Source organism: Panthera leo, chromosome A1 (genome assembly GCF_018350215.1).
Source record: "Panthera leo isolate Ple1 chromosome A1, P.leo_Ple1_pat1.1, whole genome shotgun sequence".
Lineage (NCBI taxonomy): Eukaryota > Metazoa > Chordata > Mammalia > Carnivora > Felidae > Panthera > Panthera leo.
The window spans coordinates 52,962,561-53,106,739 of NC_056679.1; the positions used below are offsets into that span (position 1 = coordinate 52,962,561).

The 144,179-nt window shown below is 35.7% G+C and overlaps 1 protein-coding gene across 16 annotated transcripts; it reads right to left on the minus strand.

Annotated features, from left to right (window-relative positions):
• Nucleotides 1–22,338: 22,338 nt before the first annotated feature.
• RBM26 (RNA binding motif protein 26) lies at nucleotides 22,339–105,460 on the minus strand. Of its 16 annotated transcripts, none has more exons than XM_042928660.1 (22): nucleotides 97,147–97,419; nucleotides 75,213–75,331; nucleotides 74,461–74,597; nucleotides 72,329–72,417; nucleotides 71,439–71,656; nucleotides 69,483–69,743; nucleotides 68,474–68,713; nucleotides 67,876–68,046; nucleotides 67,356–67,511; nucleotides 62,336–62,447; nucleotides 61,081–61,240; nucleotides 58,247–58,411; nucleotides 57,426–57,557; nucleotides 56,132–56,203; nucleotides 48,098–48,223; nucleotides 47,649–47,723; nucleotides 45,829–45,996; nucleotides 44,170–44,274; nucleotides 40,840–41,040; nucleotides 38,443–38,529; nucleotides 29,873–29,986; nucleotides 22,339–22,531 (listed from the first exon to the last, which is right to left on the minus strand). In XM_042928660.1, the coding sequence occupies exons 1-22, from the start codon at nucleotides 97,230–97,232 to the stop codon at nucleotides 22,511–22,513; spliced, it is 3,015 nt and encodes a 1,004-aa protein (XP_042784594.1). In that variant the 5' UTR covers nucleotides 97,233–97,419; the 3' UTR covers nucleotides 22,339–22,510. The 16 variants fall into 16 exon arrangements, with proteins under 16 accessions (XP_042784594.1, XP_042784583.1, XP_042784564.1 ...); XM_042928649.1 differs by having other exon boundaries at nucleotides 22,339–22,534; XM_042928630.1 differs by lacking the exons at nucleotides 22,339–22,531; nucleotides 97,147–97,419 and adding exons at nucleotides 27,486–28,143; nucleotides 104,962–105,460 and having other exon boundaries at nucleotides 57,426–57,548; nucleotides 67,876–68,016.
• Between the last annotated feature and the right edge of the window lie 38,719 nt (nucleotides 105,461–144,179).

Sequence of the window (144,179 nt, forward strand, 5' to 3'; positions counted from 1 at the left end):
CTTGATTAAAAATGTATACTGGCATGTCAGGTAAAGTATTAGGGAATAGAAATGTGCTTTTTAAGACCCATGATACAATTTTTTGCTATTGGAGGAACAGAAAGTAAGAAACAAAATACCAACGTAGGTTTCAAAATAGCAAAGCTTGCCACAGCACCCATCCTCAATTTTCTCCTACCAGAGGTTATATAAAGAAATAAAATTACCAAATGGAAGAGCATACCGAGGCATACAGCAGCATTGTAAAAATCAATTTAAGAAGTACAGCTGCAGTTGTCTTTCCTGGGTTTTTAATTATGTGTTTGTTTGCCATGGTGGCCTAATTTAGTCAAGAAGATGAGCCAACATTAAAAGCTGGTAGGAGAGGTAAGTAATCCCCAGGGTGGGCTGCTTGTGCTCAAGAGTTTAAAAGCTACATATACAGAGGCAGAAGCCAAGGCACATTTGAGAAGGGGGTCCACATGACAAACAGTGAAAGGCGAGCAAATCAAATTTTTCACAATTAGTTGAACAACAACTGTGACAGGTTTAGCGCTTAGCATTTTCATTTGTGTGCTCAAATTTGGTTATCTGTCCTCTTTTATGCAAATGCGATGTGACAGGAGAAGCTGGGAGCAGTGGAGCAGGCCAATCACTCACAACAGGGGCGAGGGGCTGCTCAGCTGAGAGGCCGGGATTAAATGGACTGAATGCTGATGGATAAATGACAGGAGCGGAGCTGAAAGCCTCATGAACTGATTTAAAACTTCTAAGGGAGGATGCCAAGAATATAATTATGCTTTATGCCCCAGCCTAAACTGTCAAAAATAAAAAGATAAAAGAAGAATATAAATTGTACCAAATGAATATTATCAGCATTCATAATTTAACTAAACCCAACATGTTTATCCTACCCTGGAAAATAGATAAGATTGGAAAGCTGTGCTTTTCTACCACAGGCCTTGGGACTGAGGCAAAGTTTAAAAATTTAAAAGCAGAGCATGGTGGAAGGAAATCCATGTCGCAGCCCTCTCCTTAAAGGGCTTCCATCTCCAGCAGCGCAGAGGCCCTCTCTGCAAAGGGGGTACAGTCAGTTCACCTTCCACTGTCTCTCTGCAAAGAGCTGGAGGTTCAGGCTGGCACCTCCTTCATGCCTGGAGCCTCAGAGCACAGTCACCAGCACCTAGGAGATCCTGAGTGACATTTCCATGAGGTTGTAGGCTGTCTGCATTCTGCCCAACCAGCACTAACAGTCCATGATTCTATCAAGCCAGAAGGGTTGGAAAACACTAGAGCTTATTGTCTCATTTGCTTCATGTAGGTCTTACAATGTTATTGTCTCTACAAGTTCCTAATAGAATGTTCTATAACACTAAATTTCTCAGAAGGTAGATTCTCCTATCTGAAAACAGGGGTATGAACTATCATCCTTGGTTTCTTTCAGCATCTGACTACAATTTCTCTATTATCACTTCACTGCACGCGCGCACACACACACACACACACACATATCCCTTTCTGGGAAGACATCAATGATGTAAGACAAAAAGACAGAAAAACCCATGGTTGTGTACTCTGTGGATAAATACATACATGAAGGGAAAATATAATCTTAAATTCTCTTCATCAAACAGAAGAATACCAAGCAATACGATACAACAGGAAGAGACACAGAAAGTAAAGATGGTAACAAAGGCAATCGTGTTTAAATGAGCTGCATAATACTCATACTGAAGAAAATAAATACATAAATTTAAAACATAATTTGTCCCAATCAATTGATGCTATTAGCTAATAGACATTATTTTTACTTTGTAAGAAACTTATTTCTTTATAAGAAACATATTTTGTTACCTTGGTCTACCTCTTAAAGTTCATCATGGTTTACCACAAAATTAACTACTGTAGAGAATGTCACAAAATTCAGAAAATATTAATTGCTATACATAACGTATTTAACAAAAACAACAGAATAAAAATACCAATTCTTGTGCAAAAGACTTGACCTTAATATGCTCCTAAGAAATAATTAAGCCTATCTTTGCAAGACTAGAATAATATAAATAAAACATTTATTACTAAACTAACCTCTTAATATTTTTTATGAATGTAAAAATATGTATGCAGAAAAGCATTCAAATCATATATATCGATGACATTTTACAGAGTAAATACACCTGTAGCCACCATCAAGATCAAGAAATAGAGCATTACCAGCACTGCAGAAACCCTTGATATGCTCCTTCTCAGCCACTAACCCTTCAAATGTAACCACTCTTTTGAATTCCATCAGCACAAATCTCTTTTTCTGTTTTTGAAATTCATACAGATCAAACCACACAAAATCTACTCTTCTGGTCTGACCTCATTTTTAGGAAGGTGGGAATGTCTGACTTCTTTACGCAGTATTATATCTGGGACATTTATCCATGTTGTTGTGGAAGGGCAGTTTATACTTTTTCATTGCATAATATTCCATTGGATGTACAGAATATTCTACTCTGACAAACACTTGGTTTGTTGCTGAACATTCCTGTACATTCACTTTGGGACATATGTATTTTCATTTCCATGGAGTACATATTTAGGACTGAGATTGCTGGGTCATTGCCTCTGCATGTATATTTTAATATGAATACACGGCTTTAGTAGATCTGGCCTAATAACTTTCTAAAGGAGAACAAACACTTTTTATATAGTAGGAAAATCTCACCATGCCCTGTGAAATTTTCTTTTAGGTTACAAAAAAATTAGCAAGAAAAAAATTAACCAAAATTAAATACACATGCCACAGACACAATTCTCAGCCGGAAAATAATGCACCTAAATTGAAACCTGGATTGATTTCTCTTAGCTCTGCTGATAGTATTTATGCCTCACCAGGAGAAGAAAGGAGTGGTAGTCATGGCTGGCAACTTGGACGCAGGCTGCTTAGAGCTCATTGAATGAACTAGAAAATGATCAGTTCATTGAGTGGTTTCCCCAAAAGTGTGCCGTGTGACTAAACCTAGGTATATTCCCACAAGTCCCAACTGTATGTGGCAGATACAGGACCCACACTATGTTATTCAGAACATGAGTCACACTTTTATTCATCTAATAGATCTGGGTTTATCCTTTTAGAACAACAAAAGGCCTGTTGTTTGATTTATAAATGTGTTTTTTCAGTGGGTAAACGGACAGAGCCCCCGCTGTTCAGTCTCATGGCCAGTTTCATACAGGTGAGGGCTTGGACGACACTGTAAGTCAATCACGTTACTAATGAGGTTCCTCTACTGCTGAAATGGGGCCACACAGCTTAAGAAGGAAATCCAACTCCTAACGCTATCTACCAGGCATGCCAAGACATGGTCACAACTGAAAACATCAGCAATCTCCAAACAACATTCAAGTTTATATCAGCAAATTTACAGTCTGTGTCACACTCACTTCTTCCCAAGCTTTCCATAGCTCACAAGGAGGAGGAGCTGCGATCTGGATCTGTTCCCTCCAAGAAGGCCCTTCATCTGAGACTTTGCCCCACTTTCTCCCCAGAAGCAGTCGTGGTCTGTGGTGTTTTCTTCTATTGGAGTGGAGGGTAGTTCGCACACATTGGAAATGAAATCTTCACCCACTGTACGCAATCAGCTTATCTTCCCCTGGGTTCCACATCACCTTTCTTCTGGCAGCTGACTCCTCTTGTTCACCTGACCAGGTGATCTTGATTGTCATTCTCATAACTTCATATTTAACCTCACTGCCATTCCCCAGCACAAGATACTATTTATGTCTCTATTTTCCTAGAGAAGCTAGGTCCTTTCCTGGGATGTCCTTGATTTCAGGCCACCCCTTTCGAAATCCACACACAAATTCCTTCATGAACCCCTCCAATCCCCAACCCCCTTCCCAGTCAGTGTGCCCTCTTCCATTCTCTCTGAATGTCCAGTCTTGATTAGCATGGTTATGTCATCTCTGCCACCAGGTTGTTTCCTAGTGTTATCATCAAGAGATATTTAAACTTCCATCTGAAATGCCTCATCCTTCCTCTCCCAGGCAGTTCAAATTGTGTTTCCACCATTTGACTCAAGTTTCTTAAACAAACATCAGAATTCTCATTAACTATTATATTTCATTTTTTTACACTCTACCTCAACCAAAACAATATGAAAAATATAAATAATTTGTGGGGAGAAATTATTTTTCAAAAGTGCCAGCATACCTAAACTATCCTTCTCCACCAGACACATTTTTATTCATCCGTTAACACTCAGCTCAGATGTCATCTCTGTAGAACCTGCAGCAACTCCTTGAGACAAAGTTAGTCATTTCATTTTTTGAGATTCATAAGACCATTGCAGCATTTAGCATGTTGTATTGGAATTATACCTGCTAGGATATATGCCATCTCCACTGGGCCATGAACTCCACAAGAGCAAGGGCTGTGTCTGTTCATCTTTCTATCCTCCATTTCAGTTCAATTCAGCAAATATTCAGCACGCAGCACTGTGTCAATTTCAAAGTTGGTACTTAATAAATATTTCATGAGAGAATGGAAGAGTGAAGGGAGATAAATTTACATTCTTTTAAAACTCTTTCAAAAAAGTTCTGTCAGAACCTTCCTTTTTCATTCTCACATCCAAAAGGAAAAAGTGTGTTCTTACAAAATCCATATTTAGATCAGGGAAACTTGAGGTTTGTTTTTCCAAGTTTATTTTATGTTTATAAACGTAAGTTTACGTGATGAATAACTTGAATTATATGGCATTGCACAAGTGGCCTTGGAGGTAAGCTAGTCTAGGGAGACAGCTAATATATGACACTCTCAGTGCTGCTCTCCACATCCTGCACCCATAGCAGACAGCACTAATCGATCATGGCACTCCTTCTCATTAAGCCCAGACTCAGCCTTAGAATTTCTCCACTCAGCACTTAACAAACAGGCTGCTCTCTAGAGTTAGTGGTCACGATGAATCCTGCTTGTCACTCTTGGTCTATTCTCTCTTATTACAGATAAGCAAAGAGAGTCCCAGAGAGGTTAAATGGCTTTGCCCAGGTCATAGAGCTAATTAGTAGTAGAGGCTGAACCAAACCCTTATCACCTAAGACCCTTTCCACGAGAACACACTTTTTATTTCTATACTTGATTAATAGGGATGAATACTTCATAGAAAATGTTAGTTTTGTTTATTTTATGTACATATGTGTTATATACTAGATTATATGTTATAGATAATGGTTTAGAGCCTTGGCTTGCTATCTCTCAACCAATTGTGTCAACGGACCAATGTATCATAAAGACCTCATTGGTATGTCATACCAATCCAATCTTCCCTTAAAGCCATGGAGGCATAGTTTTTAAAAAACTAACAATAGCTTAGTCCAGCTCTCTGGAACAAACACTAATTTTTTTTTTAATCAAAAGTGAAGTGCCTCTAAAGTTTGCCATAAAAAGTTGTAAAACAGGGAGTGTGGGTGATGGGTATTGAGGAGGGCACCTTTTGGGATGAGCACTGGGTGTTGTATGGAAACCAATTTGACAATAAATTTCATACATTGAAAAAAAAAGTTGTAAAACACAAAAGGATGCAATGAAAAAGAAGCACTGGTCAGTTTAACTGTTTGATATCTTTCTTAGAGCTTCTTTTCAAAAAACATTGATTGATTGATTGATTGATTGATTGACTGATTTATTTTGAGAGCGAGCAAGTGAGCGAGCAGGGGAGGTGCAGAGAGAGAAGGAGAGAGAGAATCCCAAGCAGGCTTCATACTGTCAGCACAGAGCCCAATGCGGGGCTCGAACCCACAAACCATGAGATCATTACCTGAGCTGAAACCAAGAATCAGTGCTTAACTGACTGAGCCACCCAGGCACCCCTCCTTTTTATAGCTTCTTATCATATCGAAGACGTATTTGAAATTAGAATATAAGCAAGAGTTGTCACCTATGTTAGTGTTTCAATTGGTTGTTCAATTAGTAACTTTAAACTTTCTCTTCACATTTTCCTCTTCCATTGCAGTGTCATTGCCACCAGTACAAGTGGGGTCAGGTAGGAGTTCAAAACTTCTTATTAGTATTTTTTTAAGCTGCTCAAATGCTGTAGTTATCTATCTTTATCATACATAAATGCTTATTATGTGTAAAAGAATGTATGTAAAAGAAAACCAAAAATATATTAAGAAGTAAGTGTAAGCCATTGTTTTCTTTTCCAGAGTATAAGCTTCAAATTCTCCAAAGGGGTAGACTTGTTTCTTCCCAGTGGGCCAGCAGGGGTATAGAAAGAAACCGAGAAAGTTAAAATAAATTAAAATCTCAGATTCCTTAGCCTCTTTTTCTTTGAGTAGCAAAGTGAAAAGTACTCTCAAAGAATCAACACCCAGGATACCTCATTACCAGAAGTAGAGAGGCAAATAAGAAAGAGAGTAAAGAAAAAGCAACCCCACAGCCCAAGAATAGATGAAAGAAGACAAGCTAAGTTCTTAGACATGGAATCACACAAAGGTTAGCCATTTGAGGAAAAATGAAATAAACCATTAGCAAATAACAATGATAGCTTTTTGTGGGGGGAAGTATCTGACTTTTATGGACAAAGAAAAAGTTCTTATAACTGACCCCTGATTGATATTTGGGCAACATTATTTCAATGCATGACTTACAGGTGTAGCAGACTTATGACAGTGGCCCTGTAGAAATGCCTCTTCAAAGATCTGAGGTAGCAAAGGAAAGCATCAACAATCCTATTTTTGCAACAATACCTAGGAGAAATTGTGATGGCAATTATTACAGTTATTTACCTACTGCTTCTCAGACCCAGTCCGACCCTTCTATATTTGGCTTTAACTGTGTGTCTCCAAACTACATTTGCCAGACTAACTGCCGATAGGAGGCACTGCTGGAAGACTTACAGGGAGAAGAAGGGGAGAAGAGACGCTCCCACTTCAGTCTTTTTTTTTTTTTTTAATGTTTATTTATTTTGAGGCGGGGGAGACACAGAATTTGATGCAGGGCTTGAACTCACAAACCACGAGATCATGACCTGAGCCGAAATCAGCCACTTAACCGGCTGAGCCACCCAGGCGCCCCCCCACCCCAACTTCAGTCTTATGTGCATCCTTCCAGCATCTTTTTCAGCTGCGTGTGATCCCCTTAGAAGTCCAAACACCAGCTGTGAGTCAGTTCTCTTCCATGACAGCTATCTGTTCCCTTCTATTCTTTGCTGTTGAAAGAACAATGACTGCCTCCATTACTTTTAAGCTGTTGTAACTAGCACTCCATTACCTATTTTTGTAAACTGTTACATGAAATTTATCACTGGGAGACAAGAAGGCAACATGCTATATATGCATGAACTGAATAAAAGATGCACAGTGACCAATCACAGACAGACTTAGAAAGAAGCAATGTGATTGTTTACTGATCATGATGCACATCTCTTATTTACGCAGTCATTTGTGGACTTAAGAGATAGTGATGAAGTTAGTACTTTAAACACTCACAGTTAATACACTATGGTAACTGATTGTGAATCGTAGTGTGTGGGACTGGTGTTATTAAAACTGTGGTAAGTAAAATTCATGTACATTGGGGTAGTCTAGAGCAAAGACTGCCTGTAGTTATTTGTATTAAGACTCAACTATTTGGGGGCTCCTGAATGGTTCAGTTGGTTAAGTGTCTGATGTCAGCTCACGTCGTGATCTCATTGTTCTTGAGTTCCAGCCCTGCATAGGGCTCTATGCTGACAGCTCAGAGCCTGGAGCCTGCTCCAGATTCTGTATTTCCCTCTCTCTCTGCCCCTCCCCTGTTCGCACTCTCTCTCTCAAAAATAAATAAACATTAAAACGTTTTTTTAAAAGACAAGTATTTGAGGGTTCATAACTTAATTTCTTTTGAATCATAATTTATCCATTTCAACAAATGTACCTCCAAACAGACCTGACTAACCTTTACTTTTGAAGCAAATTCATGGAAAATTTTCAAACGAGGGTTATCCATTTCCTTCTATTCTTTATTCCTTCATTCTATTGACACCTTTCCTAGAGTTCACACACTAGACATGAATCATGGTGGCTCATGCCCATTGGCCTATTTTCACTGTGGGATGCTCTATTCAGCAGACTTTTGTTAAGCACAGCCAACGATTACATGAGAGTGGGTACCTGATACAGACATAGATTATAGTTGTCTGGGACAAAGTTTGAGTCACTGTTTACAGTTCTCCATAATTTCCTGTTTTAGAATTTTACACCCATGCTCTTTCCCATGAGACATTGCTTTATTAGAGTAAGAAGAGTATATTTTTACCATATTGGTGGCTTTGGCTGTGCCTTGCTTGAGCTGATGCAATATGGGTAGATGTGACAATGTACCAGACTGATGTCTCAAGAAGCATGACTTATTCGATTATCTACCATGAGAAGAGAATGCCCCAGAATGAACATATATGAAACATAGCTGAAGCCAACCCGTAGACTCAAGCAAAGCTTCTCAGTTGACTCCAGTTCTAGATCAGCTGAATCACTGTCAACCTATAGACATGCAGAAGAATAAAGCCTTATTGTAAGCTACTGGGTTTTTTGGATGTTTTCCTACACATCTGTAGTTTTTTTGTTTGTTGTCATTGTTGCTGTTGTTTTTGCAATAGTTGATTGATGTAGGACAACAGAGTGCATTTAGCCAATTAGAAAATCCCTCCAAAAATGTATATTGGAAAATACAGAAAAGTGGAAGGATCAGAATGGAGTAGAGACACAGAAAAGGATGAGATATTATGGAAAAAGAGGCACAGAGTAATGTTACCAACCTTGACTAATTTTGGAATTCCAGGCCATATATACCTCTGAAGACAGTTTTCTCCAAGACATTGAGCCCACAAGGGGTACCTGAAGCAGCCTGAGTTCTTTGCAACACGAAGAGTTCAACTCTCACTATTCCACAGCTTCCATGCCTCCTAAGATCAGGGCTTCAGAGTATATTAGAAGCAGATGGAGGGGAGAAAGAGAAATGATGAGACTTTCCACAGCATTCTCTATATCTAAAGCAGACCAGGTCTGAGGGCAAATCCAATTCATCCTTCTGAATAAGGCACTGGGAGTAGATGGTAGAACTAGCCTGCATCCATTTTCCTTATAACTATGTGGGCCTTTCCTTTGCCCTAAGACATGGAGCCCATAGGAAGTATTCTATTCTCTGAGCCTTTCAGATAAGTAAAAATACATTAAGCCATTACCATATTCCAAGAAAATCCTTAATCCACATAATTTCGTCAGATTTTCTCAATAGTTCAGTGAGAAGGTGGTATTTTTTTTTACTTCCATTTTACATATGAGGAGACTGAGATGGACACTGTAAATTAGTTGCTTGAGGTCACATAGTGACTAAACCCCAGGTGTTCCACCTCCATTCTCCAGTCATCTTATACCGGTTGTTTTTAGGAAGTAGTGGCAGGAACCAAAGTACCAACTCTTGCCCTGGAAAGATTTTCATTACCCTAATCATCAAGATACAGTCCTTGAAAGAAGCAAACAGTTCAGGGGGGTGGGAGGGAATCTTTTTCTTTTACTCACAACAAGCATAGACAAACACATTTTTCCCTTACACTGGATGTTTTTATTCTGGCACTAGGCTTTGTTATTCTGTCTTCCTTCCCTGGGATTCCCCCGCTCCTCAATAGTCCTTCCTACACCTTTTTTATTTTATAATTTCCCTTCTTCTGAGTGGCCTGAATGGCTCAGTTGGTTGAGCACTGGACTCTTGATTTAGGCTGAGGTCATGATCCCAGCTTCATGGGATCGAGCCCCACTTCGGGTTCCATGCTGAGTGTGGAGCCTGCTCAAGATTTTCTTTTCCTCTGCCTTTGCCCCTCTCCCCTACTTGTGTTCTCTCTCTCTCTCTTTCTCTCTCTAAAAAAAATTAAATAAATAAAATATAATTTCCCTTCTCCCTTTCCCCAGAAAAATCCAGGGTAGCCTAATCCATTTATTTGACAAACATTTGGGTGCTTATTACTATCAGCAAGTTACTTACATTTTGTAATGGACAATTACAATATTCCAGCAATGTTAAGATTTCTAGGGATTGGGTGAAAACAGTAATCCACATATCCTAACACCTCACGCTGCCTCAGTTCTGAGCAAAAGAACTTTCTATCAAAACTGACTTGAAACACAGAATTCCATTAGTTCCATGCATTTCTTTCGGCCATATCACACTTGGGCAGTCCTCAAATGATGGGGCTGTGATGACTATGTTCTCATGTGCTCTGTCACTCTTCTCACAACTCATTCTGCCATCCTTTCCACCGTGCACCCTGAAATGTCTATCAGTTACAAATTCTCTTACGTTCTTCCCTCCTTCCCATTGACTCTCTTCCTTCAGTCTGTAAAATATGGACCTTTCCTTTGCTTTACCCAGCAAAGTCTTCAAACTACCATCCTAAATTTTGCCTCCCATTCTGAATTTCCTACATTCATTCTCTACCAAACATCAGTCTGACTTCTCCTTCCATGAAACTGCCCATAGCCTTTTGAATCGGCAAATCCACGGGTCCTCGCTGTTCTGATCTTACGTCTTATTTTATCAAGCCCCCATGTGTGATGTTCTCGTCCTCATTGGCTTTTGTGACATCCTTTCAATTAGGTCTTCTTTTTTTTCCTAGCAACTCATTTTCATCTACTCCTCTGGCCCTTGCACATGTTGGGGTTTACCATCCTTAGTTTTCCTGCTTTGCATGCTACCTGTCCTAACTGGGAAATCTCATTCATATAGTGCCTCTGGTTCTTAGGCTTGTATCTCCGTCCCAGACTTCTCTCCTATACTTTGGGTAGCAGACATCTGCCTACAGGATATTTCTGTTTTGATATCCCATGAGGCCCTGAAGCTCAATATGTCAGACATGAATTCAACTCCTTTTCTTGTTCTACAAACTTTCTCCCAATCCCACAGGCCCAACTCAGGGTATGACACAGCCAAACTTGGTTGCTCAGCCTAGAATCCAGGAGTCTCCCTGCCCCTACTATGCCCAGTGTCTCCCTTGCTTCCAGTACATCCTCCTCATCACTGTAAAAAATGAACTGCAAATATAATCACTTCACATTCCTCTGCCCTCATCTCTGTCTTCCACTCCATCCCCTTCTTTCTTCTAAACTTTCAAAACTTTCCATGCCTCCCCGACACCTTAGCATGATGAAATTCAATGTTCTTACCATGCTCTGAACCATGTTTCTTTCCAGACTCTTTGTATTCTAGCTTCCATTTCTTTTAAAACCCTTTACATTCCAATCGCTTCATGCTCCTGGCCACTTCTCTCAGTACTTTTCTTTTCTTTTCTTTTTTTAATTTTTAAATGTTTATTTTTGAGACGGAGAGAGACAGAGCACAAGCGGGGGAGGGGCAGAGAGAGAGGGAGACACAAAATCTGAAGCAGGCTCTAGGCTCCAAGTTGTCAGCACAATGTATGAGAGTTTATTTTCATAAATTGATATTTATGGGAATTTTTCCCCCTACATATCAGGAAAGAGAGTAGATAGAGCAGAAAAGGATTATAAAAGAGATGGCAAGATATTTGTTGACTCACTGGCTTGAGAGGTTTAGGGCAATAAGTAAAAGGAGCTGTGTTCGAGAAAGAACAGATGCTACGCATTGTGTCCCAGGAACAAAGACTGATGGAGCTGGAGAGGGGTCAGTGACTTCTTCAGACTGCAGTGCAGCACTGCCACCCTGAAGGTGTGGTGTGGGTAGGGGAGAGGCACTGTGAGGTCTGGGTGCACCCAGTAAAGCAGTGTTTTAACAGAGACCACTGTGATTGGCCATAGAGGCTGTGGTGAAGGGTCCAGTTGAATCTGGTGGGGAAGAATGTGAGGGGACTAGTTAAGGCAGATATTCAGGGAATGCTCAGGTGTAACTGGGAAAGAAGGTAAAGCAGAGGGAGTGCTATTCAGCAGTTGTACGGGGGGTGGGGAGACCATGCAGCAAATGATATTCCCACTAGCTGAAAAGAAAACTGAAGTCATCTAACGGAAACTCTGAGTTCTACTACCAAACTTTCCCAGAACACGAAATTTTCTTCCCCTCCTTGCTGCCAATTAAAATGGAGGACTTGTGTCTACTACTCTCTAAGGACACTCTTTCTAAATGTGCTTTGGATCTTTTCTTATCCTATGTTTTTAAACTACCATTATTGTTCATTCTATCTTATTAGAACTCCTTTCTGTAAAGATTTTAAAGTGTTTTTTGTCTTGTTTTTGTTTGTTTGTTTGTTTTTCGAGAGACAGAGAAAGCATGAGCAGGGGAGGGGCAGAGAGGAGGGAGAGAGAGAGAGAGAGAGAGAGAGAGAGAGAGAGAGAGAGAGAGAGAGAATCCCAAGCAGGCTCCACACTGGCTTGAACTCACGACTCATGAGATTATGACCTGAGCCAAAACCAAGAGTCGAATGCTTAACCTACTGAGTCACCCAGGGGCCCCTCTGTAAAGATTTGAACATGATTGTCTGGCCTTCTATTATCCTACCTGCCTTGCAAACTACTAATCTCTCTCTCTTCCACCTTTAAAACTCTTCTAAAAAAACCTACCTGTACTCTGTTTCTATATCCTTGTCTTCCTTTTACTCTTTAGCCTATTCATTTTGGCTCCCATATCCGTCATTAAAAAGCAAATAAGCAAGGGGCACCTGGGTGGCTCAGTCAGTTAAGTGTCTGACTTCGGCTCAGGTCATGATCTCCCAGCTCATGAATTCGAGCCCCATGTCGGGCTCTGTGCTGACAGCTCAGAGCCTGGAGCCTGCTTCGGATTCTGTGTCTCCCTCCCTCTCTCTGTCCCTCCCCCACTCACGCTCTCAAAAATAAACATTAAAAAAATAATCAAAACAAAACAGAAACATTCCAGAGTCATTAATGACTTCCTTATCCTAAAATCCAATGGACATTTTTCATATTTCATCTTACTTTGCCTTGTAACATTTGACACTTTTATCACTCCCTCCTCCCTAAAACAAATTTTTGTTGTTGTTTTGGCCCCTATTTGTAATTACCATCCTGGTTTTCTTCCCACCTCTTTGGCTGTCCTAATTCTTTGCAGAATCTGCCTATATCACAGAAGTTCTTCATTCTATATGTGATCTCTAGGAATCTCAATCTTATAGATTAAGGTTTCTATGCTAAATAATTCTCAAATTGTGTATCTCTGCATTGCAGTCACACTGGGCTTCTTTCCGTTCTTCAAATATACCATACTTGGTCCCTGTATAGTATTTTTGTACAAAATTGTTCATTCCTCAAGAATATGCTCCCCCTCTAATAAACTCCTACTCAGCTTTCAGATCTCAACTAAAAGATCACTTTTCGTGGGAAGACTTTCCTGACATCAAAGGTCAGGTTCATTCACTTTATACTCCATAAAACTCTGCTTCTTTCCTTCAGAGAATTTAATTTATAATTTTGCTTTTGTTCTATGTTTCTTTTCTCTTTTGAATGATTTCAACGTGCTCCCTGCCCCCCCCAACCCCTGAACTATGGTAAAGGGCAAGAAAAGCAAGGTAAGTATCAGTTGTTTTCATCTTCACCCACCTTTCCATAGGCGAGCTCTGCCCTTCCTCAGTATGAAGTCTCTTTTAGGCAGCAGTGCTGACTGGAAGAGTAAAAGGTCAACATGTATGTAGAACTACTTCATTTACTGGCACTGGTTGTAGTGTAACCAGTGGGAGAAGTAAATCTGCAGTACTTCCAGAAATTCTCAAGCATGCAAACTCAATTGACTCCTCTTACAAATATACCTCAAATACTTGCTCTCCGGACCTTATTCTTTATGAGGAACACACATCTTTCCGAGACATTTCCCCAGATAGTGCCCTAAAATGGAAGTAGATGTTACTCTGCCTTTATGTTTTTCTCAAATTAAGCTTTTTGAGATAATTTAAATCCACATGCAGTTGCAAGAAATAAAGGTCTCATGTATCCTTTACCAAATTTCCTCTCATGGTAATATCTTGCAAAACTATAGTATAAGATCACAACCAGCTTACTGACATTGGTAGTCAAGAGACAGAACATTTCCATTACCTTAAGGATCCCTCAGGTTGTCACACCCACCACCTCCATAATCCCCTGGCAACTACTATGTTCCCATCTTTATAATTATGTCATTTCAAGAATGTTATGTAAATGGAACCACACACTATGTAACCTTTGGGGATTGGCTTCTTTTCATTCAGCATAGTCTTTGGAAATTCATCCAGGTGTGGCATGTATTAATATTTCTTTTTTTGCTGAGTAGTACTTCATGGAATGAATGTATCAGATTAATCACTCACTCATTGGAAGTCATATGGGTTGTTTCCTGGTTTTTATTATGAACAGTTATGTACAGGTATTTGTGTGAAAAAAAAAAGTTAAATGCCCGGGTGTACAATTATTGTTGGATATGATAACTGCATGTTTAGCTATTTAAGAAAACACTTTTCCAGACTGGCTATACAATTTAACGTTCCCACAAGCAATCTACGAGTGATCCAGTTTCTCTGCATCCTTGCCAGCGTTTGGTTTTGTCACTATTTTTTCTTTGGCCATTCTGATAATATGTAAGGATATCTCATTGTGGTTTTAATTTCCACTTCCCTAATGGCAGATGTCGAATATCTTTTCATGTGCTTGTCACCTGAACATTACCTTCAGTAAAATGTTTGTCTTTTGCCCATGTTCTAGTTGGATTGTTTGCTTTTTATTGTTGAACTTTAAGAATTATATATTCTGGGGCACCTGTGTGGTACAGTCGGTTGAGCATCTGACTCTTGGTTTCAGCTCAGGCCATGATCGTGAGTTCGAGCCCTGCATCAGGCTATGTGCTGACAGTGTGGAGCATGCTTGGGATTCTCTCTCCCTCTCTTTGCTCCTCCCTTGCTTGCTCTCTCAAAGTAAACATGTATTAAAAAATAATTATATATTCTGTATCCAGTGCTGACACATACTAGATGTGGATTGTAAATAATTTCTCCCACTTTTGTAGCCTATGTTACTATCTATCCTCTTAACAGATTCTTTCACAGAGCAAGTTTTGATTAAGTCCAATTTATCATGCTGTTATGGATCATACTTTTGGCATCAAGTCTAAACTTTTGCCTAGTCCTAGATCCCAAAGAATTTCTCCTTTATCCTATTTCCTTCAAGTTCTGTAGTTTTACATTTAAGTCATTGATCCATTTAGAGTTAATTGTTGAATACATTGAATCTTAGGTCTGGGAACAGGGCATTTTGTTTTTCGCCAATGGTGATTGTTCCAGGATCACTTGAAAAGGTTTATTTTCTCCAATTGTTTTTACCTTGCCAAAAATCATTTGGGCATATTCACGTGCATCTTTATGAGATCTGTGTTCTGTCTCCTTGATCCATGTGTTTATCCTTCCCATCAAGATCCATCCATCATAAACAGTCTCAATTACTGTAGCTGTAAGTCTTGGAATTGGACTCCTTCCACATTGTCTTTTTCAAAATTATTGTATTCTAGTGCTTTTCCATATAAATTTTAGGAGAATCTTGTTATACACACACACACACACACACACACACACACACACACACACAACTTCTTGGGATTTTGATAAGCATTAAACCTGCATATGAATTTGGAGAATTGACACTTATTATGTTGGATTTTCCAATCCATGAAGCATCTCTCCGTTTACTGAGGCCTTCTTTATGGGCATTGTGTAGTTTTCAGCACACAAGCCCTGTCCACGGTTTGTTAGATTTACATTTAGGTAGATCTTTTTGTTTTTTCCAGGTATGGGTGTACCTACCATTGTGTATCTAATTTCACTCTCCCAAGTGCTCAATGTTAGTATATAAAAATACGATTTTTATGTTTATTTGTAGCAAGCCATAGCTAGAACTGCACATAGGAAGGCCTTAAGTGTTCGCATTTTGGAAAATTCCCAGGCAAGAGCGGTCACAGGTAGGGCACAGAATATAGCTGTGGAAATCTTAGGAAATTGAAGTTGGTTGGACATTATATCTGAATGGTTTGGCCTATGACTTCATGTGGGAATATAAATTGTGCTGAGGTGCTCTTGTGGCAGATTAAAAGGGTGTCTTTTTTGGTGGTGGTGGTGGTGGGATAACTTGGAACTCACTCAGGTTGCTATCATCACACCTATATTGAGTGCTTCCCATAAGGAACGGAAGAGGAACCCTGAATTAATGTACTCTCGGATGCGTGTTAACGTAATTTTTATACATTTGATGCTCAATAAAGTTTGTCAGTTGCGGGGGGGACAAAAACAAAAATGTATTACTTGCTTATAGGATGCTTTCCTTCCATTAGAACTTTAGCAAATTCAAGATTAAATCTGGTCTTCCCATCTTCAGCACCTTAGAAGGCTCTGTTCTTTTGTGAGTACCCCCAATTTGAGGAGTCTCTCCTATTTTTCAATGGAAATCTTGATCAAACAAAATTTAAAAACCCACTCTAGGTTAATCAAAGAACGGTTGGTTAGGATTCTATTTCATTTTTAATATATGTAGTTTTCATCCATTTAGTATTTACAAATATGACACATGTGAGGGCTGTCATGGCTAACAATCAGATCAGTACTCAAAGAATATTTTTGTTAAAAGTTACCTGTTTGGTGCTTAAATTCTTACCTCATTCAGACATGACAATTGTTAAGTGCCAGAGATCTTCTTTTCTATCATTTCTTTAATTTCTGTTAACTCTGAACATTAACTTGATTAAAAAAAAATATATGAAATTGACATACCACCTACTACACTTACAACACAAAAATACTACTACATTGAACTTAGTACCAATATGACTGCTGACCATTTCTACTCCAAAATCTCAGACCTCTACAATTTCTATTTCTTCCTAACACCAATTTCTAAAAAAAAAAGGGGGGGGGGGATGGTCATGTCCCTAAAATATTTTATTTAAATAAGACCTTTGGAATAAGTAACATTTCAACATTAAAAACGTTCCAAAATGTGGAAGACTTTCAAGGCTTACTTTGAAATTTGCACTCTATCCTCCTTGAAGTCAGAAGTCTTTTCATTAATTCCACATCCTAAATTCAAAATCCTCAAAATACATTGCATACTGTATTTTAAATAATCAGAATCATGATTCTCTTTAGCACTGAATACAAAGTGCATTCTTGTACACTTCATAACACATTTTAGGTTTAAAAAAAAAAGTGGATCAAATACTGGCAAGAGAAGTCTGCCACATTCCAAACCCTCAAATACTAGAATTTAATGACATATGATACAGCATATTAAATATTAGATAAAACATCATTACATAAATAGCTCAGGAAAATGTTCATGGTTTGCAAGGACTTTTATTTTTCTCAAGAATCTAGATTATCTTTTCAAAAACTTTTTTTTTTTTTTTTTGGCTTAGGACATAGAAATAAAATACATATGGAACCCATCCTCCCACTTCTTTATAATTTTCTTTCAGCCTATTTCATGCTTTGTTTCAGAAACAAATGTTCATGAATTTCATGGGGAAAATTGTTTTTTCTGGAGAAAAGGAATTTAGAGAGAGAAAAAATATGGGGAGTTTATTGTTGCTATAAATTACATGGTCTTTGTGTATCTAGTGGATGTGGTATTGAGAAATGGAAATTCCAGTCCTGATTCTGCCATTCTTAAAATCTTATTTAATAAATGTAAAGATTATCATTCTATCTTTCAAAAGACTAGTTACAAGACTGCAAAAGTTCTTAAAAATTTATAAAATGCCATAACAAAATTATAAAAATCTGTAGTTCCAAGGAAAAAAATTTGCTACGGTATACAAAATCTTGGCAATGACATATTGTAGAAAATACTAATAATCGTGTCAACTAATGCATCCAAGCTGAACTACTGTATCAGGCATAATTTGGCTCCTGCTAAAACATGAATATAAATTCAACAAATTTTAACACGTGCAAAAAACTGAATTTACAGAGTTCTCCAAAGCTAGAATACTAAAGTATCTAGGCGTTTACACATTATGTCCTTTGTAAAAGATCAACTGAGAAAGTCTCACGAGTTTTAAAAACAAGTATACTTTGGCCCAAAAGTTTTGAGAATTCATCTCGAAGGAATAACCAAAGATGCTCAAGGATACAGTATCATTTATATTAAAATAAAAAATAGAAAGAAAGGCCTTACATGCCTAAAATGAGGATTGACTCAATACATTAGGCTTTATCTACAAACTGGAAGGGCTTTAAAAATGGTATAAACCTAGTATCATAAGTGAAAAAAGACTACAAAACAGTATACATTATATAACCCCATTTTTAAATGCTCTGTGATCACTTATAACAGGCTTTCAATCATCCTTTTTAATTTCTAGCTTTTCTACATAACAGGTATGACATGTGATTTAAAAACAAAAAAATTTAAGACCAAATTCATATTTCATGCAGAAATATTGTTTCAGGTTAAGTGAAAGCTGACAACACACTCAATCTGCAAATATTCCACAGGGGCTGTATATGTAAAGTATATATTACATAAAGTATGTTTTAAGAACAATTTTACTAAGTACATCATTATTTATTAACCAAAGTCCTCTACTATTTCAAGCCAGAGTCCTCTACTATCGCATAACCAGATTTAACTAGATTTTTATCAAGACTTATGACTTTGAGATTGATAATGTATTTTCTTGTAGAAGCAGTGTCACAAGTGGTAGACAGATGATTACCAAGCTTATTTAACCCACGTTATAGGTGATAGAAGGTATATCTGCAATGAACACAAAAGAATATGGCAATATTTATCACTCAATGCAATTAAATATGAAATGAACATGCTGAATGCTGGAAAAGCAGGTCAAATCAGACCAGAAGAATAAATGTTGAGATGAAAACTGAACATTATGGAGGGACGTTCCAAAAAGTGTCAATGGCTTTAGAGGCTGACAGTATAAGCACTTTACATCTAGTTTCACTTCAGAATATATGGCAGTCTTTCTTTGACATCACAATAGTACTCTAGCGTTATTACTCATGATAATGATAAGGAGAAGCACTGTGGCCTTCAAACAGAATAGAGATCAATTCTAGCAGAAAAGAGGCAGGAATTGGAAGAAGGGTATGAAGGATTTGTAGGTGTGTGAGAAAAGGAGTCATCAGGCCAACAACACACAGGTACCAAAGGTGACTTAGAACAATTTAAAGTGGGAATGGAGGGTAGAGAGGGGAAGAGGCAACCTGGAGCCATTTGTATAGAAACATAAACATTTTCAGAATTCTCAATTGTACAATGCCTGAGGGCTGCAAATTTTTCTTTCTACTAGGTCATATAACTGATGCAAGATGCAGGACAATTTTAAAAAGTTAACAACTGTTTTTAGTAAGACTATTTTATTTAAAAATTTTCAAAATATAAAAATAATAAACATTATGGATATTTAACAAACAAAACAACATAATTCAACTATAAATAATAAAAATGTTGACAACCCCACATAAACATGTAACACTATAAACATTCTAAGCATACAAGAGTAGTTTTCTAGTTCAAGTTTTACCTTTTTCAGTTCAAGTTTTATTATCATTTTGAAAAATAAACAAAAAAAAGCTGCTACAGCTTAACCAATTACTTTCGCTCCACTCAAAGAGCAGGGAATTTTTTCCCCATGCCAACACACATTCGTGAAATGGGATACTTATGGGCACAGGTATTAAAAACTGGAACAACCCAGTCTCCAGACAAGAAAAGACTCCTTTGGTGTTTTTAGGTTCAACAATCCACAGAACTTGAGTACAACTAAACCACTTATTAAAGGAAATCTTGTGCCAGATAACATGTTCTGAAGTAATAACACACCCAAAACAGGTTCAGGATTCTGAGAATCAAAAGTAAGTATCTATGAATGCTTTGCTGATACTTAAAAATTGTATCTTTAGAACATTCACTAAGGTGCTGGAATGAGTCTTATAGATGTAGAGAACAATCTACACAACCAACGCAAAACTTGTACAATGTAAATAATACATCTCTTTTCAACTCATCAAATGTTCTATAAATATTTAAGAATTACCCTGCCTCCTGTTCAGCAAAGACAGATGGGAATTTGAAGCAGAGCAGGATTACACCATATTTAAGACTAGAAAAATTTTCCATGTGAAATATGGGAAAACTGAGCCATGCTGAATGTATTGTTGTTTTTATTCTAGCCAGATTAAATTCCTCTTATCAAAAGAGCTAATGACAAACTGAAGAGACTATTTTCTTTTTTGGAAGCTGGGCACAAATAAGCATACTGTCATTCTGTATCGTATCTTTAAATTATGGGGTGTTTCTAATGGACTGGGCTCTTTTCCTGACTCACCACAGACCACTTTTATAATTATGCTGCTAGATTAGAGTAAGTCACAAGTGATCATACATTAAAGCCTAGCAAAGTCTAGATAACAGGTTCAAAAATGATATTGAAAGGTTTTGTAGCACCAATAACTTTTTCCTAAGACACTTGAGGGGCTGCATCACTTTAAAGTATTATTTATCTTGTAAACAAGATCAAAAAATATTCAGTTGATCTGTATTTTGAGCATAAATATTTATAAACTCTATTTAAAAAAAACAAATATAGCATGACTAGAGCCGCTAATAGTGTAAAATCTAAGAATATTGAAAAATATAAAGATATATAAAAGGCTTCCATAATGCAATCATGCAGAGGTAAACTGCTTCAATCAATTACACAAAAGTGATTCTGTACAGTTATCTACACATAGCTCCATGAGAATCCTATTTAGGAAAATGAAATAATGAAAATCCTCATCTTTAATTAATCAACATATAAGGATTTAAATATGTAATGACCTATTGGCTCTCACAGAAATTTTCAAAAAGCACAATGATCTTAATGAGAATCAAATCATCTCGATTTCTGATTCCCAATGGCATATTCAATTTTGTTTTGCTTTATTTTGTTTTTAATTTAAAAGCAAGGGAAAGAAAAAAGAAAGATGACAAAGTAAAGTTGAGGGGGCTGGTATGTGGTCCACATCTAAGAACCAACTGAAACTGTTAACTAGTATGGTCTCTTCAGACTATGTTCTTTGGGCTTCTAACCTAGCAAGTAAATCACTATCACAGGGGAAGAGAATTTTCTTTCCTTAAAAAGAAAAAATACTGAACTAATCTGGGAAAATATCTCCAAACTCCTTGTGGCTATATGCTAGTTTGCAAATGTGAACTAAAACAAAAGTCTAATTTTAAAAATGCCCTGCAGGCTACCAAGTCATAATTATATTAGAAGACTTTCTGAAACATGTACTTTTCCCTTAAATCAAGCCTAATATTCAGGAAGCTGTTGTCAACTAATGTGGATCAAAATAGATAATTTACATTATGATTGATGTGTTCATTCTTTTTATTTTTCACGAAGACAAATGCATTGAATACTCAAAAAGAAGTGTTTGCAGAATAGTCAACTTGGCACAAAAACTATGAAAACATGAGCACGGCTGAATGAAACTAAAAAAAAACAAGGGCAAATAGAATCAAGTGTAATTTCCACTTTTCTAATAAAGAGCTGCTACTAAGAACAACTTCCAAACTTCTCAAATGCCTCATGAGAATCTATGAAGAAATACTCAGAAATTAATTTTCTGAAAACTTCTTTATATGGTGCCCATTACAAAAAATGGTATTTTGGGTGAATATTTAGGATAAGATTTAATCATACTCTTTATAAATAATTTTAAGCCACACTGCTTATAAATAAATATGGACATACACCTTTTAAGACAGTAAAACTATAATCTTTAACAATGTTACACACACAACACAATTTCCCCTTGCTTTTAAGATTGTCTTTGATGTCTTGATTGCAAGTGAGGAAAATATGGACAAACTGTGTAAACCAGACATTTAATAGAAATTTCTCAATATTTATAATCCACAGATCATCCTGTATTATTTGAAAAGAAAGAAAATTATTCTCCTTGTTGGTTTTGAAGAGCTAAGAAATTTTTTAAAAATATTATTTGGGTAAGTGGCCTTGGCAACAACCTCAGTAAGTGTATTTAGAAGAAATAGGCAAGTTATTATAGTGTATAAAAAAGTATTTTAGCATCTGTTCAAAATCATTTAAGTGACTACCTTAACCCCAGAAATGTATCCTAAAACCCAGAAAAATTAAAACCAAACCCATGCTTAACTTTTTAATCATTTTCTTCATTCTAAATTGTTCATGCTAATGAACACAATATCATGGCTTTATAGATTTCTTAGACACAATTTTCAACGTGGCTGAGACTGAACTTATCTCATATTAGGAAACCAAAAGGTCTTTTTCCTTAGTGTTTAAAAAATAAATGGATATAAAGTAAGGGGAGAAGACGTTTAAGAATAAGGTCAGACAAAGCACACACTCAGACATACTTCTGGACTCGGATGTACCAATTAGAGAACTGTGAAGAGACAAAATGCCAATTATAGTACATGTAAACATCTATTCAAATTGATAAAGAGCAAACATAAAATGATAGGATGATATTTTAACAGTCGTCTCCAGACAGGAACAGGTCTTGCTGTTGTAGTCACAAAGCTAAATTCAGGCAATGATGATCTCTCTCTGCTGGAAAAAGAGAAGACTATTAAAAACACTTTGAAAATAGTAAGTAAATCTAAAAACTGAATCACACCATAAATTGATCGCCAACTTTTCTAAACATTAAAAAAAAAAATCTATTTCAGAAAGGAATCAAAATCAAAGTTGAAACAAATTCCACAAAGAATCAGCTTTGGGTTAATGATATTAACAAAACCTCTCTGCATCATGCTTCCTTAAAACATTAAGCCACAAAGATCTCAGCACTACAGCATGGCTGTGGTCTACAATTTCTGCTTAGGAAATGCAGTAACTGACAAAAGAGTAAACTGTTATAGAAGTATGGGTAGGCAAAGTAGTTTTAAGAAATTATGAACAAATTCCAAGACACTGTATATAAAAATTAAAGCAAGAACAATCTTCTTAAATTTCCCAAAGATTTCAAAGTAATTGTGAGTTGGATCTACTTTCCTTAAGCTCCATATGATAATGACTTCATTCTTTAATTAATATAGGACATAAAATTCTATACTAAACACAATGATTAACAACCAAAAATAAAAAGAACACATCAGAATGAGACAGTGCTTGGTATACAAAAGAAGACTAACTTTGGATGATGGGAAGGTAAGTGGATGGATGAAATAAAGTTAATAGGGAGGAGTAATTAGAAAGAAACAAGTAATCTTAAATTGATACAAAAAAAACGCAAAAAAATGCTTTCAGTTACACTAAGTAATGAGTACATATTACTGATAAACTGCAAGAAAGTTATTTACCAAATTAAGAATTTTTCTACTAACAAAGTATGACGTTTTCAATTAGAAATTACTGAGAATGGCAGTCATTTCACCAAGATTTATTTCTTTCTTAGAACTTTTAGGTAGCTAATCTGGAAGATAATCTGTCATCTGATAGGTGTATAATGATCGGAGAGAGAAAAAAAAACTACTCTTCTCTAAAAGCCTGTATACATACCTTAGAATAACTAGCCAGTTCAGGAAGTTAACAAGAACAAGGTAGTTCCTGAGATCTGGGAAAAGGAAATTTTCCTCTCTGCCTTACACACATCATTCCCTGATGGTTTAATCCTAGATTGAATTTTCATTTTTATTTATAGGGCTTTAGAAGAGTAAGAGAAGCCCTGAGAGAAAAGACCAAAAAGTGAACTAATTTAATTAGCCAGAATTTCATGCAGAATTTCATGCAGCCTTTGTTTTAAAAGGCTAAAAGGGAAGGGAAGGGAAGGAAAAAAGCTTACAAATATTTATACAAATTCTAGAAGGACTAAAACTAATTTTCTACAACTGGTTCACATCATGTGTAAGGGGAAGGAAAAAAAAGAATATATAGATTGATAAAGTTTGTATAACACTCTAAAATAACCATTCATATTTCCACATATCAAACAAGCAACTGTTTTTGCTTTCTTAAGTAACCCTTAGAGTCAATGATTAGTGTTCCAAGTAAGATTGGAAATACAGTTCCCATAAACAGTTCTAGTCACAGGAAATTTCCTACATTTAAGCTCAGCCATACTTTCTACAGGTCATCAGCTAAAACACTAAAGTCTCATCTTTATAGTAAACTACTGGTTGATACACTTGATCATATTACAGTAAAACAAGAGCTATGGAATACTCTCCCATTCCTGCAACATGATTTCATTAAATGGTTGGGCATCAGTTAAATACTAAAATTAATTTTTTAAATCTTACAATTATCCAGTAACATTTAAACAACACTGCTTAAGTAGACATAAAATATTGAGTGAAATATGTAAAATGACAACTCAACCATCCCTTGAAGTAATCCTAATCAATCTTTTAACCAATAATATATAATTTCTCTCAATTTTTTCCTGTAAGCAGTGACTACTACATTGTTCTCAATCCTTTTTGACTTCAAATTCAGCTCAGATCTATACTAAAACAAAGAACTTGTTGGGAGAACTGTAGAATTTAAAATGTGTTTCAAGTTTTAGGTAGCATATTGTAATAGGAAAAGTGTTTTAGCCTTTGAGTTTAGAAGCAAAAGGAAAAGTTATAGGTAGGAAAAGTCTAGTGAATTTGGAAGTTTATCTATACTTTAAAGGTTAAATGAATTTTGCACCAGCCAACGGTGAGCATTTGGGAACACTTACATATAAAACTGTACCAAGACATGATATACAGATTATCATAATCAAATCTAAGTTGCTTCCATTGATGACAGAAATAATGGCAACAGATAGGGAGAACTGGTACAGATATATTAAATTGTTTTAGATCAAATACTAATATACCACCAAGGAAACTGTAGATGTGCAAGGGACCTTACAGATCATCTAGTCCAAGCCTTTTCATTTTACAGACAAGGAAACACTCCTGGTTGACACTTGCTTAAGGCCAGAGAGTTAGTTGCAGAGCTAGGACCATAAGCTAAATCTCTTATCTGGTATTCTATGCGAGGTCATCTTTGGATATAAAGAAAATTAGTGGGATGGACTAGATTGGTGGCTCTTGGTATTTCTATTCTTATACACTGACAGAAACCAAAAGCTGTTTTACTCCTGAAACTGACAACATTTAATACTCCAAATTATTAATGTCTCACTTAATTGCTGTGGAAATTCCACTAAGACTACATGTACATTCCTCCAACAGTATTTGTAACCCCACTGTTGCAATACTTAACTGTATCACTTGTTTAGCAAAATAGTCTCAATAACGGAGAAGACCTTCAGGAGAGACTTTTGAAAAATTGATAAGAATTAACAAGGGTGGTAATTGTCACTCCATTATTGGAGATTTAAATATGCATTCATTCGTTAATTCATCCAACAAACATCTGAGTGCCCACTATGAGCCAGGCTTTGTGATAATCACTAGAGATAAAAAGATGAATAAGACATGGTCCCCTTCCTAGAGGAGCTTGTAATTTAGTGGGGAAGACAGACATATAAACCAGATAAATTATATTACAACATAAGTACTGTAACAGAGATATGAACAAAGTGCTGTATTAGAAGGGAGTGTAAAGGTATGAACTAGCTAATGACCAGGAAGTCTACTAATTTTGTGCAAGAACTACCACATTTACTGCAAACACAATCTCATGCTCAATCAATAATTAGGAAGGAGTAACAATGTAGAAGTAAAAAAAATAAAAAAAAAAAATTGGCACTGAAATCAGAATGCCGGCATTTAAATCTAGTCCTTTCACTCACTAGCTGTGACTTTGGGCAAGTCACTCCAACTCTATTAGCCTAAGTTTCCTTATCTGTAAAATGGGAATCAGCAACTACTTCAAAGGGATATCTTAAGTTTTAAATCAGAAACATGATAGTACATACAGAGTACTAGTATTTATAAACATATTAATTTTAAAAATCCAATCATTAAATACTAAGTAATATTTATAGCTAAGATCTTATTAATGAGAATAATAATATAATTGTGACCCTAATGAATGTGTGTAATGTTTAATCCCCATACTTTGGGACCAAACTGAAACGCTTGTTTTCTGATTCATTCAAAGCAATATGGCTTAAGAAAACATTTTAATTTTGGGTTACTAGAGAATTTAAGACTAGGGAAACTGATAAGCTATTTATGGATTTAAATAAGTAGGAAGTAATTATTTTACAATAATTTTTAAAATATCAGGCTAAAATGTATTAATCAAATTATAAAGCCAAAAAATCAGCATGGAGATTTAACTGGCCTTTGAAAGATTTTCTTTCTTTATAATACCTGTTTGGTGTAAAGAGAAGAAACGTGAGCCTCTGCCAATTTGGCACCTTTCACGACTACTAAAAAGAAAAGAAAACAAACTTACCTAATGAATCAGAATAGCACATAGTCAACATACAAGAGACTACATAAAAATATATCACAGATCTAAGTAAAGAAGTTTTTGAGTAAAGTCACTATTTTGACAAAAGAAATTGATTTTGAAATTTTAAATATTAACACGTGTACCAACTGCAAGCCCAAACATTCCTATGAAATAGCGTTATCATCAGGAACATATATACAACTTTAACCCTAAATGTGGGAGGAAAAAAAAAAAAAGAGGAACAGCATCCATTATTTACCCCACTGACAGAAGATTATGGTGTTTGGAATTACAGTTGTGACTGTGAGGATCCCAGTATGGGAAGAAAGTGATTTTTTTTTTTTTTTAATGTGACATTTAATATAATCACTATAATCTCAGAAGGGGCAGGAACACTTGCAACTGAAATGATGAATTTTAAAAGATAAACAGGTAATCTCCCACCCCCTCAATCTACAAAGAATGCATTTATTTCCTGAAACTGCTGTTTTATCAACTTTCAATGATCACGTTCATTTGCCAGAGAAATCCACTTAAAAATCACAATATTGTGTCAAATGTCAAAGATTTTTATACAAAGTATAGGAAATGCACACTTAAAATATCAGACTGGAACACTTACCAAACAGTGTTTTCCTAAAGTAGTATCTATAGTACATTTCTTTATTCATACATCTTCAAATGGTCAAGTTTTCTTTCATACATCCAAAATGTAATGTGATGTTTTCTTATTCACCAAATGTTAGCTCTACTTGAAGTCTGGTTCCAAACTAATCAGCCTGCTTTTAAATTTTAAGACAGCTGTTGAAAATTTATAGGATCAAACCAAACTGAAGTGGTATAAATTTTTAACATTGGATTGTACATTATTTGTAAAGGTACCAGTAATCATTATTAATAAGTTAGTGATTATAGCTCCTTTTGTGATAATTGGGGGGAAGGGTAGATCACCATCTGGAATGGTCTATTTATTTTAATTTTTTTTCTTTTCTTTCTTTTTTTCTTTTTTTTTTTTTTTCTTTTTTAAAATCAAGGAACATTGTCTTGGTCTTTGTGGGCTTTTTTTTTTTTTTTTGTCATTTTCTTTTCTTCTCTTTTCTGTTCTTTTCAAGAGACCATTCCGCTTTATTTTTAACATCTGAATGTATAAGGACTCATATGCAAAGCAGTCATACACCGTTATCATTAAAACCCATATGGTAAAATACATACACAAGTCCAACAAAAGGCTAATACATAGTAAAGCCTAAGCATACTACTATGTAATATTATGAATACATAACTTGGAGACTTTAGTTAGAGTACTATGTTATCTATTCATTTTTGAAAACATTCATTAAGATTTTAAATGCAAATTCATTCCTTATTTGGAGTAAAACAAAATCCTCTAAGTTATAACAAGTATTGGTCATAAGTTTTTAGACCTATTCATTAAATTACAAAGAACCCAAAGAATTCTGTAATGTTCAGTAGAAGTATGTAATAAAAACATTGCATATCTTTCTAGTGTGATGTCTTTAGCAATTGTTTACTGAAATAAAATGCAAACATCAATCTTTCAAAATACAGGATCAGAAGGTAGTTTTCTTCTCTTTTGTCTATTTGTGAAATCCATCTTCATCACATTTTACCAAAAAATTGTTTTTACAAATATGTAAAAGTACATTAGATAATACTAATGAAACACAGGTAGAGTTCTAGCATATGCAGATCAATGATCAGTCAAATCATCTTCTCCAAGAACGAGATTCATTGTCCTCTTCTTCTTCATCATCATCTTGAAGTAATGAGTCATCCACCAAAGACTCTTCCTGAAACTTTAGGTTAAAATGCATTTAGGAATTTACCCAAAAAAAAAAAGAAAAGAAAAAAGGTGACACTTTTAAATACTGATTTCTCTCAACAGAGTCGAATACAAAAGGTATTTCTATAGCTACAATATTCAAGAAACAAAGAAAAGCAACCTTTATCCACTCAATGGTTTCTCTACAGTATCTATTCTATTGCTTCTAGCAAACAAGCACTAAAAAAATATCTAAGTAAGCTTTTTGTACATGCCATTTCTCCTGCCTCACTCAATCAAATTATGCCATCTTCTACACCTACAAAACATTGCTCAATACCTTTGGTTGGAAAAAAAAAAAAAAAAAGAAAAAAGAAATGAAAAAAAAGAAAGAAAGAAAACATCAATAAATCTTCTCTGACTTACCCTAACCCTGGACACTAAATCAACCAATTAACTTGTAGAAAAGTCTATCAAGATTTATATTTCTTTTCTGCTATATGTAACAAACATTTCTTTTATAGAATTCCTTGCTTTTCCCCATTCCCTTCATAAAAGCTTCTCAGACTGCTTTTCAAACTTTTCAAAATACCTAATACCAGGAGCTCTCCTGCTTTTCTCCCCATTCAATTCAAACTCATGGAAGGACAAAGGTATAATCTAAAATATAAAATGACAAATCATGTATATGAGTTTCAAAATACACATTTTATTCTTGCATTTGACTACGGATATGTATAACAGCCTTGAATGCTCTTCAAACAAAATGAAGTGCCATTACAAGAATCTAACAAAGGTAAAACATGGAATCAGTTCCCCACCTTACCTTTATTTATTAACTTCCTCAACTTTTTCCTACAGCTTATTTCATGATTAAAATAGAGTTGCTTATTTTTAAGTGTATGGTTTCAAAGTGCTCTCCCATTTCACTGTTCCTTATGCTTACACCTCTAAGCCACCATACTGATTGCTGTACCCAAGAAAAAGGGACCCTTCCATACCTATTCCTCTTCCACACCTAAAATGCCTCTCTCAACTATATTCCCAGTCCCAGCTCTTGGTTATGGAAAGCTTTCTTATCCTTCAGGGTTCAGCTCCACTGTCACCACCTTCTTCAAGATTCTTCTGGACAGAAATAATCACTCCTTCCCGTGGGTTCCCACAGCGTATTGTTCAAATCTTTATTGAGCATATCACTCTGCCTTTCATTATAATTAATTTTTTATGTGTCTGTCACCACCCCCCTTTCCAGATTGTAAGCTCCTTGAGGATAGGGACCGTGTCTTATTCATTTTTGTGCCTATCACAGTATCTACCATTTAGCAGGCATTCACTCTAATCAACTAAAACAATATGAATTAAAATAAAGGAAACCTGAAATGTTAATAAAGCAAATAAGTAGGATATATACTCTAAACTTAAAATATTACAAGATTTCCTGTGGATAAAAATCTAATGAATAATTATTGTTTTCTAAGAGTAAATGAAAACTGAGTATGTGTGTGTGTATATATATATGTATATATGTATATACACACACACATATATATATATGATTTTCTTTTTCTTTTCTTTTTTTGGATTAGCAATCCACAGTTCTCATTAATCCAGAAAATTTAAAGTTGTCTGCATTTATCTGATATCCCCTGCCTGGAATATGGCTCAGGAATAAAAGTTTTATGTTAAAATCACAGCCATAAAATCACATTTCATAAAAAATGTGAACATTTGAGGGCAAAGACAAATTAAAAAAAAAAACATACTTCCTCTTCATCAGGTTCAACTTCTTCTGTTTCAACAGCTGAAATATTAGTTATTGGTTTATTCCATGCCAGTTTTAGATCCTGCCCTTTGAAACGAGCTCCATGAACTGCAGCCTAAAACAATTAAGAACATTAGAATGTAGAACATTAATAATTTCTGAAGAAAACAATGAAATGTTACAGTACTTAATATTTAAATCAGTAAAACAAAAGTGAAGACAGCTATCCGTTTACTTTGTGGTTATTTCTCCATTTACTATTTATTATTATATTTATAATTTACTTTTTATGGTTATTTACTTCTAAAATCAGTCTTGTGATTGGAAATACCTTTAAACAGGAAACAAGAACACTTTCTCATACTTCAACGGAACTACTTTACTACTGGCCGGTATCTGACTAGAGAACTATGTCTACATGTTTATAATACAATGATAACTGCTATTCAAGCAACAATCTCAAACCATTTCAAGATCTTGGCTGTAGGTTCTGAACTGAAGTCTCAATGAGAATCAATAGGCTAAATGTATCTTAATGCATTTTAATTCTTGTTAATTTACGAATGACATATGTAGTAACTACAAACTGGAAACCTTTAACAAATATAATAATTTTGCATGCGTAAAGTATATTATTTTAAAATTACATCAGTAGTTTAAAGTATCACATTATTTTTAAATATACGATGTATGACATATCACTGTTACAAAACGTAAGTATCTCCATGAGAAAAGAAACCCTGAATGTTTCTATTGAAACTAAAGTACTTCCTACAAAGCTTTCAGAACTGCATATGATATAAGTTAAACTTAGTATTTGTTACATTAAGTGGCTGGTGAAGAAATCGTCCATTCAAATTAAAGTAACATGAACTAATAATATAAATCAATGTTAGCAACATACTGAAATAACTCATAGTCACAAAAGATTTATAGTACAACCTCAAAGTATAGCATAATGTGAAATCTAGAAACAATTACATGTTCAATGACAACTGATCATAAGTTGTATGACATTAAAGTCTCTAGGTATAAATTTTAAATCTGCACATAAAAATCCGTGATAAATTTAAAAGATTCCGCGCCTATTAAAATGCAGCTCGGGAGGAGTTTTTAGTCCATGGCTTCATCACAGTGTCACGTAACTGAAAGAATTTTTAAGTACTTATATATGATATTCCACTTAACAACTTGCAAGTTTTTAAACCTGTAACTATTACATAAAAATATACTACAGTAATATATGTACATATATATACATATATTACCGTAAGGAACTCGAATAGACTCATGCAAAATGTCTACTCAGAAAGTCCATCTTTTCATCTAGTTAAAAAAGGCCAAAAATTTCAGTGACATTTTCTATAGGTTCTTGACAAACATTTCTGATGACCTAGTATTATAAATCTCTATATTTAGCACACACATCTTCAAATTTATAAGGTGAGTCTACAACTCTCTAAAGTTTTAATTTTAACATTTTACAGGATGATTTTCAAAGTTAGATGTACTCAACATTTTATCAATGTTCTCCATTAGAAACTTTTGACTATTTGGCTGTATAAATTTTTGAGATAACGGAGTCCTTGCTTTGTGAAGAGGCAAATTTATTTTAGATAATCTGTGACATAAAATCTTTAAAGTTAAAAAAAAAAAGTTCTGCAATCCATCCATTTTATTATTTAAAAAATTCAAATATTTCAGGTCACATAATATAAAAAATTGTAATTCATGATTAATCTTCCCAAAGAGATAACCACCATTCCATGAAGAATTTGGGAAAAAGCTCTGCAATACACTAAAAAAAGTCCTGTACACATACTAAAAGGGTTTGTGTATATACATATGTATGATATGCACATGGGAACATACTTTACATCATACTTAAACTAATTTCTTGAATGGAATTTTGTCATATTTGGCAAAATACTCTTATCTCAAATGGATCTGGATTTTTGTTTATAATGCATGTTTTTACTGCTGTTGTATTTGTCATAAAGAAGCTTAAATTTTCATGTTCTGTAATTTATCTATCTTGTGCCAGTCCTTTAAAAAGCTTTTCCACACTAGGATTATTTTCAGAGATCCCCTAGCTTTTTACTAGTCATATGTATTAAAAAAAGAAAAAAAACTTTTATTCATCTTGATTTTGATACCAAAAATAAAGACATAATAATGTACTATTTTTTTCCTAACAGTCCATTGTCCTAACACTCTTCACAGATTATTCAGTAAATTTAAATTCCCTGACTTAAATAAAGCATTTCCTTGTAATCCTCTATAATTTTTATATATACTTATTATGTCTTTTCTAGACTCAATTTTGTCCTAGTCTCTATCCATACCATTACTATATTCTTTATTTCATAATGAATTTGGTATGCTTTTCAGAATATTTTTGGTTATTCTGACATTATTTTGTCCTATGACCTGTGGAATCTTTTGGCCAAGTCCAGTATCATACTGTGTTACTGATGCTTGATAATATAGTATCAGCTAGATCAGTGCTTTTCATTTCTGTGGCATTTGCTTCAAGAGTTCTGCCACCATTTTATTAAAATGTACATTAAAAAAAGAACTTCATAACTACTTATAAAATGTTAATAAAAAAAACATGTTTAAATATATTCCAGGGGATGCTTATCTGAGCAAGGTGGCAGTGGTCATAAAGGTGGAAGTGGGGCTTAACATAAAAATACACAAAATAAGAAAGGAAAGTGGGAGCAAGTAACTTCAGAGAAAGATATGAGGAAGATTCAGAGGAAGAAATTAAATTTGCTCATCTCAATGTAAACAGTTGATAATCCAAATGAAAAATTACCAAAGTACCAAAGTAAAGCCAGAAAAGGAAAATATATATATAAACAAATCTTTTCTAAAGAAAAAGGTTTTAAAACGATACATGGTCTAGGGGGCGCTGGGTGGCTCAGTCAGTTAAGCGTCCGACTTCAGCTCAGGTCGTGATCTCGCAGTCTGTGAGTTGGAGCCCTGTGCTAACAGCTCAGAGTTTGGAGCCTGTTTCAGATTCTGTGTCTCCCTCTCTCTGCCCCTCCCCCACTCACGCAGTCTTCCTCTGTCTCTTAAAAATGAATAAACGTTAAAAAAAAAAAAAAAAGATTACATGGTCTAAAATCAGTAAACCCTGATAATTTCACAGATAAATTCTATTAAACTTTTGAGAAAATATATCTCCAATGCTACTTAAAATTAACTCAAAGCAAAAAATGGAAACTTTTCAAGTAGTTTCTATGAAGTCAGGTAAAACGGATAACTGATAAAAAATAATATCCACTCCCCCAACCTACAAACCAATTTTACTTTTGAAAACTGAATTAAAAGTAAAAATAAATACAAGAATAAAACCTTGCCATTTGCAAAATCATGGATGAATCTGGAGACTATTATGCTAAGTCAAGTCAGAAAAAGACAAATGCCACATGACTTCACTTACATACAGAATCTAAAAAAACAAAAACAAACACTCTTAAATTCAGAGAACAAACTGGTGGTTGCCAGAGTCCGGGAAAAGGGTAGGGGAATGGCGAAATACACATAGGGGATTAAAAGGTAAACTTCTGGTTAAAAAATAAAAAGTCACAAAAATGAACAGTATAATACAGGAAATATTAAAACCGTAATAATGTACATGGTGACAGATGGTGACTACACTTGTGGTGAGTACTGAATAATGTAGAGAATTATCAAATCACTATGCTTGATTGGAACTAATTGGAACTAACTTGGAACTAAGAACTAACTAATTGGAACTAACTTAATTGGAACTAATATAACACTGTATGTCAAGTATATCTCAATAATTTTTTTTTTAAAGTGAAACAAAACCAAAAACAAAAACAAAAAACAAAAAACCAAAGAACAGACTTCAGATTTCAGGGATTTATCAAAGAAATACAATACTGTGGGAATTTATACCAGAAGCAAATAGTTCAATTTTAGGAAACAATATAAATAGATGAAAGAAAACAAAAACCCTCAAATTTCTAATACACAAAAGTTATGATATAAAATCTGTTTTTGATAAAAACCCAAAAATCTCTACAGCATTCAAAAATGGGAATCATTTGGGGCGCCTGGGTGGCTCAATCGTTTAAGCCTCCGACTTCAGCTCAGGTCACGATCTCACGGTCCGTGAGTTCGAGCCCCGCGTCGGGCTCTGGGCTGATGGCTCAGAGCCTGGAGCCTGCTTCTGATTCTGTGTCTCCCTCTCTCTCTGCCCCTCCCCCATTCATGCTCTGTCTCTCTCTGTCTCAAAAATGAATAAACGTTAAAAAAATTAAAAAAAAAAAAATGGGAATCATTTGCATGCTACCTTCACCTAAAAAGTCAGCATCATATATATTACTAAAAGTATTAAAAATGTTTTCATTCATTTACCATTTTCATTCATTTCATGAACAAGACAACGAATGACATTTCATGAGTGAGTAAATGAGTAAATACACAACTACTACTACTACTGTTATTTAACATTTTTCTTTTTTTATTTTTTTAAGGTGTTTTTTTTTTTAATGTTTATTTATTTTTGAGAGAGAGAGAGAGAGAGAGAGAGAGAGAGCAAGCGAGCAGGAGAGGGACAGAGAGAGAGACACAAAATCCGAAGCAGGCTCCAGGCTCTGAGCTGTCAGCACAGAGGCCAACGCAGGGCTCAAACTCACGAACTGTGAGATTATGACCTGAACTGAAGTCAGACACTTAACCAACTGAGCCATCCAGGTGGCCCTATTGAATAACATTTTTCTGAAGGTACTAACAATTAAACAACACAAAGTAAGAAGTTATAAACATGAAAGACGAAGGTAAAACTACCATTACTTAGTGTTATGATTGAATGAATACTTGACAAATCCAAAAGAACAAAATATAAAACTATCAAAAGATAATTTGGTAAAACAACAGTTACATATTTAATAAAAACAAATAGTTTTTCTACATACAAACAATCAAGAGAAAATACAATGGAAAAAATACCTCATTTAAAGTAACTTTAAGTTAAATGATTGGGGAGAACTACTAATATATTTACCTATACAAAGAAATTATACATATTGTTTATATATATTTTATATAATCTGCAACACATGTATATTACCTACATCTTATATATAAATAAAATACATACAAATATATATATATCTAATCTATATAAAGAAAATCTTTAAATGCTCTCAGAGGATAAAAAAAGGATTGAAATACAATGATATGCTAGAGGAGTATTTAGTATCATAAAGATGTTAATTCTACTATAAAGTATTCTTCTTTTTAGAACCAGGTAAGTAATTTCTAAAGTTTATATGAAAAATAAACACATAAACATCTACCACGAAGATTCTGAAAATGAATAATAATAGCTGGGCATAATAAGAGGGAATTCAAACAACAGCCTTGAAAAGCTATTAAAATATATTATAAAGTTTAGCTTAATTAAAGATGAGGAAGAAGCACATGGAAAGAAAACTGATCAATGGAAGAGAACAGTACTAAGTAAGAGTACCCTTACATCCTACAGGTGAAATTATGGGAAAACTAGCTTTACTCAATGAAATCAAGTAGACACCTAGTTTATTCCTTACATCAAATAAAATTCTTATGAATTTTCATAAAAATGTTTAGAACTAATGAGCTAATTTTCTAGTATATAAAGAATTCCCATAATTCATTCAGAAAAAAAAAATCAGTAGAATAGACAACTCAGCAAGATAATAGGCAAATGACACAAATAGTTGACAGAAACAGAAATAAAGAGTATTTAAACACGAAAATGTTCAACTTCAATCATAAAAGTGTATTAAAAATGAAATGAGTTGCTATTTTTACCAAAATAAAATTGCCTGATATCTCACGATGGCTTATGTACCCATGTATTTTACATAAGCAAACCACTATGCAGAGTACACACATATGGCAAGTGTATGGGGAAAAGGCACTCGCATACATCTTTGGTGGGCAAGCAAATGTGGTACAACCTATATGGGTGGTGGGTGGTGGGCAATTTCAGAACTTTTAAATGCATATATCCTTTCATCCAGTAATAACGTTATCAAGAATATATCTTATAGTCATATTCACATACATACATAGAGAAATATTCACCAAGAATATTCACCGCTACACTGTAAAAGAATAAAAACAACTTAAAGTCCATTAACACGGTTACGTCTGGTATATCCATTTGGGGACAATCTCTCACTTTTCAGTCATATTTGAATGTCTCGTGTACCTTATTTTGTACTTTCACTTTGAAATATCGTGCATCTACGGATTATAGAAAATACAGAGACATTCATTCACTCATCTAGGACAATGGTTCAGTAAGAACAATGATATATTTGGAAATAAACACTGAAAAAGGTTGACAATTTTTTTTTTCCCCTTGGGAAGACTTATCACTTACCTTGAGTTTACATCCTCTTATATTTTTGGTGTTAAAATTTTATTTATTCTATAAAATGATGATGATGGTGCATGAAATTTCGTTTGTACTTTTAACACATTTTCCTTGATAAAATTAAAAACTGATACCTCTATGTCAACACACTAATTTTTAAATTCCTAAACGTTAATGATCCCGGATATCCAGAAGTTTGAAAACCAATGCCTTAGCCTATATACCCTGCTTATAGAAGATCAGCTTCAACTTAATTTTCTATTCTCTTCTACAATAGGAAGGTTACAAAATTTTAAGAATTTTTTGGTTTAAGCAAATGATTATGATTTAACAACTTCCATAACTTAATTTCAAATGTGTATCATGGCAATGGTAGTTCTTCGTTTCAGCCTACTGAATAATTCCAACTAAAATGGTATTTACTCTGAAAAGGTAATTCTTTATTATATCTAACTTATTTTGTCACATATTCAAACTCCATATAATTCAGCGTTAAAGTCTTATTTATGCATTAATCCCTAGTCTTTTGAATTGATTGCTATTCATTTGGAAAACATGAATTGTATTACACACACACACACACACACACGTGAGGTGGAAAAAGCAACACCCAAGAAAGAAGGTATATGTCAATAAATCTTGTAAGAGCAAAACTTCCAATACTTATTTCAGGGATAAGAGGTTTTTATTCCTCAGTCACATAAGCAAGGAGAAGTTTTAACAATGACAGCTACCATTGTTTTATGACTACTGCCTAGAAAATAGAACATAAAGAGACATACTCAAGCTACCTAACATTACACTGAAAATTGTCACTAAAGCATCAATTAAAGGAAGCGTATTCTTAACTTATACTCAATAATACTTTTTGAAAAAACCTGATCAAAGATTTACTTTGGTTAAGTACCTGACTCCTTCCTCTCTCTCTCAAAAAAAAAAAAAAAAAAAATTTATAAAGTATTTTAAAAAGGGTTTAGTTTTTAATGTAACATATATACATACAAGTTTTAAGAAGTTTTAAACTCTCATCAATAATACTCTCACAAACGATCTTTAAGTGAAAAGATTACCCAAACGAGATTTAAAAAAACATACTCTAGGATCCATTCCTATTCTATAAAATGATCCACTTCCTACATCACTGATCTTAAAACTAGTTATTCCAGGGCCCCAGCTGAATGCTTAACTAAGATTTTTCAGACCCACACTCTTTTACTGGTTATAATGCCCCAAGAGCAACTCCCACCAGGTTAGGTCCCCAATAAGGTATCATTGTGTTGTCAAGGAGTATTCACTATAAAGAAGATAAATCAATTTAGAAAGTTTTTTTAAACTTTAACTTAGACCACAATCAAGTTAAAACTTCTGAAAGGCATACCACTCTTCCATTCACATTAGGTTAACTGTTTGGAACTCTTACAGCATTTTTCCAAGGACAAAATGGTACATGTATCTCTCTATAATCCTGAAGAAAGAACACACAAGGCTAAAAACATTTCCTATAAATCTCCCACACCTCATATCCATTTTCCTTTTTTTTAATCTTTTAAACCCAGATGAAAGACAAGGTTGCATATACTTGACCATTCTTTGTAAAGACAATTCAAGATACATAGCTTAAGATTACTATAAAGACCCTAAAAGCTACAGCTATATATCATACGTTGCAAAAAGTTGTAGAGACCTAGTTGGGGGTATGCTAAGCTAGGGACACTTCTTTAGAGTTCAGCTTACTGGGACTAGTAAGTGGCGGATGACAGATGGCTTAGAAGGACTGCCATCAGGATTATATCTTAGCTTCTACCTTATCTCTCATCACTCATTCTCCCAAAGCAGACTTTGTTCTGGGCCAGCTGAGAAAAAGTGTAATGGAAAGTGGGATGGCCCTATCCCAGGTGAAAGAGAAAGGAAGGAGAAATGCTGGTGTCTCAAGACAATACAACTTAACATTCAACTTGGTAACTATTCTATCATGTTATAAACAGAATTGCCTAACTGCTTTAGGACATTCTTTGTGGCCATGAATTCCAATTCATATGACCTATCTACTGTCAAAGTGCAGTTATCTAGTAAGTTAAAATGTTTTCCTTTATATAAAACTTAAAAGAAATATTTATAAAACATTTAAATCTGAATTTTCAATAAATTAGATTTCTAATACTTACTGCTTCAGCTTCTGCTCTTGTCTTGAATGTAATTACTGCATGAAGTGAAGAGTCATCAATCTGACAATCTTCAATTTCACCATATTGCTTTAAATTAAAAAGAAGTATTTTCTCCAAATAAATATTTTGAAACATCCAAAATCCTAATGGTTTTTAAAACACCAATAAATGTAAACCAGAATATATAACAATTCATGGTGATTAACAGAAAAAAAGATGAATAATTCATTTAGTACTTGATGTTACAAGATAAAGAGTAGTCCTGTTTACAATTCTACACTTTTTAGAATTAGGGAAACTTATACTTGATTGAACTGTGCTTTAAATCAACGAAAGAGCATCAAACACTGGGTTTCCTTATTGCCTTTCCTTGTACACTCATTATTCCAATCCCATAACGTGCCACCTTCTTTCTAAAACAGAATATTTAATCCTCAGAATTCATATTTTTGTGTGTGCCGTTCTCAATTTAAAGATGGTGCAAATAAAAAGAGTCAGAATTTAAATAATTTTCCCAAAGTAATTCAGTTAAATACCAGAAGAGTCCAGGTCTTTTAAGTTTAACATTCAAACTGACCCTGCTTTCACTCTTAACACATACTCCTCTACACCACACTCTTATAAAGAGTTAAACATGTTAAACAATGCTTGCTTCTGGTTTGCTGGATTTTATTTTTTCCATATGTAGAAAGATTTTTCTACAAACAACCTTTATCATATAAATTTCTAGTCCTTTATATATCATCACTAATACCTTTCTTCTTTTTTACCCCAAAATAAAATTATAATTATAATCTCATTAAATACACACGCACACACTCTATATCGAAAATTTCTATGAAGATAATGGACTCTAGAATCTGTTCTGTCAGGTACTAGCTTTGTGAACTTGAACAAGTTACGTAATCTCTTCATGCTTCATCTTCATCTCTAAAGTGGGCATAATAAAGGCACCTACCTCATAGAGTTGTTGAAATAATTCATAATATATTGAATTATATAAAGCACTCAGAATAATATCTGACACGAAATAAATGCTCTATGATTTTTATTACTACTACTACCACTACTACTGCCACCCCACCACCACCAGGCCCAGTGGGTAAATTAAAGAAAGCATTTCGTTAATCACAATTTGTAACAGTCAACAGTCCTATGAAAATGTAGGTTCTTTTCTGTTACTTGCCACAGGTTCAAATTCCAGGTTGAGACAGAGAACTACACTTTAAACCTGCATTCTTAAAGACTGATCATTTTTAAATGTGCATTACCACTACTAAATTTGGACTTTCCAGACTCCTCTTCCTTAAATATTAATTTTAGTAATTTCATAAACATATACCACTTTTTTCAGTAACCCTCTATGTCCCAACAAAGTATAGTTTCACCTTTGTAACTTCTGTTAACAGCTTAGAATGTGACTGTCAAACATATAAATCTGAATTTCCAAAAAGATTTAATCATTTCTGTAAGCTTATTGATCCTTCAAGATCTAAGTTCCAGTTTTACTGCCTTATGAAATTTTCTACTATCCTTTTCCGATCATATGCCTGTGTAAAAGATACTTCTCTAAGTTACTACTTACAGTTTTTAATAAATGTAACTTGATTATGCCACAAATTATGTTTATAATTTACTTTAACTTATCTGTGTTAAAATAATATATATAAAATCTTTGGAAGGTAAAGAACTGGTTATTTCCTACATATCTCCAGAGCAATTACTATAGGCCTGAGGGCATGACTGACGCTTAGTAACTAACCTTTGGGATACCACTAATCACAACGTTTAAGTTGAAACGGGCTTTAAACAAATATAATTTCCATTCTGCACATGAGCCAAATGGATCCCAGGAAGTCCAAGTTAAATAATGGCTTAGCCAGGACTAGAATCTCATTCTCCTTTCTCATAAGTCAGTCAGTCTGTATTAGACTGTATACCCTGGCACTGACTAAGGCAACTTTAAGATCATATATCAAAATTTCATCTTGCTTCATTTCTAAGGTCAGCTAGATCAAGAATACAGTATTAACAAATAAAATTCCATCGTAATTTAAAAAAATCTGGATGGCTTACATATGTTAAATTTTCCCTTAAAAGTATCAAATGACACTAAACTACTGAACTTTTCCCTCTGCGATAGCAAAGTTTAAATCATTCATTTCACAGTATCTGAAGGCCTACGAGGTGTTAAGAATGGTAATGTTTCTTCCAGATAATAAACAAACAAAAATATGTCTGCTTTTTAAATAATTAACAAAAGATAATTATAGATTAATCAAACCCTTTGGTCAGATTAATGGGATTAAATTACTCATCATTTTCATAATTTCTCCTTTAATCATTATCCCCAACAATGACTATCAGTACTTGTTTTGTTGGACAGTAAGAAAGTACCGCAAAATGAGGAAGAAGATCTTCTCTATCACTCTCTGTAAATGCAGAAATTTCCAATGCCCTGGGACGATGATCCACCACAGCATGACCAGGCACACCTCGACCTCGACCTCGACCCCTGCCTCGGCCGTGAGCTGCACCTCGACCTCTTGAGTGAATTCCTCTACCCCGACCAGATGAAAGAATCCCTCGTTTTGCAGCCTTGAAGAGATTATAGACACACAAGTTAAATGCCACAATTTCTAACACAAGCCACACGTTATACATACTCTATCAAACTTTTATACAATCTGATATCATATTCAAATACTGGCTTAGAAAAGGGTATCATAATTTAAGGCTTTAGTTTTTAAAGTGAGCGTAAACTTAGGTAGCTAATGCATTTAGAAAACAAACAAAGTAATATTTAAGTCATGTTTAAAATTGTTAAATGTGCCTTTTTCTAAGTTCGTTATTTTCCAAGATCTCAGATTGTATCATTAGATGACCAGCAATTCTTGATTTCCAAATAATACACGGTATGAAAATGTTACTTCACTAGCTTAATACATAGATACATAATTAATATACAATAAATTAATTTTTCCACTTAGGACCTTTGAATACAGTGTGTCTATTTATTTGCCTGGTGGCTTCAGTAGGTATAATTATCTCAAATTATCACTTTGGTCACTTACACTAACATCATCATACAACCAATGTAGCATGTTTAACTTCTATTCCACCACAGTGCTCCACATGAAAAGCACACCGTTCCTTCATTCCACAAATATTTAAAGAGCACTTCCTATGCTCAAGTCCTTACCTTCCTGAAACTCAAATCCTAGAGGGGTAAAGAGACATTTGGCAACCAAGTTATTTAATTATATTAATGAGAAGTAATTAAAAAAGTAAGGAAATGCTTTACTTAAAGACTTGAACAGAACATTCAAGATCTTCAATAAATATGCTAGAATATCCATGAGGATATTTTTTCCTTGTTTTATTCTCCACCTGATCCCTAGCACTTACAATGGCAGCTGGCAGACTGTAGATATTTAGTATGTGTTCAATGACTCAAAGAAGAAACAAAGAACAAGCAAGGTAAGGGTGAGGGGTAGGGGCTACAACATGAACAAAGGAATCAAGGCTAAAATAAACACCGTACTCAAAAATACAGGAAATCCAGTGTAACTGGACCACATGGGACGAAGAAATGAGGCCACAGAGATAAGCAGAACCAGATCATGAAAAATTTTAAGGATCACTAAATTAAAGATTTTTATTTTTGTCCTAAGAGCCATGAAAACCAGTGAAAACATTTTAAGTAGAGAAGTAGAGTGATACAATAAATCAGTATTTACAATGTTATTCTTGCTAGTTTTAAGAACATAGTAGAAGAAAGATGAGAATAAGCTGGGAAAGCAGTTGGTAGGCTACTAACGTAGCCCCAACAACTGAGGATGGAAGCTATGTCTACACTGGTGGCAATACAAGTAAGAGAGAAGAAAACATATTTATGACATACTTGGAAGTAACACGTATAACACTTGGTAACTACTTAGATATGGATAATAAAGGAAAGGGAGGAATCAATGAAGATTCCCAGATTTCTGGTTTGTGTAACTGTGTAGATGGAATTTAGGGGCAAGATAAGCTCAATTCTGAACAAGGGAGAGTCTGAGGATGTGAGATATCCAAGTGGAAATGTCAAGCAGGCACCAATGACAGATCTTTTCAAGTATTAATATTTGTTTCTTCATCTCAAGACAATTCATCTTAATTAACATTAGCTAAAGTAATAACCTAAAATCCAAATAATAAACTTCACAGGTCAAGGATTAATGTTCATAATGGGAGTAGCATATACAAAAGCATGCTCTGAGGAATACTCTCTCAAAATGTTGCCTGAAAAAGGGGGTCCATGGACAAATAAATTTGAGCAATATGGAATACTGATTATGTATATTTAAGGATTCACAAATTAAAAACCTCTAAGAAATCCTATGGCAAAAAGAATGTTTAACCTTTTCCAAATTTATTTGGCCTTAGAAGTTTTTGCACTAAGATCTGTTAACAAAGAATGGAACTGGCATGTTAAATGACACACTCCGGGACATACTGCATTATAATATCTGCATATGCTAATAGTAACTACAAACTATAAAGTTTAGCGATCATAAAAGAAAAGCAGAAAATGCCATTCAGTGTTTAGCTAGATCATGATAGAGAACCAAAGCATGGACTAATAAAGAATACTGGTAGAACTATTATTTACTAAAATTTTATGCGCCCAAACTTTTTATGTGGTAGCTTAAGTCCCATCAACACAAGCAAGTATCCTCCATAATAAAGAAAACACAATTTCTATATTAACATAAAAGAAATACATGTTTTTCAAAACCTGTTATCTTGTCTAAGACGTACAGGCAGCCCTACCAACTTTCCAGAGAACGTAAGATGTACACAGGGTTAGAGGCCATCCTATGATTTCCTATGACAAACAAGACAGAGCTTTAATACAAGCAAAGTGGCTGCTAAATGTGAAGTCTGTTAACGTTAATACCTGGACGCCAGTACTAAATTCAGATCTGTCCTAGGTCAGAAAAAAAAAATCACCAGGGTGCTAACAAATTTGGGAAAAAACCCCATAATTCTCAGATGAAGCAAAATAACCTGAACCATAAAAAAATGCTAACTGTGGCATCAAACGATGATAAATATAGGCAAGTACCAATTACATTGATGGCATTAATGTCTCTGTACTTCAAAATGTAAACATTTTTACATTTAATTTTAAACATCTTTTTGCTAAATGTTACAAAATGCTAATTTGTAATAATTTCATAATGTCACTAGATTTTTCTTACAAAAAATAATCATATAGCTAAACTAGAGAAGAAAGTAGTTTATTTTCCTTTATAAACATCCACAGCACCATCTATAGGCAAAACTTAAGTAAGCATGTTTTCAATACAGTTCTCCAGTAAAAGTCTGGGCCGTATAGCAATTTAATATAATATGCCTATATATGTACAGAAGATCTCTTGAAAGAATACCTGAAAAGGCTTTAATAGATTTTGGTCTCAGGGAGGAGAGCTAGAAAAGGAACCAAACTTACTAGAAGTAGAGGGACTTGGGTGTAGAGGTAGAACTGCTGCCACCCCTCATTAAATGAACGATTTTATCTACCAGGTCTGAAACATTTGCTAACTTCTTCTCTCTTTCCTGTATTTGTCAGAGACTACCAACAATTATTGATTAGGATGAGGGGATACATTTTCAAATTGACCACCATGCCTACTACATCTGCTCATCTTTAGCATACTGGGTAGTTGTGGTGAAACGTACTTCCAGCTGTAATTCCGTATACTTTCTCCTAAGTTCAGTGACTTCTTCTCCAGCTTGCATCTTCTTATATAAATCCAGTTCCGTATCAAGCAATTCTTTCTGCATCTAGAAAATGGTAATTAATAATTTAAATGACAATAATTCATATCCTACATTTATAAAATGTTTAATAAAAAATGTTTTTTAATATATATATTACTTATATATATATAATAGTTTCTCTATTTATATATATATATATATATATACACACACACACATATATATATAGAGAGAGATATATATATATATATTTTTTTTTTACAAAGAACTTTTATAAATTCCCATTTAATCCATACATTCCTTCTCTATCTCCATCCAGTCCTACAGCCCTAGTCCAAGCCATCAATCATGTCTGGTCTACACTCCTACAATAGCTGCCTAATTTGTTCCTACTTCTGCTGATTTCCCTATAATTCATTTTCCGTACAGAAGCCAAAGTGAGGTTTCTATGGACTCATATGAACTAATTTTCAGGAAATAACTGGGAAAAGAAAAACAAAAAAACCCAAAGTGTTAATGAGCGCTATACAGTATGCTTTTATGTAGGAAAGAATACATACACGCCAAGAGGGAGGGAAGAATGGGAACAGAGTGGCAGGAATCAAAGGGAAACGGTCTTCTATATATACCTTTTTATATAGTTTAACTTTTGAATCATGTTTATGTTTTATTTATTCAAAATAATGTTAAATCAGCAAGAATGAAGGGAAGGGGTTCAAAACAGACTATCAATAGAAATACACCTAACTTTACCAAATTGATAACATAACCGCAGAAAGAAAAAAAAAAAGTAATCCTAGGCCACAGTTCTGACTCTATATCCTTAGTCGAATATACAGTGAACTTTTAAAGAATACAAATAAATTTTCAATCTTTTACTTAGTCGTTGGAAGTGGACTTCTTGTAGCAATTCTGGAACTATTTGGAATGTATTAAATGACTGTGCAAATGAGTACCGTATTGGTGTTAGTGGGAAGCAAGTTGTCATTATGGGAACACAAAGGTAAAATATGGAATAAGAAGGAAAAGAACCCTGGGGTGTTGGATTAGAATCAGAAATATCAATATGAACTCATGATTCTACACATGTATGTACATACACACAACACCAAGTATAAATACTATATAACTCTGAAGTTTTAAAAAAATTGCTTATCAGGTAAAATTATCTTCCTTACTTATTTATATCTAATGGATTGATCTATCTAAATTTCCCTCCTTTTAATCAATTCTATATAATGCTGTCAAAATGTTACTTTTGTTTATTAACCTTTTAGACTATGAACTTACAAAGTTCAAACTCTTCAGTCAAGTATTCATCAAGCATTCAAGTACCTGTATCACTTTGTCCTCAAGATATCTTTTTAATTATTATTATTATTATCCATAAATATTCTAATTATGGACTTTCCAACTGAAATCTAAAAAGTTTAAAAGATGAATAGAGTTTTGTTTGTATATATTTACTATTAATTAATGAAGGAGGGGAAAATGTTAGCATGTAACAGTCAGATTTTAAGCAAAGGTTATTACCTAAAAGGAAAACAATGTTAAGCAATGCAGCACTGTAATGTTTTCAGTAAGTAGTAATATGAATAACAACATAAATTAAAATACCTGAGTCTTGGTTTTTATACTCTTTGGAAGACAACGTCCAGGAGAAGCAGCTTTGACCTCATCTTTCAACTTGGTAATATTTTTTGTCAAAACTTCTAAAGTTTTCATTATTTCTGCTTTATCTTCAGACTTCATTGCTTTGTTTTTCTCTAGTTTTGAAATTAACATCTGCCAAATTTTTAAAAAGAGAAAAACTAAGATACACAAAGTAAACATAGCAAAATAAATATAAAAATAAGTAACTACTAGTTTTAGTTTACATATTTATGGCAAGGCTTACAACCACTAAGACAGCAGAACAGATTTGGTGATGCTATCTGAACTCAAGCCTTAATCTTGGCACATTTTGTGAAGAATTACATTGCCACTGGTCTCTCAGAATGTAAGTTCAAAGAATACAACCTTAAGAAATTCAACTGAAAAGCTGTCAATTTGAAGCAATACTTCAGAAAGTAATACTTTTACTTTCTAATGTATTTGTGGGTATTATGGTCTCTAAGTATTCCCACTCCAAATGTAGTCTACAACCCAGAGAGACGCACAGAAGTTTTATGGTTCCCTTCACATAATGTGATCTTAAAACAATTAATTACTTTCTTTGTCACAGGGAATAGAAACTGGCTAACGTATGAATGGTATCGCCAACGTGGACAGGAAACAAAAGATAAACAAGGTGATATGGGGTGAAAGATAGCACATATTATAGGTTTTATGAGTCAAGGTAGCTTCAGGTTTTGGTGTCAAGTACTGTGATTTCTTTATCAAGTACTGTATATCCAAATTTAAATTAGAAAAGATACATTTTAAGCCAATATGTAAAAAGTTTCTGTGTTTTTAATATTTTGAGATGCCATAACCTTTATTACGAGACATAATCAGGAACTGGCACTAATTAAATGTCATAACCTAGAGCAACAATGTACAAAAGAAATACTGTAAGCCACATAAGTAATTTTACATTTTCTAGCAGCCACATTAAAAAGATAAAAAAACATAAAACAAAAAACACCCAACCAGTAAAGTTAATTAATACTGTATTAAACTCAGTATATCTAAAATGTTATAAGCTTCAACAAAAACTATTGAGACATTTTACTTTTCTTCTTCGTATTAGGTCTTTGAAATCTGGTATGTATTTTTTAAAAAAAATTTTTTTAATGTTTATTTATTTTTGAGACAGAGAGAGACAGAGCATGAACAGGGGAGGGGCAGAGACAGAGGGAGACACAGAATTTGAAACAGGCTCCAGGCTCTGAGCTGTCAGCACAGAGCCCAACGCGGGGCTCGAACCCACGAACCGTGAGATCATGACCTGAGCCAAAGTCAGACACTCAACCGACTGAGCCACCCAGGCGCCACTATATTTTATATACTTACAGCACATATCAATTTGAACTTGGAACATTTCAAGTTCTCAAAAGTTGGTTGTAGCTATTAGCTACCCCACTGGACAACACAAAAGTAGAGGATCCCAAGAAAATTAAAGAAAGGTACATATCTCAACACTGAGAAAAAGTTTCCAAATTCACTATCTGTTGACAAACTACTGTGTAGCAGCGTATCTGGATAAACATTCCTTATTTCTACTTCACCGGCCACCACAGTTCCTTTAAACCAGTATAATCCCCAGTTCACCATTTAATGTATGCTCTTCATCCCCAATACACATTAATCAACTGACATACACATTATCATTTATATACATTTCAGTGTTACCCTTATCAATTTAAAGTTTCTTAAAAGTAACTATATAGTGTGAGATTAAATTTACTCAAAATTATAACATCTACATTTTGCCAAATCTAGCTTAAATATTTTACCTTCTGTGTTTCAATGTGCTTTTCTAAAATTTCTTGTTTCCTTTTCCTTACATCCTGCTGAAGTTTCAGTGCCTCCTAGAGAAAGATATCAAAATATCACTAGTATACTTACTGTTTATTGTTCTGATAAACAGATATTCCAGAGGAGACAAATGGTTGTGGATGCAGAAGCTTGGCAATAACAATTAAATGCAAAGTTTTGGTATGCAAAAGTTAACTATGTATGTAAGTTTCTAAGACCAATCAAGAGAACCTTTTGTCCCCCTCCCCAAATTAATATTTACTGCTATACAATGAAAAATAAAAGTTCAGTGGCAGCCAACATACACTTTTCTTTTAGCTCTATTTTGTGATAAGCCTTAAAAAAAAAATATATATATATATATACACACACACACACAGAAAAGCTTTCCTACATGCAAATTTTGTACACTGCTAACTGTATTTACCTGTTTTTTTTTCTGTGCTTCATTATTATCAACTGCAGAGGTGGAAACAAGTAAGGTTTTCTGTGCAGCCTTCAAAGCAGCTGGATTATATACTGTTTTAGTTAGGCCAGTAGATGTAGACAACACCTACCAATACAAATTCAGTTTCTTAAAAAATGTACCAAGCATTCATGATTACCTATCTTGTTTTCTATAAAACTCAATTTTAAAACACTTTTGTCAAAATTCAGTACATTGAAATAAATGTATTATATACATATAATAACTAAAGCACATTTAGCGATTTGAAAGGAAGGGTATGAATGAGGCTTAAACTATAAAATAAAAAAATTAACAGAATATACCTATAGAAAAAAAAGAACATACAAAAACTTCAAATCAAGAAAAAAACACTGACGTGATATAGTCACAAAGCCCTAATCATTTATTTCTTCTACCCAGATCCTTCCATGAAATTTATTCCTACAGTTACTCAAATATTTAATAAAAATCATCTGATGATATATTAATTTATGTGTCTCTCTCCCTGTCTACAAAACCATGTTTTTCTCCTCTTTGTGCTTTTTCTAGTACCTAAACCTTATTACCAATAATTATGAGACCCTGGTTAACTTTAGGCACTTTTTTGGGGCCTCAGCTTGCTCATCTCTAAAATGAGAATGTTTAAGTTGATGGCATCTAACGTCCTTACAAATTCAAAAATTCATTCCATGAGGGTAGGGATGTTTGGCTTGGTTTATCACTCTATCTTCAGTGCCTAAAACAGTGCCAGGGCACGTAGTCAATACTCAATGAACACTTTTGCACCAAATTAAACTGAAATGATGATAGATCAGGATGGACAATCTTTTCCACACAAGGGTCAACTCAAGAAAATAAACTGTACAGGCTACCTTTTTTATCCTTCAAAAGCAAAAAGTTGTAGGTTCAATGGAGTGGTTAGTTACTGGTTCTTAGGAGTTTAGAGATCCCTTAAGGGAAATCCATGAATGTTATAAAAACTAAACATGGAACCATATGTGTGAACAGTGTAACTTTCCAGAGGAAAAAAAGTTTCCAAAGAGTTAAGGGAGTTCATGACCTAAAAGAGGTTAAAGGAACTACACAAACAAGATTATCAATGAGAAAAAGAGCCCACCATTTTAGCTAGTAAAATGTAAACATCCAGGTCTATTAGAGAAGTAACAAGCAGACACTATTTTCTAATCATCCATCATACAGTTAGATTAGGGAACATCACAAAGAATAGGCAATTCATCGCTGTTCTAAGTATTCAAGAATGTTTTAGCCTCCATGTGAAACAAATCTAGAATACTGTTGGGGTGCCTGGGTGGCTCAGTGACCAACTCCTGATTTTGGCTCAGGTCATGATCTCACAGTTATGAGTTTGAGCCCTGCATCGGACTCTGCAGGCAGTGTGGAGCCTGCTTGGGGTTCTCTCTCTCCCTCTTTCTCTCTCTGCCCCCATACCTTGTTCTCTCCCCACCCCCCTCAAAATAAATAAACTTAAAAAAAAAAAAAAAAAGCTTAGAATACTATTATACTGGTTGCATGCAATGCAGATGATGTTTAAAAATAAAAGTTCTTTATAATACTTGACATATATCAAATCTGGTAATTTTCTTATATAATGAAAAGTAATACCCTGACATCACTAACAAATAATGAAATTGTTGCATTCAGTAAAATATGGAGTAAATCTAGAGTTACTTTGCAGTCTCACTTCAGTCACTGTTCTCTGTAATACTAGAGGCAAATTTCTCCCATGCTACCTTACCATACTACACAATGTTAAACTGCAGGATTGTACAAGGATTAGACAGTAACTTCATAAAGAGAGAAACACAACATTATATGCTAAAGACAGAGTTTGAGTGTCTCCTAAACTTTTCTTCACAAGGGTTCCAAGACAAGTTGAAAAGTTGTGACCAAAAAGATTTCTATACTCAAATAAGTTGGAAGTAACGAATATCATAACCCTATCTTCTAGTTTCAAAATGTCTATTACCATAAAAGTTGTGAGAGAGCCTGAAGTAAAGAAACCCATGTAATGCAATCTGTTTAATTCAGCATTCCTTAATTTCAGTATACTCCTTTTTCAAAGTATACTTATTAACTAATATCAGGCTAAGTAAGAAGTGGTGATGCAAAGTAAATAAAAGTATATGACAAGATTCCTTTAAAAGTATCCCACTTCCTTGTTTTATCTAGAAACTCCTTCTGTACAAACAGAACATCAGCTAACATATTTCATTGAGCTCAAGACATCACTATGAAACACATTATGATAATAAACCACTATTAAAGACAAAAAGGGTGCCAATTATAACCATGAGCACCAATACCGTAAGATATTCTGGTGTTAAAAAGTGAAAGCAAAATGTCTTAGAAACAATGAACTATATGAATCCAAATACTGCTCAGTATTTGAATCTATTTGATTCCAGAGTTTAGAAAGTGAGAGTATGAATAGCAAGGGACATCTGTATTTTCAAAAGAACAGAGTTGTGATAAAAGAGAAGAAAATCTGTTAAAAATGAAACCAGTGGAATGAAGTAACAAATCCAACAGAAAAGAAGATGCTGCAATTCCGAAGAACAAAGTCAAAGCATAGGCTGTGGCCTTTCAAACAACCACACTGTCTCTATTTTCCAAATGAGTTTCTTCATGTGCTATATTTTTATATATTGACCTTACTGCATTCACCTGTGAATTCCAAAGACTTGTAAATTCTTTTGGATTTTTCACATATACTATCATGTCATCTGTGAGTAAATATAATTTTGTTTCTTCTTTTGCCACCTTTATACTGTTTATTTCATTTTCTTGCCTTACTGAACTGGTTAGGCCCCACCCTACTGAATAAAGTGGAGAATGGATATCCTTTCTCGTTCCTGATCTCAAGAGGAAAAGTATCCAATAATTCACCATTCAGTATGTTAGTAGATAAAATTAAGGAAGTTTCCTTCTATTCCTACTTTGCACATTGTTTATTATGACTAATAAATTTTATCATATGCTTTTTCTACTGAAATAGTCATAAGAGGTTCTTCCCACCCTTCTGCCCCTTAGGTGAATTAAACCAATTTTCAAACGTTAATTCAAACTTGCATTTCTGGAATAAATCCTACCTGGCCAGGATGTATTATCTTTTTTCATATCACTAAACATTTGGTAATATTTAGCTTAGGATTTTTATGTCTACATTCATGAGCTATTGGCTTGTAATTTTCCTTCCTTGTAATATACTTGTCAGGGTTGGTGTCAAAGGTCTGTTGAATTCAAAAGGTGAGCTGAAAAGTATATGCTTCGTTATTAAAATGTACATCACTCATACCTCTTACTTCAAGACAAAAAACAATTCCCTAATAAGAAAGAAGTTGAAATCCATTAATACCTCTTTATCTTATTTCCAATGTAAAATATTACCAGCCATAACTACCATTAGTACTTGTAAAGAAAGAGAAAAACAGATTTTTCTCATGGATAAGAGTGGAAAGGAAAAAAAAAGTGTTTTGTAAAAATTACTAAAAATAGAAGACTTATATATTAAGTCATCAGAGTGTTATTTTTTTAATAACTAATGTCCAAGTTGGAATCAAATATAAAAGGAACAGTTACTATGGTTCACTGTGACAATCAAACTAAGCTAGCTCTAACAGGTTTCTACAGCAGAAATGCCTTGTTTAAATGTAATAAAAAGAGAATATGTGAGGAGTTATGTGTATATAGCTTATTAATACAATTATTGTATGGTCAACTTTTATTATAAGTAAATTATTTTAACAAATCTAAACATTAATATATGATATTCTCATAAAGCAGCAAACTGATGTTTTTTTCTATAGCAAAAACCAACCTTAATTGGGAATTCTAACGAGAATAGCATTTTACTTTAAAGTTACATTTATAAGGGGCGCCTGGATGGCTCAGTTGGTTGAGCATCCAACTTTGGCTCAGGTCATGACCTCATGATTCGTGGGTTCAAGCCCCGGGTCAGGTCTGTACTGACAGCTCGGAGCCTGTGGCCTGCTTCAGATTCTGTGTCTCCCTCTCTCTTTGCCTCTCCCCTGAACACACTCTGTCTCCCTCTCTCAAAAATAAACATCAAAAAAATATTTAAAAAATAAAGTTACATTTATAAAATATTTTCAGGGATTAACAGGTTTTTTCCCCCAAGAATATAAGCAGCTTAAGAGACAAAGGGATTAAAGAGCTTACAAAAAAAAAATTTTAATGTCAAAGAAAAAAATGTGTAGTCAGTAATCAATTGCTGCTGCAACAGCTTGATTTCCAAAAAATCCAACATAGCAAATAATTTTATAGAAATCATTTTTCTCCATAATAAAAATAATCGTAATAATTCTAACTAAATAATCTAGGTAATAATCCTGAGAGAGGTTAATGCATTAAAAAAAAAAAAATCAGGGGCACCTGGGTGGCTCAATCGGTTAAGTGTCCGACTTCAGCTCAGGTCATGGTCCAACAGTTCATGGGTTCAAGCCCCTCGTTGGGCTCTGTGCTGACAGCTCAGAGCCTGGAGCCTACTTCTGATTCTGTGTCTCTCTCTGCCATTCCCCTGCTCACTCTCTGTCTCTTAAAGGTGAATAAATGTTAAAAATTAAAAAAAAAAAATCAAAAGTAGGAAATGATCATACATTCCCTTAACCTTTATATTTACAACAGCAAAATTACACAACAAATGCAAATTAAAAAAATCAAAGGGTCACTTAGATGACTGCATTTTATAGCTCATGAAACAGAGGGTAAGACTTGTGCAGGATCATACAGACTGTCAGCTGCTAACTAAACAGCTGAAGTCTCCAAAAGACATGCAATGTTCCTTCAGAATACCACACAATTTCCCTTTCAAAGGTTCCATAGTACATATGTTAACATGTCATAACACAGAGACCAAGATATATTTTCAGATTGCAACAACAACAAAAAAAAAGTACTGCTAAGGAACAACAACATCCTGTATCACAAAAGTCTGATACACCTAAAACTGGTCTGACATACAAACATTAAATATTCAAGTGATTAATCACTTGCTTCTTAGTCTTTAGAAGAGCTTTGGGAGATAATCTGGACAGTCTAAGAAGTCTTTTTTCTAGACTAACCACGATGGTATACACACAAGTGCCACCTTATTCTTGATAAATTGCTCTATCTCTTGACAGGTACTCAAACATCATTTCACTGATCACTCTTTCCAAATAATACCTATTTAACAGCTACTGCAATACCTTAAGATTTAACAGTTATCAATTAGGTTTTAAGTTTCCTCTCTCAACCCTCTCACAAAAATGGAATTTTAGAATAAAGAATCACTCAAGGGTTACTCAGTGTTGTTCATAGAAAGGGGAAAATCTGTGTATATGTGTACTTCTTTGGTTTAATAATGACAGAAATACTGTATAATTACTAGCTTTGAGTACTACCCAAAGCACTCTTCTTACTTCAATTAAGAAGAATAAAAAAAGAATTTAAACAATATTTGATGATGGGAAACATTCTTCTAACCTTCCTAAGACTTCTCTGAATTACTAACCTCTAAGGATTCTTCAGAGAAAACCCCTATAGACTTGGGGAACAGGAACAACCAAGAATAAGCAAAAACAAAACGCTATTCTATAAACAGGTTCCCTGAAGATGACTGCAAGTTACACATTTGTACATTATGGCTTTCCTCAAAAGAGTCTTTACAGTATTTCCTAAGTAATTCTTTTTCACAAACAGCCCACTACCATTAGTGATTTTTCACAAATTTAGTTTTTGGTATCTATATTAGTAAATGTATACTATTGATTCCAAGTTTATATCCCTTTTATCCTAAAGCTATCCAAAACACATTTAAAAAAACAAAAGCAGATGCAAACATACCAGAAAGATTCTGTAAAACCTATAATAAGTACACATCAACTTCAGAGTTGAAATCTTAACATAAACAGATGTTAAGCGTAAGGTTTTTAGGCCTCTCCAGAATTGCTCAGTACTACACAAAGTATAACTGACTTTATTTTCTTTATTCCTTAGTTACTTATTATCAAGGAAAATAAACCTAATCAAAGTAAGTATTTAGATACAGCTAAATTCAGTACAATAGATTAATACATGGACAAATTCACAGACATAAGGAGGCATGATATGGAAAAAAAATTGAAGATTTCATAGAATAAAGAGATTTTCAATCTTTAAAAGAATGATTTGAATCCACTTAAGAGGAAAATGCAATCCAGGAAAATCACCACCAAAAAAAGGAAAAAAAGGCAGGCAAGACTGAGAAACAATGAGCAGAAAAGGGAGCATTAAGGTAGAAAGGAAGGACTAGAGCAGAGGTAACTGCGCCAGAATAACTGAGGTCTGATGAACTATAAATCAAGCAGTTCTTTAGCCGGGGAAATGAAAGTTTCTGCAAGAGTTAACACTGAAGTGAGTCTCTGAGCAGGATGGTGGTAGTAGAAAGCACAGGAGGAACACGCAGCTAGGACACCACAGTTAAAGGCTGGAAACTGAGGGTGGCAGAAAAAGAGAAGTGGGTGACAAACACAAGTGAATGATTCTTGGGCTTTTGAGACAGTACAACTTAGAAAATGCTGATGTAACTTCCACAGGTTGGGGTACCAGAAATTCATTTATGTGGGAAATGGTCATTTCAGGCACATCATGCCTGAAGTATTGCTGAGGTGCCCAAGATGAAAATCAGATACACAGAATTAGATTCAGATTCAAATTTCTACAATTGCCTTAGTTTAACATGGTAAATAAGGAAAAGAATATACTGAAGAACCAGTGGAGAAAGAAAGTCAGCCATCTCATGGGATGCTGGTCTATGGACACATGAAGTCAACTTCCTACATAATCTTAATAATGGAAAGAGCCACGGATGTGAAATAGGAGACCCACATTCCAGTCCTGCCTCAAAATTCCTAATGTATCTATCTGAGCCTTACCTTCCTTTTAAGGTGACGACATAGAAATGAGAAAGACTACCTAATTCTATTCTATAATTCCACATACCTCAAATAAGACTAAAGAACAAAAGCATTCACTCATACCTAAATAGAAAAAAAAAAAAAGGGGCGCCTGGGTGGCGCAGTCGGTTAAGCGTCCGACTTCAGCCAGGTCACGATCTCACGGTCCGTGAGTTCGAGCCCTGCGTCAGGCTCTGGGCTGATGGCTCAGAGCCTGGAGCCTGTTTCCGATTCTGTGTCTCCCTCTCTCTCTGTCCCTCCCCCGTTCATGCTCTGTCTCTCTCTGTCCCAAAAATAAATAAACGTTGAAAAAAAAAAAAATTAAAAAAAAAAAAAAAAGAAATTGTTTAAAAAAAAAAAAAAAAAAACAAACAAAAAAAAAAACAGTAACAACACATCTACACCGAACTGTTAGACAGGTACTTAAATAGTCTTAATTTAATCAGTGTTTATATCCTCATTTAAAAAAAGAAATGACAAACTGTCAGGCTATGCACAATAGCTGTTAGTAATAAATAAAAAACTTGCATTTACATCATCCTGTCCAGTTAAATACTTTTAAATCAATCATTTTATTTAATCCTCACAAACCCCATGAGCAAGACAAATATTACAATCATCATTTTACCAATGAGGAAGAAGAATCAGAAAGGTTAGGAGCACTGCCCAATCTCATGCTGTTAGTATGTGAAGAGCCAGAAACTCAAACTCAGGTAAAATTCCTACTTTGTGGTCTTTTCTATTAGGCTGCCAGAGTTTTCAAATCAAAATGCACAATATCTCTAAAGAAAATATAGTAAATAAAAAGAAAAAACAAAAAGAAGGAAGCACATGGACACATACTGAAAGGCAGATATTAAAATGCTAATGCAAAAAGTAAACAAAGGCGGGCAAATAGTTTTCTTTTTCAGCAAATGAAAAGCAAAAGGGTAGGAGTAAGAGGTACAGATACTATTAAGAAGCAAGAGTTTGGAACTATGAAAAAAATTAAAAACTTAAGATGCCACCTGAAAACATTTATGAAGCCAAGACAAACACATCATGCTATTCTTCTTACCTTTTCAGTTGCTGAAACAGATGGCTTTGATACAAAACCCAACCTGTCCTTCACAGATAATTTAGTTACATTCTAAAAAAATTAAAATGGACATATTCAGTGTTTCCCCAAACATATAGGTCTGTTGGGATTTTGAACATTCTGATTCTACTAATTTATACTGACTCTTTTAAGTATTTTGATGTTAATGACAAAAACTTGGGCCATTTTCAAAGTGACAGAAAGAAAATGTGTATGGAAAAACAAACAGTATGCAGTATTACTCAATCATAAAAAATGATGCAGTAAGGTATTTACTAAAAGCCCCCTCCATCAATACAGAATCATAAATTCTTAGAATCCTATGTTGACAAGTAGGAAGTTTGAACATTGTAAATATTAGATGTGAGTATGAGTAATTAAAATATATGACGGCTTCTCGAGCTTAAAAGTAAATGCCATTCTTGCCTAAAGTATGTTTGGTTTGTAGCCAAATATACTGGATCTGGTGATGATTTGAGATCACAGGACTGGGCTTCTTTTTTTTTTTTTTTTTTTTTTTTTTTTTTAGTAACTAAGAATTTATCAATTTCCATTCGGCATGTTTTCATAGAATCTCAATACCTCATGCTTCAGGAATTATCTAGGAACACTATTTTAAGGAAGTGGCATCCTATCAACATCCTACCTCTAAACAGCAAATGCTTAAACATCTAGAGACAAAAGAAAGCTAAGTTTCAGAGGCTTAGGGTGTAGAAACAAGAAATTACCACTCAAGTGTGGAAGGGAGGGGAAGGGAATGACATGTGGAGAAGAAAATCTGAAAGTCAGGAATAAGTGATGCAAAGTTCGGAGACTGTTGCATATATAACTGGAAACAAGATAGTATCAAAGCGTGCTTAAACTTGATGGTTTATCCCTTCCCTTCCCAGAAGCTTTTGGTTCAGTTTGGTGTACAATTTTCTCTGGAATAAAATTCTAGTTAAGTAAAAGATGACAGGAAAAATAAGATTTAGTACACTGAACTTCATTTTTCAGGCAGTTTTGCTTGAAAAGTACCTCCTCCACAAAGTGAAAGAAAAATAAGTATTAATGAGAGAGAGGAATTTAAAATTCAAATACTATAGGAAAAAGTGGAATATGAAAATGTTATGGTAATGGTAAAAAGAAAATTTACAGGTGGAGTTCAAATATGTACAGACTATGATATTTCTGTATGAAATATATACAATTAACTATAATTCAAATCACAAGGGAAACTAATTTACTGAGAACCTGCTATGTGACAGACACAGTGTTAAGACTTTTCATTTACCTGAGGAAGGTCTGAACTGGCACTTTGGGCTTCTGCCGGTTCAACAGTACTTGAAGGTACTGGACCCAACCGCTCTTTGACTGACTGCTTCACAACAGGCAAAATGGGCTGCTGGACTAAGGGCTGCATTACCTCAGAACAAGAAAAAAACGTTAAACAAGAGGATTAGTTCATGAACTTGGAAAGTAACTTTTGCTAGTTTGTTATTAAATTGCCCACACAGATACAGTTTTAAAAGCACAGCTTACAATCAAAACCTGTCTTCCAAATTCTTCACACATACCCATAAACGCTTTTCTTTGCATAAATTATTTGTAAAGTAGGGGAAAAAAATTAAAAATCTACCCTTCACTGTATCTTTTGTATCTTTTAAATGAAAAGGAGAAAGTTAAATCGAGAAACAAATTGCTATAAAACTCTCCTACAAGCAATTGATCTAACTTTACAGACTGATTGGCTCAATGACTGAAAAACAGAAAGAGGGAAGGAAGGAGGGAGAGAGGCAGGGAAGGATTTCCAAGATGAACACACAGTCTGAGTTTCTGGAAAATGTATAGCTGCCATATACTGAGTGTCTACTACCTACCAGGGACCTTTCTCTAACTTAGCATCCTATAATTGTCTAAACTAGGAATTCACTTCATAATAAAATGAGAGAACAGGTTGGAGACATTAAGTAACTTCCTTTAGTCTCTACAGCCAGCAGTGGAAGAGCCAGAATCTGAACTCAAGTCTACCTGACTGCAGTAACTCTGTTCTTAAACACTATGCTAAGAGCTTTCTAAGGAAAGCACTGAATTTCACACAAATCTCTCTCCTACCTTTGGAGAAGCAGTTTGTAACTGCTGGGTACTTCCTTCTCTGTGCCAATAAACCTTAATAAAGCGATTGTTTAGTACTGCTTCTGTACTGGATATTGCTTTCTTTGCTTCTTCATATGTTGCAAATTGGATAAGGGCACCTTCAGGATCCCCATTATAAGCAACCTAAGATTTAAAATATGAAGAACACTGAATTACAAATGAATCCAGTGCTTCATCCAATAAAATTCCTCAAGAGATGAGGTTCTGGTCCTTCCCGGTACTATTCTTTGTTTACCCTTTCTTTAAAGCTAGATTATTTACCATGGTCTACTTTCACTCCAGAAGAAAGGTAAACTGAGTACTGTTCAGAACAGAACCAGAGCCTCCTCTATGTAATACTTTGTAAAGAACGCTCATTGCACAAATGTTATATACAAGCAATCAAAACGTTTCATTTTTTACCCCCAATATTAATACTGAGAAATAATCTCTATATCAATGAGTGATGAGGCCAAGATCCAGAGTCAGGAGAAGCCAGTAAACTACTTTGAAAGAGGTGACTCAAACTAAAAATTACAGAAAAATCCATTTGTAAAAATTTCCATATTTGCAGCTGTCAAAAAAATATTTCCAAGAGTGTGAGAAAATTTAAGGGGGGGAAGGGATTTACATAACAATAGCAATTACACTTTACACATAAAGAAAATGAGATTCAGAGTATGTGAGTCTGCAGATCCATACAAATAACAGGTAACAGATCCAAGGCTTTCACTTCAAATTTCTTGTTCTCTCAGTAATAGTAGTGTTTTCTAAAGTGTGGTACACAAGTCATTGGTAGTGAAGCAATACAAAATAGGGACTAAGAGCACAGACTCTAAATCAAACTGCATGACTCAAACCTTGACTGCTATGTTCATGGGAGACCATGAGCAAGTTATTTAACCTGTGACTCTGTTTCCTCTTCAAAAATGGGATAACAATACTTCACTCTGTAGTGTTAAGAATCAAATAATAATTTATATAGAACAGAGAATATATAGTAAGTATTCAATAAATATTTACAAGCGTGATTTTAGGTAGCATGTTAATAATCATACATTTATTGGAATTTAAAACTTCAATTTTACCCATAGGCCTAATCAGAATAAAGTTAATTTTTAAATGATTTTTAAAAACATGTTTTGCAAATAATAATACAAGTCGTATGCATACACACCAAAGGCCTAGTAAAGAGATGAGATATTAACCTCACTAGTAACTGAGGAAATGCAAACTGAAACAACAGTGAGATACCGTGTTTTGCTCCTCAGCTGAAAAATTTCTTAAATTTAATTTTACCAGGGCAGTTAAATTGCACAAGGAAAAGAATATTCTGAAAACTTTTTGTGTCTGGATCTAAATGTGGGAGATACAATTGTATTGCTGTAAAAAGATATTCAGAGACATTCAAGATTAGATAATTACAGGGTAATACGTATACCACGGGCCTATATATTTTTTACTTATTAAAAAATTTTTTTCCGAACATTTATTCATTTTTGAGAGACAAAGCATGGCACAGAGAGAGGGAGACACAGAATCCAAAGCAGGCTCCACACTCTGAGCTGGGGCTCAGACTCACAAAGTGTGAGATCATATATTTTTTAATATATATATGTTTTTGATGTACTGATTGATAAGCAGACACAGAAATACAAAAAAAATCTAAAATAATACATGATAAATTGTTAATAATGTAATTATGGGGATATATGGTAAGGGGAACTGAGAAGGACACACAGTTGAAGGAGAAACACTTTCTTTAAATTCTATATAAATCTCTATTGCCCCATACCAAGAAAGCATTCATTTTTTTCATGTTACTTTTGTATTATTTTTTAAATGTTAAGAGGGGCGCCTGGGTGGCTCAGTTGGTTAAGTGTCCAACTTCAACTCAAGTCATGATCTTGAGGTTCATGGGTTCAAGCCCCGCATTGGGCTCTGTGCTGACAACTCAGAGCCTGGAGCCTGCTTCGGATTCTGTGTCTCCCTCTCTCTGCCCCTCCTCCGCTCGCTCGTGCTCTCTCTCTCTCTCTCTCTCTCGCTCGCTCTCTCTCAAAAATGAATAAACACTAAAAAAAGAAAAATTTAAATGTCAAGAAAGCAAAATTTTCCAAATAACATCAGCTGTACTCTCTAAAATTTATTCTTATTTTCATCAGATTAATGGAAAGAATTATTTTAGCTGACAAAAATGGGGAAAAAAAAGGCCCTACATTATTTAACACTTTCAGTATACCTAATAATGTAAACTTAATACTGAATAACCTTACAAGTTAATATACACTCCAGCCAAGGTCTGATTTTAGGTGAAGTCAAATACAAATTACATTGATATTTAATCTTGAAGGACATTCAAAAGTGATAGGGGAAAAAGTAAATGTTTAAACTAATTATGGATTACATGGTATTTGGTCCCCAAAGGTATCTGTTACATGCTTCCCAACACATACAGGCAGCAAAAATAATCAGACTGAAACTTTCTGCAGTAATAATGTGGAGAAACTAAGGAAATGAACACTACCATAAAGACTAGATTTTCCTAGCTTGATGATTTAAAGTTTTTATAATTCTATGATAACTTCTATCAGGTAAACAGTACATAAAATGTGATCAAACTCCTGCTTTTTGAAAGTAAAAAAACTTACTCAAAATCACACAATATTTCAAAAATATAGTTTCATTTCATTTCCAATTTTCCAAATTTAGAACATAAGCAAATTTTCCATATTCCTTTATAAAAGTATTCTTCTACTGTATTAAGTTTCCTCCTAAAATAAGCAAAAACCACAAAATTACTTCATAGCTCTTACCTGTAAGTTAACCAAGGTTCCAAATCGACTAAAATGTTCATTAAGTTTGCTGATATTATTTAATTCTGGAGGAACTTTTCTAAGTTCAAGTTTGGTATTTTCATTTCCAAACTGAACCTTTTTCTGGAAGCCTGGGCTGTTTGTTCTATTAAAATTTGGCCTGTAACAAAAATCAAGCTGATTAATACATTCATTTGTAAATCCTGACCCCTATCAAGTACAAATTAATGAGGTTTTACAACTTAAGCTTAATTTTTTTTTCAAAACTGAAATTACTGGTTGATAAAGAAAATTTAAATTTCTTCCAAAAACTGAAATTTCCATTAGTAGCATATATATCTTTCATAGAAGCCAAATGAGAAGGGTTCTTGTCATTTATCATGTTCCACTTTAAATCCATTCCTACTTAAAATTCTTAGCAGGAAAGATCCAGCACCCTCTTTCAATAAATTTGCATATATAATTTTTGTTGTACTTCTGCAAAAGCTAGCTTACTGAAATGTATCCTATTCTAAAACACTGATTAAAAACAAGAAATGACTGTTTCAACCACTTTCCAACTCAGAAAAAATGTCAAAACTATAGCCCATAAATTTGACTATTGAATAAAGGACAAAACTGTGGCCCAGGGAAGTTACACTGCTTGCCTTAAATCACAGAATTACAGGCAGAGCCAGAACTAGGTATTAGCCATTATTAAATGATATTAAAGTATGAAAGTGTGATCCTTTCCTTTAACTTGCAAATATTCGTAAGAGAATCATCACACGCACCCCAAAATTCAGATTCCTTACCTCTTTCTCTGAAGCCCTTCCCTGACAATTTGTGTCTATCCAGCCTCCCCTGCTCCCCAAAAGATCACTTTCTAGCTCTTAACAGGACCAGCCTACATGCTAAAGCCTCCTCCCAAACCAGACCCAACCTCTTTCCTTAATGGGCTCATGACTATCCTTTATATAGGTAGTTTTCAGTGACATCTCTAAGTGAAGGGGTGTTTTATGGGGAGATGCAGGATGACAGAAAGAGGAAAAACTGTGTCCTCAACTACCACACCGATTCCATTTGAAAATGCCTCCCAAGTGCCAATTAACTTAAAAACTTTTGGAAATCAATGTACACACTAGTGTGGCATCACCTATAGAACAAAGTTAGAGAGCGTTCATTTTAAAAGAGAATACTATACTGTCATAATAATATTCCAGTATTCTAAAAATCACTGCATAATAAAATTCCTCAATTTTCCCTGCCAGCTTACTTATCAAACCAGGTCTTCTTTGTAGGAGCTCCAGGCTCCCCGGAACCAATGGTTCTTTTCCTTGATTCAGAATCCACTACTATCCTCATACTGCTTTTATTAGGAGGCTTTTCTATTTGAAAAGAAAAGAGAGCACAGATTAATATTTTCTGTTTATCATAGCTATTTCCTTAAATGCAGAGTGAAAACAAAGTTCTGGCTTTTGTCCAAATATGCATTCTTAGAAGAAATAGTTAAATGTATGTTCACATATAGTAATTTAAGGGATTTTAACTTATTTTGAGTTCATGTCATACGTAAGTAAAGAAGACTCAGTAATTCTTACATGTCAAATTAAATATGACTTTGTAAGCTACTTTTTGAGGGTGTGGAGGGTAAAATCCGTATCACTGTTTCCATTTGCCATCACCCTCGCCATAAATAAGTAAATGTACAAATAAACAACAAATAAACTATCTTGAGGCTTTGAGTTCATAGTTTTGAAATCAAAGGCACAACCTAAAAGATTCAAAATTTAACATTAATCCAATGACCTTTCTTTAAGAACTGATAACTCAGAATTGCGACTGAAGTGAGTTGCCTATTTAAGTATCAACATAGTAACATAAAGTATACTTGACTTTAAAAAGTAAATATTCAAGATTGAAATACAGTGCAGAAGAGCTATATATATCTGCTACTTTCAACACTTTACATTTACTTTGTTGGAATTTGACAAGCACAGTACATTTAACCTGTTATTCCCAAATGACCCTAAAGCTTAAAACATGCAAACCTTAATCCACACGGAAAAATATAATGGATACACTGATTGCATATATCCTATTCTTAGTATTTCTGAACAAATAGCCAACCAAAGGAACTGAGGATTTTTCAGCATAATCTCTCTCGTGGATGGCTACAACTATGATCTCCACACAGAAGATCGTATCAATCTTTCTACCACACACAAGCTCTGCTCTAAGAATAAGTCCGAAATTTTTAATTTGTTGGTTTTCTTTGGCCATCTTCTGGAAATCCTACAGGCTTCTCAAAATTCACTACAGTATATACAAAATACAAGTTATCTTTATATCAAATGTATGTTTTAAAATCTTCGTTAAACATTACTATCAATGAAACTAACATTCTCCCAATCATATTGATTTGTGACTCTGCCCATATCCCTTCAATTCATCTTGCATATATTTCCTCTCATTTCTCACTGAGACAATCTTAGTACAAACTTGCATTACTTTTCACGTAGTCTACTGTACTAACTGGATTTCTGCTTCTGGATTCTCCTTCCAGAAATTTATCCTACATAAAGAACTGGCAAAATCAGTGCCCCACAGCTCTGCTGTTTTCCTCCCTCTTCAGCCTCTTCCTCTAAACTGACACTTCCCTCCCATTAACATTGAAGCAAGCTCGGGGCGCCTGGGTGGCTCAGTCGGTTGAGTGGCCGACTTTGGCTCAGGTCATGATCGCACAGCTCATGAGTTCGAGCCCTGCGCTGGGCTGTGTGCTAACAGCTCAGAGCCTGGAGCCTGCTTTGGATTCTGTGTCTCCCTCTCTCTCTCTGCCCCTAACCCACTTGCATTCTGTCTCTGTCTCTCTCATAAATAAATAAAAACATTAAAAAAAAAAAAAATTGAAGCAAGCTCAAATTACTCCATATTTATTTATTTATTTTTTTTAATCTTTATTTATTTTTGAGAGAGAGACAGAGTGTGAGCAGGGGAGGAGCAGAGAGAGAGGGAGACACAGAATCCAAAGCAGGCTCCAGGCCCTGAGCTTTCAGCACAGAGCCCAACATGGGGCTCAAACTTACGAACCGCGAGATCATGACCTGAGCCGAAGTGGGACGTTCAACCGACTGAGCCACCCAGGCCCCCCAAATTACTCCATTTTTAAAAGAAACTGCCTAAAACTACTTCCTCTCCAGATACAGGTGTCTCCCTCTCTCTCTCTCTCTCCCTCTCCCTCCCACCGCCCCCCCCCCCCCACCAGCTATTTCCTAAGAGGTGTCTGTCTACATTTGCTAACTTGCTTCCCTACCACCAATTTCCTCTGGAAATTGGCAGCTGCTTCCATTACTGAACTTAACTTGTTCATCCTAAATTCCCTGATGTCCTAACTTGTTGCTTAAGCTTATAAATAAATCCCAATCCTTCTCTTATTTGACCTCTCAAGAGTATTAAATGCTGTTGATCACCTTCTTCTCCTATCTTGATTTGCAGGACTCTGCAACAGGATTTTTTTTTCAACATTTTTTTTTTTTTTTTTTTTTTTTTTTTATTTATTTTTGGGACAGAGAGAGACAGAGCATGAACGGGGGAGGGGCAGAGAGAGAGGGAGACACAGAATCGGAAACAGGCTCCAGGCTCCGAGCCATCAGCCCAGAGCCTGACGCGGGGCTCGAACTCACGGACCGCGAGATCGTGACCTGGCTGAAGTCGGACGCTTAACCGACTGCGCCACCCAGGCGCCCCTCTGCAACAGGATTTTTGACCTTACTCCTGTCTCCCAAGCCTGGCTCACTAGGTTTTTTGAAGTCTTTGAGCTATCAAATGTCCTTTTTTACTTTATTATGTTCTTTACTTGAAGGTTCACTAAGAGAGACAGTAGTAAGTTTTTCCCCCAGTCACTCTGATGTGTTTGTTCCAACTCATCTATGTTCTCTATCAGATTCTCTTCCATTGTTATTTATTTAAGACTGTTAAAAAACAAAAGCAAATTCTTCTTGGTATATAATTAGCAAACGTGTCTATTAGTTATATGTACTGAGTTTTCACCCCAATATCCTTTTAATGAATTGTTTTTTTTTTGCTGACAGCAAATGAAAAACCACTCAGCCCTTATTTCTATATATATCCAGTGAAAGGAACATCCATCAAATTCTCTACCTCCTTAGAAATCTGAAAAGAACAATTCTCAGAGCCCCTCGGTCACTTTTATACTAGGAATTCTAAGGCATCAATGCACCTATATTTTTTCATTTGTTTAATAATGAGAATTCCTCATAAGTTTAAAGTATGAAACATAATGATATAATTATCACATAATAGTCTGTGACAAATTTAAATTAAGGCCATCTACAGACTATAAGAAATGTACATATAGTATTATATAATAAACAATATTAAAAACTTTTAATTATGCATCCAGGACAATAAATTTCAAACCAAATAGGCAAAAGATGAAAACTTCTTAGGGGGAGAAAGAATGACAACAGTTGAGAAAACAGAAGTATAAGTACTACTCAATTTAAATGGGCTGCTAAATCAGTTCTGTGGTACCGAGAAACAATGTTATTACTGGAAAATATATTCCTAAACCAGGTCACAAAAATAGTACGGGATGTATCTGAAGAACAGTACTAAAATAATCACTATGTACAATGATTCTATAGGAAAAGGCATTTAAATGTCTAACCATATATACTAGACATTTCTCTCTCAACAGGGCCACTTCCTGTAACTTGTAACTACAAGCATGTGGAGCTGAAACTACCCTCAGTGCAACTTCTACATTGTTGCAAGATTGTTTGCAGGGAGTGTGGTCCTTCTTCCTTTTCTTAATAACCAACAAAAAAGTTTGCCTGGCATTGGAATGGGTCTACTAAAGACTGATCTGTAGTAGCATATATTTATGCCATTCCAAAGCAGCAAGGTAAGAGCTGACTTCACGTGGGAGGTTCCAGTAAGAGCAAGAAGTGTTGATTGGCATGATGAAAAGAAAATACGTGCTAAGTAGTGACCAAAGAAAAAAAGGGTTTTCTCTGAACTAGTCAAGTAAGAGATTTGAGGGATAAAGAGCCACAATCTTAAGTGGCTTATAACTTTCATTTATGAGAAATCTTATGTCCCTTACATAAAACTGTTAAAAAATCTTTTCTTCTCTAGTTGTTGTTAATGATAGCTATTAGAATTCCTCAATGAGAATTTAAAAGGTATGAAGGGAAAGGTGGCATCCACATGAAATGCTTTCCTCTGATGTCAAAGATGATATAAATTAAACTGGATATAAATTATCATGTTCCTCATATCTCTATTATAAAAAGTGCTTTGAACACTGAAGTTAGATGCTCAGAATCCGATAGCTTCAACAAACAAATAAAAAAATGCAAAGTATAGTAATCACAAGCTTACTAAACCACATTAGGTATTGACTGTTAGTTAACAAGTTGGGTTATTTTATTTGTGATTAATGAGGCATGACTTTTTTTTTTTTTTGACTAGAAAAAAAAGACAGCAAGACTAGAAAGAAAATGGGATTTAAAAATTAGTTGAATTAAGGAAAAAGATCTGTAAGTATTGGCCTACATAATATTTTCCATTATGTCTAACAATCCCTCATCCCCTGATGTCAAATACTATCTGTAGCAAACGCTCCCTCTTTCAAACAAATACCAGTGCTCTCCCTCCTCTGAACCTTCCTATCAGTTTGCACCCCCAGGACAGCAGTTTTGCTCCCAGCAGTCTATACATAGGTCCCCCCAGCTTCTGACTTTATCATCAAAACTCTTATCGTCTTCTCTCATTTAGAAATCTTATCATATAGTCTGTCTCCTGTAAGAGAATTTTAGAAGCTAATGAGTCACTTCCTAAAAAATAATTCTTTTTGCTTAACGTAACAAATTCAATACATGTAAAATGCGTATCAACCACAAGTTTGTAAAGCTGATTTCATTATCCAATCTATGAAAAAAATATCTATTTTCAGGAATTAAGCATTATTTTCAAGAGTTTAAATGAACCAATTAAGACTGCAAATGATAGAAAATACCCCAAAAAGCTACCTTAGAAAATATGCACTTTTCGGAAATTCCTTTCCCCTTAGGTGGCAGAATAAAGTGGCACCAGTAACAGAAATAGAGAATCACACACTACCTTTTCTCTTAAGAGAGACCAAAGCATCAGAGGAATAAACTTAATCACCATCCCTTTCTCAACCCCAATAAATGCAAAACCACATTCTTTACAAATGTCTTGCCATTCATGATATGAAAATGATAAGAAGAGAAGATTAACTGGGGTACCTCTGGGTGGCAAATCCATATCCCCTGATGTCAGTCCTATCAAGTTAGGCCTCTGTGCGTGCACTCTGTGTCTATACATAGGTCTGGAAGTGTTTGTTATGCTGGGGGCTTCAGGATTGTAGCCGTCTGTGTCATATGTATCTGGTAATACAAAAACTGTAATTAAAAAACAATTATAAAACGCCACTTGGTAATATTTTTACATTGATAATAAAAAAAAAGTACATTACACAACATATTCTAATATACAGCTAACATGCTGTATGCATTAAAAAGAAAATTTAGTTTTATAAAAATGAAAATGTTATTAAACCAAATATAACTTAGTTTTTAAAACAAATCATAAATGAGGACTTGCATTTAACATCCATTCGCTAATCTACATCTTATTCTATAGGATTTTAGTGAGAAAAATAAACCTAATAGAGCTAGTCAGTCTCTAGACGTTTTTATATTCCTACCTAAAACTCTGCTCTAAAACTTCATTACATTATGAATACAAAGAGGGGCAAAACTGCACCTGCAGTAAAAAGAGAGGGTGGAGCAGGAGGAGGCTGGTGATGGATGCCAGTCGTTACTACGGTAGGAACAGAACTGGTTGCAGAGTTTGGGGGAGCATCCATGCCAGATGGCTGCAAAGGAGGAAGTGGAGGTGGTGGTCCTGTCAAAACCAAAGAATAAGAAATATCATCTGAAAGCAAACAAATAAAATAAGTTACTATATATCCAAACATGATATTCTCATTTATCAGCACAATTATAATATCTACAAACTCCCAAGTTCTTACAACTGTATTAGTTTTCTAAGGTAAGATATCCTGTTAATGTATACCAAAAACAGGTTTGTCTTATAAGCTATAAAGGACTACTGGCAGCTGGGATTTATCAGGGACGTGCATTAAGTCAGGGCCACTCCAAACCACAGTAAACCATAGGTCTGGCAAAGCCTGCGAAGTCAAGAGTATATTCTAAGTAAGAGTACCTTGCTCTTAGTTTTTAGCAGGCAACTATAGGATTACTTTAGATATTTTTAACAAAAGCAAGCATCAAACCATTAACTTTGTAAAGACTATGAAGAGACAGATATTAGGCACCAGCAAGCAAATGTAGTTACTTACCTGTGACAGGTGGAAGGCTGGGTGGTAATGGGCCTGGTGGTGGCACTGGGGGTCTCAGATTCACAGGTGGGGGTGTAAGAATTGGTGGAGGTGGGGGAAGTCCAGGAGGAGGCGGTCCTTCAACAACTGGAGGCTGTGCTGGGAAAGGCAGCATGCCAGGAAGATTCACATCTTCTACAACTACGGGGTCACTTCCGTGGTCAAAAGGGCACATGTCTCCTCTCATACAGAAACCTTTTTCTGTAAGGAAGAATAATTAAAAATATGGTTAAGTGCTGGATATATAAATTTTCTATAAGTTATCAAAGGCAAGACTTTTAAAAATAAAAAAATTTTAACATTGGGCCAGTTTAACTATGTGAGAGCTAATTTCCAGTAATATAATTTTGAAGTAGATAATATAGCTAACACACACATTAAAAAATACATCACCAAATTAAAATAAGTCTACTTAGCTAGCAAGACATAATATATAACTTTTATAACATAATATACATATTATAGTATATATACTTTTTGTCACTAGAAATACTTCATTTATATCTCACCAAAGACTTTAAGACTATTGCAACTACAGCCTTAATACAAATTATAAAACTTTTACAGTAAAACTTTAAGAGTCTTCATTAATAAAATTCTTATACAGGTGAGTCACATGTCTAGGTTCTGCTTACATGCCAAAAACTATTTACTTCTAAAGAAGTAAGTTTTGTCAAGAATGTTTCAGTAGCAGATTCTCAAATAACTCAGTAAATATTTTTGTTTGGTAAACTTCAAAAATCTATTAAGATTTATGTGTAAATAAGCAATATCTTTAAATTGGTATACAACAGTCAGTGGTGACTAATGAAGGTTTAAATAATATGAGGAATTCAAGAAGTGCTAAGACTAATTTACCACCATTTCCAATACATTAATTATCTTTGAGTAACTATAAAATCTAGACTCATGGAATGCGGTCAACTGGAAATACTGACTCAGTACGTCATGAAACATTAGAAAGACTTACCATCATAGTCTCTACACCGTTTCTTTGGCATGGGTGGTCTTACATATGAGTTATGGTCCACTTGGTCTTCATGAAATTCAGACCAACTTTCGGTAGTGTTATTACCATGATGAGTAGGAGCAATTACTGTAATAGTGCTGCTCAAAGTAGGTACAGGGTAGTGACCAGATGATATATTGGGTACCGAAGAGACTGGAGTATAATTGTTTTCTAGTGGATCTGTTCTATCCAGGTCGTATTTAGGTTTTACTAGATCCCTTTCTGCAACAAAATATAAATGACTTATAAAATTATACTCTATTAAAAAGAAGTCCCAGATCTACAAAACAGTGGTAATTTTGCTGAACAGAAAAAAAATGTTCATATTTTACACAGTCCTCCTTTTCTTTTGAAAACTACTAAATGAATATACAATGTTCCAAGATCAGCGGTTTCTTTTCAATATGACCTATACTATAAAATTACATATGTTGCTACACTTAATGAACATTTTTTCTGTTTACAGAAAAGAGATTTTCTTCACTACAATCTTAGTATGCGTAACTTCAGCCCACAAAACATAAACTAAAATATGGTTATTTTCTCTGTGATGAACATTTGTCATCTACCTAAAGTTCCTAGCATGCCTTTTTAATAAATACCATGCATTATTAATAATATTAATGGTGAAAGCTATTTATTGAAGATAGAAATGGATGAGCAAAGAGGAAGGAAAAAAAGTTCATATTAAACATGAACAAAAACATTAGCTAGGCTGTCTATGGTCCCAAGGAAAGAGAAAAGGATTAAGGAGACTAGTTACATAAAGCGCTATGTGGAAAGGCCTAGTACACCTAGATCACAGAGGAGGAAAACACTAAGAAAAAAGTAACAGCGAAGTATAAAGCTTATACGCAGACTTGGTATAATAGAAATAAAAACTGTTTCCCAATAACTAAAGGTGACTGTACAATATAGGCTGAAAGAGTAGCAAAAAATCTAAGCTTGAGTAAAGGTGTTTTATTTGAAGGTGTTTTAGTTGTTTTTATCTCCTTTGGTTTCTTCCTTTCAATAACACACACTGGAAGAAAAATTATACATGTTGGAAATGACATGCTCTTGCAAATACACACAGCTGAAATGAGAAATTTAATTGTTTTCTTAATTTTAAGGTATAAACTGAATACATTTATACAATTTAATGAATTTTATCTATGTATACACATGTGAAACCAAACACCGTAACCAAAATAATACACACACTAATACATAATCATCACCCCCCAAAAGTACCCTTTGCTCCTTAGTAAGTCATCTGTCCTTTACTCCATGCCAGGTGACCACGGATTTGTTTCCTATCACCATAGATTAATTTGCATTTTCTAAAATTTTATATATATATTCTTTCTCATCTAGCTTCTTTCACTCAGCAGTATTATTTTGAGATCCATCCTTGTGTCACACACATTATCCAAAGTTCTGTTCTTTTCATCCACTGTACGGATGCATCAGTTTATCCATTCACATGACATCTGAGTTGTTTCTAGTGTTTGGCTACTGCAAACAAACGTACCATGATCACTCATGTACAGTCTCTGTAGAAATACACTTCTGTTTCTCTTAAATACTCAGGTGTTAGGACAGCTGGGTCATTCAGTATGTATAGATTTAATTTTTAAGATACTATGAAAGTATGTTCCAAAGAGTTCAGTTTATCTCCATCGTTACTAATACTAGATAGAGTCAGCCTTTTCACTTTCAGTCATTCTGAAAGGCATGCAGTGGTGATTCACTGTGGTTAAAATGTGCATGAAATAAAAATTTTAGAAGAAATTTTTAAAAAAGCATTCACTTGGACCACAAAATACATCAAAATGGAAAAAATGAAGACAACACTAACAAAAATTAAAACTCAAATACAGTTTTTTCACAACAGAAGAATGCTAATCAGAACATACATATATATGAATTATTTACCCCGGCTTCGTGTTCTGCTTCTGCTTCTAGTCCTACTTCTATCCCTATCCCTGTCACGAAGTCTCTCTTTACTCCAACTTCGACTCCGACTCCTGCTGTAACTGCGACTTCGGCCTCGTCTTCTATTGTACCGATCTCTGTATGAATCTCTTCGAGGAGGGTTTCGATCATAATCTCTTTTGCGAGAACGATCATCTTTTTTCCTCTCATCACGACTTCTAAAGAAATAAATGATCACTTTTAGGAAAATAATTTTTAAGTGGATACAGGAAAAGAATCATTAAATGCAAAAGTATTATTTAATTCTTATAATGTTATGATTCTTTAACCCACCGCAAATATAGGAAACTCAAACTGAAAAAACTGAACATGATCTGCTCAAGAACTCTAAAACACTTTAAAGGAAAAAAACCCTCCCAAATAACTCAGTCCTTTGTCTTATACACAAAGACATTTTTACATTTAGCATCTGTACATCATGTCGTATAGAACATACGATCTTGTACATATAACTCATACTTACAGGCATGTATCACATATAATTGGCCTCTAAATGCTTTTGAAGCCTTAGTGGGGAAAAATAATTTATTCACACTAAAGGGAAAAATTCATGCAAAAAACATTCTCACACTAAGATTTCACTGGAATTTGAAGATGGAAATAAAAACAATAGCAATAATTAATGCATGCCAAGCACTTTTTTAAACATCACTTCCAGAACCTACAAATCTGACACAAATACTCTTGGTAAGAAAGGACTGAGTTGCACTGTCCTAGACCAATAGAAGAGTACACACTACTTGCCCCTAAACAAAAGATAATCAGTCTAAGCATTCATATAAAAGATATCCAATGTCTGAACAGTGAACATGGTTCAATAAATCGATCACCTATTTTCTCTGTATCGGGAACTTGACTGGGGAGGACTATGATTTAGCCTTCTGGAAAACTTCTTCTCTCGCTCTTCCTCCTTTGTGATCTGATATACAAAGAAAAATTTGCTAAGTTTAGCAAGTTATTCCTTGCCATATTACTATTTCAGTGACTTAACTGATATTAAACCAGAAAAGTGTTTTCTTCTAAAAGCATTAAAAATATACATTTCGAGTACAATCATTTCATTTAACAATAGAAAAAAGGCTTGTTGAAAGTTAAAGTAAATTCAAACAAGACTCAAAAATGTTTATCTTAGATAGTAACAGCTGTGAAAAAACATTTAGACAAGTGTTCTCATTTTAACATTATTAGTCTAAAGCCACTTTTATTCCTTCTTTCAAAATTCCAACATACATTCATGTTTTGGTTTCATGAATTTGGTCTGGCACCAAACACATTAATATAGGAGAATGCATTAGAACTAACCAAGTCAAAGGGCAGCTAGGTGGCTCATTTGGTTAAGCGTCCGACTTCTGCTCAGACCATGATCTCACAGTTCCTGAGTTTGAACCCCGCATTGGGCTCTGTGCTGACAGCTCAGAGCCTGGAGCCTACTTCGGATTCCGTGTCTCCTTATCTCTTTCTGTCCCTCCCCCCACTTGTGTGTGCGTGTACGCGCTCTCTCTCTCTCAAAAGTAAATAAACATTTAAAACAATTAAAAAAATTTTTTTTCAAAAATAAACAAAAAACTAACCAAGTCAGAAATAGAGACATATGAAAAACCAATAAACAAGGTGAAACAGTTCTTCAAGTTTCTCACAGCAATACAGCAACTATATATTCCTCCTTTCTACAAAGGGCCTCCATTCATATTACATTATTAATAGAAAGCACCCCTGGAAAATATTCCCTTTACCAATGCTACTTTTCTGAGGCCAGAATTTTCCATGCTGTACTGTCTAGAACACAGGTTACATAGGACATTAACAGGTGTTACCAGGAAAAACAGGATTTAGAGGATAAACAAATAGAGGAAATATTGAACATGTGGCTTCTGTAAATATGACAGGGCTCAAGGTTTTCCATTTTTAACAAGAAGTCTAAGATATTCTGATGCAGGCAGTCTACAGGATAATATAACTGTGTCCATTTATGCCAGTTTTTCCGATATCCCTCTGGGAGGAGCCTCTCACTGTCAAAAGTGTTCTATGTTGGATGAAAAATGGAAATCCTATCACTAGGCCAAACTTCGAGAAACACTGCTTAAAAGCCTTTTTTAATGCAAGTCCATAGTGTAAGATACTATGCATAAGAGAGTTAAAAGTAAACCTGAGACTGTTAGCCTCAGAAAGGCCTGCTTCTTGTAAGATAAGCTCTTGGCTTGCATCTGTGAACTTTGATTTCTGAAGGGTTCCCATCATTCCCTGACAATAATAGCTCACTATATGCCTGAATTGTTTGTGTAAACAATATGGTTTTAGGCTGAACACATGCTCTCCTCTGGGAGTTTGAAATGTTGGTACATATTAGGCCGAAGGTTCATGTGTGACCAGCCCTAAATTGAAACCCTGGACACTGAGTCGCTAAGAGCTTCCCTGGTTCACATGTGTTGAACTACTTGTTAAGATCTTCTGTGATTCCACTGGGAGAAGCCTATGGAAGCTTGTGCCTATTTTCCCCCAGACTTTGCAACACCCACTTTTTCCTTTTCCCTATGCTGATTCTGCTGTAAGAAATCACAGCCGTGAGTATGACAACAGGCTAAATCCTATGACTGCTCCAAGGGATGTTCTTGAGAAATCTCGATACAAATACAAAAAGTAAAATTCAGTTTAATTATTCCATGTATGTTAAAAAAATTTTTTTTAATGTTTATTTTTGAGAGAGAGAGAGACAGACAGACAGACAGACAGACCATGAGTGGGGGGAGGAGCAGAGAGAGAGAGACAGGGAGACAAAGAATCTAAAGTTGGCTCCAGGCTCTGAGCAGTCAGCACAGAACCCGATGAAAGGTTCAAACTTGTTCATGAACCATAAGGTCATGACCTGAGTCGAAGTCGGACATTTAACCAACTAAGCCACCCAGGCACCCCTAATTCCTTATATGCTTTTAAAGAACATCCAAGGTTTAACACAAATCCTTACCTCTTCTTTTTTTATATCTTTTTCTTGGTGCTGAAAAAATTCTACCTTTAAGCTTCCTGATGATGGCTGCTCTGGAGGAGGTAGATAACTCTTTGTATTCACAGCATCAAAAAGTTTTTCCACAAATATCTGTGTCTCTACAAATAAACCCAAAAAAAACCACAGATTAAAGAGATTTGCTAAGACATCAATTCTTCCCCTCTACACATCAGAGTTCAATATGATGAAATATACACTGACTTTTATAAATCTAGAACACTATAACACCAAGAGCTTTCCAACCAGTGTGCCATGGCACAAATCCTATGGTAATACTAATCCATTCAATTTCAGGGTAGAGGGACTAGGATGGCCAGAGCTTCTAGGCCAGTTGCTTCCAGCCATGACTTGTCTCCATGTACCCCGTGCCCTGTGTGCCAAACATAAATATCATCATTATCTAGATGGTGGCAACATGAAAAAAGTTAGAAGCACTATCTAGACAACATTCAAAGCAGTTTCTTAAGCAGTACTATTTTTAAATAAACAAGCATTCAATCATTTAATCTTTTAAGGAAAAGTATCAGCATGCTTTAAAAAAGAGAATAAAGATGTTAAGGGAAAAAAAGCTTCCATATATGGCTAACATCAGTAATAATACTGTTTATGACAATTAGAGCCTATTCTCTGAGTTTCTTTCATATTGTGGAAAATCTTCCTTTAAATGATTTATTGAAATAAACTAGTATTTTTAAACCAAAGATTTTTTTTACCTTTTTGAAGAAATACATCCAGTTGATCAATACATAATGCCTTTAACTCTTTTTCACTTTTATCTTTCTTTACCAAAGCGAGAACATATTTTGCTAGGGCTGATGGATCTGCATCACAGCTGAAGAAAAAAACAATGTTGAAGGAAATTTAGCCATAAGCAATTAATTACACATTCTAAAAACTCCAGTTATAAAACTGACTCAGTCAGTATGGTAGTTAAGTGAGTTAATATATGTAAAAAGCACCTAGCCCATAAAGCAATGAAGAAATCGAAGTTCTCTCTTATAGGAATGTATTTTACATGATATATGCGGCCATTACTCAGTATCCTTCCACATATATACTAACATATGTATTAAAAACTCAGCAGGCTTTACTATTATTTAAAAGAGAAGTTTTAACAAAGTAAAAACAGTATCAAAACATCAAAAACGTAGTATTAGTGTGGCACCAATAAAAATCCAAAAAGGCTTCCCCTCCATCCCAATAACTAAATTAGCTAAGAAAATCCAGACAGAGAGGGCACTAAAATAAAACCTGAAAACCCACTGCATAGTACATTAACAACAGAAACTTTAGCTTTTATAAAGGGCATTAAAGTATCCGGAAAAAAATAAGACAGTTACTTTAGAACTCTGGAGTAATGAAGACTTTTTGAGTTATGGCAAGTTATCACAAGAGTAATTTGATTGTACAAAAAAAGGGCAAAACTTCAGAATGAAGAGTCAAAAGACAAAAAAAGCTCAAATGGTTTTTTGCAAAAGGTGAATTCTCCTAATATGCAGAGTTTCTATCAATTAGTAAGACCAAAACCATAAAAGAAAAAAGACAAAGAATACAAATAGATGCTGAACAGAAAAAGAAAAGTCAGTCTGAATATGAGTAAAAATACACCCTCATCCATAAGAGAAATTCAAACTTAAGCTATACTGAAATACTATTTTTTGGTTATAAAATTGGCAAAAATCTAAAAAATATGAAAATATATTCTGGAGATAAGACTATGAGCATACAAGCAGTTTTTCTCAAACACCGTGGCTGCTGTGAGGAAAGCAGCAGCCCCTAAGGTATGGCAGCTTACAATCACAAGTACAACGGACAGCAGTTCTACTTCTCTGAAGTTGCCTCGCAGACATACTTACATACTCAAAATGACACATGGACAAGTCATTCACTGTCACACTGATTGAAAATAAAACTGCAAATGTCCACTTACAGAGGACTGGAAAAAGCAATTATAGTATAGTAAATCTAGACAAGGAATGGGATACACCAAAAAAATGCAAAAAAGAATGAAGAAGTTTTCCTACTACAGAAATGTTCCCTATGAATTTGTTAAGTTTAAGAGGCAAGTTTAAAAAGGTAGAGAAAACCAGGTATGTTACCATTTGTGTGGGAAAAAGAGAAGAAATTATATATTTGGATTGGCTTATGTCTGAGTAACAAATATGTGAAAGTATAAACAAATAATTATGGTTATTGGTTGTTTTTTTCTTTTTCTTTTTTTTTTTTTTTTTTTTGAGTGGGGGGAGCAGGTAGCGGGGACAAGTGAAGGAGGAACAGAGTGAGGGGAGAAAGTTTTTGATGCCTGGGCCATGCCCACCCTAACAAAAAGTCAGATAACTCTTTTTCAACTAAGCTAAGATTGTTACCTATTTAATTAATGACCATTTTACAAGTCAGGGTGAATAACAATAAAATACTAGCAATAGCCAAGCATTAATATCTACTAATCTAGTTTGTGCTATGCACGGTACATACTGTATTTAGCTCTATTCTGTAACAGTTCTACAAAAGTATAGCGATAACCTATGTCACTGAATCAAAAAGTACATCTTAAAAAAAGACAGTGAACAGCTTTGGTTGTACAATAGAAACACCTATGGAAAAACCTGAATGCAAGTCAATCAACAGGCCTAATACAACCATCTATGTTTTGCTTCAATGTTTCATAAAGGCTGCACAGGTTAAGTCTAATACAGTGTCAGAATTGACAACTACTCTATTAAGAAAATAGTATATAGCATTTATCATATACTGTAAGACTTCCTAGTCTACATTGCTGTGATAATTAAGTATGTCTTCAAATTCTTCACTCTTCCCTTCAGAAGGTACAGCCTGATTCCCCACCCTTTGAGAGAGGGCTCAATTTAGGTACTTAACTAAACAGAACAGCAGAAGAATGCTCTCTTTCTGGATTCACTTCTAGAGAAATCAGCTGCCATGTTCCAAGGACACTCAAGTAGCCTTATGGAAAGCACCATGTGGCAATGAAATGAGAGCTCTGTTGGCTAGAGCTCTGGCCAACAGCCAGACGACTGAGTCTCTTGCCAATAACCACATGTGAGTGAGCTTGGAAGCCGATTCTACAGTCTCAGTAGAACCTTGAGAAGACTACAGAACTGATCGACAGCTTAACTGCAATCTCATGATTCCGAGGCAGAAATACTCAGCTAACCTGCTTCTAAATTCCTGACACAGGAATGATAAAGGTCATGAGGTGATAAATGTCTGCTGTGCTACTAAATTAAGTTTCAGGGTAATTTGTTAGTAATCATAAGTCAACTTTCCTCATAGGTCTATTTCCATTTATTTACAAAGACTTGAAATGGGCTATTACCTAAACAAGAATAAAAAAGAAATCTGTTCCAACGGTACATGAAAAAAATTTTTTAAGACTTTTCCTTTGAAATTTATTCCAATATACGTACTTAAACCCACACTTTAAAGAAAAGAGACAAAATGATTTATGGCAATTTTTTTCATGTTTTATCATAATGGGCATAGAAATATTTACATCTGTGATAAAAATAAGCATGAAGAAATGGGACAAATATAATCTCATGATGTACCTATAGCTTTACTTAGATCCAGCAATCTGGTAATACTGCATGAGAGACCCTGAAACAATACCTATTCATGTTAGGTAACCTGAATAAACACAGTCGACTAAACACTTACTTAACCAGACATCAAGCTAAACAAACTTCAATTTGTTGGAAATCACTGTGATACATAATACTATCACTGTGTTATACTGTTTTATTGCACTGCTGTTAATAAACCAATTCAGACTCTCTACACGGAGTCCAAATGATACAATTTTATTCAACACTGGTCTGACTGTTGTGGTGAATTTTCAACTTAGTAATGGCTTTTCTAATGACTTAACTGTGAGTTTATATTTCTCTTAACTAAACACCAAATCTATCTCATTGTTGCTACATTATTTTTCTAAACAGGACACTGTAAGTCAATTAAAATTTTACCAGCTAAAAATCTAGAAAAAAAAAAACCCTTGCGATTTCTGTAATATTATGGTTTACAGACTATAATTTCATAAAACAGCAGGACGGAATCATTTCTGAACAATGATTACTCAACATCTTCTACAGGAAGCAACTGAATCAAATCAAAAACCAATAAAAATAACAACCACCACAGCAAATTAACTACCATACACAAATATTCTAAATGCTTGAAATTGTCTGAAAGGGCAAATTACTTTTTAAAATCTGTTAGACTGTAAATTATATGGTAGAAGCAAGGTTTATAATTTCACATTTAACAGAAAAATGGGTAAATTTATAGTTGAGAGGCAATTTTTCTTAAATCTTATAAGATTTCATATTTATTTTTAAAAATAAAAAAGGTATGTACTTGAAAATTACAGCTCAGTAAAAAAATCTGAACTACGAAGTAATATGCCACAATGTCATAAATCAAGAAGAAAAGGCAAAATATGTGCTCTCTTTTCTATCTTAATTAAATGTGCCAATGCTACATTACGTGAACACCTTGCAATAACCTGCTATGCAAAATTAATGCAGTAAAAACGTTTAAATCACCTAACCAAAGAAAATCATATTAAAATAGTAAGAGGCTATTTAAAAAAGTCTCCATGGCAAGCAAGATTGTTCATGTGGTACTTTACTGCACCAGTTGCCACTGTTGATGAGAGATTTGTAGACTGAATGAATATATCTTGTCAGAGCTAGACTTTGCCCTATGCTATGTTACTAGCATTCTAGAAACAGTGAAAGAAAAGTGAGACTGAAATCTCCTTTCACACCAGAGACAGCGAAAGAAAGAACAGATTTTGAAAATAGTTTCAGTACAAAGAACACTTAGTGACCAACTTCATCCCTATCTTAGAAAACAGGCCAAATTCCCTGAATCTAAGTTCCATTAAGTACTTCTCAACCAAGCAAGTACATAATCTGCCAATAAAACATCAAATTAACCACAGAGTGCCCCAACTCCAATTACCCTTGTGCCTGTGTGTGTGTGTGTGTGTGTGTGTGTGTGTGTGTGTGTTGGGGATTGAAGAGGGCTGGGTGGGCAAAACACAAAGAAACCATAAACTACAAAATAAAGCAGGCATAAGACACGATTTGCCAACAGCACTTGTGAAAGATGGAGTGGAAGAGGAACAACTAGGTATTTTAGTTATTAAGTCATATGAGACAAAGTGTGAAGTGGTTGGGGAAAAACTTAAATCATAAAGATGCAATAAAATAAAAAACTAAGTACTAAAGAGGACAGCGCAGCTCTCCTATACAGTAAAGAGAGCCAAAGCTTTCATTTCTAGGTACCACCTTTTATAACTACATAAGCAAACTCAAACGGATTCCTGGGAAATGACCAGAATAGTAAATGAGTATCATTATCAGATAGCTTACTAGGGATTCTCAGCCTGGAAAATTGAAATGTCAGAGAAAACTTGGTGGGTTTTCAAATAATTGAAGGGCTATCACAAAAAAGATTACACTTATTCAATACATCCTCCATGGGATATAATTAGAACCAGTAAGTGGAAGCAACAGATTTTGGCTTAAAATAGAGATGAACTTTTTTTAATAACCAGAGGCCTCCCAAAGGCAGAATAAACTGCTTAGAAGAAAGGGAGTTTTCCATCATCAGAATGGTTTTGAGCATAAGCTGAACAGCCCCTGGCAGATAAGCACTGGAATGGATAGTAAATCGCTCACAAAACTGTAAGAGTTTAATCCCTTAGGTTTAATTTTGTTCATGCAGATATATGAAATATAAGATAATACAGTATTGTTTATAATTATGGACTTGTAAATATTAGTAATAAGAAAAATTAAGTTACCTGGCATTATAAATAAAATAGACACTATTACATGAGAATTTTACCAAAAACATACGAAAATCCAAAAATAAAACGTCTTACTCACATATGTAGCCTCTGGGCCTAATACAGCATCTAAGACAAAATATACTGAGACAGAGAAAGAAAATATATTCAAATCTATCTCACTAGATCAACCGCTCACTTTTCTCAGGGATCCTTTCTTTTTCATCTTCATAAAGTACTGAAAATAACATGATTTACTGATTATCTTCCAAATATCACATTCATCTTTTGAAAATATTTAAGCACGTACTACGTAAGGCGCTATTCTAGATCTTGAGGATACAACTTTGAAAAAACTTAAATTCCTGTTCTCACAGAATTTACATTAGGGGTATAGCGAGGAGACACAATACACACATAGATCTACACAACATACTGTCACGTAGACAAGTGCTCTGAGGAAAAATAATGTAAAGCGTGGGGATAAAACAGAGTAAAAGTAATGAAGCAAAGGAAGGAGGAAGAAACAGGAAAGAGGAGAGGAATGAATGAATACATATTAGATAAGATCATCAGGGAAGGACCCTGATGAAATAACATTAAACTGAATCTAAACAGGGATCAAAATGGAGTACAAACCAGCTTTGGGCTATCTGGAAAAAGGACAGCCTAGACCAAGGGAACTCAAGAGAAAAGGCCTGGAGTGGATGCTTATTTGACACTTGAGGCACAGAAGTCTAGTGGAATGGAGCAAAGACAGCATTCATGAATAGCTGGATTTCTAACCTCTCCTGTAAAGATTTAAAATTAACTGTTTCAGTGAGCTTTGACAAATTAAAAGTCCAAATCACTATGAAGTCATTCAAACCAAAAATTGTAAAGACATAAAAGTAAAATTTTAACAATCTTTGAATTTATGTTAAGGATAGAGTAATAATAGTGAAAAGCATTAGCACGGGTGACCATCTAAGGTCATTCTCTTCCAACAGTATCTGGGGAGGGAAGTACATACACTAAGTAAGTTGGAGAAGCCAAAGTAATGCAGAAAGTCAAATGCTAAAATAAAATCTCCCAGGGGCGCCTGAGTGGCTCAGTTAGTTGAGCATCCCAACTCTTGGTTTTGGCTCAGGTCATGATCTCATGGTTTGTAGGATGGAGCCCCATGTCAGGCTCTGTGCTGGGCATGGAGCCTGCTTGAGATTCTCTCTCTCCCTCTTTCTGCCCCTCTCCTGTGGGCACAGGCTCACTCTCTCTCAAAATAAACATTAAAAAAAGTAATAAAATACCCCAGAGGAAGAGACTTTTATTAAGTAATACTTTAAACAGCATGAATCAAATTGCCCCTAGTTACAATGATTGTAAATTAATCCTCCTAACACACTTTTCATATTAGTTTTTACCTTTTAATTTAGGAGTTTCAAAATAGTAATGGCACATTAAAATTAAAAAAGGTACCCTTCTAGTACATTTTTTCAAAAAGAAGTTTGTTTTGTTTTACTCAAGTTTCTCAAGCAAGGCTTTAGAAACTCAGTGGAAGATAAATGAAGGAACTGAACCCAAGCTTCCATTTTCGGTAATCTTGAGAAGGTGTAGCTGGAGGTGGCAGTGGAAATTAAAAATTAAATTTAAATATGTTAACTCAGTAACTTTAGAACACGGATATACACCCACATCTGTTCCCACCAAATTTTCACTTTATATTCAAGAAAAATATCTAATTTGCATCAAAGTCATAGTTCTATTATTCTATGCTTAGGATTATCATTTAGAAATCCAAATCCCATTGCAACAATTATAATGCATATATTGAAAAACTCAATTGCCATAGGTTATTATACAGCTTCATTCAATTCAAGTAAGGAGGCAAAAATAGATTATTTGTATGCAGTAATTAGCTACCGCAAAAACCTTCAGAGAAAAAAATCTTTAAAGAAAGGTTATTCTTTAGAATTATCACACCACTTCATTCTACAAGATAAAATATAAGCATATCTAAACATGATCGATCCATGAGCATCATACCAATCACTTATCACTGCAAACACTTACCACAATATATATAATTACAACACTGAAAACTGTTCAGTCAGTTCTTTCATTCCCTATATTACCCCCAAGAAATAGCAGCAATACCTTAACAATGGTAGTTTTCAAACATTTTGGTCTCAGGATTCCTTTACATGTTAAAAATTATAGAGAACTCCAAAGAGCTTTTATTTAAAAGGGGTACATCTATCTGGGACTGCTGGGTGGTTCAGCTGGTTGAGCGTCTAACTCTTGATTTTGGATCTTATGGTTTGTGGGTTCAAGCCACACAAGCCTGCTTGGGCTCTCTCTCCCTCTCTCTGCCCCTCCTTCCCTGCTCGTGTGTACATGCACTTCCTTTCTCTCTCAAAATAAATAAATAAACTTAAAAAATAAAAGGTTTACATCTATCAGTATTTACCAAATTAGAAATTAAAACTGAAAATAATTTAAATTATTTAGTATAAAATAACAAATCATAAAATAAGTATAACAATTATTTATATAAATATAAGTCAAAAAATAACAAATCTACAATTTAACATAAATAGCCCTTTGGGTGGGGTAATCAAAAGGAGGAATTTAATAAATGGGAAGTGTAAAGCTAAAGCTAACTTTAGGCACAGCTGGATCCAGGAGTTGAAATGATGTCACCAGGATCCTCTTTTCCATTCTGTTTTGCTCGGAATTCACTTCATTTTAAGGCAGGCCCTCTCCAGGTGGCAACAGAGATGACCCTGAGCAGTTCCAGGCTTATGCATTCTGATAGCTAGTGAATCCAGAGAAAGGCAGCTGCCCCTGGTCCTTGAAAATAACTAATCTTCTCTAGTTTGGGTCCTATCCCTACACAAGGCAGGGATGGGCAGAGTTCCATGACTAATAGCCTCCTCTGAAACTAAATACCCTGTTTTTTGGTTTTTTGGTATGAAAAGATAATTATATTTCCACAACAAAATAAAAATGTAGTGAGAGGACTGATGATGTTTCACAATTTTTGGAAACACCATTATGTATGGCTTAAAAGAAAACAGACCAATTCTAATATCTACTTTTATATTCAATCTGTTGGGATATGCTATTCTGGTTGAAATACATAAAGAAATCTGACCTCAAACAGATGAATAGTTGGAAAAGTGAGGACTTCACAGACCTTAGTCTCAGGAAAGCCCAGGAGTCCTCCCACCACACTTGAGAACCACTGTTTTAAAATTCATTTAGAGGGGCACGTGGGTGGCTCAGTCAGCTGAGCATCTGACTCTTGGTTTCAGCTCAGGTCATGGTCTCACAGTCTTGAGACTGGGACCACCTTGAGTAGGGCTCTGTGCTGGGCATGGAGCCTGCCTGGGATTCTCTCCTTCCCCCTTTCTCTCCTCCTCCCCCTGCTCACGCTATTGCGCATGCACTCTCTCCCTCTCTCTCAAAATAAATAAACTTTAAAATTCATTTAGAAAGTATCTGTTAAGTATCTAATTCAAAGACAAAGTCAGTCGTCAGCTTCTCAAAGATAAGACCCACTAACTCAGATTGTAAAACTGTATTGTTCATGGAACCATTACTCAGCCATCAAAAAGAATGAAATCTTACCATTTGCAACAATGTGGATGGAACTAGAGTGGATTATGCTACGCGAAATAGGCGAAAGACAAATATCACAGAATTTCACTCGTATGTGGAATTTAAGAAACAAAACAGATGAACATAGGTAAAGGGTAGCAAAAAGAAGTTAAAAACAGAGAGGGAGACAAACCATAAAAGACTCTTAAAATGCAGAGAACTGAGGGTTGCTGGTGGGGTACTGGGTGGGGGAATGGGCTAAACTGGCAATGGACATTATGGAGGGCACTTGTTGGGATGAGCACTAGGTATTATATATAAACACATGTAAGCGATGAATCCACTAAATTCTATTCCTGCAATCATTATTACACTATATGTTAACTAACTTGGATTTAAAAAAAGAAAAAAGAAAAAAGAAACAAACCTCTATATTGTTCAGTGCAAAGAGCAATAAATAACCCAAATGGCAAACTGAGCACAGACACGTGTGGTTATAGCATGTTGTCACAGAACTCTTTCTTAAAAGAAAAGTGGGGACTGGAGGTGAGGTGCTGATATGGCAGCCCACAATAAAACCCCACATTTCAGTACATGTTTTACATTCCAATTCATGGAAAAGTTGAGTTTTCTGGGAAAGGACTCTGGCCTCCAAAGGCATCCCCTTCAGTTACTCATTCACATTCTACCTACTTATAAACCAAATCTGAGGTACTTCATTCCTTCAGTTACTAAGGAAGGAAGAAGCTAGGAAGTGTTTTCTCTCATGACCAAGAAGCAGCAGAATTATCCAATAGAAATAGCAGTCATAGAATCCCCCTTTCTGAACACTCATGAGCAAATTTTAACACCTTGGGAGAGATAAATAATAACGAAATTCAACCAAGTAGAAACATTTTATAAATTGCCAGACCTTAAGATCTACACATATTTCTATCACTATTAAATTGTTACTCTTGGTATGCTTGTCTGTTTCCCCTACAGAAATTCTAGGTAACTATGTCTACCTTTACCCCAGACCCGACCACAATGTGTTGAGAAATATCTACTGATTATCACATTATGTAAGCGTATACTAAATCGAGAGCATTATCAACAAAAACTCACAAAAAACAACTCTCAGTTTAGGTCGAGACCAATTATGACACATATAAAGGTGTACTAACAAGTTTAAAGATCTGTCACAGATACAAAAAAAAGTCAATAAAACATCTCCTAGCACACTGACGAGTCCTTCCTCATTGCCTTTTCCTCCTATACCCTCACCGCTGATATGGTCTTCATATACATTTAGTACAGACTCTCCCAAGAATATCACCATCTCTCTTTGTACCTCCTGCCAAAGTCCAAGTTCAGGCATTCACAACTCACTCTTAAAGCTACAAGAAAAAAACTGCTAACTAATATTATGTCTCCAAAACGCTACAATCTAATCAAATCTCTACACACCACAGTATCATTCTTTAAAAAAAAGATCTAATTAAGTTACTCCCCAGCTTGATCTTCCCCAGTATTCCATAACCTAGTCCCCCAAATGTCCAAACATTTCAGCATGGCAATAAAACCTATTCTTTACTCTGAAACCAACAAACGCTAGCTAGATTCAAAAGACTCTTCCTAACCAAAATGAATAGTTATAATTCCTCGCAGAATGGTTTTTCCAATTTTGGCTATTTAATGTAACCAGAAGATCAAAACTTTAACACAATCCAATTTGAGAAGGTGCATGAAAAACTTCATAGACTGGTCACTGAAAGTTTATGAACAGTTTTCAAAATGGGATCTGTGTCTTGCACTGTCTCCTATTATAAACAATTAAACTTTATGAAAAGTAAAATAAGGGGGTGCCTGGGTGGCTCAGTCAGTTGAGCTTCCGACTTTGGCTCAGGTCATGATCTCACGGTCCGTGAGTCCAAGCCCTGCGTCTGGCTCTGTGCTGACAGCTTGGAGCCTGGAGCCTGCTTCGGATTCTGTGTCTCCCTCTCTCTGACCCTCCCCCATTCATGCTCTGTCTCTGTCTCAAAAATAAATAAACATTAAAAAAAAAAGAAAAAGTAAAATAAGAAACGGAGATATCATGGGGCACCTGGGTGGCTCAGTCGGTTAAACGTCCGACTTCAGCTCAGGTCATGATCTCACAGTCCATGAGTTCGATCCCCGCGTCAGGCTCTGTACTGACAGCTCAGAGCCTGGAGCCTGCTTCAGATTCTGTGTCTCCCTCTCTCTCTGCCCCTCCCCTGCTCATGCTCTGTCTCTCTCTGTCTCAAAAATAAATACAAACGTTAAAAAAAATTTTTTTTAAAGAATTGGAGATATCATTTAAAAAACAGTACAAACATATAACACATTGACAATTTCTTATAAAATGCCCCAAAGAAGTCCTAAATTACGTATCTTAAAGTACTTACTACATTTTAAACTGTATTACAATCATCAGCTTCACAGTAGCCTGAGTCATTCCCTTTTTCTCTCCTCTTTGCTTTACAACTAATTGGACATCCATAACCAAACGAGAAAAAAAAGTACCTCCACACAGGATACCAGGACACCTGAGAGATCTATCCATCTGTGCACCTTAAAGTGACTGGACTGAACCAGAGAGGCTGCAAGAAGAGCAAAGAAGGTGGTGGCTGGTCCAGCAGCAAGCCAGCAAGCCTTTCTGGCACAGGAGGTGGAAGGTAAAGGCGGGAGACTAGGAGTCTGTCTACCTGACCATGCATGCAGTAGTGGCAAAACCCAGCTGCTCTCTCTGAAGAGAGACCACAGTGCCTGCGAACAGCAGAAGGAAAGGGAAGTAGGCAAAGGAAAGTGTCTCCTGCTATCTGCCAGGGGGAGGAGGGGGAAAGGGGGAGTAAGAGAATAACTCATGGACCTCTGGTACCCACCCCACCTTGAAGATTCCCCAGCAGGCCCCTGGCATACCCAAAGCCCCAAGTGCTAAATATACACCTCTCCTCAAGCTCTGCAGCCACCTTTGCTCCTTTTTCTTTTTCCTTTTAATGCATCTGCTTACAACCTTAATATGAGTTAGTTCTGGTAAGAGAAACCAAAGACTTGTGCTATAGTGCCACCTTCTGGAAAACAAAATGAAGGCTCCTAATTACAAATCTGTTGAATTCTAAGAATCAAAGTAAACAAAACCTTGCCTAAATAAGAAAGGTGTTCACTACTTCAAATGGAGCAGAGGCACTTTCCATCTGTAATATGAAATCACAAAAGAAAATGACAGTTTTCCAGCAACTGAACCCAAAGGTCTTGAAATATTGTAATCTAACTGATAAAGACTATAAAACAGCTATAAAACAGCTATTACAAAGAAATTCAATGAGCCACTCAAAAACTCAGAAAGGCAATAAATGATCCCAGGAACAAAATTAACAAACAAGAGTATTCTGCCAGACAGGTTAAAATTCGAAAAAAAAGAAAAAAAAATTCTGGGGTGAAGAAATGAATATATGAAGAATGAATTAGAATACCCTGGAAACAGAACAGATCATATGGAAGAGTAAGAATTAGCACACTCAAGGATAGTAATATAGAAATGATCCAGGTGGAAGGCGAGAAAAAACTAAGATTTTTTTTAAATGTTTATTTTAGAGAGAAAGAGGAGGGGTAGGGGCAGAGGGAAAGGGAGACAGAGGATCTGAGGCCGGCTCTGCAATGTCAGCATAGAGCCCAATGCAGGGCTTGACTCCTGAACCATGAGATCATGGACCTGTGCCAAAGTCTGACACTCAACCAAGCCACCCAGGAGCCCCAGATTTAAGATTTTTAAAAAGTAAAAAAAAAACCCTGCGGTGCCTGGCTGGCTCAGTCAGTAGACTCTTGATCTCAGGGTCTTGAGTTCAAGCCCCATAATAAGCGTATCTCAAAAAAAAAAAAAAAAAAAAAAAAAAAAAAGAGGGAGAAGGGAGCACAGAGTGTACTTAAATGATAGTTGAGAACTTTCTAAACCCAGGGAAAGAACTGGATACAACTCCACAATGCTGACAAAACACATTATTATACCAACACACAAAAAAAACTTCTTTAAAACACATTGTATGAAAACTGTCAAAAGTCAACAATAAAGAATTAAAAAGGCAGCCCAAGGAAAAAAGACAGTAACCTACAAAGGTACCCCACCCCATAAGGCTATCAGCAGGTTTCCCAGCAGAAACTCTATAGGCCAGGAGAGAATGGAATGACACATTCAGAACACTGAATGATAAAAACAATCAAGAATACTCCATTGGCAAAGTTATCTTTGAGCTATGAAAAATAAAGAGAAGTTTTCCTAGACAAACAAAAGTTGAGGGAGTTTGCCATCACTAGACATACTTGTAAGAAATGTTAAAAGGAGTGCCTCAAGCTGAAATGAAAAGACCAAAGTACAGAAAATTCTGATTCAGGTAATAAATACTCAGAATACTCAATATTAGAATACTGTAACTCTTTTTTAAGATAGTATATTAAACTCTTAACTACAGCATAGATTTTAGAAAGTATTAAGAAATAACTATAGTTACCTCCTGATAATGAAATCACAATATAAAGAGACATAACTGGGGCGCCTGGGTGGCTCAGTCGGTTGAGCCTCCGACTTCAGCTCAGGTCATGATCTCACGGTCCGTGAGTTCGAGCCCCGCGTCGGGCTCTAGGCTGATGGCTCAGAGCCTGGGGCCTGCTTCCGATTCTGTGTCTCCCTCTCTCTCTGCCCCTCCCCCGTTCATGCTCTGTCTCTCTCTGTCTCAAAAATAAATAAACGTTAAAAAATATATATATTTAAAAATAAAATAAATAAATAAATAAATAAATAATAAAAAGACATAACTTACAACATCAAAAAAATATAAAAGGGGAAGAGTAAAAGGATAGAACCTTTATAGGCAAATGAAGATAAATTTTTTATTAGCAGAAAAAGGACTTCATTACCTCTGAAATGTTTTGTGTAACCTCATAGTAATCACAAAGCAAAAATCTACAGCATAGACATGAAACATCAAAAAACGGGAGACTGAGCAAATCACCATGGAAAACCAACTTACAAACAGAAACAAAAGGAAAAACGAGAAACAAAATAACCAGAAGGAAAAATATGAAATGGTTGTAGTAAATCCTTACATATCAATAATTACCCTAAGCATAAATGAATTAACTTACCAATCAAAACACAAAGTGGTGGCACCCAGGTGGCTCAAATCATCTGAGCATCTGACTCTTGATTAGGTCATGATCTCACGGTTTGTGGGATCAAGCCATGCATGGAGCCTGTTTGGGATTCCCTCTCTCCCTCTGTCCTTCCCCTGTATGCATGGGTGTCTCTCTCAAAATAAACTTAACAAAGCAAAACACAAAGTGGCTTGATAGATAAACAAAACAAGACCCAACTACATACTGCCAATAGGAGACTCATTTCACTCTAATGACACACGGGCTGAAAAGTGATAGGACAGAAGATGATATTCTAAGAAAACAAACAAAAAAACAAACCAAAACAAAAACAAAAACAAAAAAAAAACAGGTGAGCAGAGCCATAATACATGAAAAAAAAATAGACTTCAAGCCAAAAAGGGTAACAAGAGTCAAAGAAGGTCATTATATAATGATAAAGGGGTTAATACATCAAGAAGATATAACGATGGTAAATATGTACATTCCCAAATCCTAAGCACTGAAATCTATGAATCAACTAAAACAAATCTTAAAGGAAAAACAGACAATACAGTAAGTAAATATGAGAGACTGCAATATCCCACTATGTGAAGGAAAGATTATCAAGGCAGAACATAAACAAGGAAGCACTGGAATGAACCACATTTCAGAACCAAGTGTTCTTAACAGACATATAGAACATTCCATCTAACAAAATAAACAAAATAAACATTCTTCTCAAGTGCACACGGAACATTCTCCAACACAGAGCATATGGTAGGCCACAAAACAAATCATGACAAGCTTAAGAAGCCTAAATTCATACCAACTATCTTCTCTGACCACAATGGTATGAAACTAGAAACCAACAAGAGAAAAGTAAGATCTACAAATATATGGAAACTAAGCAACACACTTCCAAACCAATGGATCAAAGAAGAAACCAAATAGGAAATAAAAAATTACATCAAAGCAAATGAAATAACACAATATATCAAATATTGTGGATGCAGCAAGAGCAGTTCTGAGAGGAAAAATTATAGCAGTAAATGCATGTATTAAAAAATTAGAAATAGCTCATATAAACAACCTAAATTTACACCTCAAGGAACAAGAAGAATAAGTTAGGCCCAAAGTTAGCAGAAAGAAGAAAATGGTAAGGATAAGAGTGGAAATAAATGAAATAGAGACCAGAAAAACATTAGAAACCATCAATGAAATGAAGACCTGGTTCTTTGAAAAGACAAACAAACCTTACAAACCTTTAGCTAGACTAAGAGGAAAAGAAGTGAAGGCTCAAAAAACAAAAATAAAATTAGAAATGAAAAAACATTACAACTCATATTACAGAAATACATAAAATTTTAAAGTACTGCTATGAAGAATTATATGTCAACAAATTATATAGCCTAGAAGAAATGTATACATTCCTAGAAACATACAACTGACCAAAACTGAATAAAAAGACATAGAAAATCTGAATAACAAGAGACTGAATCAGTAATCAACAACTCCCAACACAGAAAACTCCAGGACCAGGCAGTTTCACTGGAGAATTCCAAGCAGCATTTAAAGAGTTAACACCAATCCTCCTCATACTCTTCCAAAATAGCAAGGAGGAGGGAACACTTACAAACTCATGAGGCTAGCATTACCGACACCAAAACTTGGTAAGAATACCCCCCCCAAAAAAAAACAAAAAAACAAAAAAACTACAGACTACCATCCCTAATGAATACAAATGCAAAGTTTCTCAACAAAATATTAGCAAACCAAATTAAAGAACACATTAAAGGGATTATACATCATAACGAAATGGGATTTATCCCTGGGATGGAAGAATGGTTCAACATATGCAAATCAACAAATGTAATACATTACATCAATAAAATGAAAAACAAAAATCACATGATCATCTCAATAGATGTAAAAAAAAGCATTTGACAAAATACAATATCCCTTTATGATAAAAAATCTTAACAGGCTGAGTAGAGAAGGGCCAGAACTCAACACAATAAATGCTATCATATAGGAAAGCCTCACAGCTCATATTATACTCAGTGGAGAAAAACTGAAAGCTTTTCTTGTAAGATCAGGAATAACACAAGGATGCCCACTCTTATTCAATATACTACTGGAAGTCCTTGCTAGAGCAATTAAGCTAGGCAAAAAAGTAAAAGGCATCCAAATTGGAAAATAAAAAGTAAAACTGTCATTATTTTCTGAGGACATGATTTTATCTATTTAAAAAAAAAAAAACTCTGAAGACTCAACCAAAAAACTTTTGGAACTAATCACTGATTTCAGTAAAGTTGCAGAACACAAAATCAACATACAGAAATCAGCTGCATTCCTTTATACTAATGATGAATCATCTGAAAAGTAAAGAAAACTATCCCTTTCACAACAGCACCAAAAATAATAAAATATATAGGAATAAATTTAAACAAGGAAGTGAAAGATTTGTACAACAAAAAATACAAGAAATCAAAGAAACAAATGGAAAGACATCCCATGTTCATGGACAGGAGGAATTAATATCGTGAAAATGTCCATCATTGCCCAAAACAATCTATAGCTCGTGCAATCCTTATAGAAATTACAATGTCATTTTCACTGAAATAGAAAAAATATATAATGTATATATTCTATTATAAGATATATATATATGTGTATATATACATTATATATATGTATTACACACACATATATACGTATATATACACATATATATATACATATATATATATATATAACCTATATATTCTATTCACTGAAATAGAAAAAATAAGCCTAAAATTAGTATGGAACCACAAAAGACCCTGAATAGTCAAGGCAATCTTGTGAAAAAAAACAACAAAGCTGGAGGCACCATACTCCCTGATTTCAAACTATATTACAAACTGTAGTAATTAAAACAGCATGGTATTGGCATAAAAACAGACACACAGATCAACAGAACAGAATAAAGCCCAGAAATAAACCCACACACAAATGGTCAATTAATTTATAATAAAGGAGCCAAGAATTCACAATGGGGAAAGGACAGTCTATGGTCTCTTCAATAAATGGTGTTGGGAGGGGCACCTGGGTGGCTTAGCTGATTAAGCATCCAACTCGATTTCGGCTCAGGTCACAATCTCATGGTTTGTGGGATGGAGCGCCATGTGGGGACTCTGTGCTGACAGTGTGGAATCTGCTTGTGATTCTTTCTCCCTCTCTCTCTGCCCCTCTCCCATTCACGTTCTCTCTCAAAATAAAAATAGTAATTTGAAAATGGTGTTGGAAAAACTGGGACAGCCATATGCAAAAAAATAAATAAATAAAACTGGACCAGTATCTTATACCATATACACAAATTAACTCAAAATAGACTAAAGGTCTAACCTTAAGACCAGAAACCATAAAACTCCTAGAGGAAAATATGTGTGATAAACTCCTTGACATAGGTCTTGGCAATGAGTTTTTGAAGCAGACACCAAAAGCAAAAGCAATAAAAGCAAAAACAAACAAGTGGGACTACATCAAACTAAAAAGCTTCTGCAGAGCAAACAAAACTGTCAACAAAATGAAGACAACCTGCAGTAAGGGAGAAGATTTTTGTAAAGCATAAATTGGAAGCGGTTAATATCCAAAAGATATAAGAACACGGTCACTCAAACACAAACAAAACCAAACATTCCAATTAAAAAATGAGAACTAAACAGCCATTTGCCCAAAGTGGACATCAAAATGGTCAACAGACACATGGAAAAGATGCTAAATAGCACTAATCATCAGGGAAATGCAGAAACAACAAGATACTGCCTCACACATATTACAATAGCTACCACTGAGAAGACAAGAAATGACAGATGCTGGTAGGGATGTAGTGAAAAGAGAACCCTTCTACATTATTGGTGGGAACATAAACTGGCCCAACCACTACAAAAAGTAGCACGGAAGTTCCTCAAAAAATTTTAAAAGATCTATCATTCAAGCCAATGATTCCACTTCTGGGTGTATACCCAAAGAAAACGAAAACAGGATTTTGATGAGATATATGAATTCCCATTTTAATCATAACACTATTCACGATGGCCAAGATCTGAAAAGAACTCAAATGTCCGTGGCCAGATAAAAGGATAAAAAAGATATGGTACATATACACAATGGAATATTATTCAGCCACAAGAAAGGAAGATATCTTCCCTTTTTGACAACATGGATGGACCTTCAGCACATTACACTGAAATCTAAAAAAGTTAACTCTATAAAAGACAAAGTAAAATGATAGTTACCAGGGAATGGGTGGGGGTGGGGGGAGAAGGGAGATAAGAGTGATGGTGTTTAAGGGTACAACTCGTAATGAATAGTAAATAGGTCATGGAGACCTAATTCACAACATAATGGACACTGACAATAATATTGTATTATAATTATGTGATAAGTATCACTACACTGGCAATCATACATATGAAAATATATAAATGTATCAAAATAACATGCTTTATACCTTAAACTTACACAAAGTTACTCAGCAACTTTATTCAATTAAAAGAAACTATTACAAAGAGCAACAAATGACCTGCTGAACTGCATATTTTAATGCTTATATGCATAATTTGTAATCATTCAATTATTTATCATTTGCAGTAACTTTTTAAGATTTGTATGAATCTTAAATTTAAGGTTTGTATAGACGTTTTTTCATAGCAACTTTTTAATTGCCAGCAATGGAAATTGCATAAGCAATGGAAAAGTAGTAACTGGGGAATGTAGGCATAGAAGCAGGGAGTGTAGGAATAGCAGGACACAGAAAGTTACAAAGCAAAAACAGACCAGAATTTATAGACATATTATCTCTCCTTCTGTCACTTTTTAAATGGCTGAGGCAAGAAAACTAGAGAAATTACTTGCCACAACGCAGTACGCAACTTCATAAAACAAGTTCATCTGAACTACTGGATTTAAACCACCACCACCAAAAGTACACCTGGTTAAGCTTTCAAATTCACATCTCTTAATGTTAAAAAGGCCTCCAACAGCAGCATTAGGTGACATCTGGAAAAGAATTATCTAATGAGACTGGGAGTGGGGGGTGAGGAGGAGAAACAAAGAAAAAAGAGAAGGGAGGGAAGGGGAGAAAGATATAGAATGAAAGAGAGGGAGGGAAAGGAAGGAAAGAATAAGGGAGAGAAAGAGAAAAGAAACAAACTACATACAGGAAGATGTTCATTGCAGTTATTTATAAAGTAAAAAAAAACCTAGGACATGAACTAAATGACAAGAATATGGCTAAACTATGGAAGAATCACTCAATAAAACTGGAATCAGCTGTTTTAAAAGTATAAACACTACATATTAACAATGCTAGGGTAGGAAATATGAAGAGGACTTTAACTTTTCATTTCAAAGCCTTCTGGGAAGTTTTCCTTCTTGTAACTATGTGCAGGAATTTAATACTTTAAGAAAATAAGTTAATGTTTTTCTTCCTTTTTTTTAAGTTTGTTTATTCATTTTGAGACAGAAAGTGCAAGTGGGGAAGGGGCAGAGAGAGAGGAGAGTGAGAATCCCAAGCAGGGGCTCGAACTCACAAACCGTGAGATCATGACCTGAGGTGAAGTCAGACGCTGAACCGACTGAGCCACCAGGGCACCCCACTAAGGTGTTTTTTTCCTAAAAAGTAATGACCATGTCTTACATAAAGCACTATTAAAACAAATTATAGGGGTTCCTGGGTGGCTCTGGCGGTTAAGTGTCTGACTTCAGCTCCAGTCATGATCTTCCGGTTCATGAGTTTGAGCCCCACATTGGGCTCTGTGCTGAAAGCTCAGAACCTGGAGTCCGCTTGAGATTCTGTGTCTTCCTCTCTCTTCCCCTCCCCCTCTCATACTCTGTCTCTCTCAAAAATAAACATTAAAAATTAAAAAAAAAAAAAAAAAAGCAAATTATAGTATATTCCCAGAACATAATACTACGGAACCACTGGAAAAAAAAAAAAACACAGGAAACTACTTAAGAATATACTCATATGAGAGGATATGTAGAACGTCTGTTACCTGTAATATCAGTTACAGTAAAAATGAATAAAATTATCCTATGTTAAAAAATTACAGTCAGCTCTTGAACTAACAAGGGTTAGAAGCACCAACCCCACACAGTCAAAAATCTGTGTATAACTTTTGACTCCTGCAAATATCTTTGTTTCTTCTTCTTTTTTTTTTTTTTTTTTAAAGTAGGCTCCATGCACAGGAAAAGCCCAATGTGGGGCTTGAACTCATGACCCTGAGTTCAAGACCTGACCTGAGTCGGACACTTAACTGAATGAGCCACCCACGGATGTGACAAACAGTGAGATCATGACCTGAGCAGAAACAGTCATTTAGCACACATTTTGTATGTTATATATGATTACATACTGTATTCTTACAATAAAGCTAGATAAAAGAAAATGTTGAGAGTTATTAGGAAAATACATCCAAAATGCTGTAAAATAACCATGTATAAATGGACCCATGCAATTTAAACCAGGGTTGTTCAAGGGTCAACTGTACACACCTAAATAAACATAATACATGTATATTTTTATATACATACAATTATGTGTTTATGTACAGGGATCAAGAAGGGGCTAGGAAGACTCACTTTTAGTTTGTATTTCTATACTGTTCGAATTTTATTACAAATATGTATTATTTTTAATTAAAAACAAAAACTGTGTCCAATTAACTAGTCAAAACTAAAAATAGCATGGGCATTATAACTACACAGCATGCATTGGACAATGGAATACTACACAGCAATAAAAAGGAGCTACAGATATTTGCAACAATATGGATAAATCTCAAGAACATCTTGAGTAGTAAAAACAAGTCTTGTTCAAGAGTACTCATTTTAAAATTCCATTTATATGAAGTTCCATAATAGGCAAAACTAATATATAGTAAATTAAAAAAATCAGAATAGTGATTGTTTGTATGGATAGATGGGAGTATGGGGAGGAGAATGAGGAAACTTTCCAGAATGAGGGTAATGTTCTTCATTTTAATAGGGAATTGAGTTACAAAGATGTATGCATTTGTCAAAGTTATCAAAGAGTACACTTTAAGATCTGTATATAAATTATATCAACTTTTTTAAAATTACAAATACTGAACTCTTATGATATGCATGATAAGTATTTAGGGGTAAATTCACTGACATTTGCAATTTACTTTGAAATAAATCAAAGGATAGTGGCACGTACACTAAAATGTTAACAGCAGAACCTAAGTGATGGGTATATATGGGTGTGTCATGTGATAAATGTACACACTACAATAGTATTTGTTCAGTTCATCAATACAGATGGTTAAATTATGGCATATCCACTGAAATACTATGCAGCCTTAAAAAAAAAAGACAACATTTTTATGATTATACAGAATGACATCCAAGTATGATACTAATTATATAAGAAGCAGAAAGAATAATACATAAACATATTTGCTTGTATGTTGGTAAAATAGCTCAAGAATCACTGAGTACCAGATTTCAAGTGAATTTCATTATTTCATACACATATACAATAGTAAATATGACCCCAAGTTAAAAATAAACTTTTACCAATTTGAGGTTATTATTTGTAGACTAACAAGGATTTTTCCACTGAGAAGAGGTAATGGGAGTAAGTAAGTAAGTCTGGTAGGGGAGGGCTTATACCTTCCACTCATTTCTCTCATTCTCTAGTTTCTGGGGCTAAGGAAGCAGGAGGAAGACAAAAAATTCCTAGAAACCATTTAGCTCACGCCTGAATTAGTCATTCTTGATGTTAGACACCAAACACTGGAATATCTTATTTTCTGTTTTGCTAATAATACTATCCCTGTCTCTTGATTTATGCATATAGAATAATTTTATTTGAAAACATTATAAGCCCAAGATAAGAAAGTGCTAAAACATATAGAAAATGCTAAATCCATTTTAACTAGTCAGTGTTCACATGGAAAAGCCAAGTTGCTATGCAGCAGTGAAATGTGGTGATGAGTCAACTCAACAAATGTTAAAGGGATGAAGAAGGCAATGAAAAATATTTTAGCCAATAATTAATTATAGAAAAACTCTTCTACCAGCTGTAAAATTCATTAGACTAGAATTACCATATATTAATTATTTTCCGGGCAGCTCCATGGAGGCCAGCAGCTTGCACATAACAGTATTCAAAAATGCTTTGAGTAAATGTCATTAATACTCTTCACTGTCCTTTCCCCCTAAAAAAAAAAATCACTTAAGCTTTACATAATCTGAAGATGCTATGAAGTAAAAATAAAGAGAAAGAGACCCAGGGATTAATAACTTTTCAAACTGCTCATATATCTGCTGCTCTGAAATAAAATTCTAAAGTATGGTAGATTCTTTTTTTTAAGTTTGTTTATTATTTTGAGACAGAGAGTGAGAGAATGAGAATAAGCGGGGGAGGGGCACAGAGAGAGGGAGGGAGATAATCCCAAGGAGGCTCTGCACTGTCAGCACAGAGCCCGAATCGGGGCTTGAACTGACAAACCGTGAGATCACGACCTCTAAGCGGGAACATTAATCAACTGAGAAAGCCCAGGTGCCCCTAAAGTATGGCAGATTTTATAGTTTACACTCCTTTCTGCTTAGGTTATGGTTATATAAACTACAAATATCAACCAGTGCATTTAAACATACCACACACAAGGTATTGTACTGGGTGCTGTACACAACAGGAAGACATTTAAAATTTAAGACTTGGAGTCTACTTTCAAGAACCTGAGATTCTAATAATGAAGCTAAAATAAGTAAGGATTACTAAACAAGTGTGCAAGTGATGACTGTCACAATCGACACAAACTAGTTCTAGGCGGAGAATCATGTCACGCCTTCCAAATGGATGGATCTTATAAATAACTTTCTGGAAGAACTAGAATCACCCTTGACCTTTGATTTCAACTTATATATAAGTGAAACAGAGAAAGGCAGTATATCATAATCTACAAGGGTCTGATATCAAAATGTCTTGTTTCAAATCCTGTCTCCATCATTTATTAGCTATGAATGAAGCATATTACTTAATCTTCCTAAGACTCAATCTCCTCATATTTAAAACTGTGATAACAGAATCTAGCTCACATTCAATGAATACACAATGATTAGCATAAGATAAGTGCTCAATGTTACATTCTAAAAGTTGGGAAAAGGGGACAGTATAAACAATGTGATGATACAGAATCACAATGAAAGTTCAGCCTTGCTGAAATTAAGACTCACAAAAAATAGGAAGATACAAACTGGAAAGGTAAGCAGATTACTGTATATGTTTGAAAGCCAAGTCTAAATGTACGCAACTTATTTAGAAATGCTAAAGATTTTGATCGGACAAGAAGAAATAAACAAGGTTGGGCATCCAGGATGGAACTAGAGGGGAGAAAAAACCCAAAAGTTTAGGTAAGGAGTGTGAGGCCCCCTACTGAGCAATGTCATTATTAAGAATTATTAAAAGAAAGAGACAGGGGCACCTTCAGCTCAGGTCATGATCTCACGGTTCGTGAGTTCGAGCCCTGCACTGGGCTCTGTGCTGACAACTCAGAGCCTGGAGCCTGCTTTGGATTCTGCGTCTTCCTCTCTCTCTGCCCCTCTCCCATGTGCACTCTGTCTCGCTCTGTTTCTCAAAAATGAATAAACGTTGAAAAAAAAAAAACAGGAAAGAAATGATTAACTGATGCAGGAAAGGAATGAAGTAAGGAAAAACCAAAAAATAAAATTCCAAGCCTGGAAAATCTGAGGAAATGAAATGGAAATCAGTGAATTCAGAGAACATTTATTCTCAGAAATGTAATTTGAAGTTCATGGGAGAACGAGGTGGATATTTAGCTAGCAACTGGAATAAGAGGTTAAGGCTTTGAAGAGTGATCAAGTCTAAAGGTACATATGTGAAAAAGTAATGCAGAAACTAGAGGTTCTCTTGGAAAAGCTCTGAAATTCAATGCAAATGTGTATGTAGCATATGCAATATCCTAAGGAAGGAAGTCTTTAATCAAACTTTCAAAGACTCTACAACACACACACACACACACACACACACACACACGGTTTTTAAGAACCACTGGCACAGATTATAATAGAAACCATCCATGGAAATGAATGTGCAAGAGAGGACAGGAGTAGAAACAGTTGAGGGAAAAAAGGCATGGAAACAGAACTTGAAAAAATACAATTAAAAGGCAAGAAAAAGAACTAAAAAGGGTAGGGCTGATTTGCGAAGAAAGAGAAGCAATGCATTAGGGATTCAAGATATGTGATGTTAAAAAGGCAGCATTAACATTGTTAAATGTTATACATATAGGACAAAGAATATAAAATTTATATAAAAATCTCTACACTTAATTAGCATAAATTGGTAACACTGAAATATGCAATTTGGTTTGAATATAAACAGAAAGAAACTACATGACAAGGGATTAAGAAGTAAATAGTTGGGGCAAATGAATGAAAAAATAAAGACTACTATTTCTAGATTTACTAGTAAAAGGAAAAGAAAGCTAAAGCTAGTATAAAAGTAACTAGAAGTATGATTTTATTTTTTTTGTTTTCACTGCTACTGTTGCTGAGTTTTTCTTCCTTAAAGACCAGGAAAGTGAGTTTCTATGCCCAAAAGTGTCTGTAAAAAGAGAAAGATCAAAGGAGGGAAACAGGAATAAAGTTCAGGAGTAAAAACACCACCTTTCAGTTCTTCCTGTAAAACAGGAACAAAAATAATTTTAACGTGGTGAGAAAGGTATAGTTAACAAGTGTGAGTGAAGGGAGAAAGACTACAAAAGTTCCCGAACAGGTTTCTTTCTTACACTGTAAAGCACTGATAACCATGACACTTTAGAACTTTATTCCTTTATAATTGCAGCTAGTATTATGAAAATGTAACAGTAAAAAGTGCATACAGTTACAAGAAAGAATACATGGTATTGTGTAGTAGTAAATTAAGAACATGGCTCTACAATCAAAAAAGTCTGAGTTTAAATTACTGTTTAGTCACCTGCTATAGCTAGCTGTGTGACTCTGGACAAGTACCTTAACTTCCTGCTTCAGTGCCCCAGTGGCATCACTTGCAAAATGGAGGTAACAGTGCTTACCTCATAGAACTTGGAAGTAATACAAAACCTTTCAACAATGTATGCAAATACAGGTGGGTAGCGCCAGCAGCAGTGGTAGTGATAATAGTAACAGTAGCAAGTAATGTAACCTATTTGTGTTTAATCAGGTAGTATTTAAGGAAGGTCGAAGGGGTAAACTCTTAAAAATGTGTTTCAATTCTTTCAACTACAGAAGAAGTATAATTCTACCTATTATACCAGTAAGGAAAGAGGAGGTTCATTTGCTTAGATTACTCACTAAGTGGCAGAACTGAGATGTGAACACCAGTCCACATGGATCAAAGCTTGGCTTCTTTCCACTACACATTACCTCCACAGCACTACACAGCAGCAGGAGGACAAAACGAGGCATTGTGTTCTTTACTATTAAGGTCACAAAATAAGGGTACATCATTAAGTCTATCTGCCTTTCCATTTTTTGAAAAATTAAGGAGTTTATTTTTACTTGATTTTAAGGCTTCCCTCCAGCTAAAAAAAGTCCATAATTTTATTAAATTACCACACTTGGTGATGTGTAAACTCATAAAAACGTCTTAGAACACAGCAGAAAATCTTTTCTGTTTAGAAAACAAAAACAGAAAAACCGAACATCAAAAAAAAAAAAAAAAAAAAAAGCTTAAAATTTTTTCCAGGACTTCAAATTAGCAAAAAGAAATGAATGTTAAACACCAACATCTAATTTCATTTTATTATTAGCAAGCATGACTAAGCAAATGTTTTGAGAATATAGTATCAATCTTAAGTATTTTAAGATGCCAATTTTAACACCTACATTTTCAATAATTTATGTGAAAAACCCACAAAACTCAAAACCCTGACATATCTACAGACCTTACAATCATATTAAATGCAGATCTGCCAACTTTCATTTCATGCCAAAACAGTGCAACCAGGCTGGATTTCGTGTTTGCTTTTATGTCAATCTGAAAACTCTCTGGCTTCTAAAACCCTTCACTGGCTTCCCACTATCCTTCAATTAACATCCAAAATCCTTAACATGACTCAACAAAGTCTTGAATGTTCCTGCTTCTCTCTCTGAGCTATCCACTGCTATTCTTCCCTTTGGTTTTTTTAATTTTTTCCAACTTGTTTCAATTTCCCCAAGACACTTTTTTTCTTCCATTTTTGGGCTTTCATACAATCTGTTTTTCAAAACCTAGGATGCTTTCACAGTTCTCCATCATTCCCATCTTTTTAGCCTAGCAAACTGCTCTTCATCCTTGCAGGCTAAGATCAAATGTTACCATATCAGCAAAGCCTTTCCTGACCTCCCAGACATATATTTTGACAGCATTCTGGACTTAGTAACACTCACTGGCCTTGTAATTACTTGTTCAACACGTCTTCCCTGCTAAGTGGTAAAAAATACAAAGATAGTCCTCTCCGCTCATTTCCCACTATCCCCAATATCTAACACACCGCTCAGTACAAAGTAGATTAAGTACTCAATGTTTGCTGAATTAACATACTCAAAATGCAGAGGAAGTCCAAAACCATGAGATGCTTTACTAGCATGAGTAGCTAGATAGTTCCATACAAGTTCTGAGTTACATCTTACCCTTGGTCCTTCAAATGTTCTCCTTCAAACAGGTGCTATTTGGCAATTATAGTTTTAAAGTAAAACAAAAAAATTCTTTCAGATAACAAATACACCTTAAAGTTTCACAAAACCAAGGTTAGAAACCACAAATCTTAAATAATTGGAATTAGCTTTCAAAGTTACCAAGAATTCATCTGAAATGCAATTAAAGGGACAGGAACTTGGATAAGGGCTCAATTTTACCACAGCAGTGTACATTATGAAAGGACCAATTCCAATTCCTACCAGGGTTTAGGCTGTACTCTAGCTGGCAGTGCCTTATTTATTCTACCAGTAATGACTGCAGTGCTACAGTCATCTGAGTAAGCTATATGATACCTGAAACATGCTTTATTAAAACTGAATAAAAATCATAAGCATACACATGAAGTAACTATAAATAACCTTCTTTTAGATTATGGCATAAAATATAAAGATACTGGATCACCATATTGTATACCTAAAGCTAATGTAACATTATGTGTAAACTATATTCAAAAAAGTTTTTTTAAAAAGGAATGCTATTTCAACTTAAAACATTTTAAGTTTTCTGTTCACCTAGTACTTATTGAACACTAATTACAAGCCAGGCAGTGTTCAAAGATTAATACATATTCATTATTTCCCCCATACAGATGAGGAAACAGGAGGCACTGAGTTAAGTAATTTACCCAATTTTAAACAGCTGGCAAAGTGGCAGAGACGATATTCAAAGCCAGCCATTCTGGTTCCAAAGTTTGTCCTCTCAACTACTACACTACACTGTTGCATATTTTCTCTCCATTTGCTGAAATAAGGGATCTAGAGCACCCCACTTCAATGAAGCTGTTTTGCTAAGGCTACCAATGACTTCTACCGTTCCAAACTTAAGGGCCACTTATCTGCCTTCATCCTTTTCGGCCATTCTGTAACATCCCATCAAGTTGACAACTCACCTCTTTTGTTTCTTTAGTAACATAAATCTCAACCTTCTACCTCAGACCTTGGCCCTCCTTTCTTCCCTATCAACACATTCTTAATTAGGAAATCTCCCACAACTCCATAGTTTCAAATACTATCTGCATGACTCCAAATTTCTCTAGTGTTCACCTGAGTTCTAGACTCATAACCCAACAACTTATTTGACATCTAACTCAGATGTATAACAAACACTTTATATTTACTGATCAAAACCAACTATCTTTCATCCTCCCCTCAATGTGTTCTCCCAGCCTTCTCTATCATCACCCATCCAGTTGCTAACTTCTTAGTCATCATCCTTGCTTTCCCTTTCCCTCATCTCCCACATCCAATCAATATCAGCAAGTTCTATCAGATCCACTTATAAAACATGTTTTGTTGTTTCCACTACCACTCTAATACAAACTACTCACATTTCTGCCTACAATGCCCTCAGAACAGTCTCCTCACATTAATGCCTGCCCCCTTAATCTCCACAAAGCAGGCAGCATTAAAACAAGAACAGGCCTGGGTGGCTCAGTCCGTTAAGCATCCGACTTCGGCTCAGGTCATGATCTCACAGTTTGTGAGTTCAAGCCCCACGTCGGGCTCTGTGCTAACAGCTCAGAGCCTGGAGCCTGCTTCGGATTCTGTATCTCCCTCTCTCTCTCAAGAATAAAATAAATTAAAATTAAATTAAAATTAAAAAAAAAAAAAACCAAGATCAAATGAGGGGCACATGGGTTGCTCAGTTGGTTAAGCATCTGACTTCAGCTCAGGTCATGATCTCGTGGCTCAGGTCAGGATCCCGTCGGGCTCTGTGCTGACAGTTCTGAGCCTGGAGGCTGCTTCAGATTCTGTGTCTCCCTGTCTACCCTCCCTCCCTTGCTCACGCTCTGTCTCTCTCTCTCTCTCAAAAATAAACAAACATATTTTAAAAAAAAAAAAAAAAGAGTTCAAACCAGTCCCTGCCTGCTTTAAATTATCTAAGGTCTTCTCATTATAAATGAAATCCTAGCTCTTGACCATGGCCTAGAAAATCCTACATAATTTGCCCTGCCAACTTCTCCAATTTCGTGTCCTTCCATTCTCTCCCACCCCCATCACAAGGTTCCTTGCAGTCACATTGCCTTCTTTGTCTTCCTGGAACACACTGTGATCATATCTGCTAAAGGGCCTTTGCACCTGCTGTTCCTTCTGCAAGGAAAAGTCTTTCTCCAGACTCTGACACAGATGGTTTTCTCCTAAGTGTTGTTCAAACGCTAACTCGTGTGAGAAGTCTTCTTATCACCCTTTTATATGATCCTATGTTATTACAACCGCCATTCCTATTTTTATCTGAAGTTATCTTATTTAATACTCCTTTATTATTGCCTTGTCAACTTCGGAATTTAAAAGCTCTATCACCAAAGCCTCCCAGCGTACATAGCAGACACTGGATAAACTCATTAAATGAGTGGACTTTCCATATTTTAAGTTGTTTACTGTAAATCAACCAATCTTGATAAAGCACCTAGATCAAGATATATTTTGTATGTATTACTGTAAAGACAAATCCTTAAAACATTTTTTCAATCTAAAACATTCCGGCACCCTGAAGACACAAACCTACACACACACACACACACACACACACACACACACACAATCCATCTACAGCAACCCACTTAAAACTGCTAAATATTCCATATGGATAGATAACATTTTCTTCCTCCTCTCCAACTTAACAAACGTGTAGGTGGGAAAAGGGAATCTTACTGGGTACCTTAGCACCTGTTACATCTTCAATCAGTTAGAAGAGGTGCGGATGAGCCAGATAGCACATGGGAAACGTGGCCTTTCTTTCAGGGACTGTATTTATGTAAAACGTGAGTGGCCTGCACTACAACTGCCCTAATCCCTAATAAGGGCCATTTCACTCCACTTAAAGAAACAAGGTATATTAGTCTGTGGGCAAGACGTTATGATTGGATTCATTAAACGAAAGGAAACCGATTTGGGGGCCCTCGTCCAATGTGTGTGCGGTATGGGGTCGATCTACACATAACGGGAAAACAAGAGAAGATACCAGTTCAAGGACCAACTCGGTGATAAGATAAAGATCAGCTCAGGCTCTCCTAAACCTGGGAGCGACGGTGGAAAAGAAGGGGAAAACAAAAAAACCCTGGGACCTCCGTTCACCGCTTCGGCCTCCATCATAGGCACTTGGGGGAAACTGCACAGATCTATGTGTCCGCCTATCTCCCACTTCCATCCCTGCAAGGAGATAGCCCCCGGATACTCACATGGGCTCGAGAGTCTTGCTGAGCCAGGACTTGAGTGCCTCGAAGTTTTCAATGATCATTTTAGAAACCATCCACAGCGGCCCCGAGGCCCGTCACACTCCTCAGCCCGCCCAGGTCTCGGCCGCTACAGCCGCCGCTGCCCCCGCCCCCTCCTCCGCGCGCCGCCCGCGTGGGCCGCGGTGGGAGGCGCCGGTGGCAAGTTCCCGCGAGCCCGGATCGGCGAACAGCTCTGCGGGTACCGTCGCAGGCCGCGAATCCACGGGGTGCCAGGAGCTCCCCGTCCCCGGACCCCGGCCCGAGCTAAGGCAGCAACGGTTTGCCCGAGCCCTCCCCTTTCCCTCCACCCAAGCAAATCTTCTTGGACCGGGAGGTCGACACGCGCCTAGATCCGAGCTTTCTCTCAGCCTCGGAACCAGGTGGTGTTGGCAACGGAGAACAGGCAAAAGTGAAGAAAGCGAAGACGAAGGGCAGCTCAATGGGAACGATTCGGGGGGTCTTCCCGGCTCCCAGCACCCCCAAGAAGATGGCTGCCGATAAATCTCGCGAGAATTGATGAAGTCTCGCGGTGACTCCCGGAGCCTGCTGGGAAGAGACGTAAGCTCGGCGGAGAGCGCGCTGGGCGAGTGCGGTACTTTGATATTTTGCGTATTTGCCTCGTTTGAGGCCTTTGTGCCTTTTTACGCTTTGGTCCGCTTATGGAATAAAGACTTTATTTTTATGCGCGGAGGGAAAGGCCTCTGACTTCAGAAACAGCGGGAGCCCCACTCGTCCTGTGTATAGACGGCTGTGGCGCATCAGCCGGAACGAACCTGCGGACTGGAGCGCTCCTTGAGAGCGTCTACACGTTGTGCGAGGACGCACGGCGGCCAGTGGGTTCCAGGTGTGCTGTACTGCCTCCTCCGTTTATCTCAGTGTCCTGCAATACCGTATAGTGTGTGCTGTGGTGTGGACAAGGTTAGGAAGCACAGGCTGGTATAATCTAACCCAGTGAAACTTCCAGAGGATTAGTGTTTTGTCCAGAATTACTCAACTTGATGGTAGGACAGTAATGATCTAGGAATGCCCCAAAAGAAAGGTGAGATAATCTTACTAGTTCTCTAATAGTTTTCAAGCATCTGAAACTTCAGACTTTTCCCTGGCTAAAGATAAGAACAGTGTGTTTTTAATTCTCTTTATGTAGAGCCGATTCAGTCACAGATAGGGAAAATAAATAGTATCAAAAGACAGAGCCTTCATATCAGCATCCTAAATTAACTTCCCTTCTGAGGAAGTTTGGATCCTGCCTGAATTGGTCTATTTGCTATTATTTACTATCATTAAGGTGCTAGGTGGAGGTGGGGGCGGGGACGGGGTAGGAGGCGCCTGGGTGGCTCAGTCGTTGAGCCTCCGACTTTGGCTCAGGTCGTGATCTCCCGGTTCACGAGTTAAGGCCTCCGTTGGGTTTTGTGCTCACAGCTCAGAGCCTAGAACCTACTTCAGATTCTGTGTCTGTCTGTCTGTCTCTCTCTCTCTCTCTGTCTCTCTCCCCGCCCTTTCCCTGCTCCCGCACGCGCTCTCTCTCAAAGTAATAAAATAAAATTTAAAAAAAGGTACTAGGTGGGATTTTGCAAAAGGTCTAGTACCTGTAAAACTATAATGAAATGAAAATAATTTGCAATATAAAGACGCTTAGAGTAAGTAGACAATGAAAAGCTCTTTAATGATAGATAGTGGTAGAGTAAAATTGCCCTTAGGAGCCCTTTTTTATAATTTGCTAGATTGAAGTGTCCTTAAGCAATAAGTGGGAAAGATTATCAAGAAAGCTAGACATTTGTTTTAAAATATAGCATGTAGAGTAGAATGAAATTAGAATTCAACCACTGAATAATCAGGGTGTTGATTAAAGTGATTTAGCTGAGTGAAATAAGCCAGAAACGAAAGGACGAATATTGTATGATTCCACTTACGAGCTACCTAGAGTAGCCAAACTCCCAGAGATACAAAGTAGAATGGTAGTTGCCAGTGCTGGGCCGGTAGGGGAGGATAGGGAGTTATTCTGTAATGAGTAAAATGTTTCAGTTTGGGGTGTGGAAAAAGTTCTGGAGATGAACATTGTTGATGGTTGCACAACAATGTAAATGTACTGAATGTCATTGAATTGTACATTTAAAAATGATAAAAATCATAAATTTTATGTATATTTTACCACAATAAAAGTGATTTTTTAATTTAATATTGCTGTGGGAAAAGCAAAATCCTAATTGTTTAGCCTGTTTGATAGGTTTGTCACGGGCTGACTCCAGCATTGTTTTCAACTTCATCACCAACTGTTCCGGACCTGGCCTTCTGCTCCAGCCTTCCAAAAGCTAATCATTTTTCTTCTGTCAAATATTGTATACTCCAGGCAAACTGACCTGCTCACCCTCCCCTTCTGCAAACATTTATATCTATCATTTCTACAAGGAATGCCTCTACTTCTTTCTCTGGCTGCTCAAACCTTACCCATTCTTAGTACCACTGCTAGTATATGTTTGAAGTCTTTTTTTATTTTCCATAAATAATAGCAACAGCCTTTTAATCTCTCCGCCTCTTAGGCTGCCCCCATTATCATTTCATCTTCAATTGCCTTTATCATCATTGCCTTTAATAGTAATCATTGTAAAACTTGAATCTAATCATGTCACTTCCCTGCTTACAATCTTCATCAACTCCCATGTTGTCTTCAGGATACAAATCCAAATTCTTTAACATTCTATAAAAGGCCTTTCATAATCAAATCTCTACCTATTTGCCTTAGAAATTTCCTTCACAGGGGCGCCTGGGTGGCTCAATTGGTTGGGCGTCCAACTTGGGCTCAGGTCATGATCTCACAGTTCACGAGTTCGAGCCAGCCCTGCAAGGGGCTCTGTGCTGACAGCTCAGAGCTTGGAGCCTGCTTTGGATTCTGTGTGTGTGTGTGTGTGTCTGCCCCTCCCCTCCTCTCAGAAATAAATATTAAAAAAAAAGAAAAGAAACTTCCTTCACTGCCTTTCAGCCATTACTTTGAGCTATTATTCCATGTTCCTTGAGGGAGGTGTGTTCTCTCACTAAATGGAGCCACTCTCACTAAATGGAATGTTTTTCCTTCCCTTTCACTTGATGAAATCCTACTCATCCATCATAATTCAGTGCATACAGCATCACCTTTGGAAAGCCATCCCTGACCTCCCTGCTCTAAAGCAAGAGTCCCTCTGAGGTTTTCTCACATCAGCCTATGCTTGCCTCTGTCATAACACTCACTGCTTTATTTTTTGCAAGTATCTGATTATCTGTCCTTCAGTAACTATAGTTTTGAGTTTTGAAGTTCCTGCTCCAAGCATAGCTCCTGATATATACAGTCAGTTCTCAATTCTTGAATGATTAAGTGAAGCTTTGCCACTTGCATGAGATCTTCCCTGACCAATGAAGCTGACAGCAACCTCTTCCTCCTCTAAATCCATTATACAGTTGTTACTACTCCACACTTAGTCGTCAGTGCTTTGCAGCATGCTTCTCTTTCTTAACCATTAACATTTACCCCTTATCACTTTAGTACTTCTTTGGCTGTGCCTTCAAAGGTGATCATTAGCTAGTGTGATCATCAATGCTGCTAAGGGAAGACGAAAATAATCTCCATAAAGTACTTTCTGCATTCAATAACAAACATTTCAGAATGTTCATTATTAGGTTACCTACTTAACATTTTCCAATAAACTTTCAAAGTCCTGTTTCTTTGTTAGTGATGTTGCCTGGAATGACTTTCCTCATTGCTCAAAAACCAGCTTTTCGGGGTGCCTGGGTGGCTCAGTCGGTTAAGCGTCCAACTTCAGCTCAGGTCATCATCTTGTGGCTTGTGAGTTCAAGCCCCACATCTGTGCTGACAGCTCAGAGCCTGGAGCCTGCTTCGGATTCTGTCTCCCTCTCTGCTCGTCCCCTATTCTCACTCTGTGTCTCTCTCTCTCTCTCTCTCTCAAAAATAAAAAAAAATATTTTTTTAATTAAAAAAAAAACAAAAAACCCAGCTTCTCACTGATGTCCTAGGCGAAGGTAGATGCCTCTTGGTTTCTACCTGTAGGATAGGAGTTAAAACATTTAGTTTTCTGCTCTGTCTCCCTGACTAGATTATGAACTTTTTAAGGACTAGAACTCAAGCATATTCGTCTTTGTACTTCCTATACTTAACAGTGTCTGGAGCTCAAAAACGTTTATTGAAGGATATGTGCTTAATTTTAAATAGGAAGGAGGTAGAGGCAGGGGAAAATATTTTGGACAGGCAAGTCATAATGACACTTCCTAACAGACTTATATCTCCTTGTGGTTTCCTTAGCTGCCCTCATCCTAGGAATATTCTGTATAGTGTACATAACTCCTCCTTGGGTTCTTCCAGTTCTCTCTCCTAGCTGATGGATATAATCTTATCACTCTCAGTGTTGCCTTTGGGCTCTTGTTTAAAAACTCAGCCTGCATTTTGACTTCACAAAAATATCCTACATTTTCTATTTCCTTTATTGTTCATTACTCTCCAGAGAATCACATTTAGATTGTTATTCTCTCTGGAATATATTCCTTTATTTGGTGTAAGGTGGGCATCTAGCTTATTTTTCTCCAGATGGCAAGCCAATTTTTCTCTGTAATTATACACAATAGTCTGTCCCTTCCTCATTTATTTTTGATGCCACTTTTGTCATATATCATATTTCTATTTATATATGGCTCTGGTTCTGAACTTAGTTGGTCTCTTTGTCTATGACTACACCAGTGCCATGTTGTTTATATTTACCATCATCTTACAGACTGCCTTAGAGCAAATCCCTCCTTTTTGCTCTTTTTTCCCCTGAAATTTTACTTAGCTAAACATTAACCTTTCTTTTTCCAAATACTTTCTACAAGATTGTTGAGCTTATCAAAAAAAATCCTTTATTGAATTTATAGATTAATTTGGGTTGAATTGGCATCCTATAATGTATGGCAGTCGCAGGTACACTTCAGCTCTGCCTCGAGAAAGGACTCACTGCCCAGCTGAAGGCATGTACTTAGCTGATAGCCTCCGGCTGTTAACTTTGGGTTTGCCTCAGGTTTCAAACTTAAGTTACACTATTCTCAGGGCAGCCCCTTCCCCCATGCCCATCCTCAGCCAAAGACTGAGTCAAGCATAGTATAAAGACCTACTCAACATTAGGAAGACAGAAGCTTTGTCAGACCTGCATGGCAGTCACATGTCTCCCCCTGCCCAGTCCTGCTTCCGCTCTCTCCCTTTCACGAGTGCCACTGCAATAAATCTTTTGTACTTCTAACTCATCTCAGCATCTCCCCAGAGAGCCCAACTTATGATACAACTTAAGTCATCTGACTAATTCTGTTTTCATAAATTAAAAAAATTCATAGTTAATAACAAAATCTAACCATACTTTCTGGCCCAATTACTTCTTTGAAACCATCACTACCTGACTCAATTTAATACACTTTCTCCCGGGGCTCCTGGGTGGCTCAGTTGGTTAAGCATCTGACTTCGGCTCAGGTCATGATTCACGGTTCATGAGTTCCAGCCCCACATTGGGCTCTGTGCTGACAGCTCAGAGCCTGGAGCCTGCTTTGGATTCTGTGTCTCCCTCTCTTTCTGCTCTTCCCCCACTTACGCTCTGTCTGTCTTTCTCTCGCTCGCTCAAGAATAAACGTTAAAAAAAAATACACTGTCTCCCAAAACATACATTCTAACAAGCCTTTGACTTGCTCTGTCCATCATTGATTTAGTACCTGTCATTTTATTTTCTAGTGTACATATACTTTATCCTCCATCAAATGCTCTGAATGTAATCCCCAGTGGCCTCCTTGAGTACTTTGATCAGTTACTTTCTTATCTCCTGTGTTCAACCCTTGAACTCTACTGGGCCTTTCTAATGGCAATGTTCAACAAATGTTTCCTGAAGGTCTGCTCTACTTGCTGACAATACCATATCATCATGCCATTACTTGCTGAGAATATAGTGGTAGATAAAAAAGACATGATACATGCCCTAAGGAGCTTACAAGTTAATAAAGAAGGCAGACTTCTAACAAATAATCATATAAGAAAAAACTTATGCTTACAAGTTATGTTAGGTATTATAAGGAGGGAAATAACCATTTGAGCAATTTAGACTGGAAATGCTCAAACATGGCTTCTCTGAGGGTATGTTATTTAAATGGTTTAGGAAAGTGAATTATGAATACAGGTTAGCCATGTGAAACAAAATAGAGATGAACATTCCAAGCCTACATGATAGCTTGTGGGATGTTCAAGGTAAGGAAGGGCCAGCATCTTAAAGGCCAGAGAGGTGAAAGCATGTTGAATGAGGAGGAAACATACCTGTGGGTCAAATTAGGTAAACAAATTAGGTAAACATAGCTGTGGGTCAAATTAGGTAAATTAGGTTAAGATTTTTAAGCAAGATTTCATTTAAAATATGACGAGAAGCCGTTGAGAAGGTTTCAATGTGGCGGGATGAATTGAAAACCTGAACATCTCATAAGAGAAAGCTTAATTAAATTTTGGAGTTTTTTAATCTATTTTTTTAATTTAACTTATTTTTTTAATATTATTTATTGTGTGTGCTCTTGGTTTTGGGGGTAGATTCCCATGATTCATCGCTTACATACAACACAGTGCTCATCCCAACAAGTGCCTTCCTCAATGCCCATCATCCATTTTCCCCTTACCCCCGCACCTCTCCATCAACCCTCAGTTTGTTCTATGTATTTACGAGTCTCTTATGGTTTGTCTACCTCCCTCTCTGTAACTATTTTTCCCCCACCCTTCCCCCATCATCTTCTGTTTTCTCAAGTTCCACATATGAGTGAAAACATATGATATCTCTCTTTCTCTGACTTATTTCACTTAGGATAATACCCTCCAGTTCCATCCACATTGCTGCAAATGGCAGGATTTCATTCTTTCTCATTGCCAAGTAATATTCTATTGTATATATGAACCACATCTTCTTTATCCATTCATCAGTTCATGGACATTTAGGCTCTTTCCATAATTTGGCTATTGTTGAAAGCTCTGCTATAAACATTAGGGTACATGTGCCCTATGAATCAACACTCCTGTATCCTTTGGATAAATTCCTAGTAGTGCTATTGTTGGGTCATAGGGTAGTTCTACTTTTAATTTTTTGAGGAACCTCCACAGTGTTTTCCAGCACTGAATGAATGGTTTGCATCCCCAACAGTGCAAGAGGGGGTCCCCTTTCAAATTTTGGAGTTTTAAATAAAAACAAAAAGGAGGCAAATCACTTTTAATGTAACACTAGGATTTTTATTTCCCTAGAAGAAGAATCAAGATCATGTTAATAAAGGGAATATGGTTTTCTCATCTGAGACTAGAAACCAATAACTTGGAAAGAGAAATAATGCTTTGTGCCATGGTGAAGTATGTCCTTAGGTAATTCAAGAGGAAACCCTTCAGCAGTTGCTAATAGTGTAAACTAGGAGCAGAGGACATACTATAATTTCCCCCTTAATAAGATCAGAGTACTTCTGGTGGCAATAAAAGAATTTGAAGGACAATCACCAATTCTTTAGTGGGCACTCCATTTATACCCATAATTGATTATAATGACTCCCTATTGTAGTACTTTAATGGAAGGGATCTAAAACCTAGCAGAGCAGTACAGAGTAAGAGGACTAGAAGTTGTGCTACTAATACACTGAACTCTTTGTAAGAAGAGGAGGGGCCCTGGTGGCTCAGTCGATTAAGCATCCAACTACGGCTCAGGTCATGATGTCATGGTTTGTAGGTTAGAGCCCTGTGTTGAAATTCCTTGAGTTTTGACATACATTGTTTTCTCTCACCTTCTTACCATTGCTCAGGATCTTTTCTGTATAATTATTTTTCTCTACCTCCTCTCTCCACCTAAAAAACAAACAAACAAACAAACAAAAAAACCAGGGGCGCCTGGGTGGCTTAGTTGGTTGAATATCTGACTTCAGCTCAGGTCATGAATTCATGACTAGTGGGTTCAAGCCCTGCATTGGGCTCTGTTCTGACAGCTCAGAGCCTGGAGCCTGCTTCAGATTCTGTGTCTCCCTCTCTCTCTGCTTGCACTCTGTCTCTGTTTCATAAAAATGAATAAACATAAAAAGATTTTTTTTAAAAGAAGAGGAAAAGTTCTTCCATTTTAGAAAAGCACTATCCAATAAAAATATAATAGGAGCCACATGTGTAATTTTACATTTCCTGGTGGCCATATTTTTTTAAAAGTTAAAAGAATGGTGAAATTAACTTTAATATATATTAATTTACCTATAGTATCTAAAATACTCTCATTTCAATGTGTGATTATATAAAATTTATTGATATTTTACTTCTTTTGTTTACTAAGTCTTTGATATTTAGTGTATACTTTACAATTACAGCTCACCTCAACACCACATCACAAGTGCTCAATAGCCACACATTGCTAGTGGCTCTCTATTGGACAGCGCAGGTTTAAAACTTTAGAGAGTGTCTCATGTGGGTATTTAATTGTGGCTGATGTCTGTTGTTTCAGTGTCATTGGTCATTTTCCTCTGGTCAGGTACTGGCCTTCAATAAAAGTGGGCTTGAATTTCAAAAGCCCTAATTAAGGTTCTACATCATTACTTTTATAATAGACAATTTTGTCCTAGGGCTACTATGAAAACAAAAACAAAGCATCTAGGTGAACTTTCTCCAAAAGACTGTTCCTCCCCTTATTTCAGGTGGAGAATGAGAAGGGAAGGGACAATAGGGTATATACAATTTTCTTCTGATTCTTGGCTTGAAGGACAAACACATCTCCACAGTAAACATTTGTTGGATAAAAAGCAATGAAATGAAATGATATGGCAGAGTCCCCACAGAAGCTCTCTGGGGATCTTACGCATATAAGCATGTAAATACCTACTTCTCATGGAATTCCAAAATGAACTTTGTCTATCTGCTTTGCTTTCTCTTTGGATGTTTTTGTTTGTTTGTTTGTTTGTTTGTTTGTTTTCAGGCATTCATCTTTACAATAGGTAATGGAATGCTATATGTAGCATGAAAGATAAAGGGAACCCCAGGAGTCTTGGCTCTCAACCTAAGCTGTCAGACTGTCATTCAGGTTATAGGAATTGTTCTCCAGTGTTAATTCATTCAACAAATATATATTGATCATATTCATCATATATATATATATATATATATATATATATATATATATATATATATATATGTATCTAGGTCCTGGAAATACAGATGTAAACAAGACAGGCGAGGTCCCTACCTCAACAGATTTTTTTTAATGCTTTTTATTTTTATTTTGGAAAAAATTAAACATACACAGAAGCAGAAAAGAGTATAATATTTCTTATTCAGTTTCAACAATAATCAACTCATGATCAATCTTATTTCATTGATACCCCATCCTCTCCTCTTACTCCATTTCAAATTATTTTGACAGCGTAAACATCATATCATATGATTTCCTTGACAGATGGTTTTAATATTACACATTTTCCCCGTCTGGATACTGGAGATTTATACCTGTCATCATCTATAGCAGTTTGCACAAGAACTTTGTAAATGTGTGCTTATGTGTGTATGAATATGTAATGTATATACCTGCATGTATGCATATATCTCTTCACCCTCCATCCAATCAATCTTTAGTATTTATTGAGTCTTCCTCATAAGTACACCTAGAATCTACTCATTGTCATTCAACCCAGGCTATACACTGAAGCCAAAGAAATCCATAAAAGTCCATGCTAATCATGTTACTACGTAAAATCCTTTATTGACTCCCCATTTACCAGGTTGAAGTACAAATTTATTCATAATAATACCTAATTGAAATTTAGTGTGTTTTATGGTATTAAACACCATGCTAAGTGCCATAGAGAGACAGAGTGTGTGAGAGAGAGAATATCAGAGGGAGAAAGAGGGAGAGGGAGAGAGAATGTTAATCCTCACAATTGAGCATTCCCATTTTATAGCTGATGAAATTAAAGTCTTGAGTTGCCTAAATATATTCAGTGAGTGCTCAAGCATGGTAGAGCTTGAACTCAGATCACTAAACAACAAAGACCACATCTTTAACCACATTTTACTAAATCTTTCATTAATTGGTATCTGTCTAGCTCTCCAGCTTTATCTCACTTCTTCACCTTTCACACTCTACCGTACTGCCTTACCAAAGTATTTGTAGTTCCCCAAATAAACAATACTGCATTCTGCAATAAATGAACTGGTATATTCTGAAGAAAACATCAAAACAGGGACATGAATATATTTTTTAGAGAATTTGGAATTTCTTTTCTTTCTTTTAATGTTTATTTTGAAAGAGAGCGCAAGTGAGCAAACATGGGGGAGGGGCAGAGAGAGAAAGAGGGAGAGAGAGAATCCCAAGCAGGCTCCACAATGTCAGCATAGAGCCTGATGCAGGGCTTGAACCCATAAACCGTGAGATCATGACTCAAGCTGAAATCAAGAGTTAGACGCTCAACCGACTGAGTCACTCAGGCATCCAAGTGATTTCCTTTAAAGTATCAAACTGAACATGATAAGAAAAACCAGACAGAAGGAATTTTCTGCATGTATTTTATCATTAGCATTATTTTTATTTTGAATTTCAAATGGCAAAGCATTATAATATTCTTGATGCATTGGGCCTATAAAATCCTCAGTCTATTCCTAGCTGTCCTTTATTCTGTTCCAAAACACACTGCCCTTTATTCTGTCCTTTGCACAAGGAGCCCCTGCTGTTTAGAGCATTTACCATGCCCAACTCTATTCTGTATTTAGCTCCTAATCACACTTCAGTGTTTAACTTAAAAACCACTGCCTCTGGGATACCTTTTCTGACTGGGCTGAGTGTTCACAGTATTTATTCCTGTTATAATAATATCACCTTGTATGGTTAATAGTTGTCTGTCTACCACATTGAAGGATTATGTTCCTTGAAGGCAAAAGCTTTTTTACCATTCACTGTTTTATTCCAAATATCTAATGTATAATAGACAGTATTTTTCTTTTTTCTTTCCTTTCTTTCCTCTCCTTTCCTTTCCTTTATTTTTCTTCATATTTAGGTTTACTAGTTGGCTGCTGCAAGGGAGAGTGTACACCATGGAGAGTTCAAATTTCAACAGGTGGCAGTTATGAAAGAATACCTATAGAGTTTGAAGAACCAGAATTAGTCAGGATGGCCTTGGCAGGAATTGGTCAAAATTTGTAAATTAGAAAGTTGCTAGAACCATCAGTGGTCTTATCTTTAGGACACATGACTTTGTTAGGTTAGTTTGTTTGCCTGTGGTCTTATTCAGAATACCATGGGTCTAATGAGTTGGTATTAAGGGTCCGAAGATAGTTTGTGGTGCATGTCATGGGTTTATACAGTTTTGCTATTTTGTGAGTGACAATACAGTTTTGCAAGTTGTGGTTTCTGTTTCAACTTTTAGTTCCCTTTTCACATCCTGGTTGCCAGCTTAACTAGTTTTTCCCTTTATCTAAAGAATAATGACAAAGCTCCTGTCCTCTAAAGAAGTTCCCAGTCTAGGCTATTATAACTTGATATAATAGAGATATGAATAAAGCATTATGGAGTTAAGAAGAAACAGCCAACTTTTTTTTTTAACTACCATTTGTTGAAATCCTGCCATATGTAAAGCTCTATATATGATAATGTACTAGGCAAGTTACATACATTATTTAATCCTCAAAAATCCTATGAAATTGATGTTATTTTTCTTATCCTCATTTTAAAGTCAAGAAATTGAGATGCAAAATGAGATGCAACCTAGCTAAGATGTTATAGATCTAGGACTTCATTAGACAAATATTTGCTGGAACTGTTCTAGGTGCTTATCTAATCTCCAAAACAGACCTTTGAAGTAGCTACCACTCTTTATCCTATTTCACTGTTGACGACACTGATTCATGAGGAAATAAAGTAACTCATCTAAGATCACAGAGCTTATGACTACATTGTAGAGGCAGGATTCAGGCCCAGGCCACTTTGCTGCTTCTCTTGAGCCCTGTTCTTGGGCTCTCACATCTCTTTACTTAACCACTGTGCTGATGTGCCTCATTGGTAGAGAAGAAGCTTTACAAAAGAGTTGACTGTGGGCTGGAGCAGGACAATTTTAAGCAGGATACTTCCGGATGGATCAGAGAGAGAAGGCTATGCCATTTTATTCAGGAGGAATAGCTGGTGTGGAGCCCTGGGAGCAGGAAAGATCCACTTGTTCAGGAAATGGTGAGGTTTGAGGAATTCTGAGTGCCTTGAGTGAGGAGTTGTGGCAGCTGAATAGAGCTGGACACATGTATTGGGACCAGATTAGGACTTTACAGTTGCCCGTCCCCTGCCCCCATTTAACCAAAAGGATTCCCCTCTTAATACTGAACTTGGTTCTGATTGACCATTCTGGTCATAATGCATCCCCAAAGGAAAGAGATTTGTCACCAGTAAAGATAGTCATGCTGGAGGCAACTTCAGAAGAAAAGTTCCAAGAATGTGTTAAGCAAAGAGACCTTTAGGGAAAAAATGCTGCTTAGAGATATTCTTAAAGCAATTGCTTTGTAGAGCATAAGGCCCATTTGAAGGTCTATGTCCTTGTAAATTAAAGAAAAAATATGTCATCATCTTCAATCAATCCAGGTTCCTGAATAGGAGCTTTTATTTATGGGGTTCTGGGAGCTGACACGCATTTATTCTTCACATCAATCCCATAAGGTAGATACTATTCATTCCTCAACTGTAGAGATGAGGAAACCAAGGCAGAGAGGACTGCAGGGATTTGGGCCCATAGCACAGTGGGAGGTGGTAGAGCCAAATTTTCAACCCAATTTGCCTGATTTCAGAGCCTGTTCTACCACATGGCCTTAAGGAGTCTGAGATCTTTTAGCTTGTGGAAGTACAGAACATCCCAAACAGAGCAGGCAGTCAAATGTCTGGAGAGCTAGCAGTGTAGAGAGAGAGGGCAGTGCCAGGGCCAAGAGGAGGGGACTTGACAGAGCTTTATCCATCCCTGCCCCTTTCTGCATCAGACCTGCCCCTGTTTGCATGCATCATTGGGATTCATTGGTTTAAAATAGTGTCCTCAGCCAGTGTTACTCCTTGGACAGCAAGAGATAATCCAAAAAGCTAAGGACCGAAATGCTGATTGCCCTTGGGCGGCAGAGCTTCAATCAGGTTTGTTGGAACATGGGTGCATCAACCAGTTAGCAGATATATTTGTATTGACCTTTTTGTTACAACTTAGTGATTTGCTTATTTAACTAATGACAGGTGCTCTCATCAGGAGCTGTGACCACAGAAAGATCTTTGCAGACTCTGGACAAGTGATGATCTGTGTCAATTTTTGTTGTGGCATTCAGGGTCTTCACAGCATCAGGGAAAAGTGGTGGCAACAGCTAATGAGCCCTCAACTGCACATTTTGAAAATGAAGGAAATTATCTTTTTTTTTTTTTCTATAGAGTGTGCTTGTGGATTAGTTGTATCAACTGGTTAACTTAACCTAAGAATGACCTGGTCCCTTTGCCCTATATTTGTTCCTACTAGGGGCAGTGGTATATAGTGTGGCCAATGAGAGCCTGAATTGTAGTTAGGCCACCAGAGTCTGAATCATGATGCCTTGGCTTATTTTGGGCAAGTTACTTAAGCTTTCTGCACCTTAGATTCTTCATTTCTGAAATGGGAGTAATAAGATGATACATTTTTAAATTGTCATTTATTGCTTTTTGGTGGTCTTCTGCGTGGTAATTATCATGGTATCATGCTCATAATGTGAGTTGCAACTCACAGAATGATGAGAAATAATAAATGCCTTTAAGCAACTAGGTGGTGGTTAGTTTGAGTTGGCTAGTTATATAAACATTAATTGTTACAAACGCCAATGTACACTGAGGCCTATACTCTCTATCAACATATACTCTTCTTATGACACAGACTTAACTTTCATTCCATCGTTCATTCAACCAATATTCATAGTTGATTTATGTATATCAGGGAGATTTTTTAAGACAAAATTAAGGTAACTCATGACATCAAAAAATGTTTAACAACAAGCCTCCCAAGCAACAGAACCAGCACACCTCTAAGAATCGTACCAGCCAATTTGTTCCTTCCTGGACCTTTTCTATTGAATGCTCCTGCATTCCAATGACACAATAACAACCACCCACTCTGAGCTTCTCTGTTCAAGACATGAATAATAGGTATAGAGAAGCTAATTGACTTAGCTTGATTATATTCCTATCTTTTCACCCAATGAGCGATTTTACTTCCAACGTAAGTTGTAGGACAAAGCATGTTATCACAGTTGGCATGTTAAAAGTTGCAACTTTAAAACAGTAACAATAACAAGATTAAAATTCTGAGTCTTTTCCTTCAATAAATGATCTTCTTTGCATATAATTTTCCAGAAGGTGGATATTAATTTAATTTGAGAGCTGATGTCCAAAAGGCAAATTCAAATCACAAATAAAACACTCAAGCTCACAAATACCCCCAAACAAAACCAATAGAAATTATCATCATATAAGACTTACTCGGAGCTGAAGAAGTAGTAATGATCAATGAGAGCTGCTTAGCTGATAGGTTCTGGCTCAGGGTCTCTCATGAAGTTGCAGTCAGGATGGCTACTGGGGCCTCAGTCTTTGAAACCTTGACTGGGGCTGAAGAATCTTCTTCCAAAACGGTTGTTGGTAGGAGTCTTAAGTTCTACACCACATGGGCCTCTTTGCATAGATGTTTAAGTGTCCTCTATCATATGGCAGTGGGTTTTCCCCAAGACAGGCAATGCAAGAGAGAGCAAGTCAGAAGTCACAGTGTCTTTTATGAATTAGCATGGGAAATCTAACACTGTCACTTTCACCACATTCCATTCTTTAGAGTCACCATACAGCCCACATTTGGTGGGAAGGAGAATTAGGCCTCATCTTTAGAAAGGAGGTGCATCAAAGAATGTGTGGACATATTTGAAAACCACAGCACTTCTAACGAGGCTGGGTGAGTAGGACATCAGTGATTCCTCCAGGAACCCTGGCAGAGAATTGACTGTTTGCCTGCGTATACTACCTTTGCAGATAGAGACTGGTGGTGTGCTGGTTAATATTTAGCAACTGGCTTTCTAGAAAATAGAATACATGGATACATATGTATGTATATAAGTTTTACTGCTGTAAAAGATATGTAGCACACAACAAATGATAAAATATACAATACTCTTTATTATGAATTCCATATAACAAATCAGTTCTGACCATGTTTTTGCTGATTTTTGCCAAATGCTTGTATCTATAACATTTTATGCACATTTTTTTACATCTAGACAATCAACGAAACAAAAAAATCAAGCCCAGCTCTGTAGCAATTGCCAATTTCCATGGTGTAAATGCTCCCAAAATAGCCAATTTCGGGTTATCAACATACCACTGAATGCAGAGTTGGAAAGAGGTTCACAGGAACACATCATTATACAGTAGTATTTCTACCATGAAGATACAATAGCTGTAAGTAACCTAAGGTGTACAAATAATAATAAAATAGAGTAAATAAGAAGTGATAAATTTTTAGTATTTATTGCCTTTTAAAATACAACTGATGTAATTTTAAGCTTAGATAGTTTTTAATACAAGTTGTATAAACCTCTAGCTTGTAAAATTCTTGAAAATAAGCTCTTACAGGGTGCTAACAGCCAGCTCCAGCACACCATTGACTGGAAACACCTTTACCTTCCACTACATGAGGTATTCTCAATTTTTCAGCAACCAGAATTGAACACATGAAACAAGAAGCACAAGTAGTTTAAGAGAGTAATATCGGTCAGAACAAACAAGAGAAAAATGAAACTGATAAAAAAGAGGGATGAAAACCTGAATTTTTTTTGTTTTATTAAAAAAAATTTTTTTAATGTTTATTTATCTTTGAGAGAGACAGAGACAGAGTGGGTTAGGGGCAGAGAGAGGGAGACACAGTATCTGAAGCAGGCTCCAGGCTCCGAGCTATCAGCACAGTGCCCCACGCAGGGCTTGAACTCACAAGCTGTGAGATCATGACCTGAGCTGAAATCGGATGCTCAACCGACTGAGCCACCCGGGCTCCCCCTGAATTGTTTTTTCTAAAAGGCATCCTTAAAGAGATTTCAGTTCAACCCCTCTCAAAATTAAAGAATTTAGTAGATAAAGAGAAGGATAAGATGGTCACCACTGAGACATTAATCAATGATCTGGAAGATAAAAATAGAAATCATAAAAAGAGAAGAGGTAACTTGTAATTTTGCAAAGCACATCGTAGTTTAGTACATGCGCTGCCATGACAAAAAACTATAGATACTCAGAATTGTCACGTAAATTATTTTTTAGCTATGCAAATATTTTATATTCCTCTTAGCTTCAACATATGCATATGATATTTTTAATCTATTAAACATTAATATACTAACACAACAGTAACATTTATGTTCACTGTAGTTTGAAAGCCATAATAAATTAAAAAGTTAAAATACTCCTTCGTGTATATATTGTGCATGTAGAGATTTTTTGTTGTGCAATCCACTTATGTGGTACCATATTTAAAGATGTATTAAGAGAAACAGGGACATATTGAATAAAACTTTAACATTTATATTGAAATGCTCATCTTACTTGCTAATATTAGTGGTATATTAGCAGAACTTAACGTATGTAAGATTATGGAAAACACACAGTTTAAAACTACTCTCTTTAATATTGGCAAATGAATTAATGGCATTAACCATGTGCTAGTTTGTTTCTAAATAAAACCAAAATACACTCTGATATGCTACTACAGAGCCGGCAGAGGGAGCTCAAACATTTTTGCTATGTTTTTTAATTTACTATTGAAAATATTTTCTCTTTTAAAAGGTGTTAGATTCTGAAAAATATGTAGTTATCATTTAAATAATAAAATGTGTTCATAAAAAGTCTTTCAGTTAAAAATATATTCACATAGAAGACATCAATATCACTTAGCTTATTTAGAAATGTCAGGCAATTGAAATTACGTTCTTTCCATTTACTTTTTCCAATAGCCTGCACTTCCAAAAATTTTTCTAACCAAGATTTCTGGTTCTGGTAAGGTGGACGAAACTAAAATGGAAACTTTCCAGCTATAAACATTAAACATGGTAGATAAAATATGACACATTTTAAGTTTAATTCTTGTATATGTAATAAAACAGGAACATATTCCCATTCACTCATTTCTCAGCTCCTCCACATAAACACCATTCGTTATTATTTTTGTAAGTATCCTTCCAGAATTTATTTATGAATACACAGACACATATGAATATAAAGTCTCATTCTAATGCACTTTTTCCTATACAATAAGTAGCATTTCATACACCCTATTCTGTATCTTGGTTTTATCACTAATATATCTTGGAAACCTTTCCATAGTCTACAATTGAGAACTTAATCACTTTTTAAAACATTTGTATAGTGGATAGCAAGCGTTTTATGAATATATCACAATTTATTTACATGTTCCCATTTGGTGGGACATTTTGAGTTCTGATATTTTTCGATTGCAAATAATTGAATAATTATTGAATATTATTGAATAATAACCTTATATACATGTACCAAGTTGTATATGTAAAGAGTATACCTGAAGGATAAAATCCCAAAAATGGGATTGCTAGGTAAAAGGACATATGAGTTTATAATATTGATGGATATTGCCAAGTTACCATATATGAAGATTTTTATCAATTTATATTCTCTCAGGAGCAGTGTACCTATTTCATAACAATATTTGTCAACTGAATGTTATCAAACTTCTGAATTTTGCCAATCTGATAGATGACATGTATCTAGGTATAATGTACATTTCTCTTATTATGAGTGAATAGAACATCAGTGCCAGAGCCATTTGTATTTCTTTTTCATGACCTTAATGTTCATAATCTTTTGCTCATTTTTCTGTTGGTTTGTTGGTCCTTATTACATTGCATTCTCTTCTTATTAGGGCAATTAGCCCTTTGTGATATGTGTTGCCACTTTGTTGTCTTTTGACTTATGGTATATATTTAGCACGCAGAAATTTCCATATTTACATAGTCAAATTTATCAATCTTGTTTACAGCCTTTTAGATTTTGAGTCACAATTAGAAAATCCATCCCCACTCCCAGGTTATAAAGAATTCTCCCATGTTTTCTTCCAATAATTTTATGGGCTTTTTTAAAATCGATTTTTGGATTTGAACTGTATTCTGAAGTACAATGTGAATTATGGAACCAACTTCATTTTTCCAAATGGGTAGCAAAATGTTCCAAGACTGCCAATAGAGTATAACATCCTAATGACTTCACCAAAAAATCATGGCAACTAATAAATGAATTCAGTAAATTTGCAGGATACAAAATCAACATACAAATATTAGTTGCATTTCTATACACAACAAAAAGAAACAAAACAGTCCCATTTGCAATAGTATCAAAAATAATAAAATACTTAGGAATAAATTTAACCAAGGTGGGTAAAGATCTATACACTGAAAACTATAAGAAAAAAATTGAAGAAGACACAAACAAATGGAACAATGTTCCAGTTTTCTGAATTGGAAAAGTTAATATAGTTAAAATTATTGTTAAAATACTACCCTAAGCTATCTATAGATCCAGTGCAATCCTTATAAAAATTCCAATGGCATTTTTCACATAAATAGAAAAGGTAAGCCTAAAATTAGTATGGAATCACAAAAGACCCCAAGTAGCCAAAACAATATTGAGAAAAAACAAAGCTGGAGGCATTACACTTTCTGATTTCAAATTCTGTTACAAACTTATAGTAATCAAAACAGCATGGTACTGACATAAAATCAGACATACAGACCAATGAAACAATTAAGAACCCAGAAATAAACCCATGCATATATGATCAAATAATATTTGACAAGGAGGCCAAGAATCAATGAGAAAATGATAGTCTCTTCAATAAATGGTATTGGGAAAGCATGCAAAACAATGAATGAAATTGGACCCCCATCTTAAACCACTCACAAAAACTAAACTGAAATAGATTAAGGACTTAAGGTCTATAAGACCTGAAACTGTAAAACCCCTACAAGATAACTTAGGGGAAAAGATCTTGACATTGGTCTTGTGAAAGGTTTTTTGGATATGACACCAAAAGTGAAAGCAACAAAAACAAAAATCAACAAGTGAGATTACATCAAACTAAAAGCTTTTGCTAGCAAAAGAAATGACCAGTGAAATGAAAAGGCAACCTATTTGCCTGTATGCAAATCATTATCTGATAAGGGGTTAATAGCCAAAATATATAAGAAATTCATACAGCTCAATAGCAAAAAATACCAAATGATGTCATTAAAAAACGAGCAGAAATTTGAATAGACATTTTTCCAAAGAAGGCATACAGATGGCCAGCAGCACATGAAAATATGTTCATTGTCACAAATCTTAAGGAAATGCAAGTCAAAATCACAGTGAGATACTACATCACACCTGTTAGAATGGCTATTATCAAAAAGACAAAAAGTAACAAGTGTTGGTAAGGATATGGATAAAAGGGAACCTTTGTGCACAGTTTATGGGAATGTAAATTGATGCAGCTTCTATGGAAAACATGTAGGTTTCTCAAAAGACTAAAATTAGCACTACCATATGATGCAACAATTCTTCTAAATATTCATTCAAAGAAAATGAAAACACTGATTTGAATAGATATGCATTCCCATGTTTATGGCAACATTATATCCAATAGCCAAGACATTGCAACAGCTTAAGTGCCCACTGACAGATGAATGGATTAAAAAAAGGTACACACACACACACACACACACACACACACACACAAACTGGAATATTATTCCACCGTAAAAAACAATGACTTCTTGCCATTTGCAACAACATGGATGGACCTTGAGGGCATTATGCTAAGTGAAATTGGTCAGACAGAGAAAGACAAATACCATATAATTTCACTTAGATGTGGAATCTTAAAAAAACAAACAGACAAGCTCATAGATACAGAGAACATATTGGTGGTTGCCAAAGAACATATTGGCGGGTCGGGGGGTGGAGGCATGATGGGTTAACTGGGTCAAAAAGTACAAACTTCTGGGGGCACCTGAGTGGCTCAGTCAGTTGAGTGTCCAACTCTTGATTTCACATCTGGTCATGATCTCACAGTTTGTGAGATGGAGCCCCATTTGGGGTTCTGTGCTGACAGTGCAGAGCCTGCTTGGGATTCTGCCTCTTTCTCTGGCCCTCCCCCACTCACGATCTCTCCTCTTCTCTCTCTCTCTCTCTCTCTCTTTCTCTCTCTCTCTCTCTCTCTCAAAAATAAACATTAAAAAAGTATAAACTTACAGTTACAAAGTAAATAAGTCATGGGGATATAATGTACAGCATAGTGAATATAGTTAATAACATTGTATTGCACATTTGAGCGTTGCTAAGTAAGTGGATCTTTAAAGTTCTCATCAAAGAGGCACCTAAGTGGCTCAGTCAGTTAAGTGTCTGACTCTTGATCTCAGCTCAGGTCTTAATCTCAGGGTTGTGAGTTTAAGCCCTGTGTTAGGTTGCATGCTGAGCATGGAGCCTACTTTAAAAAAGGAAAAACTTAATTAAAAAATCTTTTATATAAAGTCCTCATCAAAAGGAAAAAATTTTAACTATATGTTATGACAGATTTGGGTAGACTTATTGTGGTGATCATTTCACATTATATACAAATATTGAATCATTTTATTGTACACCTGAAACTAATATGTTATATGTCAGTCATACTTCAATTTACAAAATATCTGTTGACTATATTTATGTAGGTCTATGTCTGGGCTTTCTGTTCTGTTCTATTGGTCCATTTGTCTCTTCTTTGACCAGTACCACACTGTCTTGATTACTGTAGCTTTATAGTAAATCTTTCAGTTCTTCAACTTTGTTCTTTTCTTTCAATGTTTAGTTGGTTATTCTGGGACTTTTTCCCATATAAATTTTAGAATCCATAAAATAACTTGCTGGCATTTTGTTTGGGATTATACTATACCTATAGATCAAATTGGGAAGAACTGACATCTTGATGCTACTGAGTCTTGCTGTCTATGAACATTGAATATCTCTCCATTTAGATCATCTTCATAAAATCTTTCTTCATTGTTTGGAATTTCCTCATACAGCTCTTGTACATATTTCATTAGATTTATACATAGGTTTTTCCGGGGGGTGTGCTGCTAATTTAATGTGGTAAATGTATTTTTAATTTCAAATTCCACTTGTTCATGGCTGGTATATAGGAAAGCAGTTGATTTTATATCGACCTTGTATCCTTCAACCTTTCTATAGTTGCTTATTAGTTCCAGGAGGGTTTTTTGTCAATTTGCAGAGGGGGGGAGGTTCTACATAGACAATCATGTCATCGATGAACAAAAACAGTTTTATTTCTTCCTTCCCAATCTGTACAACTTTCATTTCGTTTTCTTGTCTTATTGCATTAGCTAGGATTTATAGTATGATGTTGAAAAGCAATGATGCCAGAGACATCCTTGCCTTGTACCTGATCTTAGCAGGAAAACTTCAAGTTTTTCACTATTAAGTATGACATTCGCTCTCAGGTTTTTGTAGATGTGCTTTATCAAATTGAAAAAGTTCTGCTTCTATTCCTAGTTGGCTAAGAGTTGTGTTTTGTTTTGTTGTTGTTTAAGGTAGTTAACATCACTGAACTCACAGGATCTTTCCTATGGAGGGCAGCAGCTGCAATCTCTGTTCAGATCTTTTGGCCTTATCTAGGTTACTTTATGTTTTTATTTTTTATTTTCTTTTTATTTTAGAAAGAGAGAGAAAGCATCAGCATGGGAGAGGGACAGAGAGAGGGAGAGAGAGAGAGAGAGAGAGAGAGAGCATCTCAAACAGGCTCCATGCTCAGCACAGAGCCCAATACAGGGTTTGATCCTAGGACTCTGGGATCATGACCTGAGCTGAAATCAAGAGTTGCCTGCTCAACCAACTGAGCCACCCAAGTGCCCCTGGGTTACATTAAATATACCCTGAACAGCTAGAGCTTAGGCTTCAACTAAAATATGAGCAGAGTATTTGGAACTCTGGACCTCTCTTATATGAAATCTTCCTTTTTTCCTTCCAGCTATAGTTGTCATCCCAAACTCTATGCTTTGTTTATTTCTTGAAGTCAAAATGTGGGTTTCTCTCCAAAATTTAGCTCCTTCACTGGAGCCTGCCCTTAAGATAGAAATTATATATAAATATATATAAACCTGTAGCCACTTCCTTCAAGTGTTGCCCTCCCTCCAGTTTCTGCCTGATTTTGGTCACTCTCCAGTTCATTTAGGTAGTTGTTTTCTAAGGAATTTTTAAAATTATGATGTATTTGAATGATTAGTGTCAGTGCAGAGAATTGGGTCTAGTGAACAAAGGTTGGATCCAAGAAATTACACATAATAAACTGATGATAGTCTGAAATGAAATAATGAGCATAAGAATAGGGAAGGCAAAAAATTAGGATCATCTACAAGCTCATATTAAGAGTATCATAACTCTGAACTGCCACATTTGACCAGTCTAAAATTTTCTCTATCGTGTAGAGAGGATTAAAAAAAGAATTGAGGTAGTAGCAGTCAGAATTATTGTCACAAAAAATTCATAAATGAGGTAAAAATAAAAGAAATTAGTGATAGGTTGAAGCAAAAATATTTGTTCCATTTCTCCTTAGTTTCCACTACAGGAAATAAATCCAAGCATTTCATGGAGTACCATTGATAGTTGACTGCATAGATGTATCATATTACATAAGAATTTTGACAACTACTAGCAATAGAAACCTGACTACTATGACTTAAACACCTTAGTGTTTATTGTTTTACATAAAAGAAGTTCAACTGTGGGCTTTCCACACCAGATGGAGTTCCACAAAGACAACAGGAATCCAGGACTTTCTGTATGTCTACAGTGCTTTTCTTGATTCATGGCTCTATCCTCAGTGTCACAAGATGGCAACAGGAATTGTAACCATCATATGTCCATGCATATGTCTCTATGCAGGCATACCCCATCTAGATGTTCAAATAAGCATTAGGAAGTCACTTTCTTTATCTGCCACCTGTGTTTTTATATGGAATGGAAATAGTCTTTGACATATTCTTCCCTTCTGGTGGCAAGATAACTACTAGAAATAATGATCTTACATTCTCCCAGTTTAGTGATCTCAGTGGAAAGAGATCACCTGTTTCTTCATTTTAGAAAGAGTCATAAGAGGGACTCATGGTCCTTAGTATCATGTGCCTAATCCTATAATAATTGTAGATAAGAGTATGTGCTGTTCCGATTGGTCAGATCTGTGCTGTGGACCTCATCCTCCCAGGTCAGTCCCAGCTAAACCATATGAACTGAGTTGAAGGAGATATGTCTTTCCAAATTAAACTCAATGCTAGAGAAAAGATGAATGGATTCCAGGCAGACAAAAACAACAGGCCTGGTGCAGAGGGTAATAACTTTGAAGAAAAAGTTTAATTCAGGTATTTTCAGTCCAGAAATGAAAAGACAAAATAGGCAAAATACTGGTGACCTATGAATCCCTTGCATGATTCCTATTCTCTCAATATTATTCAGTAACAATGTCCACAAGGAGAAAGTATACTCCAGGCCAGTGCTGGTAATACTTTGAGCATTATGAAAAGCTTTTGTAGTTCTAAAACAACTACCAATATACCAAGAAGTTTTTCATAAGTATGCTATTTATAGGGATATTTATTTGTGGTAACTCTTTTAATACCTAAATCAAAGAGATTTAAAGTGATGCACAATCATAAGTTAATCCTTTCAACACTCTGTATTGTACAAGATTATAAGGAGAATGGGGCTCAAAGCAGTGATGTGGTTTTTTTCCAAGGTCACGAATTGAATTAGTAGCTAACCAAAGTTGCAGACTCCCAAAATATGACTCATTCTGCTCCACATTTCTATACCTTATTTTAGTTTATCATAATGATTGTTCCTTTTTAGAATTTTTTTTTGTAGGTGAATGGCAGAAAATGAAAATGACCATATGTTTGAAGCTCAGCATCATCTGCCCTAGGGAAATAATAAACAAAACAGGAGAGCACAAATACTCAAACAAAAGAAGCAAATAGGGCACAGCCAAAAAATCTACGGAGAAAAATTGCCAGTACCTAAAAATAACCAATAGTGGTGTGTAAATTGAGGTATTAAAACTTTCAGTATTTGCCATGACAGTGAGTACATGTAGAGCTGGCTGTCTTTTATTTTGTTTTAACATAATGTCATACTTACAGAAAAATTTCAAAAGTAGTACAAAGAATTCCAGAAAACCCTAAACTCAGATTCCCCAAATGTTAACTTTTATTGTCTCATAATCTTCTTCTTCATTCTCTGTCTCTACACGTGAATGTGCACATGCACACATGCACACATACACACACACACACACACACAAACATGCACTTGCGCTTCTGAATCATTTAAGAGTAAGTTACAGATACAATACTTCTTTCCTGCTATATACTTCAGTGTGTGTTTTCTAAAACCAAGAACGTTTTCTTATATGACCACAGCACATTTTCAAAATTGGGAAGTTAATACTGATACAACACTATTACCTACTATACAGCCTTTATTCAGCTTTTACTAATAGATCAGTAGTAGCAATTACAGCAAAAGGAATTTAAGATCATGCATTACATTCAGTTGTCGTATCTCTTTACTTTCCTTGAATATGGAAGTCCTGAGACTTTCTTTGTATTTCATGAAGCTGACATCTTTAAAGAGTACAGGACAATTATTTTGTAGAGTGTCCTTCAAATTAGGTTTTGTCTGATGTTTTCTTGTTACTAGATTCAAGTTATGCAGGAATATCACAGAAAGGATGCTCTGTTCTTCACAGTGCACATCAGAAGGCATATACTGTTCATTTGTCTCACTACTTGTGCTTAACCTTGATCGTTTGACTAAAGGGGTATCTGTCATGTGTCTCCACTCTGACATTATTATGCTACCTCTTATAATTAATAAATGACTTTTGGAAAGATACTTTGAGATTCTGTAACTATCCTGTCACTCCTCAGACATTTACACACTAGTTTTGGCATCCATTGATGACTACTACCTACTACTAACTAAAATAAGAATTTTTTAAAATGTTTATTTATTTTAAGAGAAAGTGCCAGTGGGGGAGGGGCAGAGGGAGAGGGAGACAGAGAATCTTAAGCAGGCTCCACACTCAGTGCAAAGCCCAACACAGGGCTTGATCCCATAACCGTGAGATCATGATCCCCTGGCCAAAATCAAGAGTTAGACACTCAACTGAGCCACCCAAGTGCCCCTAGAATGAGTATTTTTCAATTAAACTTGTTTCCAAAATGTATACCACTCATGCCATGCTAAGCATTAGCATAATCATGGGACTTTTATTATAGATGAATTCCTATAAGCTAAAAAACATGATAATCAGGGGCTCTTGGGTGGCACAGTTGGTTAAATATTGGACCCTTGACTTTGGCTCAGGTCATGATCTCACAGTTTATGGGATAGAGCCCCACATTGGGCTCTGCACTAACCAAGCCCTCTCCCTGTCTCTCTCTACCCCTCTCCCTGCTTGCTCGCTCTCTCTCAAAATAAATAAATAAAAAATAAAAGGCATGATCGGGGTGCCTGGGTGGCTCAGTCGGATAAGTGTCCGACTTCCACTCAGATCATAATCTCGCGGTCCGTGAGTTCGAGCCCCGTGTCGGGCTCTGTGCTGACAGCTCAGAGCCTGGAGCCTGTTTCAGATTCTGTGTCTCCCTCTCTCTCTGACCCTCCCCCGTTCATGCTGTGTCTCTCTCGGTCTCAAAAATAAATAAACGTTAAAAAAATTAAAAATAAATAAATAAATAAATAAATAAATAAATAAATAAATAGCATGATAACCAATGATAAGGTTATGGGATACATTTTCAATGTGCCTAAAAATGAACTAAGGACTGTTAATAGGCACCAGTGATTTTATTGGGGGGGGGGGGGTGTTAGTGTTCTAAAACTGACTCATGGTGGATGGTTGCACCACTCAATAATGTTACTGAGTCACTGAATTGTACACCTGAAATGAGTGGATTTTATAATATGTAAAACATATTTCACTAAAGGCATAAAGGTATAAATATAGGAAAAATGTATGAGTTAAAGAAATAATTGACTGATTTGAGTCAGAACCCAGAAACAAAGACCAGTGAAAGCAACTTTTAAATGTCATGATTTACATAAATAAGAAATAACTTCTAACTCAAGGGTTCTTAACCTTTTCTTATATCATAGGCCCTTTTGGCAGTCTGGTAAAGCCTGTGGATTCCTATTAAGAATAATGTTTTGAATACATAAAATATATAGGATTACCAAAAAAGTAACTATATTGACAACGTTATAAAATATTATTTTTCTGGAGCACCAGTTTGCCTCAGTCAGGATAGCACGTGACTCTTCATCTCAGGGCCATGAGTTTGAACCCCACACTGGACATGGAGCCTACTTTAAAAAAATTATGTTTGTAATGTAACAATATATGAATTTTTAAAAATATGCTACATAACAACAGATTTCAAATATAGGCAAATCAAAGTTAAATTGTATTTTTATAACACTTATCCGTGTGAAGGCCATTGTTACTTAATATGAATAAGAACGATAAACTTTCTTTGACAGGGCAATGTGTATGTCATGTAAAATATCCAATTGATTTCCAGTTTGGGGTTTTTTTGGTTACAAGTGTTGACAATCCAGATTATCAAAAATATATTATCATAAATTTAATTAGTTTCCAGAGGTTGCTTAACAAGAAGTGGATAGGTTCCCCCAAGGAATACCAAAATTCTTTGAAGCTGTTGAGTTAAAGTTCTATTATGAGGTTATATAGCTTCAATAGGTGAAGGCCCAGATTAGTACTCCAGTGCAAGAGTGTCCATGGACAGGGAGGCTGAAAGCTAATACCATAGTACTTTTGAGGAGTGATCAGCATAAATAATATTTTAATATGTCTATAACAACTTCACTGTGGTCTGAAAGTATCTGTGGATTCTAATGGTGACAAGGTCACAGGGACCAAGATTTCTGCCAACATTCATGTTTGAAGGACTCTCTAAATTTCAGTTAAATGTTACCGAACATAAATTTTGTTTTTACCCATCAAGTTCAAATACCCTCTGAATTCTATCCATGGACCTTTTGGGTACCCAAGGAGTTCCGATTAAGAACTCCTGATATAAACAGATAGATAAATTGAACAGAATTCATAAACTCTCATATTTTGGTTATTTGGTACAGGGTTCCTAAAGACAATGTAAATACATCTTTAAGCCAGGCTGTTTTAAGAGAAAAGTCAAATTCCCTGGGTTTCATCTGTGTCAAGTTTAAAGACTTGAAAATAGGGGCACCTGGGTGGCTCAGTCAGTTGAGCGTCCAACTTTGACTCAGGTCATGATCTCATGGTTCGTGAGTTCGAGCCCCACGTCAGGCTCTGTGCTGACAGCTCAGAGCCTGGAGCCTGCTTCCGATCTCTCTCTGTCTCCCTCTCTCTCTGTCCCTCTCTATGTCTCCCTCTCTCTCTGTCCCTCCCCCACTCATGCTCTCTCTCTCTCTCTCAAAAATAAATAAACATTCAAAAAAAATTTTTAAAAAAGCACTTGAAAATAGAGTCCTAATTCTCAGTTTCTTTCAAGTTCTTCCTCATAAAACATGGTCAAACGACTTAGTGCTGTTAAACAAACAAACAAACAAACAAAACAAAACCAAAAAAACAACTCCAATGATGAGACATCTCTTTCTGCTCTTTCATTACTAGGCATTCTTGCAGCTTTGGTTTTTTTCTGCCTCATCACTTTGACAAGAAGAAATTGGTCTCTTGTTTTTTATTCTTATTTCCAATTTGGGGCTACCTTTTTAATTGTTTCATTCTCATCTATATTTAGATGTTGAATTCTTTTTTTAGATGTTGAATTATTTTTAAATTCATTGCAAGTGGGAGAAGTCCAGTTACTGTTCTCAAGCAATTAGTTCTTTCCTATTACAAAACTCAATTTAGTCCCAAATTGTATTATCTGCTTCTTTAGTTCTCTGAAAGAAAAATACTAGAGATGAAGTTTCTGCAACCTATATTCTAATCAAAATAAAAATTCTTGGAATTAAGATATAATGAAATATACTGCTGGAAGTCATATATGTTTAATCTTTTTAAAATGTTTTTAAATTTATTTTTGAGAGAGAGAGAGAGAGCATGAGCAGGGGAGGGGCAGATAGAGACAGAGACACAGAATCTGAAGCAGACTCCAGGCTCTGAGCTGTCAGCACAGAACTTGACAGGGGGCTTGAACTCATGAACTACGAGATCATAACCTGAGCTGAAGTTGGCTGCTTAACCGACTAAGTCACCCAGGCACCCCTGTTTAATCTTTAATCTACGTTGTGCCAAATCAGGTACTCCTAAGACTATGTCTCTGAGCCTCAGTGCTGGTTATGTAGAAAATGAGTGGTCATGTTCTATCTAATCTCTAAAGTACATTCTACCTCTAAACACTTAATAAGTCATGACCATATCTTACACAGTCATCAACTGGACTGTGTTGGTGGCCACCTTCCCTTGATCTGGCTGGTTTGTCTAACCCCTAATCCCCTAGCTGTTAGGAGTATTTGCTGTTAGCAATTCATAGATGTCCCCACCTCAGGCAAATTGCTCTCTTCCTTTCAGCAGAACAGAGAGAGACTGGAGCAGCCACACCCTTGAAGGGCTAACATGGGGCACATAAATTGGCCCCTTCCCTCAAGATGGGATGAGAATTTCCTGGGGGACTGGACTAAAGTTGAAGTTAATGTCTTGATGAGATTACATCCTTGCTAACCTTTATTCCATGTGCCGCCTTGCCTCTCTCACTCACCTCTTGAGATCACTTCCTCAACTAATCATTTCAATAAGAATCCTCATCTCAGGCTCTGCTTCTAGGACTTGATACAAGATAACCTCTTACAGCAGGCATTCAGCAAATCTTTGTGGACTGAATGAATGAATGAATGAATAAAGTTAATCTGTTTGGTGTTCATCATAAAAGTTTTAGACAAAGCCTTAGAATGTCTCATGTAGTTTTCCGCAATTACTATGTGTTGGGAATATTTCCTAGCAAGTACTATGAATATGTCTGTAAACTTGCTTCTTTCTGTCTTTTCTGATAAAATTAATTAGTTCATTTGCAGAAGGAGCTTCCCGCAGATGCTTATTCAGTGTTCAGCCGAAGATGGACTTAACCACTGGCCCAAGTGATCAAAGTTACAAACTCAATATTTAGGGAGGAAAGGAAAGCTGCTAGCTCATGTTCCCAGAGTTCAGCACCTTTAATTAATTATTTATTTCTAATATAAGGGGGTACATTATCAACTTATTAGCAATACAATATTAAGAATGTATGAGAAGACAGTGCAGTAAGTGCCCAAATGTGAAGCTAACTTTCAATTATTCAGTGATAGAGAGGAGTCATGTAAATGAGTAGGTTGGAACAGATTATACAGCTTGTACCAAGCCACAGAGAACAGACAAAACTCATTTATCAACATATCTTGTTTTAACTAATAACCCAGTGTTCTTTTTTTTTTAAGTGGAAAAAGCAGTTGTATAAATTTTTAAACTTTTCACTGGAGAGGAATTCTCTGTAATTACTCTTCAGAACAATCGCAAATACAAGAGCTGCTCCTGTTTTCTAATAGTAAAGTCCCAGATACCGTGGTTTGGATTCTAGCTCTACTGGTGTATGGACGCTTTCTCTACTCAGCTCTAGGTATCAGTTTCCACACCTCAAATTTTTATCTTTTAGGGGGTATTTAGTTGTTAATGAACACCTGTTTGGAGATCATTAGGACATTCTCCATTAAATGTAGTAAAAGTTTTATCATTTTTGCATTTGTGCTTCTTGCAGTAGTATGGTTAAGCTGGAAAAAAAATGTTTTTCCTTAATAATTTTTCCATGATTAGGCTACATTTACATGTTATTGTGGGGATTTACGTTATTACAGTCAAAAAGCACTAAGATTTTAGTGATCATGAACAGAAAACTCAATTTTCTTTTGTTTATTAAAGAATGTAAGAGAATATATACGTATATTGTTTATTGTTCTGCTTGTTAGAGAATACAGGATTGATCTACCACTGTGGTCTTCAGCCCAGTTAAATCTGAATATTTTAAATTTCTTGAGTGAAATAACTGTTTCTTAAAATGCTCATATTTCCCACAGTGCCTAGCAGACAGGAAGCATTTTCAACTCACCTTGAAAAAAAATACTTTAAAACCCCTTGTGTTTGTTTGATAGAGCTGTCATAACAAAGTAACACAGACTGGGTCATGTACACAACAGAAATTTATTTCTCATGGTTCTGACCACGGTATCAGTAAGTTGGGTTTCTTCTGAGGCCTGCTTGGATTGCACATGTGCATCTTCTTGCTGTGTCCTCACATGGTCTTTCTCATGTGTGCATGTCTATGTCCTGATCTCTTCTCATAAGGACACCAGTCGTATCAGATTAGGACCCACCCATATAGTATCTTAATTACCTCTTTAAATGCTCTATCTTCGGGGCGCCTGGGTGGCTCAGTTGGTTCAGCCGCCGACTGCGGCTCAGGTCATGATCTCGCGGTCCATGGGTTCAAGCCCCGCGTCGGGCTCTGTGCTGACAGCTCAGAGCCTGGAGCCTGTTTCAGATTCTGTGTCTCCCTCTCTCTGACCCTCCCCCGTTCATGCTCTGTCTCTCTCTCTGTGTCAAAAATAAATAAACGTTAAAAAAAAAACAATAAAAAAAAATAAAATAAAATAAATGCTCTATCTTCAAATACAGTCACATTCTAAAGTACTGGAGGTTAAGACTTCAACATATGAATTTTGAGGAACATAATTCAGCCCATTACATTCCTTTATGTTAGTCTCATACATTTTAACTCTTATCAAGTTTGTATACTAAAACAAAAAATAAATACTTAAATTATCTTTTTTATTTAAAATTTTGATTTTAGGGGTGCCTAGGTGGCCCAGTGGTTAAGCATCTGACTTTGGTTCAGGTCATGATCTCGTGGTTTGTGACTTCGAGACCCGTATTGGGCTCTCTGCTGTCAGAACAGAGCCAGCTTTGGATCTTCTGTCCTCTTCTCTCTCTCTGTCCTTCTCCCACTTGTGCTCCCTCTCTCTTTCTCAAAATAAATATACATTAATATATATACATATATAATTTTTATTATATTTCACTTTTTTTTATTTTTGAGAGAAAGAGCTAGTGCAAACCAGAGAGAGGAGCAGGAGGTGAGAAGGGGGGGCGGGGAGAGAGAGAGAGAGAGAGAGAGAGAGAATCTTAAGCAGGCTCCACTCATGCCCCACTTCAGGTGAGCCCCACTTCTTTCTCTCTCTCTCTTTCTCTCTCTCTCTCCCTCTTCCCCTCCTGGGATTCTCTCCCTCTCTCTCTGCCCCTTGCTCACTTGCACACTCTCTCTCTCAAAAAAAAAAAAAAAAAAGAGTCAGATGCTCAACCTACTGAGCCACCCATGTGCCTCTTAAATTATTTTTTTTCTGTTTTTGTGAATATATGTTTTATTTTTTCTATTTTTTTATTTTTTAAAATTTACATCCAAATTAATTAGCATATAGTGAAACAATGATTTCAGGAGTAGATTCCTTAGTTTCCCTTACCCATTTAACCCATCCCCCCTCCAACCAACCCTCCAGTAGCCCTCAGTTTGTTCTCCATATTTAAGAGTCTCTTATGTTTTATTCCCCTCCCTGTTTTTATATTATATTTGTTTCCCTTCCCTTATGTTCACCTGTTTTGTCTCTTAAAGTCCTCACATGAATGAAGTCATATGATTTTTGTCTTTCTATGACTGACTAGTTTCACTTAGCATATATACCCTCCAGTTCCATCCACGTAGTTGCAAATGGCAAGATTTCATTCTTTTTGATTGCCGAGTAATACTCCATTGTATATACATCCCACATCTTCTTTATCCATTCATCCATCGATGGACATTTGGGCTCTTTCCATACTTTGACTATTGTTGATAGTGCTTCTATAAACATTGGAGTGCATTAGTCCCTTTGAAACAGCACACCTGTATCCCTTGGATAAATGCCTAGTAGGGCAATTTCTGGGTCGTAGGGTAGTTCTATTTTTAGTTTTTTGAGGAACCTCCATACTGTTTTCCAGAGTGGCTGCACCAGCTTGCATTCCCACCAACAATGCAAAAGAGATCCTCTTTCTCTGCATCCTCAAAAATATCTGTTGTTGCCTGAGTTGTTAATGTTATTCATTTTGACAGGTGTGAGTTTTGTGATTTTGATTTGTATTTACCTGATGCTGAGTGATGTTGAGCATTTTTTCATGTGTCGGTTGGCCATCTGGATGTCTTCCTTGGAGAAATGTCTATTCATGTCTTTTGCCCATTTATTCACTGGATTATTTGGTTTTTGGGTGTTGAGTTTGAAAAGTTCTTTATAGATTTTGGATACTAACCCTTTATCTGATATGTCATTTGCAAATATCTTCTCCCATTCTGCGGTTGCCTTTTAGTTTTGCTGATTGTTTCCTTCACTGTGCAGAAGCTTTTTATTTTGATGAGGTCCCAGTAGTTCATTTTTGCCTAAATTATTTTTAAATAAGAGTTATGATTATAGCATTTGTTTTTTCTAGCATTTGCTTGGAAAATTAGGTATACTAATTACAATTTAGTAGCTGTTATAAGCTATATAAATGTTCCATATGTGAAGAAGCAAATATTAATGAGGCTAATGAGAAAAATTGAGCTTCCATTTCCTAAACACTTCATATAAATAAAATACAGAATTCTCTGAGACAAATCTAGGACTTTTAATTAGCATCTCTTTTATTTATTTAGTTTTTGAGAGAGAGAGAGAGAGAGCACAGGAGAAGGGCAGAGGGAGAGGAAGAGAGAGCAGACTCCACACTCAATACAGAGCCTGACTTGGGGTTCGATCGAGTCGGACGCTTAACCAACTGAGCCACCCAGGCACCCCTAAAATCACTTTAAGTGTAATGTAAGTAAGGAAAAACCTGGGAGTGTTCTCAACAAAATTCCTTTTTTGTTGTAATTATAATGAAAGGCATTTCATTTATATGAGAAACTTTTGTCTCAGAAAAGGTAAAAAAGAGAATAAACTATACTTTGGAATTTTGTTTTTTTAAAAAATAATTATTTAATTATTTTTTTATGTAAGGCGAGTCAAGTGAAGTAGTGGGAGTGGAGAAGAAACAAAGAAATCTGTAACTGGCTATGATCAATTAATTGTAAACACCACTGCACTCAGACCAGCCTCTGGCTTTTTTTTTTTTTTTTTAACCAAAAAAGTTTGGATCATCTGAAGATGATACAATATCCTGGGAAAATGGAAAGAAGGGGATGATTATCTTCTTTATGTGTTATGTATGCAAATAAGTGACCCAAGTCACCTATTACAGAAGGCCTCTATATCAACTTTATAAAATATGGATATCTTGCCTATGGCAAACATATATATTTCAAGAATATATACTTGATATTGGATTGAGGCTGTTCAACTTAGGGTTAGCTATAGCCTTTTCATAGATGCTATTATTAGGTTGAGAAAGTTCCTGTCTATTCTAGGTTTTGAGAGTTTTTATCATAAATAGGTGTTGAATTTTGTCCAATGCTTTTTCTGCATTAATTGGTAGTGATCACGTGGTGTTTTTCTTTAGGCTGTTAGTATAGTGAATTACAGTGATTGAATTTCTCATAGTGAACCAACTAGCCCTGTATTCCTGGGACAAACCCCACTTGGTTGTGATGTATTATTCCTTTTTATATGTTGTTGGATCTAATTTTCTAATATTTTGCTGAGGATTTTAGCATCTATGTTCTTGAAGGTATGATTCTGAATTTTCTTTTCTTCCAGTGTCTTTGTCTGGATTTGGTATGAGAGTAACTCTGGCCTCATTACATGATTTGGGAAGTGTCTTCTATTCTATTTTTCTATTTACTTCTACTTATTCTATTTTTTGCTTCTATTTGCTGGAAAGAATGTATTGAATTGTTTTTATTTCTTCTTTCAATGTTTACTAGAATTCTCTAGTAAAATAATCTGGGCTGGATATTTCTTTTTCAGATTTTAAACTATGAAGTCAATTTGTTGAGTAGTAATAGGATTATTCAGATTAAATTTTAGTAGTTTGTAGTTTTCAAGGATTGGCCCTTTTCATCTTAGGCGCATAGGAGTTATTAAATTGATGTGCACAGAATTATTTATAGTATTCCCTTTTTATTTTCCTTTCCTTATTATTCTTTTATTGTCTGTGGGATCTATAGTGATATCCTCCCTTGCATTCCTGATATTAGTATTTTTGTACTATTTCCTCCATCTTGCTAGAGATTTATAGATTCTGTTTATCCTTTAAAAAATTTTTTTTAATGTTTATTTACTTTTGAGAGAAAGAGACAGAACGTGAGTGGGGGAGGAGCAGAGAGAGAGGGAGACACAGAATCCGAAGCAGGCTGTAGGCAGTCTATGAGCTGTCAGCACAGAGCCGGACTTGGGGCACAAACTCACAGACCGCAAGATCATGACCTGAGCTAAAGTCAAACGACTACTACTGAGCCACCCAGGCGCCCTTCAATTCTATTTATTCTTTTCAAAGACCCTCCTTTTTGTTTCATTGGCTTTCTCTATTGTTTTTCTGTTTTCTCTATTGTTTTCTGTTTCAACTTGGTTGATTTCTGCTCTAGTCTTTGTTACTTCCTTAATTCTTCTTGCTGTGGGTTTCTCTCTTCTTTTGCTAATTCCTGAATTAGAAACTTAACATTATTGATTTGAGACTTTTCTTCTTTTCTAATATAAATATTTAATGCTATAAATATCCTAGTAGGCACTGCTTTAGCAATTGTCTTTCAGTTTTAAGATTCATTGTATATTAAGATTATTAGCCCTTTGTCCATCTTATATGTCACTAGTATTTCTCCCTGTTTGCCAGTTTATGACAAACTTTACGTTTTTTTGTCATGCAAAATTTTTAAATTTTTATGTAGTCAAAATTATTATTTTCTTATTTGTCTCTGGATCTTGAATCGTGTTTAGAAAGTCTTTCATTACACCAAGGTTAAAAAGGAATTCACTCATGTTTTCTCTTTTTAAAAAAATTTTTTAAAATGTTTATTCATTTTTGAGAGACAGAGAGAGACAGAGGGTGAGCAGAGGAGGGGCAGAGAGAGAGGGAGACACAGAATCTGTAGCAGGTTCCAGGCTCTGAGCTGTCAGCACAGAGCCCGATGTGGGGTTCGAACCCATGAACTGTGAGATCATGACCTGAGCCAAAGTTGGACACCTAACCGACTGAGCCACCCAGGCACTCCACTCATGTTTTCTTTTAGTACTTTTATAATTTTTTAATATATGTTTAGATTTCTAATCTATTTGGAATTTAGATATGGATCTAATTTTATCTTTTTCCAAATGGTTACCTAGTTGTCCAAGTACTTTTATGTTCTGAGGTTAATAGAAAACTCAGCAACCAAAAATGAATGAATAGATAAATGAATGACAAGATTGTTGAGAATACAGACTCCTCAGGAATTAAGTTTGAGATCATTCCACCAAGTGAAGAGCCCCAGCTAGCTGATATCTTTCCTGAGAGCAAACAAAATATGGAAAGGATAGATGTCAACGACAGTCTCATGGCCAATTACAAAAGCTGGGGCTATAGCAGCTTTGCATATTTTCTATTTGCTTAAATGCATATATTAGTGATTTTTTTCCTCTCTCATTTATGATTTTATATACGTGTTTTTGAAGGTTACATTTACAGTTTAGCCTTTAGATAACAGAATATTCAATTGGACTATGATTGAATTATAATACAGTAACTCTTGGCATTGTGTGTCTCTCCATTTTGGGAAGAGAGTAAGAACTTTTTCACGTGTACAGAGGACAGCTGTAACTTACTGGTGGAGAACTTGAGTTGTTTTGTCATAGAATAGAGGTCTAAATGTGTGGAGAAAAGTGTATATGGAAGCTGAATAGCCAGAGGATGGGCTGTGAGGTTATCGATTTATTGTCTGTCAGCTACAAATCCACCATTATTTGCCCTACTTTGTAATATTACAGCTGGACTTTAAACACTGGTGTGACCCTCCAGGCAATAGCAGCAGGAACATACTTCTCTTCCAGATTCCTGTCTTCCAATATTATTCTTTAGAGCAGATTAGCAGCTGGCTGTTCAGAGGAGCTCCTGGCATACCCTAAGGTTATGATCTCCCTACCAGAAGCCTGAGCAGCTCTGGTCTGCCTACGCTTTCAGGCAATGGTGTATCACTTCTAGAAACCAGCTCCAGCCCACTCACAACTGCCAGCAATGGTGCACCCTTTTCTGCAGACCTATACTCAGTCAACTTCTTCGGCTACCAGCAGGCTATGTGCTACTGTGGTAGCCACTTTCTCTCTGAAGACATCAGAATCTCAGCCTGAGCTATGGGATAGCCTGCTTCTGGTGATTAGTTCCTTTATTATCTATGGTTTCACAGTCTTTGTACAAAAAGTAGCTGCTTTTTTACACCTAACATTTCTGGACTCTTTTTATTCATTTTGGTAGATGACCACCTTCTACTTTCTAGCAATTCTTTATATTGTGTTATTCCTGTTCTAATAACTGGTGTGATTTCTGTCTCCTGACTGGACTCTGACTCATAAACCCTTTGAAAAGAATATCATTTTTTTGAATTGTAAATTGCCTATTCTCATTGGTTTACTAGGTTATGAATAAATGTCCTACATCAGATTGCATTTTGTTTTATAGTGAACTTTCTGTTCTCTAAGCTCCTGTCCCCAAAAAGAAGATGTGCTATGGAACTTGATTTCATCTATTATGAAATACACAATAGCAACCTTTGTACTTGAGTAAGTGTAAAAGTTTTGTTGAAGCATTGTCATAAATAATTGCCTAAAGTCATGGAGTGAAAATTGATGACGGTTTGTAAATTTTATCGGTTGGTGCAAATGAATCAGCAGCAAGTTTACTGTTTTTTAAAGTCTTTCATTTTCAGAACTATGAAAAGTTCATTGTAACTCTCAGTAGTTAGAAAAAAGCAGTCACTTTTTTTTCTGCAACAGACCTTTTCAACAAAAGGATTTGTGACAGATTCCTGAAATCTAAACACAATGCAAAAATTTTGGATGGCTTTTTTTTTTTTTAAATAAAAACCATTAACATATAACAATCAAGACAAATACTGGCCCTTAGAGTTAGACTGAGCTTTCTACTCTCATTAAAATAAGCTGCAGGGGTGCCTGGTGGCTCAGTCGGCTAAGCATCCTAACCATCCGACTTCAGCTCTGGTCATGATCTCACAGTTTGTGGGTTCAAGCCCCGCATTGGGCTCTGTGCTGACAGCTCAGGGACTTGAGCCTGCTTCACATTCTGTGTCTCCCTCTCTTTCTGCCCCTACCCTGCTTGTGCTCTCTTTCTCTCAAAAATAGAATAAACATTAAAACATTTTTTTTAAAAAGCTGCAAACACTAATGTTATAGAGAAGTAGTTCTCAAACTTTAGCTAAATCACCTCCTGGGCTTGTTAAAATCTGGGTTGCTGGATCCCGCCTAAGAGTTGCCTATTCAATAGTCATAGGGCAGGACCAGAGAACCTGCATTTCTAACAAATTTTCATATGATACTCATCTGGGGTCCACACTTTAAGAACCAATGTTTTCTAGAGCAACCACTCAGGGCCTACTTCCTCTATTATCTCCCATTTCTCTCCCTTTCCTTCCATTTAGTCCCAAACTGTTTGCACTTGGTATTATTATCTGGGGTTCCATATTCTTCACACCATATTCTGCCTTAAATTCCTGTAACTCTTTTTCCAACATTATTGCAAGTTAGCACATTTTTTTTCTCTTTTTTTCCTCAGTCACCTGACCTTGACATTTCCCATTGCCAAAGACTTTTAATTGCCTGCCCTAATGTTCAGTGTAATATTATACTAACTTAAATTGCAGCCCTGTAGCCAGTGTCCCTCCTTTTCCCCTCTCCCTCTCCTTGAAGATCACAAACACACTCTTCTATTCCTAGTAATGAATGGTAAGTGTGAAATTTGGAGAGATGAGTTCAGGGTGTGTTGATCTTTTCAAGTTAGTCCATGCTGGGAACTAGGAGGACATGAAGCATTCCTTAATAATCCAATTAGAATCCTCCCCAGAATCTATCATTTCAAAAATTTATGGAATGATCTTATCTCTTCTGAATGTTATATAATCTTTATTTTACTCCTCTCTGCATCTGTCTTTCATGTGTCATGTGGGTAGCAGTGTTAAGAACAGGATTGCAACATTTCCTCTATGTTTAGACTTGATATTTCTTTCCTACCATGGTTCCTGATGCTTTTCCTCACTTCCTGCTTTTTATGATCTGATCTTTGCCTCTTGCTCCTAATGATTGATAAAATTCTTCTGATACTAACCAGAGGATCATATCCATTTATATGTGTCCTCTCTGAGTAAGCCCTATTTCTGGGACCATAATGTAATGACTTAGTTTTGTAGAAATTGGCTTTAGAGTAGCAAAAGTAAGCACTCTGACATTTATGTGTTATACATTTTATTGTGTAACTTACAGTGATACATTTGCAGGAAAGAATAACAGAAGGTATGAAGCTAGGGAAGTCTTTCTTAACTAATTCCAGGAGAGAATCAGGCCTTATTGCAATAAGGCATCCCTTGCATGCAACGGATTGACTTCTCTCCTATGCATCTAGAGTGGTACTAGTTATGGAATCAACTTGGGAAAATTAAGAAAATTGTCACTCAAATCATTTTTCCATGTTCTTTGGTTGACATGGGTAGAAATATGGCTTCTAGTGTCCCACAGAATGGTGCCTATGGTTTTGTGATTGTTCAGGGTAAGGTCTTGCCACACTAAAGAAAGTCCCCCGTTGGAGCAAAGGCAGATTTAAGCTCAAGCTTTAGGGGTCTTTGCTTGCTTAAGCCTATCCCCAGGCCTTTGGAGAGACCATATAAATTTTGAATTTGTCAGTTTTTATTTCTTAAATAGGGCCCTTCTCCCAAACTGACTACATTTCAGACTGCAGAAAATCTGAATCTGTTACTGTTCTTATTCAAACTATGTTCACCCGAAACTCCAGGATAATTACCTTTTATGGTTTCTAAACTGTCTTAAAAGTACATTACATGCATCTCATCCAGGTTC

What these genes read in the sequence shown, in the direction of transcription:
- RBM26 (XM_042928569.1), bottom strand. Translation starts at nt 97,232, where the DNA reads ATGACATTTACTCAAAGCATTTTTGAATACTGTTATGTGCAAGCTGCT. An exon ending in CGGAAAATAATTAATATATG is followed by an intron (nt 75,332 to 97,146) that starts GTAATTCTAGTC and finishes TTTTTTCTTCAG; the next exon opens with CTGTGATGCAGATCCATCAG. An exon ending in AAGAAGACCTGGTTTGATAA is followed by an intron (nt 61,241 to 62,335) that starts GTAAGCTGGCAG and finishes TTTTTGTTACAG; the next exon opens with GCCAAATTTTAATAGAACAA.